The sequence below is a fragment of the Saccoglossus kowalevskii genome, unplaced genomic scaffold (assembly GCF_978046115.1).
Source record: "Saccoglossus kowalevskii unplaced genomic scaffold, keSacKowa6.1 SCAFFOLD_24, whole genome shotgun sequence".
Classification (NCBI taxonomy): domain Eukaryota; kingdom Metazoa; phylum Hemichordata; class Enteropneusta; family Harrimaniidae; genus Saccoglossus; species Saccoglossus kowalevskii.
Genome location: NW_028188618.1, coordinates 3,347,752 through 3,490,980, shown reverse-complemented (window position 1 = coordinate 3,490,980; position 143,229 = coordinate 3,347,752). Strand labels below are relative to the sequence as shown.

Genomic DNA, 143,229 nt, shown 5'->3' with positions numbered 1-143,229 from the left:
GTACTTTGCCACGCTTTTCTGTACTTTGCCACGACTTTGCCACAACTTGTCAGTACTTTGCCACACTTTTCAGCACTTTGCCACTACTTTTCAGTACTTTGCCACTACTTTTCAGCACTTTGTCACAACTTTTCTTTACTTTGCCACACTTTTCAGTACTTTGCCACAACTTTTCAGTACTTTGCCTCACTTTTCAGTAATTTGCCACTGCTTTTCAGTACTTTGCCAGTACTTTTCAGCACTTTGCCACGACTTTTCAGTACTTTGCCACACTTTTCAGCACTTTGCCAATACTTGTCAGTACTTTGCCACTACTTTTCAGCACTTAGCCACAACTTTTCAGTACTTTTCCACACTTTTCAGTACTTTGCCACTACTTTTCAGCACTTCGCCACTGCCTTTCAGTACTTTGCCACAACTTTTCAGTACTTTGCCACTACTTTTCAGCACTTTGCCACAATTTTTCAGTACTTTGCAACACTTTTCAGTACTTTGCCACTACTTTTCAGCACTTTGCCACAACTTTTCAGTACTTTGCCACTACTTGTCATCACTTTGCCACACTTTTCAACACTTTGTCACTGCTTTTCAGTACCTTGCCTCAACTTTTCAGCACTTTGCCAGAACTTTTCAGTACTTTGCCACACTTTTTCAGTACTTTGCCACTACTTTTCAGCACTTTGCCACAACTTTTCAGTACTTGGCCACACTTGTCAGGACGTTGCCACACTTTTTAGTACTTTGCCTCTACTTTTCAGCACTTTGCCACAACTTTTCAGTACTTTGCCACACTTTTCAGTACTTCGCCGCTACTTTTCAGCACTGTGCCACAACTTTTCAGTACTTTGCCATAACTGTTCAGTACTTTGCCACACTTTTCAGTACTTTGTCACTGCTTTTCAGTACCTTGCCTCAACTTTTCAGCACTTTGCCAGAACTTTTCAGTACTTTGCCACACTTTTTCAGTACTTTGCCACTACTTTTCTTCATTTCGCCACTGAATTGCAGTACTTTGCCACAATTTTTCAGTACTTTGCCACTATATTTCACCACTTTGCCACAACTTTTCAGTACTTTGCCACACTTTTCAGCACTTTGCCACTACTTTTCAGTACTTTGCCACTACTTTTCAGCACTTTGCCACAACTTTTCAGAACTTTGTCAAGGCTTTTCAGCACTTTGCCACAACTTTTCAGTACTTTGCCACTACTTTTCAGCAATTTGCCACAACTTTTCAGAACTTTGTCAAGGCTTTTCAGCACTTTGCCACAACTTTTCAGTACTTTGCCACTGCTTTTCAGTACTTTGCCACTATTTTTCAGCACATTGCTACAACTTTTCAGTACTTTGCCACACTTTTCATCACTTTGCCACTACTTTTCAGAACTTTGCCACAACTTTTCAGTACTTTGCCACACTTTTCAGCACTTTGCCACAACTTTTCAGTACTTTGCCACACTTTTCAGCACTTTGCCACAACTTTTCAGTACTTTGCCACACTTTTCAGTACTTTGCCACGACTTTGCCACAACTTTTCAGTACTTTTCCACCCTTTTCAGTACATTGCCACTGATTTTAAGTATTTTGCCACAACTTGTCAGTAGTTTGCCACAACTTTTCAGTACTTTGCCACACTTTTTCAGTACTTTGCCACTACTTTTCAGCACTTCGCCACTGCCTTTCAGTACTTTGCCACAACCTTTCAGTACTTTGCCACTACTTTTCAGCACTTTGCCACAACTTTTCAGTACTTTGCAACACTTTTCAGTACTTTGCCACTACTTTTCAGCACTTTGCCACAACTTTTCAGTACTTTGCAACACCTTTCAGTACTTTGCCACTACTTTTCAGCACTTTGCCACAACTTTTCAGTACTTTGCCACTACTTGTCATCACTTTGCCACACTTTTCAACACTTTGTCACTGCTTTTCAGTACTTTGCCACTACTTTTCAGCACTTTGCCACAACTTTTCAGTACTTGGCCACACTTGTCAGGACGTTGCCACACTTTTTAGTACTTTGCCTCTACTTTAAGGCACTTTGCCACAACTTTTCAGTACTTTGCCACACTTTTCAGTACTTTGCCGCTACTTTTCAGTACTTTGCCACACTTTTCAGTACTTTGCCACTGCTTTTCCGTACTTTGCCACTACTTTTCAGCACTTTGCCACAACTTTTCAGTACTTTGCCACACTTTTCAGCACTTTGCCACTACTTTTCAATACTTTGCCACTACTTTTCAGCACTTTGCCACAACTTTTCAGCACTTTGCCACTACTTTTCAGAACTTTGCCACAACTTTTCAGTACTTTGCCACACTTTTCAGTACTTTGCCACGACTTTGCCACAATTTTTCAGTACTTTGCCACACTTTTCAGTACTTTGCCACACTTTTCAGTACTTTTCCACGACTTTGCCACAACTTTTCAGTACTTTGCCACACTTTTCAGCACTTTTCCACACTTTTCAGTACATTGCCACTGATTTTAAGTATTTTGCCACAACTTGTCAGTACTTTGCCACAACTTTTCAGTACTTTGCCACACTTTTTCAGTACTTTGCCACTACTTTTCAGCACTTCGCCACTGCCTTTCAGTACTTTGCCACATCCTTTCAGTACTTTGCCACTACTTTTCAGCACTTTGCCACAACTTTTCAGTACTTTGCAACACTTTTCAGTACTTTGCCACTACTTTTCAGCACTTTGCCACAACTTTTCAGTACTTTGCCACTACTTTTCATCACTTTGCCACACTTTTCAACACTTTGTCACTGCTTTTCAGTACTTTGCCACTACTTTTCAGCACTTTGCCACAACTTTTCAGTACTTGGCCACACTTTTCAGGACGTTGCCACACTTTTTAGTACTTTGCCACTACTTTTCAGTACTTTGCCACACTTTTCAGCACTTTGCCACAACTTGTCAGTACTTTGCCACACTTTTCAGTACTTTGCCTCTACTTTTCAGCACTTTGCCACAACTTTTCAGTACTTTGCCACACTTTTCAGTACTTTGCCACTACTTTTCAGCACTTTGCCAAAACTTTTCAGTACTTTGCCACAACTTTTCAGTACTTTGCCACACTTTTTAGTACTTTGCCACTACTTTTCAGTACATTGCCACACTTTTCAGCACTTTGCCACAACTTGTCAGTACTTTGCCACACTTTTCAGTACTTTGTCACTGCTTTTCAGTACTTTGCCACAACTTTTCAGTACTTTGCCACGCTTTTTCAGTACTTTGCCACTACTTTTCATCACTTTGCCACACTTTTCAACACTTTGTCACTGCTTTTCAGTACTTTGCCACTACTTTTCAGTACATTGCCACAATTTTCAGTACTTTGCCACTACTTTTCAGCACTTTGCCACAACTTTTCTGTACTTTGCCACGCTTTTCTGTACTTTGCCACGACTTTGCCACAACTTGTCAGTACTTTGCCACACTTTTCAGCACTTTGCCACTACTTTTCAGTACTTTGCCACTACTTTTCAGCACTTTGTCACAACTTTTCTTTACTTTGCCACACTTTTCAGTACTTTGCCACAACTTTTCAGTACTTTGCCTCACTTTTCAGTAATTTGCCACTGCTTTTCAGTACTTTGCCAGTACTTTTCAGCACTTTGCCACGACTTTTCAGTACTTTGCCACACTTTTCAGCACTTTGCCAATACTTGTCAGTACTTTGCCACTACTTTTCAGCACTTAGCCACAACTTTTCAGTACTTTTCCACACTTTTCAGTACTTTGCCACTACTTTTCAGCACTTCGCCACTGCCTTTCAGTACTTTGCCACAACTTTTCAGTACTTTGCCACTACTTTTCAGCACTTTGCCACAATTTTTCAGTACTTTGCAACACTTTTCAGTACTTTGCCACTAATTTTCAGCACTTTGCCACAACTTTTCAGTACTTTGCCACTACTTGTCATCACTTTGCCACACTTTTCAACACTTTGTCACTGCTTTTCAGTACCTTGCCTCAACTTTTCAGCACTTTGCCAGAACTTTTCAGTACTTTGCCACACTTTTTCAGTACTTTGCCACTACTTTTCAGCACTTTGCCACAACTTTTCAGTACTTGGCCACACTTGTCAGGACGTTGCCACACTTTTTAGTACTTTGCCTCTACTTTTCAGCACTTTGCCACAACTTTTCAGTACTTTGCCACACTTTTCAGTACTTCGCCGCTACTTTTCAGCACTGTGCCACAACTTTTCAGTACTTTGCCATAACTGTTCAGTACTTTGCCACACTTTTCAGTACTTTGTCACTGCTTTTCAGTACCTTGCCTCAACTTTTCAGCACTTTGCCAGAACTTTTCAGTACTTTGCCACACTTTTTCAGTACTTTGCCACTACTTTTCTTCATTTCGCCACTGAATTGCAGTACTTTGCCACAATTTTTCAGTACTTTGCCACTATATTTCACCACTTTGCCACAACTTTTCAGTACTTTGCCACACTTTTCAGCACTTTGCCACTACTTTTCAGTACTTTGCCACTACTTTTCAGCACTTTGCCACAACTTTTCAGAACTTTGTCAAGGCTTTTCAGCACTTTGCCACAACTTTTCAGTACTTTGCCACTACTTTTCAGCAATTTGCCTCAACTTTTCAGAACTTTGTCAAGGCTTTTCAGCACTTTGCCACAACTTTTCAGTACTTTGCCACTGCTTTTCAGTACTTTGCCACTATTTTTCAGCACATTGCTACAACTTTTCAGTACTTTGCCACACTTTTCATCACTTTGCCACTACTTTTCAGAACTTTGCCACAACTTTTCAGTACTTTGCCACACTTTTCAGCACTTTGCCACAACTTTTCAGTACTTTGCCACACTTTTCAGCACTTTGCCACAACTTTTCAGTACTTTGCCACACTTTTCAGTACTTTGCCACGACTTTGCCACAACTTTTCAGTACTTTTCCACCCTTTTCAGTACATTGCCACTGATTTTAAGTATTTTGCCACAACTTGTCAGTAGTTTGCCACAACTTTTCAGTACTTTGCCACACTTTTTCAGTACTTTGCCACTACTTTTCAGCACTTCGCCACTGCCTTTCAGTACTTTGCCACAACCTTTCAGTACTTTGCCACTACTTTTCAGCACTTTGCCACAACTTTTCAGTACTTTGCAACACTTTTCAGTACTTTGCCACTACTTTTCAGCACTTTGCCACAACTTTTCAGTACTTTGCAACACCTTTCAGTACTTTGCCACTACTTTTCAGCACTTTGCCACAACTTTTCAGTACTTTGCCACTACTTGTCATCACTTTGCCACACTTTTCAACACTTTGTCACTGCTTTTCAGTACTTTGCCACTACTTTTCAGCACTTTGCCACAACTTTTCAGTACTTGGCCACACTTGTCAGGACGTTGCCACACTTTTTAGTACTTTGCCTCTACTTTAAGGCACTTTGCCACAACTTTTCAGTACTTTGCCTCACTTTTCAGTACTTTGCCGCTACTTTTCAGTACTTTGCCACACTTTTCAGTACTTTGCCACTGCTTTTCCGTACTTTGCCACTACTTTTCAGCACTTTGCCACAACTTTTCAGTACTTTGCCACACTTTTCAGCACTTTGCCACTACTTTTCAATACTTTGCCACTACTTTTCAGCACTTTGCCACAACTTTTCATCACTTTGCCACTACTTTTCAGAACTTTGCCACAACTTTTCAGTACTTTGCCACACTTTTCAGTACTTTGCCACGACTTTGCCACAATTTTTCAGTACTTTGCCACACTTTTCAGTACTTTGCCACACTTTTCAGTACTTTTCCACGACTTTGCCACAACTTTTCAGTACTTTGCCACACTTTTCAGCACTTTTCCACACTTTTCAGTACATTGCCACTGATTTTAAGTATTTTGCCACAACTTGTCAGTACTTTGCCACAACTTTTCAGTACTTTGCCACACTTTTTCAGTACTTTGCCACTACTTTTCAGCACTTCGCCACTGCCTTTCAGTACTTTGCCACATCCTTTCAGTACTTTGCCACTACTTTTCAGCACTTTGCCACAACTTTTCAGTACTTTGCAACACTTTTCAGTACTTTGCCACTACTTTTCAGCACTTTGCCACAACTTTTCAGTACTTTGCCACTACTTTTCATCACTTTGCCACACTTTTCAACACTTTGTCACTGCTTTTCAGTACTTTGCCACTACTTTTCAGCACTTTGCCACAACTTTTCAGTACTTGGCCACACTTTTCAGGACGTTGCCACACTTTTTAGTACTTTGCCACTACTTTTCAGTACTTTGCCACACTTTTCAGCACTTTGCCACAACTTGTCAGTACTTTGCCACACTTTTCAGTACTTTGCCTCTACTTTTCAGCACTTTGCCACAACTTTTCAGTACTTTGCCACACTTTTCAGTACTTTGCCACTACTTTTCAGCACTTTGCCAAAACTTTTCAGTACTTTGCCACAACTTTTCAGTACTTTGCCACACTTTTTAGTACTTTGCCACTACTTTTCAGTACATTGCCACACTTTTCAGCACTTTGCCACAACTTGTCAGTACTTTGCCACACTTTTCAGTACTTTGTCACTGCTTTTCAGTACTTTGCCACAACTTTTCAGTACTTTGCCACGCTTTTTCAGTACTTTGCCACTACTTTTCATCACTTTGCCACACTTTTCAACACTTTGTCACTGCTTTTCAGTACTTTGCCACTACTTTTCAGCACTTTGCCACAACTTTTCAGTATTTGGCCACACTTTTCAGGACGTTGCCACACTTTTTAGTACTTTGCCACTACTTTTCAGTACTTTGCCAAAACTTTTCAGTACTTTGCCACAACTTTTCAGTACTTTGCCACACTTTTCAGTACTTTGTCACTGCTTTTCAGTACTTTGCCACAACTTTTCAGTACTTTGCCACACTTTTTCAGTACTTTGCACTACTTTTCAGCAATTCGCCACTGAATTGCAGTACTTTGCCACAATTTTTCAGTACTTTGCCACTATATTTCACCACTTTGCCACAACTTTTCAGTACTTTGCCACACTTTTCAGCACTTTGCCACTACTTTCCAGTACTTTGCCACTACTTTTCAGCACTTTGCCACAACTATTCAGTACTTTGCCACACTTTTCAGCACTTTGCCTCTACTTTTCAGTATTTTGCCACTACTTTGCAGCACTTTTCCACAACTTTTCAGTACTTTGCCACACTTTTCAGTACATTGCCACAACTTTTCAGTACTTTGCCACACTTTTCAGTACTTTGCCACTGCTTTTCAGTACTTTGCCACTACTTTTCAGCACTTTGCCACAACTTTTCATTACTTTGCCACACTTTTCAGCACTTTGCCACTACTTTTCAATACTTTGCCACTACTTTTCAGCACTTTGCCACAACTTTTCAGTACTTTGCCAAACTTTTCAGTAATTTACCTCTACTTTTCAGCACTTTGCCACAACTTTTCAGTACTTTGCCACACTTTTCAGTTCTTTGCCATGACATTGCCACAACTTTTCAGTACTTTTCCACACTTTTTCAGTACTTTGCCACTACTTTTCCGCACTTTGCGACCGCCTCTCAGTACTTTGCCACAACTTTTCAGTACTTTGCCACTATATTTCACCACTTTGCCACAACTTTTCAGTACTTTGCCACACTTTTCAGCACTTTGCCACTACTTTTCAGTACTTTGCCACTACTTTTCAGCACTTTGCCACAGCTTTTCAGTACTTTGCCACACTTTTCAGTACTTTTCCACGACTTTGCCACAACTTTTCAGTACTTTGCCACACTTTTCAGCACATTGCCACAACATTTCAGTACTTTGCCATAACTTTGCCACAACTTTTCAGTACTTTGCCACAAATTTCAGTATTTTGCCACACTTTTCAGTACTTTGTCACTGCTTTTCAGTACTTTGCCTCAACTTTTCAACACTTTGCCAGAACTTTTCAGTACTTTGCCACACTTTTTCAGTACTTTGCCACTACTTTTCTTCACTTCGCCACTGAATTGCAGTACTTTGCCACAATTTTTCAGTACTTTGCCACTATATTTCACCACTTTGCCACAACTTTTCAGTACTTTGCCACACTTTTCAGCACTTTGCCACTACTTTTCAGTACTTTGCCACTACTTTTCAGCACTTTGCCACAACTTTTCTGAACTTTGTCAAGGCTTTTCAGCACTTTGCCACAACTTTTCAGTACTTTGCTACTACTTTTCAGCAATTTGCCACAACTTTTCAGAACTTTGTCAAGGCTTTTCAGCACTTTGCCACAACTTTTCAGTACTTTGCCACTGCTTTTCAGTACTTTGCCACTACTTTTCAGCACATTGCTACAACTTTTCAGTACTTTGCCACACTTTTCATCACTTTGCCACTACTTTTCAGAACTTTGCCACAACTTTTCAGTACTTTGCCACACTTTTCAGCACTTTGCCACAACTTTTCAGTACTTTGCCACACTTTTCAGCACTTTGCCACAACTTTTCAGTACTTTGCCACACTTTTCAGTACTTTGCCACGACTTTGCCACAACTTTTCAGTACTTTTCCACACTTTTCAGTACATTGCCACTGATTTTAAGTATTTTGCCACAACTTGTCAGTAGTTTGCCACAACTTTTCAGTACTTTGCCACACTTTTTCAGTACTTTGCCACTACTTTTCAGCACTTCGCCACTGCCTTTCAGTACTTTGCCACAACCTTTCAGTACTTTGCCACTACTTTTCAGCACTTTGCCACAACTTTTCAGTACTTTGCAACACTTTTCAGTACTTTGCCACTACTTTTCAGCACTTTGCCACAACTTTTCATTACTTTGCAACACCTTTCAGTACTTTGCCACTACTTTTCAGCACTTTGCCACAACTTTTCAGTACTTTGCCACTACTTGTCATCACTTTGCCACACTTTTCAACACTTTGTCACTGCTTTTCAGTACTTTGCCACTACTTTTCAGCACTTTGCCACAACTTTTCAGTACTTGGCCACACTTGTCAGGACGTTGCCACACTTTTTAGTACTTTGCCTCTACTTTAAGGCACTTTGCCACAACTTTTCAGTACTTTGCCACACTTTTCAGTACTTTGCCGCTACTTTTCAGTACTTTGCCACACTTTTCAGTACTTTGCCACTGCTTTTCCGTACTTTGCCACAACTTTTCAGCACTTTGCCACAACTTTTCAGTACTTTGCCACACTTTTCAGCACTTTGCCACTACTTTTCAATACTTTGCCACTACTTTTCAGCACTTTGCCACAACTTTTCATCACTTTGCCACTACTTCTCAGAACTTTGCCACAACTTTTCAGTACTTTGCCACACTTTTCAGTACTTTGCCACGACTTTGCCACAATTTTTCAGTACTTTGCCACACTTTTCAGTACTTTGCCACACTTTTCAGTACTTTTCCACGACTTTGCCACAACTTTTCAGTACTTTGCCACACTTTTCAGCACATTGCCACAACATTTCAGTACTTTGCCATGACTTTGCCACAACTTTTCAGTACTTTGCCACACATTTCAGTACTTTGCCACTACTTTTCAGCACTTTGCCACAACTTTTCTGTACTTTGCCAGACTTTTCAGTACTTTGCCACACCTTTTCAGTACTTTGCCTCACTTTTTAGTAATTTGCCACTGCTTTTCAGTACTTTGCCACTACTTTTCACACTTTGCCACAACTTTTCAGTACTTTGCCACACTTTTCAGCACTTTGCCACTACTTTTCAGTACTTTGCCACCACTTTTCAGCACTTTGAAACAACTTTTCAGTACTTTGCCACACTTTTCAATATTTTGCCTCTACTTTTCAGCACTTTGCCACAACTTTTCAGTACTTTGCCACACTTTTCAGTACTTTGCCACGACTTTGCCACAACTTTTCAGTACTTTTCCACACTTTTCAGTACATTGCCACTGATTTTAAGTATTTTGCCACAACTTGTCAGTACTTTGCCACAACTTTTCAGTACTTTGCCACACTTTTTCAGTACTTTGCCACTACTTTTTAGCACTTCGCCACTGCCTTTCAGTACTTTGCCACATCCTTTCAGTACTTTGCCACTACTTTTCAGCACTTTGCCACAACTTTTCAGTACTTTGCAACACTTTTCAGTACTTTGCCACTACTTTTCAGCACTTTGCCACAACTTTTCAGTACTTTGCCACTACTTTTCATCACTTTGCCACACTTTTCAACACTTTGTCACTGCTTTTCAGTACTTTGCCACTACTTTTCAGCACTTTGCCACAACTTTTCAGTACTTGGCCACACTTTTCAGGACGTTGCCACACTTTTTAGTACTTTGCCACTACTTTTCAGTACTTTGCCACACTTTTCAGCACTTTGCCACAACTTGTCAGTACTTTGCCACACTTTTCAGTACTTTGCCTCTTCTTTTCAGCACTTTGCCACAACTTTTCAGTACTTTGCCACACTTTTCAGTACTTTGCCACTACTTTTCAGCACTTTGCCAAAACTTTTCAGTACTTTGCCACAACTTTTCAGTACTTTGCCACGCTTTTTCAGTACTTTGCCACTGCTTTTCAGTACTTTGCCACAACTTTTCAGTACTTTGCCACACTTTTTAGTACTTTGCCACTACTTTTCAGTACATTGCCACACTTTTCAGCACTTTGCCACAACTTGTCAGTACTTTGCCACACTTTTCAGTACTTTGTCACTGCTTTTCAGTACTTTGCCACAACTTTTCAGTACTTTGCCACGCTTTTTCAGTACTTTGCCACTACTTTTCATCACTTTGCCACACTTTTCAACACTTTGTCACTGCTTTTCAGTACTTTGCCACTACTTTTCAGCACTTTGCCACAACTTTTCAGTATTTGGCCACACTTTTCAGGACGTTGCCACACTTTTTAGTACTTTGCCACTACTTTTCAGTACTTTGCCAAAACTTTTCAGTACTTTGCCACAACTTTTCAGTACTTTGCCACACTTTTCAGTACTTTGTCACTGCTTTTCAGTACTTTGCCACAACTTTTCAGTACTTTGCCACACTTTTTCAGTACTTTGCACTACTTTTCAGCAATTCGCCACTGAATTGCAGTACTTTGCCACAATTTTTCAGTACTTTGCCACTATATTTCACCACTTTGCCACAACTTTTCAGTACTTTGCCACACTTTTCAGCACTTTGCCACTACTTTCCAGTACTTTGCCACTACTTTTCAGCACTTTGCCACAACTATTCAGTACTTTGCCACACTTTTCAGCACTTTGCCTCTACTTTTCAGTATTTTGCCACTACTTTGCAGCACTTTTCCACAACTTTTCAGTACTTTGCCACACTTTTCAGTACATTGCCACAACTTTTCAGTACTTTGCCACACTTTTCAGTACTTTGCCACTGCTTTTCAGTACTTTGCCACTACTTTTCAGCACTTTGCCACAACTTTTCATTACTTTGCCACACTTTTCAGCACTTTGCCACTACTTTTCAATACTTTGCCACTACTTTTCAGCACTTTGCCACAACTTTTCAGTACTTTGCCAAACGTTTCAGTAATTTACCTCTACTTTTCAGCACTTTGCCACAACTTTTCAGTACTTTGCCACACTTTTCAGTACTTTGCCACTACTTTTCAGCACTTTGCCAAAACTTTTCAGTACTTTGCCACAACTTTTCAGTACTTTGCCACGCTTTTTCAGTACTTTGCCACTGCTTTTCAGTACTTTGCCACAACTTTTCAGTACTTTGCCACACTTTTTAGTACTTTGTCACTACTTTTCAGTACATTGCCACACTTTTCAGCACTTTGCCACAACTTGTCAGTACTTTGCCACACTTTTCAGTACTTTGTCACTGCTTTTCAGTACTTTGCCACAACTTTTCAGTACTTTGCCACGCTTTTTCAGTACTTTGCCACAACTTTTCATCACTTTGCCACACTTGTCAACACTTTGTCACTGCTTTTCAGTACTTTGCCACTACTTTTCAGCACTTTGCCACAACTTTTCAGTATTTGGCCACACTTTTCAGGACGTTGCCACACTTTTTAGTACTTTGCCACTACTTTTCAGTACTTTGCCAAAACTTTTCAGTACTTTGCCACAACTTTTCAGTACTTTGCCACACTTTTCAGTACTTTGTCACTGCTTTTCAGTACTTTGCCACAACTTTTCAGTACTTTGCCACACTTTTTCAGTACTTTGCACTACTTTTCAGCAATTCGCCACTGAATTGCAGTACTTTGCCACAATTTTTCAGTACTTTGCCACTATATTTCACCACTTTGCCACAACTTTTCAGTACTTTGCCACACTTTTCAGCACTTTGCCACTACTTTCCAGTACTTTGCCACTACTTTTCAGCACTTTGCCACAACTATTCAGTACTTTGCCACACTTTTCAGCACTTTGCCTCTACTTTTCAGTATTTTGCCACTACTTTGCAGCACTTTTCCACAACTTTTCAGTACTTTGCCACACTTTTCAGTACATTGCCACAACTTTTCAGTACTTTGCCACACTTTTCAGTACTTTACCACTGCTTTTCAGTACTTTGCCACTACTTTTCAGCACTTTGCCACAACTTTTCATTACTTTGCCACACTTTTCAGCACTTTGCCACTACTTTTCAATACTTTGCCACTACTTTTCAGCACTTTGCCACAACTTTTCAGTACTTTGTCAAACGTTTCAGTAATTTACCTCTACTTTTCAGCACTTTGCCACAACTTTTCAGTACTTTGCCACACTTTTCAGCTCTTTGCCACGACATTGCCACAACTTTTCAGTACTTTTCCACACTTTTTCAGTACTTTGCCACTACTTTTCCGCACTTTGCGACCGCCTCTCAGTACTTTGCCACAACTTTTCAGTACTTAGCCACTATATTTCACCACTTTGCCACAACTTTTCAGTACTTTGCCACACTTTTCAGCACTTTGCCACTACTTTTCAGTACTCTGCCACTACTTTTCAGCACTTTGCCACAGCTTTTCAGTACTTTGCCACACTTTTCAGTACTTTTCCACGACTTTGCCACAACTTTTCAGTACTTTGCCACACTTTTCAGCACATTGCCACAACATTTCAGTACTTTGCCATAACTTTGCCACAACTTTTCAGTACTTTGCCACACATTTCAGTATTTTGCCACCCTTTTCACTACTTTGCAACTGATTTTCAGTCTTTGCCACTAATTTTCAGCACTTTGGCACAACTTTTCAGTACTTTGCCACACTTTTCAGCACTTTGCCTCAACTTTTCTGTAATTTGCCACACTTTTCAGTACTTTGCCACGACTTTGCCACAACTTTGCAGTACTTTGCCACCCTTTTCAGTACTTTGCAACTGCTTTTCAGTACTTTGCAACTAATTTTCAGCACTTTGCCTCAACTTTTCATTACTTTGCCACACTTTTCAGCACTTTGACACTACTTTTCAGTACTTTGCCACTTCTTTTCAGCACTTTGCCACTACTTTTCAATACTTTGCCACTACTTTTCAGCACTTTGCCACAACTTTTCAGTAATTTGCCACACTTTTCAGTACTTTGCCACGACTTTGCCACAATTTTTCAGTACTTTGCCACACTTTTCAGTACTTTGCCACACTTTTCAGCACATTGCCACAACATTTCAGTACTTTGCCATGACTTTGCCACAACTTTTCAGTACTTTGCCACACATTTCAGTACTTTGCCACTACTTTTCAGCACTTTGCCACAACTTTTCGGTACTTTGCCAGACTTTTCAGTACTTTGCCACACCTTTTCAGTACTTTGCCTCACTTTTCAGTAATTTGCCACTGCTTTTCAGTACTTTGCCACTACTTTTCACACTTTGCCACAACTTTTCAGTACTTTGCCACACTTTTCAGCACTTTGCCACTACTTTTCAGTACTTTGCCACCACTTTTCAGCACTTTGAAACAACTTTTCAGTACTTTGCCACACTTTTCAGTATTTTGCCTCTACTTTTCAGCACTTTGTCACAACTTTTCAGTACTTTGCCACACTTTTCAGTACTTTGCCACGACTTTGCCACAACTTTTCAGTACTTTTCCACACTTTTCAGTACATTGCCACTGATTTTAAGTATTTTGCCACAACTTGTCAGTACTTTGCCACAACTTTTCAGTACTTTGCCACACTTTTTCAGTACTTTGCCACTACTTTTCAGCACTTCGCCACTGCCTTTCAGTACTTTGCCACAACCTTTCAGTACTTTGCCACTACTTTTCAGCACTTTGCCACAACTTTTCAGTACTTTGCAACACTTTTCAGTACTTTGCCACTACTTTTCAGCACTTTGCCACAACTTTTCAGTACTTTGCCACTACTTTTCATCACTTTGCCACACTTTTCAACACTTTGTCACTGCTTTTCAGTACTTTGCCACTACTTTTCAGCACTTTGCCACAACTTTTCAGTACTTGGCCACACTTTTCAGGACGTTGCCACACTTTTTAGTACTTTGCCACTGCTTTTCAGTACTTTGCCACACTTTTCAGCACTTTGCCACAACTTGTCAGTACTTTGCCACACTTTTCAGTACTTTGCCTCTACTTTTCAGCACTTTGCCACAACTTTTCAGTACTTTGCCACACTTTTCAGTACTTTGCCACTACTTTTCAGCACTTTGCCAAAACTTTTCAGTACTTTGCCACAACTTTTCAGTACTTTGCCACGCTTTTTCAGTACTTTGCCACTACTTTTCAGCACTTTGCCACAACTTTTCAGTACTTTGCCACACTTTTTAGTACTTTGCCACTACTTTTCAGTACATTGCCACACTTTTCAGCACTTTGCCACAACTTGTCAGTACTTTGCCACACTTTTCAGTACTTTGTCACTGCTTTTCAGTACTTTGCCACAACTTTTCAGTACTTTGCCACGCTTTTTCATTACTTTGCCACTACTTTTCAGTACTTTGCCACGACTTTGCCACAACTTTTCAGTACTTTGCCACACTTTTCATTACTTTGCCACACTTTTCAGTACTTTTCCACGACTTTGCCACAACTTTTCAGTACTTTGCCACACTTTTCAGCACATTGCCACAACATTTCAGTACTTTGCCATGACTTTGCCACAACTTTTCAGTACTTTGCCACACATTTCAGTACTTTGCCACTACTTTTCAGCACTTTGCCACAACTTTGCAGTACTTTGCCACCCTTTTCACTACTTTGCAACTGCTTTTCAGTACTTTGCCACAACTTTTCAGTACTTTGCCACACTTTTCAGCACTTTGCTACAACTGTTCTGTAATTTGCCACACTTTTCAGTACTTTGCCACAACTTTGCCACAACTTTGCAGTACTTTGCCACCTTTTTCAGTACTTTTCAACTGCTTTTCAGTACTTTGCCACTAATTTTCAGCACTTTGCCACACTTTTCAGTACTTTGCCACTACTTTTCAGCACTTTGCCACAACTTTTTCAGTACTTGGCCACACTTGTCAGGACGTTGCCACACTTTTTAGTACTTTGACGCTACTTTTCAGTACTTTGCCACACTTTTCAGTACTTTGCCACTGCTTTTCCGTACTTTGCCACTACTTTTCAGCACTTTGCCACAACTTTTCAGTACTTTGCCACACTTTTCAGCACTTTGCCACTACTTTTCAATACTTTGCCACTACTTTTCAGCACTTTGCCACAACTTTTCAGTACTTTGCCACACTTTTCAGTACTTTGCCACGACTTTGCCACAATTTTTCAGTACTTTGCCACACTTTTCAGTACTTTGCCACACTTTTCAGCACATTGCCACAACATTTCAGTACTTTGCCATGACTTTGCCACAACTTTTCAGTACTTTGCCACACATTTCAGTACTTTGCCACTACTTTTCAGCACTTTGCCACAACTTTTCTATACTTTGCCAGACTTTTCAGTACTTTGCCACACCTTTTCAGTACTTTGCCTCACTTTTCAGTAATTTGCCACTGCTTTTCAGTACTTTGCCACTACTTTTCACACTTTGCCACAACTTTTCAGTACTTTGCCACACTTTTCAGCACTTTGCCACTACTTTTCAGTACTTTGCCACCACTTTTCAGCACTTTGAAACAACTTTTCAGTACTTTGCCACACTTTTCAGTATTTTGCCTCTACTTTTCAGCACTTTGTCACAACTTTTCAGTACTTTGCCACACTTTTCAGTACTTTGCCACGACTTTGCCACAACTTTTCAGTACTTTTCCACACTTTTCAGTACATTGCCACTGATTTTAAGTATTTTGCCACAACTTGTCAGTACTTTGCCACAACTTTTCAGTACTTTGCCACACTTTTTCAGTACTTTGCCACTACTTTTCAGCACTTCGCCACTGCCTTTCAGTACTTTGCCACAACCTTTCAGTACTTTGCCACTACTTTTCAGCACTTTGCCACAACTTTTCAGTACTTTGCAACACTTTTCAGTACTTTGCCACTACTTTTCAGCACTTTGCCACAACTTTTCAGTACTTTGCCACTACTTTTCATCACTTTGCCACACTTTTCAACACTTTGTCACTGCTTTTCAGTACTTTGCCACTACTTTTCAGCACTTTGCCACAACTTTTCAGTACTTGGCCACACTTTTCAGGACGTTGCCACACTTTTTAGTACTTTGCCACTGCTTTTCAGTACTTTGCCACACTTTTCAGCACTTTGCCACAACTTGTCAGTACTTTGCCACACTTTTCAGTACTTTGCCTCTACTTTTCAGCACTTTGCCACAACTTTTCAGTACTTTGCCACACTTTTCAGTACTTTGCCACTACTTTTCAGCACTTTGCCAAAACTTTTCAGTACTTTGCCACAACTTTTCAGTACTTTGCCACGCTTTTTCAGTACTTTGCCACTACTTTTCAGCACTTTGCCACAACTTTTCAGTACTTTGCCACACTTTTTAGTACTTTGCCACTACTTTTCAGTACATTGCCACACTTTTCAGCACTTTGCCACAACTTGTCAGTACTTTGCCACACTTTTCAGTACTTTGTCACTGCTTTTCAGTACTTTGCCACAACTTTTCAGTACTTTGCCACGCTTTTTCAGTACTTTGCCACTACTTTTCAGTACTTTGCCACGACTTTGCCACAACTTTTCAGTACTTTGCCACACTTTTCATTACTTTGCCACACTTTTCAGTACTTTTCCACGACTTTGCCACAACTTTTCAGTACTTTGCCACACTTTTCAGCACATTGCCACAACATTTCAGTACTTTGCCATGACTTTGCCACAACTTTTCAGTACTTTGCCACACATTTCAGTACTTTGCCACTACTTTTCAGCACTTTGCCACAACTTTGCAGTACTTTGCCACCCTTTTCACTACTTTGCAACTGCTTTTCAGTACTTTGCCACAACTTTTCAGTACTTTGCCACACTTTTCAGCACTTTGCTACAACTGTTCTGTAATTTGCCACACTTTTCAGTACTTTGCCACAACTTTGCCACAACTTTGCAGTACTTTGCCACCTTTTTCAGTACTTTTCAACTGCTTTTCAGTACTTTGCCACTAATTTTCAGCACTTTGCCACACTTTTCAGTACTTTGCCACTACTTTTCAGCACTTTGCCACAACTTTTTTGTACTTTGCCACGCTTTTCAGTTCTTTGCCACGACTTTGCCACAACTTGTCATTACTTTGCCGCACTTTTCAGCACTTTGCCTCTACTTTTCAGTACTTTGCCACTACTTTTCAGCACATTGCCACAACATTTCAGTACTTTGCCAAGACTTTGCCACAACTTTTCAGTACTTTGCCACACATTTCAGTACTTTGCCACTACTTTTCAGCACTTTGCCACAACTTTTCAGTACTTTGCCCCACTTTTCGTCACTTGGCCACTACCTTTCAGTACTTTGCCACTACTTTTCAGAACGTTGCTACAACTTTTCAGTACTTTGCCACACTTTTCAGTACTTTGCCACGACTTTGCCACAACTTTTCAGTACTTTGCCACACTTTTTCAGTACTTTGCCACTACTTTTCCGCACTTCGCCACCGCCTCTCAGTTTTGCCACAACTTTTCAGTACTTTGCTACTACTTTTCAGCACTTTGCCACAACTTTTCAGTACTTTGCACACTTTTCAGCACTTTGCCACTACTTTTCAGTACTTTGCCACACTTTTCAGTACTTTTCCACGACTTTGCCACAAATTTTCAGTACTTTGCCACACTTTTCAGCACATTGCCACAACATTTCAGTACTTTGCCATGACTTTGCCACAACTTTTCAGTACTTTGCCACACATTTCAGTACTTTGCCACTACTTTTCAGCACTTTGCCACAACTTTTCAGTACTTTGCCACTAACTTTTCAGCACTTTGCCACAACTTTCTGTACTTTGCCACACTTTTCAGTGCTTTGCCACAACTTTTCAGTACTTTGCCACACTTTTCAGTACTTTGCCACTGCTTTTCCGTAATTTGCCACTACTTTTCAGCACTTTGCCACAACTTTTCAGTACTTTGCCACACTTTTCAGCACTTTGCCACTACTTTTCAATACTTTGCCACTACTTTTCAGCACTTTGCCACCACTTTTCAGTACTTTGCCACACTTTTCAGTAATTTGCCTCTACTTTTCAGCACTTTGCCACAACTTTTCAGTACTTTGCCACACTTTTCAGTACTTTGCCATGACTTTGCCACAACTTTTCAGTACTTTTCCACACTTTTCAGTACTTTGCCACTGATTTTCAGTACTTTGCCACAACTTGTCAGCACTTTGCCACAACTTTTCAGTACTTTGCCACACTTTTTCAATACTTTGCCACTACTTTTCCGCACTTCGCCACCGCCTCTCAGTACTTTGCCACAACTTTTCAGTACTATGCTACTACTTTTCAGCACTTTGCCACAACTTTTCAGTACTTTGCCACACTTTTCAGCACTTTGCCACTACTTTTCAGTACTTTGCCACACTTTTCAGTACTTTTCCACGACTTTGCCACAACTTTTCAGTACTTTGCCACACTTTTCAGCACATTGCCACAACATTTCAGTACTTTGCCACAACTTTTCAGTACTTTGCCACACATTTCATTACTTTGCCACTACTTTTCAGTACTTTGCCACAACTTTTCAGTACATTGCCACACTTTTCATCACTTGGCCACTACCTTTCATTACTTTGCCACTACTTTTCAGAACTTTGCCACAACTTTTCAGTACTTAGCCACACTTTTCAGTACTTTGCCACGACTTTGCCACAACTTTTCAGTACTTTGCCACACTTTTCAGTACTTTGCCACACTTTTCAGTACTTTTCCACGACTTTGCCACAACTTTTCTGTACTTTGCCACACTTTTCAGCACATTGCCACAATATTTCAGTACTTTGCCATGACTTTGCCACAACTTTTCAGTACTTTGCCACACATTTCAGTACTTTGCCACTAATTTTCAGCACTTTGCCACAACTTTTCAGTACTTTGCCACACTTTTCAGCACTTTGCCCCTACTTTTCAATATTTTGCCACTTCTTTTCAGCACTTTGCCACGACTTTGCCACAACTTTTCAGTACATTGCCACACTTTTCAGTACTTTGCCACTACTTTTCAGCATTTTGCCACAACTTTTCTGTACTTTGCCACGCTTTTCTGTACTTTGCCACGACTTTGTCACAACTTGTCAGTACTTTGCCACACTTTTCAGCACTTTGCCACTACTTTTCAGTACTTTGCCACTACTTTGCCACAACTTTTCAGTACTTTGCCATGACTTTGCCACAACTTTTCAGTACTTTGCCACACATTTCAGTACTTTGCCACTACTTTTCAGCACTTTGCCACAACTTTTCAGTACTTTGCCACTACTTTTCAGCACTTTGCCACAACTTTTCTGTACTTTGCCACACTTTTCAGTACTTTGCCACAACTTTTCAGTACTTTGCCACACTTTTCAGTACTTTGCCACTGCTTTTCCGTACTTTGCCACTACTTTTCAGCACTTTGCCACAACTTTTCAGTACTTTGCCACACTTTTCAGCACTTTGCCACTACTTTTCAATACTTTGCCACTACTTTTCAGCACTTTGCCACAACTTTTCAGTATTTTGCCACACTTTTCAGTAATTTGCCTCTACTTTTCAGCACTTTGCCACAACTTTTCAGTACTTTGCCACACTTTTCAGTACTTTGCCATGACTTTGCCACAACTTTTCAGTACTTTTCCACACTTTTCAGTACTTTGCCACTGATTTTCAGTACTTTGCCACAACTTGTCAGCACTTTGCCACAACTTTTCAGTACTTTGCCACACTTTTTCAGTACTTTGCCACTACTTTTCCGCACTTCGCCACCGCCTCTCAGTACTTTGCCACAACTTTTCAGTACTTTGCTACTACTTTTCAGCACTTTGCCACAACTTTTCAGTACTTTGCCACACTTTTCAGCACTTTGCCACTACTTTTCAGTACTTTGCCACACTTTTCAGTACTTTTCCACGACTTTGCCACAACTTTTCAGTACTTTGCCACACTTTTCAGTACTTTGCCACTGCTTTTCCGTAATTTGCCACTACTTTTCAGCACTTTGCCACAACTTTTCAGTACTTTGCCACACTTTTCAGCACTTTGCCACTACTTTTCAATACTTTGCCACTAATTTTCAGCACTTTGCCACCACTTTTCAGTACTTTGCCACACTTTTCAGTAATTTGCCTCTACTTTTCAGCACTTTGCCACAACTTTTCAGTACTTTGCCACACTTTTCAGTACTTTGCCATGACTTTGCCACAACTTTTCAGTACTTTTCCACACTTTTCAGTACTTTGCCACTGATTTTCAGTACTTTGCCACAACTTGTCAGCACTTTGCCACAACTTTTCAGTACTTTGCCACACTTTTTCAATACTTTGCCACTACTTTTCCGCACTTCGCCACCGCCTCTCAGTACTTTGCCACAACTTTTCAGTACTTTGCTACTACTTTTCAGCACTTTGCCACAACTTTTCAGTACTTTGCCACACTTTTCAGCACTTTGCCACTACTTTTCAGTACTTTGCCACACTTTTCAGTACTTTTCCACGACTTTGCCACAACTTTTCAGTACTTTGCCACACTTTTCAGCAAATTGCCACAACATTTCAGTACTTTGCCATGACTTTGCCACAACTTTTCAGTACTTTGCCACACATTTCAGTACTTTGCCACTACTTTTCAGCACTTTGCCACAACTTTTCAGTACTTTGCCACACTTTTCATCACTTGGCCACTACTTTTCAGTACTTTGCCACTTCTTTTCAGCACTTTGCCACGACTTTGCAGCAACTTTTCAGTACTTTGCCGCACTTTTCAGCACTTTGCCTCTACTTTTCAGTACTTTGCCACTACTTTTCAGCACTTTGCCACAACTTTTCTGTACTTTGCCACACTTTTCAGTACTTTGCCACACATTTCAGTACTTTGCCACTAATTTTCAGCACTTTGCCACAACTTTTCAGTACTTTGCCACACTTTTCAGCACTTTGCCCCTACTTTTCAATACTTTGCCACTTCTTTTCAGTACTTTGCCACGACTTTGCCACAACTTTTCAGTACATTGCCTCACTTTTCATTACTTTGCCACTGCTTTTCAGTACTTTGCCACTATTTTTCAACACTTTGCCACAACTTTTCAGTACTTTGCCACACTTTTCATCACTTTGCCACTACCTTTCAGTACTTTGCCACTACTTTTCAGAACTTTGCCACACTTTTCAGTACTTTGCCACGACTTTGCCACAACTTTTCAGTACTTTGCAACACTTTTCATTACTTTGCCACACTTTTCAGTACTTTTCCACGACTTTGCCACAACTTTTCAGTACTTTGCCACACTTTTCAGCACATTGCCACAACATTTCAGTACTTTGCCATGACTTTGCCACAACTTTTCAGTACTTTGCCACACATTTCAGTACTTTGCCACTACTTTTCAGCACTTTGCCACAACTTTGCAGTACTTTGCCACACTTTTCAGCACTTTGCCACTACTTTTCAGCACATTGCCACAACATTTCAGTACTTTGCCACAACTTTTCAGTACTTTGCCACACATTTCATTACTTTGCCACTACTTTTCAGCACTTTGCCACAACTTTTCAGTACATTGCCACACTTTTCATCACTTGGCCACTACCCTTCAGTACTTTGCCACTACTTTTCAGAACTTTGCCACAACTTTTCAGTACTTAGCCACACTTTTCAGTACTTTGCCACGACTTTGCCACAACTTTTCAGTACTTTGCCACACATTTCAGTACTTTGCCACTACTTTTCAGCACTTTGCCACAACTTTGCAGTACTTTGCCTCACTTTTCAGCACTTTGCCACTACTTTTCAGCACATTGCCACAACTTTTCAGTACTTTGCCACACTTTTCAGCACTTTGCCCCTACTTTTCAATACTTTGCCACTTCTTTTCAGCACTTTGCCACGACTTTGCCACAACTTTTCAGTACATTGCCACACTTTTCAGTACTTTGCCACTACTTTTCAGCACTTTGCCACAACTTTTCTGTACTTTGCCACGCTTTTCTGTACTTTGCCACGACTTTGCCACAACTTGTCAGTACTTTGCCACACTTTTCAGCACTTTGCCACTACTTTTCAGTACTTTGCCACTACTTTGCCACAACTTTTCAGTACTTTGCCATGACTTTGCCACAACTTTTCAGTACTTTGCCACACATTTCAGTACTTTGCCACTACTTTTCAGCACTTTGCCACAACTTTTCAGTACTTTGCCACTACTTTTCAGCACTTTGCCACAACTTTTCTGTACTTTGCCACACTTTTCAGTACTTTGCCACAACTTTTCAGTACTTTGCCACACTTTTCAGTACTTTGCCACTGCTTTTCCGTACTTTGTCACTACTTTTCAGCACTTTGCCACAACTTTTCAGTACTTTGCCACACTTTTCAGCACTTTGCCACTACTTTTCAATACTTTGCCACTACTTTTCAGCACTTTGCCACAACTTTTCAGTACTTTGCCACACTTTTCAGTAATTTGCCTCTACTTTTCAGCACTTTGCCACAACTTTTCAGTACTTTGCCACACTTTTCAGTACTTTGCCATGACTTTGCCACAACTTTTCAGTACTTTTCCACACTTTTCAGTAATTTGCCACTGATTTTCAGTACTTTGCCACAACTTGTCAGCACTTTGCCACAACTTTTAAGTACTTTGCCACACTTTTTCAGTACTTTGCCACTACTTTTCCGCACTTCGCCACCGCCTCTCAGTACTTTGCCACAACTTTTCAGTACTTTGCTACTACTTTTCAGCACTTTGCCACAACTTTTTAGTACTTTGCCACACTTTTCAGTACTTTTCCACGACTTTGCCACAACTTTTCAGTACTTTGCCACACTTTTCAGCACATTGCCACAACATTTCAGTACTTTGCCATGACTTTGCCACAACTTTTCAGTACTTTGCCACACATTTCAGTACTTTGCCACTACTTTTCAGCACTTTGCCACAACTTTTCAGTACTTTGCCACACTTTTCATCACTTGGCCACTACCTTTCAGTACTTTGCCACTACTTTTCAGAATTTTGCCACAACTTTTCAGTACTTAGCCACACTTTTCAGTACTTTGCCACGACTTTGCCACAACTTTTCAGTACTTTGCCACACTTTTCAGTACTTTGCCACACTTTTCAGTACTTTTCCACGACTTTGCCACAACTTTTCTGTACTTTGCCACACTTTTCATCACATTGCCACAATATTTCAGTACTTTGCCATGACTTTGCCACAACTTTTCAGTACTTTGCCACACATTTCAGTACTTTGCCTCTAATTTTCAGCACTTTGCCACAACTTTTCAGTACTTTGCCACACTTTTCAGCACTTTACCCCTACTTTTCAATACTTTGCCACTTCTTTTCAGCACTTTGCCACGACTTTGCCACAACTTTTCAGTACATTGCCACAATTTTCAGTACTTTGCCACTACTTTTCAGCACTTTGCCACAACTTTTCTGTACTTTGCCACGCTTTTCTGTACTTTGCCACGACTTTGCCACAACTTGTCAGTACTTTGCCACACTTTTCAGCACTTTGCCACTACTTTTCAGTACTTTGCCACTACTTTTCAGCACTTTGTCACAACTTTTCTTTACTTTGCCACACTTTTCAGTACTTTGCCACAACTTTTCAGTACTTTGCCTCACTTTTCAGTAATTTGCCACTGCTTTTCAGTACTTTGCCAGTACTTTTCAGCACTTTGCCACGACTTTTCAGTACTTTGCCACACTTTTCAGCACTTTGCCAATACTTGTCAGTACTTTGCCACTACTTTTCAGCACTTAGCCACAACTTTTCAGTACTTTTCCACACTTTTCAGTACTTTGCCACTACTTTTCAGCACTTCGCCACTGCCTTTCAGTACTTTGCCACAACTTTTCAGTACTTTGCCACTACTTTTCAGCACTTTGCCACAATTTTTCAGTACTTTGCAACACTTTTCAGTACTTTGCCACTACTTTTCAGCACTTTGCCACAACTTTTCAGTACTTTGCCACTACTTGTCATCACTTTGCCACACTTTTCAACACTTTGTCACTGCTTTTCAGTACCTTGCCTCAACTTTTCAGCACTTTGCCAGAACTTTTCAGTACTTTGCCACACTTTTTCAGTACTTTGCCACTACTTTTCAGCACTTTGCCACAACTTTTCAGTACTTGGCCACACTTGTCAGGACGTTGCCACACTTTTTAGTACTTTGCCTCTACTTTTCAGCACTTTGCCACAACTTTTCAGTACTTTGCCACACTTTTCAGTACTTCGCCGCTACTTTTCAGCACTGTGCCACAACTTTTCAGTACTTTGCCATAACTGTTCAGTACTTTGCCACACTTTTCAGTACTTTGTCACTGCTTTTCAGTACCTTGCCTCAACTTTTCAGCACTTTGCCAGAACTTTTCAGTACTTTGCCACACTTTTTCAGTACTTTGCCACTACTTTTCTTCATTTCGCCACTGAATTGCAGTACTTTGCCACAATTTTTCAGTACTTTGCCACTATATTTCACCACTTTGCCACAACTTTTCAGTACTTTGCCACACTTTTCAGCACTTTGCCACTACTTTTCAGTACTTTGCCACTACTTTTCAGCACTTTGCCACAACTTTTCAGAACTTTGTCAAGGCTTTTCAGCACTTTGCCACAACTTTTCAGTACTTTGCCACTACTTTTCAGCAATTTGCCACAACTTTTCAGAACTTTGTCAAGGCTTTTCAGCACTTTGCCACAACTTTTCAGTACTTTGCCACTGCTTTTCAGTACTTTGCCACTATTTTTCAGCACATTGCTACAACTTTTCAGTACTTTGCCACACTTTTCATCACTTTGCCACTACTTTTCAGAACTTTGCCACAACTTTTCAGTACTTTGCCACACTTTTCAGCACTTTGCCACAACTTTTCAGTACTTTGCCACACTTTTCAGCACTTTGCCACAACTTTTCAGTACTTTGCCACACTTTTCAGTACTTTGCCACGACTTTGCCACAACTTTTCAGTACTTTTCCACCCTTTTCAGTACATTGCCACTGATTTTAAGTATTTTGCCACAACTTGTCAGTAGTTTGCCACAACTTTTCAGTACTTTGCCACACTTTTTCAGTACTTTGCCACTACTTTTCAGCACTTCGCCACTGCCTTTCAGTAATTTGCCACAACCTTTCAGTACTTTGCCACTACTTTTCAGCACTTTGCCACAACTTTTCAGTACTTTGCAACACTTTTCAGTACTTTGCCACTACTTTTCAGCACTTTGCCACAACTTTTCAGTACTTTGCAACACCTTTCAGTACTTTGCCACTACTTTTCAGCACTTTGCCACAACTTTTCAGTACTTTGCCACTACTTGTCATCACTTTGCCACACTTTTCAACACTTTGTCACTGCTTTTCAGTACTTTGCCACTACTTTTCAGCACTTTGCCACAACTTTTCAGTACTTGGCCACACTTGTCAGGACGTTGCCACACTTTTTAGTACTTTGCCTCTACTTTAAGGCACTTTGCCACAACTTTTCAGTACTTTGCCACACTTTTCAGTACTTTGCCGCTACTTTTCAGTACTTTGCCACACTTTTCAGTACTTTGCCACTGCTTTTCCGTACTTTGCCACTACTTTTCAGCACTTTGCCACAACTTTTCAGTACTTTGCCACACTTTTCAGCACTTTGCCACTACTTTTCAATACTTTGCCACTACTTTTCAGCACTTTGCCACAACTTTTCATCACTTTGCCACTACTTTTCAGAACTTTGCCACAACTTTTCAGTACTTTGCCACACTTTTCAGTACTTTGCCACGACTTTGCCACAATTTTTCAGTACTTTGCCACACTTTTCAGTACTTTGCCACACTTTTCAGTACTTTTCCACGACTTTGCCACAACTTTTCAGTACTTTGCCACACTTTTCAGCACTTTTCCACACTTTTCAGTACATTGCCACTGATTTTAAGTATTTTGCCACAACTTGTCAGTACTTTGCCACAACTTTTCAGTACTTTGCCACACTTTTTCAGTACTTTGCCACTACTTTTCAGCACTTCGCCACTGCCTTTCAGTACTTTGCCACATCCTTTCAGTACTTTGCCACTACTTTTCAGCACTTTGCCACAACTTTTCAGTACTTTGCAACACTTTTCAGTACTTTGCCACTACTTTTCAGCACTTTGCCACAACTTTTCAGTACTTTGCCACTACTTTTCATCACTTTGCCACACTTTTCAACACTTTGTCACTGCTTTTCAGTACTTTGCCACTACTTTTCAGCACTTTGCCACAACTTTTCAGTACTTGGCCACACTTTTCAGGACGTTGCCACACTTTTTAGTACTTTGCCACTACTTTTCAGTACTTTGCCACACTTTTCAGCACTTTGCCACAACTTGTCAGTACTTTGCCACACTTTTCAGTACTTTGCCTCTACTTTTCAGCACTTTGCCACAACTTTTCAGTACTTTGCCACACTTTTCAGTACTTTGCCACTACTTTTCAGCACTTTGCCAAAACTTTTCAGTACTTTGCCACAACTTTTCAGTACTTTGCCACACTTTTTAGTACTTTGCCACTACTTTTCAGTACATTGCCACACTTTTCAGCACTTTGCCACAACTTGTCAGTACTTTGCCACACTTTTCAGTACTTTGTCACTGCTTTTCAGTACTTTGCCACAACTTTTCAGTACTTTGCCACGCTTTTTCAGTACTTTGCCACTACTTTTCATCACTTTGCCACACTTTTCAACACTTTGTCACTGCTTTTCAGTACTTTGCCACTACTTTTCAGCACTTTGCCACAACTTTTCAGTATTTGGCCACACTTTTCAGGACGTTGCCACACTTTTTAGTACTTTGCCACTACTTTTCAGTACTTTGCCAAAACTTTTCAGTACTTTGCCACAACTTTTCAGTACTTTGCCACACTTTTCAGTACTTTGTCACTGCTTTTCAGTACTTTGCCACAACTTTTCAGTACTTTGCCACACTTTTTCAGTACTTTGCACTACTTTTCAGCAATTCGCCACTGAATTGCAGTACTTTGCCACAATTTTTCAGTACTTTGCCACTATATTTCACCACTTTGCCACAACTTTTCAGTACTTTGCCACACTTTTCAGCACTTTGCCACTACTTTCCAGTACTTTGCCACTACTTTTCAGCACTTTGCCACAACTATTCAGTACTTTGCCACACTTTTCAGCACTTTGCCTCTACTTTTCAGTATTTTGCCACTACTTTGCAGCACTTTTCCACAACTTTTCAGTACTTTGCCACACTTTTCAGTACATTGCCACAACTTTTCAGTACTTTGCCACACTTTTCAGTACTTTGCCACTGCTTTTCAGTACTTTGCCACTACTTTTCAGCACTTTGCCACAACTTTTCATTACTTTGCCACACTTTTCAGCACTTTGCCACTACTTTTCAATACTTTGCCACTACTTTTCAGCACTTTGCCACAACTTTTCAGTACTTTGCCAAACTTTTCAGTAATTTACCTCTACTTTTCAGCACTTTGCCACAACTTTTCAGTACTTTGCCACACTTTTCAGTTCTTTGCCATGACATTGCCACAACTTTTCAGTACTTTTCCACACTTTTTCAGTACTTTGCCACTACTTTTCCGCACTTTGCGACCGCCTCTCAGTACTTTGCCACAACTTTTCAGTACTTTGCCACTATATTTCACCACTTTGCCACAACTTTTCAGTACTTTGCCACACTTTTCAGCACTTTGCCACTACTTTTCAGTACTTTGCCACTACTTTTCAGCACTTTGCCACAGCTTTTCAGTACTTTGCCACACTTTTCAGTACTTTTCCACGACTTTGCCACAACTTTTCAGTACTTTGCCACACTTTTCAGCACATTGCCACAACATTTCAGTACTTTGCCATAACTTTGCCACAACTTTTCAGTACTTTGCCACAAATTTCAGTATTTTGCCACACTTTTCAGTACTTTGTCACTGCTTTTCAGTACTTTGCCTCAACTTTTCAACACTTTGCCAGAACTTTTCAGTACTTTGCCACACTTTTTCAGTACTTTGCCACTACTTTTCTTCACTTCGCCACTGAATTGCAGTACTTTGCCACAATTTTTCAGTACTTTGCCACTATATTTCACCACTTTGCCACAACTTTTCAGTACTTTGCCACACTTTTCAGCACTTTGCCACTACTTTTCAGTACTTTGCCACTACTTTTCAGCACTTTGCCACAACTTTTCAGAACTTTGTCAAGGCTTTTCAGCACTTTGCCACAACTTTTCAGTACTTTGCCACTACTTTTCAGCAATTTGCCACAACTTTTCAGAACTTTGTCAAGGCTTTTCAGCACTTTGCCACAACTTTTCAGTACTTTGCCACTGCTTTTCAGTACTTTGCCACTACTTTTCAGCACATTGCTACAACTTTTCAGTACTTTGCCACACTTTTCATCACTTTGCCACTACTTTTCAGAACTTTGCCACAACTTTTCAGTACTTTGCCACACTTTTCAGCACTTTGCCACAACTTTTCAGTACTTTGCCACACTTTTCAGCACTTTGCCACAACTTTTCAGTACTTTGCCACACTTTTCAGTACTTTGCCACGACTTTGCCACAACTTTTCAGTACTTTTCCACACTTTTCAGTACATTGCCACTGATTTTAAGTATTTTGCCACAACTTGTCAGTAGTTTGCCACAACTTTTCAGTACTTTGCCACACTTTTTCAGTACTTTGCCACTACTTTTCAGCACTTCGCCACTGCCTTTCAGTACTTTGCCACAACCTTTCAGTACTTTGCCACTACTTTTCAGCACTTTGCCACAACTTTTCAGTACTTTGCAACACTTTTCAGTACTTTGCCACTACTTTTCAGCACTTTGCCACAACTTTTCATTACTTTGCAACACCTTTCAGTACTTTGCCACTACTTTTCAGCACTTTGCCACAACTTTTCAGTACTTTGCCACTACTTGTCATCACTTTGCCACACTTTTCAACACTTTGTCACTGCTTTTCAGTACTTTGCCACTACTTTTCAGCACTTTGCCACAACTTTTCAGTACTTGGCCACACTTGTCAGGACGTTGCCACACTTTTTAGTACTTTGCCTCTACTTTAAGGCACTTTGCCACAACTTTTCAGTACTTTGCCACACTTTTCAGTACTTTGCCGCTACTTTTCAGTACTTTGCCACACTTTTCAGTACTTTGCCACTGCTTTTCCGTACTTTGCCACAACTTTTCAGCACTTTGCCACAACTTTTCAGTACTTTGCCACACTTTTCAGCACTTTGCCACTACTTTTCAATACTTTGCCACTACTTTTCAGCACTTTGCCACAACTTTTCATCACTTTGCCACTACTTCTCAGAACTTTGCCACAACTTTTCAGTACTTTGCCACACTTTTCAGTACTTTGCCACGACTTTGCCACAATTTTTCAGTACTTTGCCACACTTTTCAGTACTTTGCCACACTTTTCAGTACTTTTCCACGACTTTGCCACAACTTTTCAGTACTTTGCCACACTTTTCAGCACATTGCCACAACATTTCAGTACTTTGCCATGACTTTGCCACAACTTTTCAGTACTTTGCCACACATTTCAGTACTTTGCCACTACTTTTCAGCACTTTGCCACAACTTTTCTGTACTTTGCCAGACTTTTCAGTACTTTGCCACACCTTTTCAGTACTTTGCCTCACTTTTTAGTAATTTGCCACTGCTTTTCAGTACTTTGCCACTACTTTTCACACTTTGCCACAACTTTTCAGTACTTTGCCACACTTTTCAGCACTTTGCCACTACTTTTCAGTACTTTGCCACCACTTTTCAGCACTTTGAAACAACTTTTCAGTACTTTGCCACACTTTTCAATATTTTGCCTCTACTTTTCAGCACTTTGCCACAACTTTTCAGTACTTTGCCACACTTTTCAGTACTTTGCCACGACTTTGCCACAACTTTTCAGTACTTTTCCACACTTTTCAGTACATTGCCACTGATTTTAAGTATTTTGCCACAACTTGTCAGTACTTTGCCACAACTTTTCAGTACTTTGCCACACTTTTTCAGTACTTTGCCACTACTTTTCAGCACTTCGCCACTGCCTTTCAGTACTTTGCCACATCCTTTCAGTACTTTGCCACTACTTTTCAGCACTTTGCCACAACTTTTCAGTACTTTGCAACACTTTTCAGTACTTTGCCACTACTTTTCAGCACTTTGCCACAACTTTTCAGTACTTTGCCACTACTTTTCATCACTTTGCCACACTTTTCAACACTTTGTCACTGCTTTTCAGTACTTTGCCACTACTTTTCAGCACTTTGCCACAACTTTTCAGTACTTGGCCACACTTTTCAGGACGTTGCCACACTTTTTAGTACTTTGCCACTACTTTTCAGTACTTTGCCACACTTTTCAGCACTTTGCCACAACTTGTCAGTACTTTGCCACACTTTTCAGTACTTTGCCTCTTCTTTTCAGCACTTTGCCACAACTTTTCAGTACTTTGCCACACTTTTCAGTACTTTGCCACTACTTTTCAGCACTTTGCCAAAACTTTTCAGTACTTTGCCACAACTTTTCAGTACTTTGCCACTGCTTTTCCGTACTTTGCCACAACTTTTCAGCACTTTGCCACAACTTTTCAGTACTTTGCCACACTTTTCAGCACTTTGCCACTACTTTTCAATACTTTGCCACTACTTTTCAGCACTTTGCCACAACTTTTCATCACTTTGCCACTACTTCTCAGAACTTTGCCACAACTTTTCAGTACTTTGCCACACTTTTCAGTACTTTGCCACGACTTTGCCACAATTTTTCAGTACTTTGCCACACTTTTCAGTACTTTGCCACACTTTTCAGTACTTTTCCACGACTTTGCCACAACTTTTCAGTACTTTGCCACACTTTTCAGCACATTGCCACAACATTTCAGTACTTTGCCATGACTTTGCCACAACTTTTCAGTACTTTGCCACACATTTCAGTACTTTGCCACTACTTTTCAGCACTTTGCCACAACTTTTCTGTACTTTGCCAGACTTTTCAGTACTTTGCCACACCTTTTCAGTACTTTGCCTCACTTTTTAGTAATTTGCCACTGCTTTTCAGTACTTTGCCACTACTTTTCACACTTTGCCACAACTTTTCAGTACTTTGCCACACTTTTCAGCACTTTGCCACTACTTTTCAGTACTTTGCCACCACTTTTCAGCACTTTGAAACAACTTTTCAGTACTTTGCCACACTTTTCAATATTTTGCCTCTACTTTTCAGCACTTTGCCACAACTTTTCAGTACTTTGCCACACTTTTCAGTACTTTGCCACGACTTTGCCACAACTTTTCAGTACTTTTCCACACTTTTCAGTACATTGCCACTGATTTTAAGTATTTTGCCACAACTTGTCAGTACTTTGCCACAACTTTTCAGTACTTTGCCACACTTTTTCAGTACTTTGCCACTACTTTTCAGCACTTCGCCACTGCCTTTCAGTACTTTGCCACATCCTTTCAGTACTTTGCCACTACTTTTCAGCACTTTGCCACAACTTTTCAGTACTTTGCAACACTTTTCAGTACTTTGCCACTACTTTTCAGCACTTTGCCACAACTTTTCAGTACTTTGCCACTACTTTTCATCACTTTGCCACACTTTTCAACACTTTGTCACTGCTTTTCAGTACTTTGCCACTACTTTTCAGCACTTTGCCACAACTTTTCAGTACTTGGCCACACTTTTCAGGACGTTGCCACACTTTTTAGTACTTTGCCACTACTTTTCAGTACTTTGCCACACTTTTCAGCACTTTGCCACAACTTGTCAGTACTTTGCCACACTTTTCAGTACTTTGCCTCTTCTTTTCAGCACTTTGCCACAACTTTTCAGTACTTTGCCACACTTTTCAGTACTTTGCCACTACTTTTCAGCACTTTGCCAAAACTTTTCAGTACTTTGCCACAACTTTTCAGTACTTTGCCACGCTTTTTCAGTACTTTGCCACTGCTTTTCAGTACTTTGCCACAACTTTTCAGTACTTTGCCACACTTTTTAGTACTTTGCCACTACTTTTCAGTACATTGCCACACTTTTCAGCACTTTGCCACAACTTGTCAGTACTTTGCCACACTTTTCAGTACTTTGTCACTGCTTTTCAGTACTTTGCCACAACTTTTCAGTACTTTGCCACGCTTTTTCAGTACTTTGCCACTACTTTTCATCACTTTGCCACACTTTTCAACACTTTGTCACTGCTTTTCAGTACTTTGCCACTACTTTTCAGCACTTTGCCACAACTTTTCAGTATTTGGCCACACTTTTCAGGACGTTGCCACACTTTTTAGTACTTTGCCACTACTTTTCAGTACTTTGCCAAAACTTTTCAGTACTTTGCCACAACTTTTCAGTACTTTGCCACACTTTTCAGTACTTTGTCACTGCTTTTCAGTACTTTGCCACAACTTTTCAGTACTTTGCCACACTTTTTCAGTACTTTGCACTACTTTTCAGCAATTCGCCACTGAATTGCAGTACTTTGCCACAATTTTTCAGTACTTTGCCACTATATTTCACCACTTTGCCACAACTTTTCAGTACTTTGCCACACTTTTCAGCACTTTGCCACTACTTTCCAGTACTTTGCCACTACTTTTCAGCACTTTGCCACAACTATTCAGTACTTTGCCACACTTTTCAGCACTTTGCCTCTACTTTTCAGTATTTTGCCACTACTTTGCAGCACTTTTCCACAACTTTTCAGTACTTTGCCACACTTTTCAGTACATTGCCACAACTTTTCAGTACTTTGCCACACTTTTCAGTACTTTGCCACTGCTTTTCAGTACTTTGCCACTACTTTTCAGCACTTTGCCACAACTTTTCATTACTTTGCCACACTTTTCAGCACTTTGCCACTACTTTTCAATACTTTGCCACTACTTTTCAGCACTTTGCCACAACTTTTCAGTACTTTGCCAAACGTTTCAGTAATTTACCTCTACTTTTCAGCACTTTGCCACAACTTTTCAGTACTTTGCCACACTTTTCAGTACTTTGCCACTACTTTTCAGCACTTTGCCAAAACTTTTCAGTACTTTGCCACTACTTTTCAGCACTTTGCCACAACTTTTCATTACTTTGCAACACCTTTCAGTACTTTGCCACTACTTTTCAGCACTTTGCCACAACTTTTCAGTACTTTGCCACTACTTGTCATCACTTTGCCACACTTTTCAACACTTTGTCACTGCTTTTCAGTACTTTGCCACTACTTTTCAGCACTTTGCCACAACTTTTCAGTACTTGGCCACACTTGTCAGGACGTTGCCACACTTTTTAGTACTTTGCCTCTACTTTAAGGCACTTTGCCACAACTTTTCAGTACTTTGCCACACTTTTCAGTACTTTGCCGCTACTTTTCAGTACTTTGCCACACTTTTCAGTACTTTGCCACTGCTTTTCCGTACTTTGCCACAACTTTTCAGCACTTTGCCACAACTTTTCAGTACTTTGCCACACTTTTCAGCACTTTGCCACTACTTTTCAATACTTTGCCACTACTTTTCAGCACTTTGCCACAACTTTTCATCACTTTGCCACTACTTCTCAGAACTTTGCCACAACTTTTCAGTACTTTGCCACACTTTTCAGTACTTTGCCACGACTTTGCCACAATTTTTCAGTACTTTGCCACACTTTTCAGTACTTTGCCACACTTTTCAGTACTTTTCCACGACTTTGCCACAACTTTTCAGTACTTTGCCACACTTTTCAGCACATTGCCACAACATTTCAGTACTTTGCCATGACTTTGCCACAACTTTTCAGTACTTTGCCACACATTTCAGTACTTTGCCACTACTTTTCAGCACTTTGCCACAACTTTTCTGTACTTTGCCAGACTTTTCAGTACTTTGCCACACCTTTTCAGTACTTTGCCTCACTTTTTAGTAATTTGCCACTGCTTTTCAGTACTTTGCCACTACTTTTCACACTTTGCCACAACTTTTCAGTACTTTGCCACACTTTTCAGCACTTTGCCACTACTTTTCAGTACTTTGCCACCACTTTTCAGCACTTTGAAACAACTTTTCAGTACTTTGCCACACTTTTCAATATTTTGCCTCTACTTTTCAGCACTTTGCCACAACTTTTCAGTACTTTGCCACACTTTTCAGTACTTTGCCACGACTTTGCCACAACTTTTCAGTACTTTTCCACACTTTTCAGTACATTGCCACTGATTTTAAGTATTTTGCCACAACTTGTCAGTACTTTGCCACAACTTTTCAGTACTTTGCCACACTTTTTCAGTACTTTGCCACTACTTTTCAGCACTTCGCCACTGCCTTTCAGTACTTTGCCACATCCTTTCAGTACTTTGCCACTACTTTTCAGCACTTTGCCACAACTTTTCAGTACTTTGCAACACTTTTCAGTACTTTGCCACTACTTTTCAGCACTTTGCCACAACTTTTCAGTACTTTGCCACTACTTTTCATCACTTTGCCACACTTTTCAACACTTTGTCACTGCTTTTCAGTACTTTGCCACTACTTTTCAGCACTTTGCCACAACTTTTCAGTACTTGGCCACACTTTTCAGGACGTTGCCACACTTTTTAGTACTTTGCCACTACTTTTCAGTACTTTGCCACACTTTTCAGCACTTTGCCACAACTTGTCAGTACTTTGCCACACTTTTCAGTACTTTGCCTCTTCTTTTCAGCACTTTGCCACAACTTTTCAGTACTTTGCCACACTTTTCAGTACTTTGCCACTACTTTTCAGCACTTTGCCAAAACTTTTCAGTACTTTGCCACAACTTTTCAGTACTTTGCCACGCTTTTTCAGTACTTTGCCACTGCTTTTCAGTACTTTGCCACAACTTTTCAGTACTTTGCCACACTTTTTAGTACTTTGCCACTACTTTTCAGTACATTGCCACACTTTTCAGCACTTTGCCACAACTTGTCAGTACTTTGCCACACTTTTCAGTACTTTGTCACTGCTTTTCAGTACTTTGCCACAACTTTTCAGTACTTTGCCACGCTTTTTCAGTACTTTGCCACTACTTTTCATCACTTTGCCACACTTTTCAACACTTTGTCACTGCTTTTCAGTACTTTGCCACTACTTTTCAGCACTTTGCCACAACTTTTCAGTATTTGGCCACACTTTTCAGGACGTTGCCACACTTTTTAGTACTTTGCCACTACTTTTCAGTACTTTGCCAAAACTTTTCAGTACTTTGCCACAACTTTTCAGTACTTTGCCACACTTTTCAGTACTTTGTCACTGCTTTTCAGTACTTTGCCACAACTTTTCAGTACTTTGCCACACTTTTTCAGTACTTTGCACTACTTTTCAGCAATTCGCCACTGAATTGCAGTACTTTGCCACAATTTTTCAGTACTTTGCCACTATATTTCACCACTTTGCCACAACTTTTCAGTACTTTGCCACACTTTTCAGCACTTTGCCACTACTTTCCAGTACTTTGCCACTACTTTTCAGCACTTTGCCACAACTATTCAGTACTTTGCCACACTTTTCAGCACTTTGCCTCTACTTTTCAGTATTTTGCCACTACTTTGCAGCACTTTTCCACAACTTTTCAGTACTTTGCCACACTTTTCAGTACATTGCCACAACTTTTCAGTACTTTGCCACACTTTTCAGTACTTTGCCACTGCTTTTCAGTACTTTGCCACTACTTTTCAGCACTTTGCCACAACTTTTCATTACTTTGCCACACTTTTCAGCACTTTGCCACTACTTTTCAATACTTTGCCACTACTTTTCAGCACTTTGCCACAACTTTTCAGTACTTTGCCAAACGTTTCAGTAATTTACCTCTACTTTTCAGCACTTTGCCACAACTTTTCAGTACTTTGCCACACTTTTCAGTACTTTGCCACTACTTTTCAGCACTTTGCCAAAACTTTTCAGTACTTTGCCACAACTTTTCAGTACTTTGCCACGCTTTTTCAGTACTTTGCCACTGCTTTTCAGTACTTTGCCACAACTTTTCAGTACTTTGCCACACTTTTTAGTACTTTGTCACTACTTTTCAGTACATTGCCACACTTTTCAGCACTTTGCCACAACTTGTCAGTACTTTGCCACACTTTTCAGTACTTTGTCACTGCTTTTCAGTACTTTGCCACAACTTTTCAGTACTTTGCCACGCTTTTTCAGTACTTTGCCACAACTTTTCATCACTTTGCCACACTTGTCAACACTTTGTCACTGCTTTTCAGTACTTTGCCACTACTTTTCAGCACTTTGCCACAACTTTTCAGTATTTGGCCACACTTTTCAGGACGTTGCCACACTTTTTAGTACTTTGCCACTACTTTTCAGTACTTTGCCAAAACTTTTCAGTACTTTGCCACAACTTTTCAGTACTTTGCCACACTTTTCAGTACTTTGTCACTGCTTTTCAGTACTTTGCCACAACTTTTCAGTACTTTGCCACACTTTTTCAGTACTTTGCACTACTTTTCAGCAATTCGCCACTGAATTGCAGTACTTTGCCACAATTTTTCAGTACTTTGCCACTATATTTCACCACTTTGCCACAACTTTTCAATACTTTGCCACACTTTTCAGCACTTTGCCACTACTTTCCAGTACTTTGCCACTACTTTTCAGCACTTTGCCACAACTATTCAGTACTTTGCCACACTTTTCAGCACTTTGCCTCTACTTTTCAGTATTTTGCCACTACTTTGCAGCACTTTTCCACAACTTTTCAGTACTTTGCCACACTTTTCAGTACATTGCCACAACTTTTCAGTACTTTGCCACACTTTTCAGTACTTTGCCACTGCTTTTCAGTACTTTGCCACTACTTTTCAGCACTTTGCCACAACTTTTCATTACTTTGCCACACTTTTCAGCACTTTGCCACTACTTTTCAATACTTTGCCACTACTTTTCAGCACTTTGCCACAACTTTTCAGTACTTTGCCAAACGTTTCAGTAATTTACCTCTACTTTTCAGCACTTTGCCACAACTTTTCAGTACTTTGCCACACTTTTCAGCTCTTTGCCACGACATTGCCACAACTTTTCAGTACTTTTCCACACTTTTTCAGTACTTTGCCACTACTTTTCCGCACTTTGCGACCGCCTCTCAGTACTTTGCCACAACTTTTCAGTACTTAGCCACTATATTTCACCACTTTGCCACAACTTTTCAGTACTTTGCCACACTTTTCAGCACTTTGCCACTACTTTTCAGTACTCTGCCACTACTTTTCAGCACTTTGCCACAGCTTTTCAGTACTTTGCCACACTTTTCAGTACTTTTCCACGACTTTGCCACAACTTTTCAGTACTTTGCCACACTTTTCAGCACATTGCCACAACATTTCAGTACTTTGCCATAACTTTGCCACAACTTTTTAGTACTTTGCCACACATTTCAGTATTTTGCCACCCTTTTCACTACTTTGCAACTGATTTTCAGTCTTTGCCACTAATTTTCAGCACTTTGGCACAACTTTTCAGTACTTTGCCACACTTTTCAGCACTTTGCCTCAACTTTTCTGTAATTTGCCACACTTTTCAGTACTTTGCCACGACTTTGCCACAACTTTGCTGTACTTTGCCACCCTTTTCAGTACTTTGCAACTGCTTTTCAGTACTTTGCAACTAATTTTCAGCACTTTGCCTCAACTTTTCATTACTTTGCCACACTTTTCAGCACTTTGACACTACTTTTCAGTACTTTGCCACTTCTTTTCAGCACTTTGCCACGACTTTGCCGCAACTTTTCAGTACTTTGCCACACTTTTCAGTACTTTGCCACTACTTTTCAGCACTTTGCCACAACTTTTCTCTACTTTGCCACGCTTTTCAGTACTTTGCCACGACTTTACCACAACTTGTCAGAACTTTGCCACACTTTTCAGCAATTTGCCTCTACTTTTCAGTATTTTGCCACTACTTTTCAGCACTTTGCCACAACTTTTCAGTACTTTGCCAAACTTTTCAGTAATTTACCTCTACTTTTCAGCACTTTGCCACAACTTTTCAGTACTTTGCCACACTTTTCAGTACTTTGCCACGACTTTGCCACAACCTTTCAGTACTTTGCCACTACTTTTCAGCACTTTGCCTCAACTTTTCAGTACTTTGCAACACTTTTCAGTACTTTGCCACTACTTTTCAGCACTTTGCCACAACTTTTCAGTACTTTGCAACACCTTTCAGTACTTTGCCACTACTTTTCAGCACTTTGCCACAACTTTTCAGTACTTTGCCACTACTTGTCATCACTTTGCCACACTTTTCAACACTTTGTCACTGCTTTTCAGTACTTTGCCACTACTTTTCAGCACTTTGCCACAACTTTTCAGTACTTGGCCACACTTGTCAGGACGTTGCCACACTTTTTAGTACTTTGCCTCTACTTTAAGGCACTTTGCCACAACTTTTCAGTACTTTGCCACACTTTTCAGTACTTTGCCGCTACTTTTCAGTACTTTGCCACACTTTTCAGTACTTTGCCACTGCTTTTCCGTACTTTGCCACTACTTTTCAGCTCTTTGCCACAACTTTTCAGTACTTTGCCACACTTTTCAGCACTTTGCCACTACTTTTCAATACTTTGCCACTACTTTTCAGCACTTTGCCACAACTTTTCATCACTTTGCCACTACTTTTCAGAACTTTGCCACAACTTTTCAGTACTTTGCCACACTTTTCAGTACTTTGCCACGACTTTACCACAATTTTTCAGTACTTTGCCACACTTTTCAGTACTTTGCCACACTTTTCAGTACTTTTCCACGACTTTGCCACAACTTTTCAGTACTTTGCCAAACTTTTCAGCACATTGCCACAACATTTCAGTACTTTGCCATGACTTTGCCACAACTTTTCAGTACTTTGCCACACATTTCAGTACTTTGCCACTACTTTTCAGCACTTTGCCACAACTTTTCTGTACTTTGCCAGACTTTTCAGTACTTTGCCACACCTTTTCAGTACTTTGCCTCACTTTTTAGTAATTTGCCACTGCTTTTCAGTACTTTGCCACTACTTTTCACACTTTGCCACAACTTTTCAGTACTTTGCCACACTTTTCAGCACTTTGCCACTACTTTTCAGTACTTTGCCACCACTTTTCAGCACTTTGAAACAACTTTTCAGTACTTTGCCACACTTTTCAGTATGTTGCCTCTACTTTTCAGCACTTTGCCACAACTTTTCAGTACTTTGCCACACTTTTCAGTACTTTGCCACGACTTTGCCACAACTTTTCAGTACTTTTCCACACTTTTCAGTACATTGCCACTGATTTTAAGTATTTTGCCACAACTTGTCAGTACTTTGCCACAACTTTTCAGTACTTTGCCACACTTTTTCAGTACTTTGCCACTACTTTTCAGCACTTCGCCACTGCCTTTCAGTACTTTGCCACATCCTTTCAGTACTTTGCCACTACTTTTCAGCACTTTGCCACAACTTTTCAGTACTTTGCAACACTTTTCAGTACTTTGCCACTACTTTTCAGCACTTTGCCACAACTTTTCAGTACTTTGCCACTACTTTTCATCACTTTGCCACACTTTTCAACACTTTGTCACTGCTTTTCAGTACTTTGCCACTACTTTTCAGCACTTTGCCACAACTTTTCAGTACTTGGCCACACTTTTCAGGACGTTGCCACACTTTTTAGTACTTTGCCACTACTTTTCAGTACTTTGCCACACTTTTCAGCACTTTGCCACAACTTGTCAGTACTTTGCCACACTTTTCAGTACTTTGCCTCTTCTTTTCAGCACTTTGCCACAACTTTTCAGTACTTTGCCACACTTCTCAGTACTTTGCCACTACTTTTCAGCACTTTGCCAAAACTTTTCAGTACTTTGCCACAACTTTTCAGTACTTTGCCACGCTTTTTCAGTACTTTGCCACTGCTTTTCAGTACTTTGCCACAACTTTTCAGTATTTGCCACACTTTTTAGTACTTTGCCACTACTTTTCAGTACATTGCCACACTTTTCAGCACTTTGCCACAACTTGTCAGTACTTTGCCACACTTTTCAGTACTTTGTCACTGCTTTTCAGTACTTTGCCACAACTTTTCAGTACTTTGCCACGCTTTTTCAGTACTTTGCCACTACTTTTCATCACTTTGCCACACTTTTCAACACTTTGTCACTGCTTTTCAGTACTTTGCCACTACTTTTCAGCACTTTGCCACAACTTTTCAGTATTTGGCCACACTTTTCAGGACGTTGCCACACTTTTTAGTACTTTGCCACTACTTTTCAGTACTTTGCCAAAACTTTTCAGTACTTTGCCACAACTTTTCAGTACTTTGCCACACTTTTCAGTACTTTGTCACTGCTTTTCAGTACTTTGCCACAACTTTTCAGTACTTTGCCACACTTGTTCAGTACTTTGCACTACTTTTCAGCAATTCGCCACTGAATTGCAGTACTTTGCCACAATTTTTCAGTACTTTGCCACTATATTTCACCACTTTGCCACAACTTTTCAGTACTTTGCCACACTTTTCAGCACTTTGCCACTACTTTCCAGTACTTTGCCACTACTTTTCAGCACTTTGCCACAACTATTCAGTACTTTGCCACACTTTTCAGCACTTTGCCTCTACTTTTCAGTATTTTGCCACTACTTTGCAGCACTTTTCCACAACTTTTCAGTACTTTGCCACACTTTTCAGTACATTGCCACAACTTTTCAGTACTTTGCCACACTTTTCAGTACTTTGCCACTGCTTTTCAGTACTTTGCCACTACTTTTCAGCACTTTGCCACAACTTTTCATTACTTTGCCACACTTTTCAGCACTTTGCCACTACTTTTCAATACTTTGCCACTACTTTTCAGCACTTTGCCACAACTTTTCAGTACTTTGCCAAGCGTTTCAGTAATTTACCTCTACTTTTCAGCACTTTGCCACAACTTTTCAGTACTTTGCCACACTTTTCAGTTCTTTGCCACGACATTGCCACAACTTTTCAGTACTTTTCCACACTTTTTCAGTACTTTGCCACTACTTTTCCGCACTTTGCGACCGCCTCTCAGTACTTTGCCACAACTTTTCAGTACTTTGCCACTATATTTCACCACTTTGCCACAACTTTTCAGTACTTTGCCACACTTTTCAGCACTTTGCCACTACTTTTCAGTACTTTGCCACTACTTTTCAGCACTTTGCCACAGCTTTTCAGTACTTTGCCACACTTTTCAGTACTTTTCCACGACTTTGCCACAACTTTTCAGTACTTTGCCACACTTTTCAGCACATTGCCACAACATTTCAGTACTTTGCCATAACTTTGCCACAACTTTTCAGTACTTTGCCACACATTTCAGTATTTTGCCACCCTTTTCACTACTTTGCAACTGATTTTCAGTCTTTGCCACTAATTTTCAGCACTTTGGCACAACTTTTCAGTACTTTGCCACACTTTTCAGCACTTTGCCTCAACTTGTCTGTAATTTGCCACACTTTTCAGTACTTTGCCACGACTTTGCCACAACTTTGCAGTACTTTGCCACCCTTTTCAGTACTTTGCAACTGCTTTTCAGTACTTTGCAACTAATTTTCAGCACTTTGCCTCAACTTTTCATTACTTTGCCACACTTTTCAGCACTTTGACACTACTTTTCAGTACTTTGCCACTTCTTTTCAGCACTTTGCCACGACTTTGCCGCAACTTTTCAGTACTTTGCCACACTTTTCAGTACTTTGCCACTACTTTTCAGCACTTTGCCACAACTTTTCTGTACTTTGCCACGCTTTTCAGTACTTTGCCACGACTTTACCACAACTTGTCAGAACTTTGCCACACTTTTCAGCAATTTGCCTCTACTTTTCAGTATTTTGCCACTACTTTTCAGCACTTTGCCACAACTTTTCAGTACTTTGCCAAACTTTTCAGTAATTTACCTCTACTTTTCAGCACTTTGCCACAACTTTTCAGTACTTTGCCACACTTTTCAGTACTTTGCCACGACATTGCCACAACTTTTCAGTACTTTTCCACACTTTTTCAGTACTTTGCCACTACTTTTCCGCACTTTGCGACCGCCTCTCAGTACTTTGCCACAACTTTTCAGTACTTTGCCACTATATTTCACCACTTTGCCACAACTTTTCAGTACTTTGCCACACTTTTCAGCACTTTGCCACTACTTTTCAGTACTTTGCCACTACTTTTCAGCACTTTGCCACAACTTTTCAGTACTTTGCCAGACTTTTCAGTACTTTTCCACGACTTTGCCACAACTTTTCAGTACTTTGCCACACTTTTCAGCACATTGCCACAACATTTCAGTACATTGCCATAACTTTGCCACAACTTTTCAGTACTTTGCCACACTTTTAAGTATTTTGCCACCCTTTTCACTACTTTGCAACTGCTTTTCAGTCTTTGCCACTAATTTTCAGCACTTTGCCACAACTTTTCAGTACTTTGCCACACTTTTCAGCACTTTGCCTCAACTTTTCTGTAATTTGCCACACTTTTCAGTACTTTGCCACGACTTTGCCACAACTTTGCAGTACTTTGCCACCCTTTTCATTACTTTGCAACTGCTTTTCAGTACTTTGCCACTAATTTTCAGCACTTTGCCTCAACTTTTCATTACTTTGCCACACTTTTCAGCACTTTGACACTACTTTTCAGTACTTTGCCACTTCTTTTCAGCACTTTGCCACGACTTTGCCGCAACTTTTCAGTACTTTGCCACACTTTTCAGTACTTTGCCACTACTTTTCAGCACTTTGCCACAACTTTTCTGTACTTTGCCACGCTTTTCAGTACTTTGCCACGACTTTACCACAACTTGTCAGAACTTTGCCACACTTTTCAGCAATTTGCCTCTACTTTTCAGTATTTTGCCACTACTTATCAGCACTTTGCCACAACTTTTCAGTACTTTGCCAAACTTTTCAGTAATTTACCTCTACTTTTCAGCACTTTGCCACAACTTTTCAGTACTTTGCCACACTTTTCAGTACTTTGCCACGACATTGCCACAACTTTTCAGTACTTTTCCACACTTTTTCAGTACTTTGCCACTACTTTTCCGCACTTTGCGACCGCCTCTCAGTACTTTGCCACAACTTTTCAGTACTTTGCCACTATATTTCACCACTTTGCCACAACTTTTCAGTACTTTGCCACACTTTTCAGCACTTTGCCACTACTTTTCAGTACTTTGCCACTACTTTTCAGCACTTTGCCACAACTTTTCAGTACTTTGCCAGACTTTTCAGTACTTTTCCACGACTTTGCCACAACTTTTCAGTACTTTGCCACACTTTTCAGCACATTGCCACAACATTTCAGTACATTGCCATAACTTTGCCACAACTTTTCAGTACTTTGCCACACTTTTCAGTATTTTGCCACCCTTTTCACTACTTTGCAACTGCTTTTCAGTCTTTGCCACTAATTTTCAGCACTTTGCCACAACTTTTCAGTACTTTGCCACACTTTTCAGCACTTTGCCTCAACTTTTCTGTAATTTGCCACACTTTTCAGTACTTTGCCACGACTTTGCCACAACTTTGCAGTACTTTGCCACCCTTTTCAGTACTTTGCAACTGCTTTTCAGTACTTTGCCACTTCTTTTCAGCACTTTGCCACGACTTTGCCGCAACTTTTCAGTACTTTGCCACACTTTACAGTACTTTGCCAGTACTTTTCAGCACTTTGCCACAACTTTTCTGTACTTTGCCACGCTTTTCAGTACTTTGCCACGACTTTGCCACAACTTGTCAGTACTTTGCCACACTTTTCAGCAATTTGCCTCTACTTTTCAGTATTTTGCCACTACTTTTCAGCACTTTTCCACAACTTTTCAGTACTTTGCCACACTTTTCAGTACATTGCCACAACTTTTCAGTACTTTGCCACTGCTTTTCAGTACTTTGACACTACTTTTCAGCACTTTGCCACAACTTTTCAGTACTTTGCCACACTTTTCAGCACTTTGCCACTACTTTTCAATACTTTGCCACTACTTTTCAGCACTTTGCCACAAATTTTCAGCACTTTGCCAAACTTTTCAGTAATTTGCCTCTACTTTTCAGCATTTTGCAACAAATTTTCAGTACTTTGCCACACTTTTCAGTACTTTGCCACGACATTGCCACAACTTTTCAGTACTTTTCCACACTTTTCAGTACTTTGCCACTGATTTTCAGTACTTTGCCACAACTTGTCAGCACTTTGCCACAACTTTTCATTACTTTGCCACACTTTTTCAGTACTTTGCCACTACTTTTCCGCACTTCGCCACCGCCTCTCAGTACTTTGCCACAACTTTTCAGTACTTTGCCACACTTTTCAGCACTTTGCCAATACTTTTTAGTACTTTGCCACACTTTTCAGTACTTTTCCACGACTTTGCCACAACTTTTCAGTACTTTGCCACTACTTTTCATCACTTTGCCACACTTTTCAACACTTTGTCACTGCTTTTCAGTACTTTGCCACTACTTTTCAGCACTTTGCCACAACTTTTCAGTACTTGGCCACACTTTTCAGGACGTTGCCACACTTTTTAGTACTTTGCCACTACTTTTCAGTACTTTGCCACACTTTTCAGCACTTTGCCACAACTTGTCAGTACTTTGCCACACTTTTCAGTACTTTGCCTCTACTTTTCAGCACTTTGCCACAACTTTTCAGTACTTTGCCACACTTTTCAGTACTTTGCCACTACTTTTCAGCACTTTGCCAAAACTTTTCAGTACTTTGCCACAACTTTTCAGTACTTTGCCACACTTTTTAGTACTTTGTCACTGCTTTTCAGTACTTTGCCACAACTTTTCAGTACTTTGCCACACTTTTTCAGTACTTTGCCACTACTTTTCAGCACTTCGCCACTGAATTGCAGTACTTTGCCACAATTTTTCAGTACTTTGCCACTATATTTCACCACTTTGCCACAACTTTTCAGTACTTTGCCACACTTTTCAGCACTTTGCCACTACTTGTCAGTACTTTGCCACTACTTTTCAGCACTTTGCCACAACTTTTCAGTAATTTGCCACACTTTTCAGCACATTGCCACAACATTTCAGTAATTTGCCATAACTTTGCCACAACTTTTCAGTACTTTGCCACACATTTCAGTATTTTGCCACCCTTTTCACTACTTTGCAACTGCTTTTCAGTCTTTGCCACTAATTTTCAGCACTTTGCCACAACTTTTCAGTACATTGCCACCCTTTTCAGCACTTTGCCTCAACTTTTCTGTAATTTGCCACACTTTTCAGTACTTTGCCACGACTTTGCCACAACTTTGCAGTACTTTGCCACCCTTTTCAGTACTTGCAACTGCTTTTCAGTACTTTGCCACTTCTTTTCAGCACTTTGCCACGACTTTGCCGCAACTTTTCAGTACTTTGCCACACTTTTCAGTACTTTGCCACTACTTTTCAGCACTTTGCCACACTTTTCAGTACTTTGCCACTGCTTTTCCGTACTTTGCCACTACTTTTCAGCACTTTGCCACAACTTTTCAGTAATTTGCCACACTTTTCAGCACTTTGCCACTACTTTTCATTACTTTGCCACTTCTTTTCAGCACTTTGCCATGACTTTGCCGCAACTTTTCAGTACTTTGCCACACTTTTCAGTACTTTGCCACTACTTTTCAGCACTTTGCCACAACTTTTCTGTACTTTGCCACGCTTTTCAGTACTTTGCCACGACTTTGCCACAACTTGTCAGTACTTTGCCACACTTTTCAGTACTTTGCCTCTACTTTTCAGCACTTTGCCACAACTTTTCAGTACTTTGCCACACTTTTCAGCACTTTGCCACTACTTGTCAGTACTTTGCCACTACTTTTCAGCACTTTGCCACAACTTTTCAGTACTTTGCCACACTTTTCAGCACATTGCCACAACATTTCAGTACTTTGCCATAACTTTGCCACAACTTTTCAGTACTTTGCCACACATTTCAGTATTTTGCCACCCTTTTCACTACTTTGCAACTGCTTTTCAGTCTTTGCCACTAATTTTCAGCACTTTGCCACAACTTTTCAGTACATTGCCACACTTTTCAGCACTTTGCCTCAACTTTTCTGTAATTTGCCACACTTTTCAGTACTTTGCCACGACTTTGCCACAACTTTGCAGTACTTTGCCACCCTTTTCAGTACTTGCAACTGCTTTTCAGTACTTTGCCACTTCTTTTCAGCACTTTGCCACGACTTTGCCGCAACTTTTCAGTACTTTGCCACACTTTTCAGTACTTTGCCACTACTTTTCAGCACTTTGCCACACTTTTCAGTACTTTGCCACTACTTTTCAGCACTTTGCCACACTTTTCAGTACTTTGCCACTGCTTTTCCGTACTTTGCCACTACTTTTCAGCACTTTGCCACAACTTTTCAGTAATTTGCCACACTTTTCAGCACTTTGCCACTACTTTTCATTACTTTGCCACTTCTTTTCAGCACTTTTCCATGACTTTGCCGCAACTTTTTCAGTACTTTGCCACACTTTTCAGTACCTTGCCACTACTTTTCAGCACTTTGCCACAACTTTTCTGTACTTTGCCACGCTTTTCAGTACTTTGCCACGACTTTGCCACAACTTGTCAGTACTTTGCCACACTTTTCAGTACTTTGCCTCTACTTTTCAGCACTTTGCCACAACTTTTCAGTACTTTGCCACACTTTTCAGTACTTTGCCATTACTTTTCAGCACTTTGCCAAAACTTTTCAGTACTTTGCCACAACTTTTCAGTACTTTGCCACACTTTTTAGTACTTTGTCACTTCTTTTCAGTACTTTGCCACAACTTTTCAGTACTTTGCCACACTTTTTCAGTACTTTGCCACAACTTTTCAGTACTTTGCCACACTTTTTAGTACTTTGTCACTGCTTTTCAGTACTTTGCCACAACTTTTCAGTACTTTGCCACAATTTTTCAGTACTTTGCCACTATATTTCACCACTTTGCCACAACTTTTCAGTATTTTGCCACACTTTTCAGCACTTTGCCACAACTTTTCAGTACTTTGCCACTACTTTTCAGCACTTTGCCACAATTTTTCAGTACTTTGCCACACTTTTCAGCACATTGCCACAACATTTCAGTACTTTGCCATAACTTTGCCACAACTTTTCAGTACTTTGCCACACATTTCAGTATGTTGCCACCCTTTTCACTACTTTGCAACTGCTTTTCAGTCTTTGCCACTAATTTTCAGCACTTTGCCACAACTTTTCAGTACTTTGCCACACTTTTCAGCACTTTGCTACAACTTTTCTGTAATTTGCCACGCTTTTCAGTACTTTGCCACGACTTTGCCACAACTTTGCAGTACTTTGCCACCCTTTTCAGTACTTTGCAACTGCTTTTCAGTACTTTGCCACTAATTTTCAGCACTTTGCCACAACTTTTCAGTACTTTGCCACACTTTTCAGCACTTTGACACTACTTTTCAGTACTTTGCCACTTCTTTTCAGCACTTTGCCACGACTTTGCCGCAACTTTTCAGTACTTTGCCACACTTTTCAGTACTTTGCCACTACTTTTCAGCACTTTGCCACAACTTTTCTGTTCTTTGCCACGCTTTTCAGTACTTTGCCACGACTTTGCCACAACTTGTCAGTACTTTGCCACACTTTTCAGCACTTTGCCTCTACTTTTCAGTATTTTGCCACTAATTTTCAGCACTTTGGCACAACTTTTCAGTACTTTGCCACACTTTTCAGCACTTTGCCTCAACTTTTCTGTAATTTGCCACACTTTTCAGTACTTTGCCACAACTTTTCAGTACTTTGCCACACATTTCAGTGTTTTGCCACTACTTTGCATCAACTTTTCTGTACTTTGCCACACTTTTCATTACTTTGCCACGACTTTGCCACAACTTTTCAGTACTTTGCCACACATTCCAGTGCTTTGCCACTAATTTGCCACAACTTTGCAGTACTTTGCCACCCTTTTCAGTACTTTGCAACTGCTTTTCAGTACTTTGCCACTAATTTTCAGCACTTTGCCTCAACTTTTCATTACTTTGCCACACTTTTCAGCACTTTGACACTACTTTTCAGTACTTTGCCACTTCTTTTCAGCACTTTGCCACGACTTTGCCGCAACTTTTCAGTACTTTGCCACACTTTTCAGTACTTTGCCACTACTTTTCAGCACTTTGCCACAACTTTTCTGTACTTTGCCACGCTTTTCAGTACTTTGCCACGACTTTGCCACAACTTGTCAGAACTTTGCCACACTTTTCAGCAATTTGCCTCTACTTTTCAGTATTTTGCCACTACTTTTCAGCACTTTGCCACAACTTTTCAGTACTTTGCCAAACTTTTCAGTAATTTACCTCTACTTTTCAGCACTTTGCCACAACTTTTCAGTACTTTGCCACACTTTTCAGTACTTTGCCACGACATTGCCACAACTTTTCAGTACTTTTCCACACTTTTTCAGTACTTTGCCACTACTTTTCCGCACTTTGCGACCGCCTCTCAGTACTTTGCTACAACTTTTCAGTACTTTGCCACTATATTTCACCACTTTGCCACAACTTTTCAGTACTTTGCCACACTTTTCAGCACTTTGCCACTACTTTTCAGTACTTTGCCACTACTTTTCAGCACTTTGCCACAACTTTTCAGTACTTTGCCAGACTTTTCAGTACTTTTCCACGACTTTGCCACAACTTTTCAGTACTTTGCCACACTTTTCAGCACATTGCCACAACATTTCAGTACATTGCCATAACTTTGCCACAACTTTTCAGTACTTTGCCACACTTTTCAGTATTTTGCCACCCTTTTCACTACTTTGCAACTGCTTTTCAGTCTTTGCCACTAATTTTCAGCACTTTGCCACAACTTTTCAGTACTTTGCCACACTTTTCAGCACTTTGCCTCAACTTTTCTGTAATTTGCCACACTTTTCAGTACTTTGCCACGACTTTGCCACAACTTTGCAGTACTTTGCCACCCTTTTCAGTACTTTGCAACTGCTTTTCAGTACTTTGCCACTAATTTTCAGCACTTTGCCACAACTTTTCATTACTTTGCCACACTTTTCAGCACTTTGACACTACTTTTCAGTACTTTGCCACTTCTTTTCAGCACTTTGCCACGACTTTGCCGCAACTTTTCAGTACTTTGCCACACTTTTCAGTACTTTGCCAGTACTTTTCAGCACTTTGCCACAACTTTTCTGTACTTTGCCACGCTTTTCAGTACTTTGCCACGACTTTGCCACAACTTGTCAGTACTTTGCCACACTTTTCAGCAATTTGCCTCTACTTTTCAGTATTTTGCCACTACTTTTCAGCACTTTTCCACAACTTTTCAGTACTTTGCCACACTTTTCAGTACATTGCCACAACTTTTCAGTACTTTGCCACTGCTTTTCAGTACTTTGACACTACTTTTCAGCACTTTGCCACAACTTTTCAGTACTTTGCCACACTTTTCAGCACTTTGCCACTACTTTTCAATACTTTGCCACTACTTTTCAGCACTTTGCCACAACTTTTCAGCACTTTGCCAAACTTTTCAGTAATTTGCCTCTACTTTTCAGCATTTTGCCACAACTTTTCAGTACTTTGCCACACTTTTCAGTACTTTGCCACGACATTGCCACAACTTTTCAGTACTTTTCCACACTTTTCAGTACTTTGCCACTGATTTTCAGTACTTTGCCACAACTTGTCAGCACTTTGCCACAACTTTTCATTACTTTGCCACACTTTTTCAGTACTTTGCCACTACTTTTCCGCACTTCGCCACCGCCTCTCAGTACTTTGCCACAACTTTTCAGTACTTTGCCACTCTTTTCAGCACTTTGCCAATACTTGTTAGTACTTTGCCACACTTTTCAGTACTTTTCCACGACTTTGCCACAACTTTTCAGTACTTTGCCACTACTTTTCATCACTTTGCCACACTTTTCAACACTTTGTCACTGCTTTTCAGTACTTTGCCACTACTTTTCAGCACTTTGCCACAACTTTTCAGTACTTGGCCACACTTTTCAGGACGTTGCCACACTTTTTAGTACTTTGCCACTACTTTTCAGTACTTTGCCACACTTTTCAGCACTTTGCCACAACTTGTCAGTACTTTGCCACACTTTTCAGTACTTTGCCTCTACTTTTCAGCACTTTGCCACAACTTTTCAGTACTTTGCCACACTTTTCAGTACTTTGCCACTACTTTTCAGCACTTTGCCAAAACTTTTCAGTACTTTGCCACAACTTTTCAGTACTTTGCCACACTTTTTAGTACTTTGTCACTGCTTTTCAGTACTTTGCCACAACTTTTCAGAACTTTGCCACACTTTTTCAGTACTTTGCCACTACTTTTCAGCACTTCGCCACTGAATTGCAGTACTTTGCCACAATTTATCAGTACTTTGCCACTATATTTCACCACTTTGCCACAACTTTTCAGTACTTTGCCACACTTTTCAGCACTTTGCCACTACTTGTCAGTACTTTGCCACTACTTTTCAGCACTTTGCCACAACTTTTCAGTACTTTGCCACACTTTTCAGCACATTGCCACAACATTTCAGTAATTTGCCATAACTTTGCCACAACTTTTCAGTACTTTGCCACACATTTCAGTATTTTGCCACCCTTTTCACTACTTTGCAACTGCTTTTCAGTCTTTGCCACTAATTTTCAGCACTTTGCCACAACTTTTCCGTACATTGCCACCCTTTTCAGCACTTTGCCTCAACTTTTCTGTAATTTGCCACACTTTTCAGTACTTTGCCACGACTTTGCCACAACTTTGCAGTACTTTGCCACCCTTTTCAGTACTTGCAACTGCTTTTCAGTACTTTGCCACTTCTTTTCAGCACTTTGCCACGACTTTGCCGCAACTTTTCAGTACTTTGCCACACTTTTCAGTACTTTGCCACTACTTTTCAGCACTTTGCCACACTTTTCAGTACTTTGCCACTGCTTTTCCGTACTTTGCCACTACTTTTCAGCACTTTGCCACAACTTTTCAGTAATTTGCCACACTTTTCAGCACTTTGCCACTACTTTTCATTACTTTGCCACTTCTTTTCAGCACTTTGCCATGACTTTGCCGCAACTTTTCAGTACTTTGCCACACTTTTCAGTACTTTGCCACTACTTTTCAACACTTTGCCACAACTTTTCTGTACGTTGCCACGCTTTTCAGTACTTTGCCACGACTTTGCCACAACTTGTCAGTACTTTGCCACACTTTTCAGTACTTTGCCTCTACTTTTCAGCAATTTGCCACAACTTTTCAGTACTTTGCCACACTTTTCAGCACTTTGCCACTACTTGTCAGTACTTTGCCACTACTTTTCAGCACTTTGCCACAACTTTTCAGTACTTTGCCACACTTTTCAGCACATTGCCACAACATTTCAGTACTTTGCCATAACTTTGCCACAACTTTTCAGTACTTTGCCACACATTTCAGTATTTTGCCACCCTTTTCACTACTTTGCAACTGCTTTTCAGTCTTTGCCACTAATTTTCAGCACTTTGCTACAACTTTTCAGTACATTGCCACACTTTTCAGCACTTTGCCTCAACTTTTCTGTAATTTGCCACACTTTTCAGTACTTTGCCACGACTTTGCCACAACTTTGCAGTACTTTGCCACCCTTTTCAGTACTTGCAACTGCTTTTCAGTACTTTGCCACTTCTTTTCAGCACTTTGCCACGACTTTGCCGCAACTTTTCAGTACTTTGCCACACTTTTCAGTACTTTGCCACTACTTTTCAGCACTTTGCCACACTTTTCAGTACTTTGCCACTGCTTTTCCGTACTTTGCCACTACTTTTCAGCACTTTGCCACAACTTTTCAGTAATTTGCCACACTTTTCAGCACTTTGCCACTACTTTTCATTACTTTGCCACTTCTTTTCAGCACTTTGCCATGACTTTGCCGCAACTTTTTCAGTACTTTGCCACACTTTTCAGTACTTTGCCACTACTTTTCAGCACTTTGCCACAACTTTTCTGTACTTTGCCACGCTTTTCAGTACTTTGCCACGACTTTGCCACAACTTGTCAGTACTTTGCCACACTTTTCAGTACTTTGCCTCTACTTTTCAGCACTTTGCCACAACTTTTCAGTACTTTGCCACACTTTTCAGTACTTTGCCATTACTTTTCAGCACTTTGCCAAAACTTTTCAGTACTTTGCCACAACTTTTCAGTACTTTGCCACACTTTTTAGTACTTTGTCACTGCTTTTCAGTACTTTGCCACAACTTTTCAGTACTTTGCCACACTTTTTCAGTACTTTGCCACAACTTTTCAGTACTTTGCCACACTTTTTACTACTTTGTCACTGCTTTTCAGTACTTTGCCACAACTTTTCAGTACTTTGCCACAATTTTTCAGTACTTTGCCACTATATTTCACCACTTTGCCACAACTTTTCAGTACTTTGGCACACTTTTCAGCACTTTGCCACTGCTTTTCAGTACTTTGCCACTACTTTTCAGCACTTTGCCACAATTTTTCAGTACTTTGCCACACTTTTCAGCACATTGCCACAACATTTCAGTACTTTGCCATAACTTTGCCACAACTTTGCAGTACTTTGCCACCCTTTTCAGTACTTTGCAACTGCTTTTCAGTACTTTGACACTAATTTTCAGCACTTTGCCACAACTTTTCAGTACTTTGCCACACTTTTCAGCACTTTGACACTACTTTTCAGTACTTTGCCACTTCTTTTCAGCACTTTGCCACGACTTTGCCGCAACTTTTCAGTACTTTGCCACACTTTTCAGTACTTTGCCACTACTTTTCAGCACTTTGCCACAACTTTTCTGTTCTTTGCCACGCTTTTCAGTACTTTGCCACGACTTTGCCACAACTTGTCAGTACTTTGCCACACTTTTCAGCACTTTGCCTCTACTTTTCAGTATTTTGCCACTACTTTTCAGCACTTTTCCACAACTTTTCAGTACTTTGCCACACTTTTCAGTACATTGCCACAACTTTTCAGTACTTTGCCACTGCTTTTCAGTACTTTGCCACTACTTTTCAGCACTTTGCCACAACTTTTCAGTACTTTGCCACACTTTTCAGCACTTTGCCACTACTTTTCAATACTTTGCCACTACTTTTCAGCACTTTGCCACAACTTTTCAGTACTTTGCCAAACTTTTCAGTAATTTGCCTCTACTTTTCAGCATTTTGCCACAACTTTTCAGTACTTTGCCACACTTTTCAGTACTTTGCCACGACATTGCCACAACTTTTCAGTACTTTTCCACTCTTTCAGTACTTTGCCACTGATTTTCAGTGCTTTGCCACAACTTGTCAGCACTTTGCCACAACTTTTCATTACTTTGCCACACTTTTTCAGTACTTTGCCACTACTTTTCCGCACTTCGCCACCGCCTCTCAGTACTTTGCCACAACTTTTCAGTACTTTGCCACACTTTTCAGCACTTTGCCTATACTTGTTAGTACTTTGCCACACTTTTCAGTACTTTTCCACGACTTTGCCACAACTTTTCAGTACTTTGCCACTACTTTTCATCACTTTGCCACACTTTTCAACACTTTGTCACTGCTTTTCAGCACTTTGCCACAACTTTTCAGTACTTTGCCACACTTTTTCAGTACTTTGCCACTACTTTTCCGCACTTCGCCACCGCCTCTCAGTACTTTGCCACAACTTTTCAGTACTTTGCTACTACTTTTCAGCACTTTGCCACACTTTTCAGTACTTTTCCACGACTTTGCCACACTTTTCAGTACTTTGCCACTGCTTTTCCGTACTTTGCCACTACTTTTCAGCACTTTGCCACAACTTTTCAGTAATTTGCCACACTTTTCAGCACTTTGCCACTACTTTTCATTACTTTGCCACTTCTTTTCAGCACTTTGCCATGACTTTGCCGCAACTTTTTCAGTACTTTGCCACACTTTTCAGTACTTTGCCACTACTTTTCAGCACTTTGCCACAACTTTTCTGTACTTTGCCACGCTTTTCAGTACTTTGCCACGACTTTGCCACAACTTGTCAGTACTTTGCCACACTTTTCAGTACTTTGCCTCTACTTTTCAGCACTTTGCCACAACTTTTCAGTACTTTGCCACACTTTTCAGTACTTTGCCATTACTTTTCAGCACTTTGCCAAAACTTTTCAGTACTTTGCCACAACTTTTCAGTACTTTGCCACACTTTTTAGTACTTTGTCACTGCTTTTCAGTACTTTGCCACAACTTTTCAGTACTTTGCCACACTTTTTCAGTACTTTGCCACAACTTTTCAGTACTTTGCCACACTTTTTAGTACTTTGTCACTGCTTTTCAGTACTTTGCCACAACTTTTCAGTACTTTGCCACAATTTTTCAGTACTTTGCCACTATATTTCACCACTTTGCCACAACTTTTCAGTACTTTGCCACACTTTTCAGCACTTTGCCACTGCTTTTCAGTACTTTGCCACTACTTTTCAGCACTTTGCCACAATTTTTCAGTACTTTGCCACACTTTTCAGCACATTGCCACAACATTTCAGTACTTTGCCATAACTTTGCCACAACTTTGCAGTACTTTGCCACCCTTTTCAGTACTTTGCAACTGCTTTTCAGTACTTTGACACTAATTTTCAACACTTTGCCACAACTTTTCAGTACTTTGCCACACTTTTCAGCACTTTGACACTACTTTTCAGTACTTTGCCACTTCTTTTCAGCACTTTGCCACGACTTTGCCGCAACTTTTCAGTACTTTGCCACACTTTTCAGTACTTTGCCACTACTTTTCAGCACTTTGCCACAACTTTTCTGTTCTTTGCCACGCTTTTCAGTACTTTGCCACGACTTTGCCACAACTTGTCAGTACTTTGCCACACTTTTCAGCACTTTGCCTCTACTTTTCAGTATTTTGCCACTACTTTTCAGCACTTTTCCACAACTTTTCAGTACTTTGCCACACTTTTCAGTACATTGCCACAACTTTTCAGTACTTTGCCACTGCTTTTCAGTACTTTGCCACTACTTTTCAGCACTTTGCCACAACTTTTCAGTACTTTGCCACACTTTTCAGCACTTTGCCACTACTTTTCAATACTTTGCCACTACTTTTCAGCACTTTGCCACAACTTTTCAGTACTTTGCCAAACTTTTCAGTAATTTGCCTCTACTTTTCAGCATTTTGCCACAACTTTTCAGTACTTTGCCACACTTTTCAGTACTTTGCCACGACATTGCCACAACTTTTCAGTACTTTTCCACTCTTTTCAGTACTTTGCCACTGATTTTCAGTGCTTTGCCACAACTTGTCAGCACTTTGCCACAACTTTTCATTACTTTGCCACACTTTTTCAGTACTTTGCCACTACTTTTCCGCACTTCGCCACCGCCTCTCAGTACTTTGCCACAACTTTTCAGTACTTTGCCACACTTTTCAGCACTTTGCCTATACTTGTTAGTACTTTGCCACACTTTTCAGTACTTTTCCACGACTTTGCCACAACTTTTCAGTACTTTGCCACTACTTTTCATCACTTTGCCACACTTTTCAACACTTTGTCACTGCTTTTCAGTACTTTGCCACTACTTTTCAGCACTTTGCCACAACTTTTCAGCACTTTGCCACTGAATTGCAGTACTTTGCCACAATTTTTCAGTACTTTGCCACTATATTTCACCACTTTGCCACAACTTTTCAGTACTTTGCCACACTTTTCAGCACTTTGCCACTACTTTTCAGTACTTTGCCACTACTTTTCAGCACTTTGCCACAACTTTTCAGTACTTTGCCACACTTTTCAGTACTTTGTCAAGGCTTTTCAGCATTTTGACAAAACTTTTCAGTACTTTGCCACACTTTTCAGTACTTTGCCACGACTTTGCCACAACTTTTCAATACATTGCCTCACTTTTCATTACTTTGCCACTGCTTTTCAGTACTTTGCCACTACTTTTCAGCACATTGCTACAACTTTTCAGTACTTTGCCACACTTTTCATCACTTTGCCACTACTTTTCAGAACTTTGCCACAACTTTTCAGTACTTTGCCACACTTTTCAGTACTTTGCCACGACTTTGCCACAATTTTTCAGTACTTTGCCACACTTTTCAGTACTTTGCCACACTTTTCAGTACTTTTCCACGACTTTGCCACAACTTTTCAGTACTTTGCCACACTTTTCAGCACATTGCCACAACATTTCAGTACTTTGCCACTACTTTCATTACTTTGCCACAACTTTGCAGTATTTTGCCACCCTTTTCAGAACTTTGCAACTGCTTTTCAGCCTTTGCCACTAATTTTCAGTACATTGCCACAACTTTTCAGTACTTTGCCACTGCTTTTCAGTACTTTGCCACTACTTTTCAGCACTTTGCCACAACTTTTCAGTACTTTGCCACACTTTTCAGTACTTTGCCACGACTTTGCCACAATTTTTCAGTACTTTGCCACACTTTTCAGCACTTTGCCACTACTTTTCAATACTTTGCCACTACTTTTCAGCACTTTGCCACAACTTTTCAGTACTTTGCCAAACTTTTCAGTAATTTGCCTCTACTTTTCAGCATTTTGCCACAACTTTTCAGTACTTTGCCACACTTTTCAGTACTTTGCCACGACATTGCCACAACTTTTCAGTACTTTTCCACTCTTTTCAGTACTTTGCCACTGATTTTCAGTGCTTTGCCACAACTTGTCAGCACTTTGCCACAACTTTTCATTACTTTGCCACACTTTTTCAGTACTTTGCCACTACTTTTCCGCACTTCGCCACCGCCTCTCAGTACTTTGCCACAACTTTTCAGTACTTTGCCACACTTTTCAGCACTTTGCCTATACTTGTTAGTACTTTGCCACACTTTTCAGTACTTTTCCACGACTTTGCCACAACTTTTCAGTACTTTGCCACTACTTTTCATCACTTTGCCACACTTTTCAACACTTTGTCACTGCTTTTCAGTACTTTGCCACTACTTTTCAGCACTTTGCCACAACTTTTCAGCACTTTGCCACTGAATTGCAGTACTTTGCCACAATTTTTCAGTACTTTGCCACTATATTTCACCACTTTGCCACAACTTTTCAGTACTTTGCCACACTTTTCAGCACTTTGCCACTACTTTTCAGTACTTTGCCACTACTTTTCAGCACTTTGCCACAACTTTTCAGTACTTTGCCACACTTTTCAGTACTTTGTCAAGGCTTTTCAGCATTTTGACAAAACTTTTCAGTACTTTGCCACACTTTTCAGTACTTTGCCACGACTTTGCCACAACTTTTCAATACATTGCCTCACTTTTCATTACTTTGCCACTGCTTTTCAGTACTTTGCCACTACTTTTCAGCACATTGCTACAACTTTTCAGTACTTTGCCACACTTTTCATCACTTTGCCACTACTTTTCAGAATTTTGCCACAACTTTTCAGTACTTTGCCACACTTTTCAGTACTTTGCCACGACTTTGCCACAATTTTTCAGTACTTTGCCACACTTTTCAGTACTTTGCCACACTTTTCAGTACTTTTCCACGACTTTGCCACAACTTTTCAGTACTTTGCCACACTTTTCAGCACATTGCCACAACATTTCAGTACTTTGCCACTACTTTCATTACTTTGCCACAACTTTGCAGTATTTTGCCACCCTTTTCAGAACTTTGCAACTGCTTTTCAGCCTTTGCCACTAATTTTCAGCACTTTGCCACAACTTTTCAGTACTTTGCCACACTTTTCAGCACTTTGCCACAACTTTTCTGTAATTTGCCACACTTTTCAGTACTTTGCCACGACTTTGCCACAACTTTGCAGTACTTTGCCACCCTTTTCAGTACTTTGCAACTGCTTTTCAGTACTTTGCCACTAATTTTCAGCACTTTGCCACAACTTTTCAGTACTTTGCCACACTTTTCAGCACTTTGACACTACTTTTCACTAATTTGCCACTTCTTTTCAGCACTTTGCCACGACTTTGCCGCAACTTTTCAGTACTTTGCCACACTTTTCAGTACTTTGCCACTACTTTTCAGCACTTTGCCACAACTTTTCTGTACTTTGCCACGCTTTTCAGTACTTTGCCACTAATTTTCAGCACTTTGCCACAACTTTTCAGTACTTTGCCACACTTTTCAGCACTTTGACACTACTTTTCAGTACTTTGCCACTTCTTTTCAGCACTTTGCCACGACTTTGCCGCAACTTGTCAGTACTTTGCTACACTTTTCAGCACTTTGCCTCTACTTTTCAGTATTTTGCCACTACTTTTCAGCAATTTTTCCACAACTTTTCAGTACTTTGCCACACTTTTCAGTACATTGCCACAACTTTTCAGTACTTTGCCACACTTTTCACTACTTTGCCACTGCTTTTCAGTACTTTGCCACTACTTTTCAGCACTTTGCCACAACTTTTCAGTACTTTGCCACACTTTTCAGCACTTTGCCACTACTTTTCAATACTTTGCCACTACTTTTCAGTACTTTGCCACAACTTTTCAGTACTTTGCCAAACTTTTCAGTAATTTACCTCTACTTTTCTGCACTTTGCCACAACTTTTCAGTACTTTGCCACACTTTTCAGTACTTTGCCACGACATTGCCACAACTTTTCAGTACTTTTCCACACTTTTCAGTACTTTGCCACTGATTTTCAGTACTTTGCCACAACTTGTCAGCACTTTGACACTACTTTTCAGTACTTTGCCACTTCTTTTCAGCACTTTGCCACGACTTTGCCGCAACTTGTCAGTACTTTGCCACACTTTTCAGCACTTTGCCTCTACTTTTCAGTATTTTGCCACTACTTTTCAGCACTTTTCCACAACTTTTCAGTACTTTGCCACACTTTTCAGTACATTGCCACAACTTTTCAGTACTTTGCCACACTTTTCAGTACTTTGCCACTGTTTTTCAGTACTTTGCCACTACTTTTCAGCACTTTGCCACAACTTTTCAGTACTTTGCCACACTTTTCAGCACTTTGCCACTACTTTTCAATACTTTGCCACTACTTTTCAGCACTTTGCCACAACTTTTCAGTACTTTGCCAAACTTTTCAGTAATTTACCTCTACTTTTCAGCACTTTGCCACAACTTTTCAGTACTTTGCCACACTTTTCAGTACTTTGCCACGACATTGCCACAACTTTTCAGTACTTTTCCACACTTTTCAGTACTTTGCCACTGATTTTCAGTACTTTGCCACAACTTGTCAGCACTTTGCCACAACTTTTCAGTACTTTGCCACACTTTTTCAGTACTTTGCCACTACTTTTCCGCACTTCGCCACCGCCTCTCAGTACTTTGCCACAACTTTTCAGTACTTTGCTACTACTTTTCAGCACTTTGCCACAACTTTTCGGTACTTTGCCACACTTTTCAGCACTTTGCCACTACTTGTTAGTACTTTGCCACACTTTTCAATACTTTTCCACGACTTTGCCACAACTTTTCAGTACTTTGCCACACTTTTCAGCACATTGCCACAACATTTCAGTACTTTGCCATGACTTTGCCACAACTTTTCAGTACTTTGCCACACATTTCAGTACTTTGCCACTACTTTTCAGCACTTTGCATCAACTTTGCAGTATTTTGCCACCCTTTTCACTACTTTGCAACTGCTTTTCAGTCTTTGCCACTAATTTTCAGCACTTTGCCACAACTTTTCAGTACTTTGCCACACTTTTCATCACTTTGCCACAACTTTTCTGCAATTTGCCACACTTTTCAGTACTTTGCCACGAATTTGCCACAACTTTGCAGTACTTTGCCACCCTTTTCAGTACTTTGCAACTGTTTTTCAGTACTTTGCCACTAATTTTCAGCACTTTGCCACAACTTTTCAGTACTTTGCCACACTTTTCAGCACTTTGACACTACTTTTCAGTGTTTTGCCACTTCTTTTCAGCACTTTGCCACGACTTTGCCGCAACTTTTCATTACTTTGCCACACTTTTCAGTACTTTGCCACTACTTTTCAGCACTTTGCCACAACTTTTCTGTACTTTGCCACGCTTTTCAGTACTTTGCCACGACTTTGCCACAACTTGTCACTACTTTGCCACACTTTTCAGCACTTTGCCTCTACTTTTCAGTATTTTGCCACTACTTTTCAGCACTTTTCCACTACTTTTCAGCACTTTGCCACAACTTTTCAGTACTTTGCCACACTTTTCAGCACTTTGCCACTACTTTTCAATACTTTGCCACTACTTTTCAGCACTTTGCCACAACTTTTCAGTACTTTGCCAAACTTTTCAGTAATTTACCTCTACTTTTCAGCACTTTGCCACAACATTTCAGTACTTTGCCACACTTTTCAGTACTTTGCCACGACATTGCCACAACTTTTCAGTACTTTTCCACAATTTTCAGTACTTTGCCACTGATTTTCAGTACTTTGCCACAACTTGTCAGCACTTTGCCACAACTTTTCAGTACTTTGCCACACTTTTTCAGTACTTTGCCACTACTTTTCCGCACTTCGCCACCGCCTCTCAGTACTTTGCCACAACTTTTCAGTACTTTGCTACTACTTGTTAGTACTTTGCCACACTTTTCAGTACTTTTCCACGACTTTGCCACAACTTTTCAGTACATTGCCGCAACATTTCAGTACTTTGCCATGACTTTGCCACAACTTTTCAGTACTTTGCCACACATTTCAGTACTTTGCCACTACTTTTCAGCACTTTGCCTCAACTTTGCAGTATTTTGCCACCCTTTTCACTACTTTGCAACTGCTTTTCAGTCTTTGCCACTAATTTTCAGCACTTTGCCACAACTTTTCAGTACTTTGCCACACTTTTCATCACTTTGCCACAACTTTTCTGTAATTTGCCACACTTTTCAGTACTTTGCCACGAATTTGCCACAACTTTGCAGTACTTTGCCACTCTTTTCAGTACTTTGCAACTGCTTTTCAGCACTTTGCCACTAATTTTCAGCACTTTGCCACAACTTTTCAGTACTTTGCCACACTTTTCAGCACTTTGACACTACTTTTCAGTACTTTGCCACTTCTTTTCAGCACTTAGCCACGACTTTGCCGCAACTTTTCAGTACTTTGCCACACTTTTCAGTACTTTGCCACTACTATTCAGCACTTTGCCACAACTTTTCTGTACTTTGCCACGCTTTTCAGTACTTTGCCACGACTTTGCCACAACTTGTCAGTACTTTGCCACACTTTTCAGCACTTTGCCTCTACTTTTCAGTACATTGCCACAACTTTTCAGTACTTTGCCGCTGCTTTTCAGTACTTTGCCACTACTTTTCAGCACTTTGCCACAACTTTTCAGTACTTTGCCACACTTTTCAGCACTTTGCCACTACTTTTCAATACTTTGCCACTACTTTTCAGCACTTTGCCACAACTTTTCAGTACTTTGCCAAACTTTTCAGTAATTTGCCTCTACTTTTCAGCACTTTGCCACAACTTTTCAGTACTTTGCCACACTTTTCAGTACTTTGCCACGACATTGCCACAACTTTTCAGTACTTTTCCACACTTTTCAGTACTTTGCCACTGATTTTCAGTACTTTGCCACAACTTGTCAGCACTTTGCCACAACTTTTCAGTACTTTGCCACAACTTTTCTGCAATTTGCCACACTTTTCAGTACTTTGCCACGAATTTGCCACAACTTTGCAGTACTTTGCCACCCTTTTCAGTACTTTGCAACTGCTTTTCAGTACTTTGCCACTAATTTTCAGCACTTTGCCACAACTTTTCAGTACTTTGCCACACTTTTCAGCACTTTGACACTACTTTTCAGTGCTTTGCCACTTCTTTTCAGCACTTTGCCACGACTTTGCCGCAACTTTTCATTACTTTGCCACACTTTTCAGTACTTTGCCACTACTTTTCAGCACTTTGCCACAACTTTTCTGTACTTTGCCACGCTTTTCAGTACTTTGCCACACTTTTCAGCACTTTGCCTCTTCTTTTCAGTATTTTGCCACTACTTTTCAGCACTTTTCCACTACTTTTCAGCACTTTGCCACAACTTTTCAGTACTTTGCCACACTTTTCAGCACTTTGCCACTACTTTTCAATACTTTGCCACAACTTGTCAGCACTTTGCCACAACTTTTCAGTACTTTGCCACACTTTTTCAGTACTTTGCCACTACTTTTCCGCACTTCGCCACCGCCTCTCAGTACTTTGCCACAACTTTTCAGTACTTTGCTACTACTTGTTAGTACTTTGCCACACTTTTCAGTACTTTTCCACGACTTTGCCACAACTTTTCAGTACATTGCCGCAACATTTCAGTACTTTGCCATGACTTTGCCACAACTTTTCAGTACTTTGCCACACATTTCAGTACTTTGCCACTACTTTTCAGCACTTTGCCTCAACTTTGCAGTATTTTGCCACCCTTTTCACTACTTTGCAACTGCTTTTCAGTCTTTGCCACTAATTTTCAGCACTTTGCCACAACTTTTCAGTACTTTGCCACACTTTTCATCACTTTGCCACAACTTTTCTGTAATTTGCCACACTTTTCAGTACTTTGCCACGAATTTGCCACAACTTTGCAGTACTTTGCCACTCTTTTCAGTACTTTGCAACTGCTTTTCAGCACTTTGCCACTAATTTTCAGCACTTTGCCACAACTTTTCAGTACTTTGCCACACTTTTCAGCACTTTGACACTACTTTTCAGTACTTTGCCACTTCTTTTCAGCACTTAGCCACGACTTTGCCGCAACTTTTCAGTACTTTGCCACACTTTTCAGTACTTTGCCACTACTTTTCAGCACTTTGCCACAACTTTTCTGTACTTTGCCACGCTTTTCAGTACTTTGCCACGACTTTGCCACAACTTGTCAGTACTTTGCCACACTTTTCAGCACTTTGCCTCTACTTTTCAGTATTTTGCCACTACTTTTCAGCACTTTTCCACAACTTTTCAGTACTTTGCCACACTTTTCAGTACATTGCCACAACTTTTCAGTACTTTGCCGCTGCTTTTCAGTACTTTGCCACTACTTTTCAGCACTTTGCCACAACTTTTCAGTACTTTGCCACACTTTTCAGCACTTTGCCACTACTTTTCAATACTTTGCCACTACTTTTCAGCACTTTGCCACAACTTTTCAGTACTTTGCCAAACTTTTCAGTAATTTGCCTCTACTTTTCAGCACTTTGCCACAACTTTTCAGTACTTTGCCACACTTTTCAGTACTTTGCCACGACATTGCCACAACTTTTCAGTACTTTTCCACACTTTTCAGTACTTTGCCACTGATTTTCAGTACTTTGCCACAACTTGTCAGCACTTTGCCACAACTTTTCAGTACTTTGCCACAACTTTTCTGCAATTTGCCACACTTTTCAGTACTTTGCCACGAATTTGCCACAACTTTGCAGTACTTTGCCACCCTTTTCAGTACTTTGCAACTGCTTTTCAGTACTTTGCCACTAATTTTCAGCACTTTGCCACAACTTTTCAGTACTTTGCCACACTTTTCAGCACTTTGACACTACTTTTCAGTGCTTTGCCACTTCTTTTCAGCACTTTGCCACGACTTTGCCGCAACTTTTCATTACTTTGCCACACTTTTCAGTACTTTGCCACTACTTTTCAGCACTTTGCCACAACTTTTCTGTACTTTGCCACGCTTTTCAGTACTTTGCCACGACTTTGCCACAACTTGTCAGTACTTTGCCACACTTTTCAGCACTTTGCCTCTACTTTTCAGTATTTTGCCACTACTTTTCAGCACTTTTCCACTACTTTTCAGCACTTTGCCACAACTTTTCAGTACTTTGCCACACTTTTCAGCACTTTGCCACTACTTTTCAATACTTTGCCACTACTTTTCAGCACTTTGCCACAACTTTTCAGTACTTTGCCAAACTTTTCAGTAATTTACCTCTACTTTTCAGCACTTTGCCACAACTTTTCAGTACTTTGCCACACTTTTCAGTACTTTGCCACGACATTGCCACAACTTTTCAGTACTTTTCCACAATTTTCAGTACTTTGCCACTGATTTTCAGTACTTTGCCACAACTTGTCAGCACTTTGCCACAACTTTTCAGTACTTTGCCACACTTTTTCAGTACTTTGCCACTACTTTTCCGCACTTCGCCACCGCCTCTCAGTACTTTGCCACAACTTTTCAGTACTTTGCTACTACTTTTCAGCACTTTGCCACACTTTTCAGTACTTTTCCACGACTTTGCCACAACTTTTCAGTACATTGCCGCAACATTTCAGTACTTTGCCATGACTTTGCCACAACTTTTCAGTACTTTGCCACACATTTCAGTACTTTGCCACTACTTTTCAGCACTTTGCCTCAACTTTGCAGTATTTTGCCACCCTTTTCACTACTTTGCAACTGCTTTTCAGTCTTTGCCACTAATTTTCAGCACTTTGCCACAACTTTTCAGTACTTTGCCACACTTTTCATAACTTTGCCACAACTTTTCTGTAATTTGCCACACTTTTCAGTACTTTGCCACGAATTTGCCACAACTTTGCAGTACTTTGCCACTCTTTTCAGTACTTTGCAACTGCTTTTCAGTACTTTGCCACTAATTTTCAGCACTTTGCCACAACTTTTCAGTACTTTGCCACACTTTTCTGCACTTTGACACTACTTTTCAGTACTTTGCCACTTCTTTTCAGCACTTAGCCACGACTTTGCCGCAACTTTTCAGTACTTTGCCACACTTTTCAGTACTTTGCCACTAATTTTCAGCACTTTGCCACAACTTTTCTGTACTTTGCCACGCTTTTCAGGACTTTGCCACGACTTTGCCACAACTTGTCAGTACTTTGCCACACTTTTCAGCACTTTGCCTCTACTTTTCAGTATTTTGCCACTACTTTTCAGCACTTTTGCACAACTTTTCAGTACTTTGCCACACTTTTCAGTACATTGCCACAACTTTTCAGTACTTTGCCGCTGCTTTTCAGTACTTTGCCTCTACTTTTCAGCACTTTGCCATAACTTTTCAGTACTTTGCCACACTTTTCAGCACTTTGCCACTACTTTTCAATACTTTGCCACTACTTTTCAGCACTTTGCCACAAGTTTTCAGTACTTTGCCAAACTTTTCAGTAATTTGCCTCTACTTTTCAGCACTTTGCCACAACTTTTCAGTACTTTTCCACACTTTTCAGTACTTTGCCACTGATTTTCAGTACTTTGCCACAACTTGTCAGCACTTTGCCACAACTTTTCAGTACTTTGCCACACTTTTTCAGTACTTTGCCACTACTTTTCCGCACTTCGCCACCGCCTCTCAGTACTTTGCCACAACTTTTCATTACTTTGCTACTACTTTTCAGCACTTTGCCACAACTTTTCAGTACTTTGCCATACTTTTCAGCACTTTGCCACAACTTTTCAGTACTTTGCCACACTTTTTCAGTACTTTGCCACTACTTTTCCGCACTTCGCCACCGCCTCTCAGTACTTTGCCACAACTTTTCAGTACTTTGCTACTACTTTTCAGCACTTTGCCACACTTTTCAGTACTTTTCCACGACTTTGCCACAACTTTTCAGTACTTTGCCACACTTTTCAGCACATTGCCACAACATTTCAGTACTTTGCCATGACTTTGCCACAACTTTTCAGTACTTTGCCACACATTTCAGTACTTTGCCACTACTTTTCAGCACTTTGCCACAACTTTGCAGTACTTTGCCACCCTTTTCAGTACTTTGCAACTGCTTTTCAGTACTTTGCCACTAATTTTCAGCACTTTGCCACAACTTTTCAGTACTTTGCCACACTTTTCAGCACTTTGCCACAACTTTTCTGTAATTTGCCACACTTTTCAGTACTTTGCCACGACTTTGCCACAATTTTGCAGTACTTTGCCACCCCTTTCAGTACTTTGCAACTGCTTTTCAGTACTTTGCCACTAATTTTCAGCACTTTGCCACAACTTTTCAGTACTTTGCCACGCTTTTCGGCACTTTGCCACTACTTTTCAGTACTTTGCCACTTCTTTTCAGCACTTTGCCACGACTTTGCCACAACTTTTCAGTACTTTGCCACACTTTTCAGTACTTTGCCACTACTTTTCAGCACTTTGCCACAATGTTTCTGTACTTTGCCACGCTTTTCAGTATTTTGCCACGACTTTGCCACAATTTGTCAGTACTTTGCCACACTTTTCAGCACTTTGCCACTACTTGTCAGTACTTTGCCACTACTTTTCAGCACTTTGCCACAACTTTTCTGTACTTTGCCACACGTTTCAGTACTTTGCCACAACTTTTCAGTACTTTGCACACTTTTCAGTACTTTGCCACTGCTTTTCAGTACTTTGCCACTACTGTTCAGCACTTTGCCACAACTTTTCAGTACTTTGCTACACTTTTCAGCACTTTGCCACTACTTTTCAGTACTTTGCCACTACTTTTCAGCACTTTGCCACAACTTTTCAGCACTTTGCCACACTTTTCAGTACTTTGCCTCTACTTTTCAGCACTTTGCCACAACTTTTCAGTACTTTGCCACACTTTTCAGTACTTTGCCACGACTTTGCCACAACTTTTCAGTACTTTTCCACACTTTTCAGTACTTTGCCACTGATTTTCAGTACTTTGCTACTACTTTTCAGCACTTTACCACAACTTTGCAGTACTTTGCCACCCTTTTCAGTACTTTGCAACTGCTTTTCAGTACTTTGCCACTAATTTTCAGCACTTTGCCACAACTTTTCAGTACTTTGCCACACTTTTCAGCACTTTGCCACAACTTGTCTGTAATTTGCCACACTTTTCAGTACTTTGCCACGACTTTGCCACAATTTTGCAGTACTTTGCCACCCTTTTCAGTACTTTGCAACTGCTTTTCAGTACTTTGCCACTAATTTTCAGCACTTTGCCTCAACTTTTCAGTACTTTGCCACGCTTTTCGGCACTTTGCCACTACTTTTCAGTACATTGCCACTTCTTTTCAGCACTTTGCCACGACTTTGCCACAACTTTTCAGTACTTTGCCACACTTTTCAGTACTTTGCCACTACTTTTCAGAACTTTGCCACAATGTATCTGTACTTTGCCACGCTTTTCAGTATTTTGCCACGACTTTGCCACAATTTGTCAGTACTTTGCCACACTTTTCAGCACTTTGCCACTACTTTTCAGTACTTTGCCACTACTTTTCAGCACTTTGCCACAACTTTTCTGTACTTTGCCACACTTTTCAGTACTTTGCCACAACTTTTCAGTACTTTGCACACTTTTCAGTACTTTGCCACTGCTTTTCAGTACTTTGCCACTACTGTTCAGCACTTTGCCACAACTTTTCAGTACTTTGCCACACTTTTCAGCACTTTGCCACTACTTTTCAATACTTTGCCACTACTTTTCAGCACTTTGCCACAACTTTTCAGTACTTTGCCAAACTTTTCAGTAATTTACCTCTACTTTTCAGCACTTTGCCACAACTTTTCAGTACTTTGCCACACTTTTCAGTACTTTGCCACGACATTGCCACAACTTTTCAGTACTTTTCCACACTTTTCAGTACTTTGCCACTGATTTTCAGTACTTTGCCACAACTTGTCAGCACTTTGCCACAACTTTTCAGTACTTTGCCACACTTTTTCAGTATTTGCCACTACTTTTCCGCACTTCGTCACCGCCTCTCAGTACTTTGCCACAACTTTTCAGTACTTTGCTACTACTTTTCAGCACTTTGCCACAACTTTTCGGTACTTTGCCACACTTTTCAGCACTTTGCCACTACTTGTTAGTACTTTGCCACACTTTTCAGTACTTTTCCACGACTTTGCCACAACTTTTCAGTACTTTGCCACACTTTTCAGCACATTGCCACAACATTTCAGTACTTTGCCATGACTTTGCCACAACTTTTCAATACTTTGCCACACATTTCAGTACTTTGCCACTACTTTTCAGCACTTTGCATCAACTTTGCAGTATTTTGCCACCCTTTTCACTACTTTGCAACTGCTTTTCAGTCTTTGCCACTAATTTTCAGCACTTTGCCACAACTTTTCAGTACTTTGCCACACTTTTCATCACTTTGCCACAACTTTTCTGCAATTTGCCACACTTTTCAGTACTTTGCCACGAATTTGCCACAACTTTGCAGTACTTTGCCACATTTTTTCAGTACTTTGCAACTGCTTTTCAGTACTTTGCCACTAATTTTCAGCACTTTGCCACAACTTTTCAGTACTTTGCCACACTTTTCAGCACTTTGACACTACTTTTCAGTGCTTTGCCACTTCTTTTCAGCACTTTGCCACGACTTTGCCGCAACTTTTCATTACTTTGCCACACTTTTCAGTACTTTGCCACTACTTTTCAGCACTTTGCCACAACTTTTCTGTACTTTGCCACGCTTTTCAGTACTTTGCCACGACTTTGCCACAACTTGTCAGTACTTTGCCACACTTTTCAGCACTTTGCCTCTACTTTTCAGTATTTTGCCACTACTTTTCAGCACTTTTCCACTACTTTTCAGCACTTTGCCACAACTTTTCAGTACTTTGCCACACTTTTCAGCACTTTGCCACTACTTTTCAATACTTTGCCACTACTTTTCAGCACTTTGCCACAACTTTTCAGTACTTTGCCAAACTTTTCAGTAATTTACCTCTACTTTTCAGCACTTTGCCACAATTTTTCAGTACTTTGCCACACTTTTCAGTACTTTGCCACGACCTTGCCACAACTTTTCAGTACTTTTCCACAATTGTCAGTACTTTGCCACTGATTTTCAGTACTTTGCCACAACTTGTCAGCACTTTGCCACAACTTTTCAGTACTTTGCCACACTTTTTCAGTACTTTGCCACTACTTTTCCGCACTTCGCCACCGCCTCTCAGTACTTTGCCACAACTTTTCAGTACTTTGCTACTACTTTTCAGCACTTTGCCACACTTTTCAGCACTTTGCCACTACTTGTTAGTACTTTGCCACACTTTTCAGTACTTTTCCACGACTTTGCCACAACTTTTCAGTACATTGCCGCAACATTTCAGTACTTTGCCATGACTTTGCCACAACTTTTCAGTACTTTGCCACACATTTCAGTACTTTGCCACTACTTTTCAGCACTTTGCCTCAACTTTGCAGTATTTTGCCACCCTTTTCACTACTTTGCAACTGCTTTTCAGTCTTTGCCACTAATTTCAGCACTTTGCCACAACTTTTCAGTACTTTGCCACACTTTTCATCACTTTGCCACAACTTTTCTGTAATTTGCCACACTTTTCAGTACTTTGCCACGAATTTGCCACAACTTTGCAGTACTTTGCCACTCTTTTCAGTACTTTGCAACTGCTTTTCAGTACTTTGCCACTAATTTTCAGCACTTTGCCACAACTTTTCAGTACTTTGCCACACTTTTCAGCACTTTGACACTACTTTTCAGTACTTTGCCACTTCTTTTCAGCACTTAGCCACGACTTTGCCGCAACTTTTCAGTACTTTGCCACACTTTTCAGTACTTTGCCACTACTTTTCAGCACTTTGCCACAACTTTTCTTTACTTTGCCACGCTTTTCAGTACTTTGCCACGACTTTGCCACAACTTTTCAGTACTTTGCCACACTTTTCAGCACATTGCCACAACATTTCAGTACTTTGCCATGACTTTGCCACAACTTTTCAATACTTTGCCACACATTTCAGTACTTTGCCACTACTTTTCAGCACTTTGCATCAACTTTGCACTATTTTGCCACCCTTTTCACTACTTTGCAACTGCTTTTCAGTCTTTGCCACTAATTTTCAGCACTTTGCCACAACTTTTCAGTACTTTGCCACACTTTTCATCACTTTGCCACAACTTTTCTGCAATTTGCCACATTTTTCAGTACTTTGCCACGAATTTGCCACAACTTTGCAGTACTTTGCCACCCTTTTCAGTACTTTGCAACTGCTTTTCAGTACTTTGCCACTAATTTTCAGCACTTTGCCACAACTTTTCAGTGCTTTGCCACACTTTTCAGCACTTTGACACTACTTTTCAGTGCTTTGCCACTTCTTTTCAGCACTTTGCCACGACTTTGCCGCAACTTTTCATTACTTTGCCACACTTTTCAGTACTTTGCCACTACTTTTCAGCACTTTGCCACAACTTTTCTGTACTTTGCCACGCTTTTCACTACTTTGCCACGACTTTGCCACAACTTGTCAGTACTTTGCCACACTTTTCAGCACTTTGCCTCTACTTTTCAGTATTTTGCCACTACTTTTCAGCACTTTTCCACTACTTTTCAGCACTTTGCCACAACTTTTCAGTACTTTGCCACACTTTTCAGCACTTTGCCACTACTTTTCAATACTTTGCCACTACTTTTCAGCACTTTGCCACAACTTTTCAGTACTTTGCCAAACTTTTCAGTAATTTACCTCTACTTTTCAGCACTTTGCCACAACTTTTCAGTACTTTGCCACACTTTTCAGTACTTTGCCACGACATTGCCACAACTTTTCAGTACTTTTCCACAATTTTCAGTACTTTGCCACTGATTTTCAGTACTTTGCCACAACTTGTCAGCACTTTGCCACAACTTTTCAGTACTTTGCCACACTTTTTCAGTACTTTGCCACTACTTTTCCGCACTTCGCCACCGCCTCTCAGTACTTTGCCACAACTTTTCAGTACTTTGCTACTACTTTTCAGCACTTTGCCACACTTTTCAGCACTTTGCCACTACTTGTTAGTACTTTGCCACACTTTTCAGTACTTTTCCACGACTTTGCCACAACTTTTCAGTACATTGCCGCAACATTTCAGTACTTTGCCATGACTTTGCCACAACTTTTCAGTACTTTGCCACACATTTCAGTACTTTGCCACTACTTTTCAGCACTTTGCCTCAACTTTGCAGTATTTTGCCACCCTTTTCACTACTTTGCAACTGCTTTTCAGTCTTTGCCACTAATTTTCAGCACTTTGCCACAACTTTTCAGTACTTTGCCACACTTTTCATCACTTTGCCACAACTTTTCTGTAATTTGCCACACTTTTCAGTACTTTGCCACGAATTTGCCACAACTTTGCAGTACTTTGCCACTCTTTTCAGTACTTTGCAACTGCTTTTCAGTACTTTGCCACTAATTTTCAGCACTTTGCCACAACTTTTCAGTACTTTGCCACACTTTTCAGCACTTTGACACTACTTTTCAGTACTTTGCCACTTCTTTTCAGCACTTAGCCACGACTTTGCCGCAACTTTTCAGTACTTTGCCACACTTTTCAGTACTTTGCCACTACTTTTCAGCACTTTGCCACAACTTTTCTGTACTTTGCCACGCTTTTCAGTACTTTGCCACGACTTTGCCACAACTTGTCAGTACTTTGCCACACTTTTCAGCACTTTGCCTCTACTTTTCAGTATTTTGCCACTACTTTTCAGCACTTTTCCACAACTTTTCAGTACTTTGCCACACTTTTCAGTACATTGCCACAACTTTTCAGTACTTTGCCGCTGCTTTTCAGTACTTTGCCACTACTTTTCAGCACTTTGCCACAACTTTTCAGTACTTTGCCACACTTTTCAGCACTTTGCCACTACTTTTCAATACTTTGCCACTACTTTTCAGCACTTTGCCACAACTTTTCAGTACTTTGCCAAACTTTTCAGTAATTTGCCTCTACTTTTCAGCACTTTGCCACAACTTTTCAGTACTTTGCCACACTTTTCAGTACTTTGCCACGACATTGCCACAACTTTTCACTACTTTTCCACACTTTTCAGTACTTTGCCACAACTTGTCAGCACTTTGCCACAACTTTTCAGTACTTTGCCACACTTTTTCAGTACTTTGCCACTACTTTTCCGCACTTCGCCACCGCCTCTCAGTACTTTGCCACAACTTTTCATTACTTTGCTACTACTTTTCAGCACTTTGCCACAACTTTTCAGTACTTTGCCATACTTTTCAGCACTTTGCCACAACTTTTCAGTACTTTGCCACACTATTTCAGTACTTTGCCACTACTTTTCCGCACTTCGCCACCGCCTCTCAGTACTTTGCCACAACTTTTCATTACTTTGCTACTACTTTTCAGCACTTTGCCACACTATTTCAGTACTTTGCCACTACTTTTCCGCACTTCGCCACCGCCTCTCAGTACTTTGCCACAACTTTTCAGCACTTTGCCACACTTTTCAGTACTTTTCCACGACTTTGCCACAACTTTTCAGTACTTTGCCACACTTTTCAGCACATTGCCACAACATTTCAGTACTTTGCCATGACTTTGCCACAACTTTTCAGTACTTTGCCACACATTTCAGTACTTTGCCACTACTTTTCAGCACTTTGCCACAACTTTGCAGTACTTTGACACCCTTTTCAGTACTTTGCAACTGCTTTTCAGTACTTTGCCACTAATTTTCAGCACTTTGCCACAACTTTTCAGTACTTTGCCACACTTTTCAGCACTTTGCCACAACTTTTCTGTAATTTGCCACACTTTTCAGTACTTTGCCACGACTTTGCCACAATTTTGCAGTACTTTGCCACCCTTTTCAGTACTTTGCAACTGCTTTTCAGTACTTTGCCACTAATTTTCAGCACTTTGCCACAACTTTTCAGTACTTTGCCACGCTTTTCGGCACTTTGCCACTACTTTTCAGTACTTTGCCACTTCTTTTCAGCACTTTGCCACGACTTTGCCACAACTTTTCAGTACTTTGCCACACTTTTCAGTACTTTGCCACTACTTTTCAGCACTTTGCCACAATGTTTCTGTACTTTGCCAGGCTTTTCAGTATTTTGCCACGACTTTGCCACAATTTGTCAGTACTTTGCCACACTTTTCAGCACTTTGCCACTACTTTTCAGTACTTTGCCACTACTTTTCAGCACTTTGCCACAACTTTTCTGTACTTTGCCACACTTTTCAGTACTTTGCCACAACTTTTCAGTACTTTGCACACTTTTCAGTACTTTGCCACTGCTTTTCAGTACTTTGCCACTACTGTTCAGCACTTTGCCACAACTTTTCAGTACTTTGCTACACTTTTCAGCACTTTGCCACTACTTTTCAGTACTTTGCCACTACTTTTCAGCACTTTGCCACAACTTTTCAGCACTTTGCCACACTTTTCAGTACTTTGCCTCTACTTTTCAGCACTTTGCCACAACTTTTCAGTACTTTGCCACACTTTTCAGTACTTTGCCACGACTTTGCCACAACTTTTCAGTACTTTTCCACACTTTTCAGTACTTTGCCACTGATTTTCATTACTTTGCCACTACTTTTCAGCACTTTGCCACTACTTTGCAGTACTTTGCCACCCTTTTCAGTACTTTGCAACTGCTTTTCAGTACTTTGCCACTAATTTTCAGCACTTTGCCACAACTTTTCAGTACTTTGCCACACTTTTCAGCACTTTGCCACAACTTTTCTGTAATTTGCCACACTTTTCATTACTTTGCCACGACTTTGCCACAATTTTGCAGTACTTTGCCATCCTTTTCAGTACTTTGCAACTGCTTTTCAGTACTTTGCCACTAATTTTCAGCACTTTGCCACAACTTTTCAGTACTTTGCCACGCTTTTCGGCACTTTGCCACTACTTTTCAGTACTTTGCCACTTCTTTTCAGCACTTTGCCACGACTTTGCCACAACTTTTCAGTACTTTGCCACACTTTCCAGTACTTTGCCACTACTTTTCAGCACTTTGCCACAATGTTTCTGTACTTTGCCAGGCTTTTCAGTATTTTGCCACGACTTTGCCACAATTTGTCAGTACTTTGCCACACTTTTCAGCACTTTGCCACTACTTTTCAGTACTTTGCCACTACTTTTCAGCACTTTGCCACAACTTTTCTGTACTTTGCCACACTTTTCAGTACTTTGCCACAACTTTTCAGTACTTTGCACACTTTTCAGTACTTTGCCACTGCTTTTCAGTACTTTGCCACTACTGTTCAGCACTTTGCCACAACTTTTCAGTACTTTGCTACACTTTTCAGCACTTTGCCACTACTTTTCAGTACTTTGCCACTACTTTTCAGCACTTTGCCACAACTTTTCAGCACTTTGCCACACTTTTCAGTACTTTGCCTCTACTTTTCAGCACTTTGCCACAACTTTTCAGTACTTTGCCACACTTTTCAGTACTTTGCCACGACATTGCCACAACTTTTGAGTACTTTTGCCACTTTTTTCAGTACTTTGCCACTAATTTTCAGCACTTTGCCACAACTTTTCAGTACTTTGCCACTACTTTTCATCACTTTGCCACACTTTTCAACACTTTGCCACTGCTTTTCAGTACTTTGCAACGAATTTTCAGCCCTTTGCAACAACTTTTCAGTACTTTGCCACACTTTTCAGTACTTTGCCACGACTTTGCCACAACTTTTCAGTACTTTTCCACACTTTTCAGTGCTTTGCCACTGATTTTCAGTACTTTGCCACAACTTGTCAGCACTTTGCCACCACTTTTCAGTACTTTGCCACACTTTTTCAGTACTTTGCCACTACTTTTCCGCACTTCGCCACCGCCTCTCAGTACTTTGCCACAACTTTTCAGTACTTTGCTACTACTTTTCAGCACTTTGCCACAACTTTCAGCACTTTGCCACTACTTTTCAGTACTTTGCCACACTTTTCAGCACATTGTCACAACATTTCAGTACTTTTCCACGACTTTGCCACAACATTTCAGTACTTTGCCGCACTTTTCAGCACATTGTCACAACATTTCAGTACTTTGCCATGACTTTGCCACAACGTTTCACTACTTTGCCACTCTTTTCAGTACTTTGCAACTGCTTTTCAGTACTTTGCCACTAATTTTCAGCACTTTGCCACAACTTTTCAGTACTTTGCCACACTTTTCAGCACTTTGCCACAACTTTTCTGTAATTTGCCACACTTTTCAGTACTTTGCCACGACTTTGCCACAATTTTCCAGTACTTTGCCACCCTTTTCAGTACTTTGCAAGTGCTTTTCAGTACTTTGCCACTAATTTTCAGCACTTGGCCACAACTTTTCAGTACTTTGCCACACTTTTCAGCACTTTGCCACTACTTTTCAGTACTTTGCCACTACTTTTCAGCACTTTGTCACAACTTTTCAGTACTTTGCCACTACTTGTCATCACTTTGCCACACTTTTCAACACTTTGTCGACCGATCACTGAAGTTAAGCAGCATCAGGCGTGGTTAGTACTTGCATGGGAGACCGGCTGGGAATACCACGTGCAGTAGGCTTATCAACATTTCATTCCACATTACATACCAACATTTTCCCGGGATTGTTTGCCTAGCCGAAGCATTAAACGACATCCAATTCTGACGAATATTCAGCTTACTGTCAAACCATTGCAGAATATACCAGTTATCGTCCGATCACTGAAGTTAAGGTGCATCGGGCGTGGTTAGTATTTGCATGGGAGACCGGATGGGAATATCACGTGCAGTAGGCTCATCAATATTTTTATTCCACATTACATACTAACTTTTTCCCATGATTTTTACCTAGCCGTAGCATTAAATGACATCCACTTCCGACGAGTATTCAGCCTACTGCCAAACCATTGCAGAATACACCAGTTCTCGTCCGATCACTGAAGTTAAGCTGCATCGGGCGTTTTTAGTACTGGGAGACCGGCTGGGAATACCACGTGCAGTAGGCTCATCAACATTTCTATTTCACTGTACATACTATCTTTTTTCCATGATTTTTTGCATAGCCGAAGCATTAAATGACATTCAATTGCGACGAATATTCAGCCTACTGCCAAACCAATGCAGAATACACCAGTTCTCGACCGATCACAGAAGTTAACCTGCATCGGGCATGGTTAGTACTTGCATGGGAGACCAGTTGGGAATACCACGTGTAGTAGGCTCATAAAAAAAATATTCCGTAGTTCATAATAACTTTTTCCCAATATTTTTTGCCTAGCTGAAGCATTAAATGTCATCCAATTCCGACGAATTTTCAGCCTATTGACAAACCATTGCAGAATACACCAGTTCTCCTCCTCTCACTGAAGTTAAGCCCACTGGACGTGGTTAGTACTTGCATGGGAGAATAACACATGCTGTAAGATCATCAACATTTTTATTCCACCGTACATACTAACTTTTTCCAGGGATTTTTTGCATAGCCAAAGCATAAACGACATCCAATTCCGACGAATATTCAGCCTACTGCCAAACCATTGCAGAATACACCAATTCTCGTCCGATCACTGAAGTTAAGCTCACCGGACGTGGTTAGTACTTGCATGGGAGACCGGCTGGGAATACCACATGCAGTAGGCTCATCAACATTTTTATTCCACATTACATACTAACTTTTTCCTATGATTTTTTGCCTAGCCGTAGCATTAAATGACATCCAATTCCGAAGAATATTCAGCCTACTGCCAAACCATTGCAGAATACACCTATTCTCGTCCGATCACTGAAGTTAAGCTGCATCGGGCGTGGTTAGTACTTGCATGGGAGACGAGCTGGGAATACCACGTGCAGTAGGCTGATGAACATTTTTATTGCAGAATACACCAGTTCTCGTCCGATCACTGAAGTTCAGCCGCATCGAGCGTGGTTAGTTCTTGCATGCGAGACCGGCTGGGAACACCACGTGCAGTAGGCTCATCAACATTTTTATTCCACATTACATACTAACGTTTACCCAATTTTTTTTTGCCAAGCCGTAGCATTAAATGACATCCAATTCCGACGAATATTCAGCCTACTGCCAAACCATTGCAGAATACACCAGTTCTCGTCGGATCACTGAAGTTAAGCTACATCGGGCGTGGTTACTACTTGTATGGGAGACCGGCTGGGAATACCACGTGCAGTAGGCTCATCAACATTTTTATTCCACATTACATACTAACTTTTTCCTATGATTTTTTGCCTAGCCGTAGCATTAAATGACATCCAATTCCGACGAATATTCAGCCTACTGACAAACAAATGCAGAATACACCAGTTCTCGTCCGATCACTGAAGTTAAGCTGCATTGGGCGTGAATACCACGTGCAGTAGGCTTATCAACATTGTTATTCCACCGTACATACCAACTTTTTCTCGGGATTTTTTGCCTTGCCGATGCGTTAAACGACATGCAATTCTGACGAATATTCAGCCTACTGTCAAACCATTGCAGAACACACCAGTTCTTGTCCGATCACTGAAGTTAAGCTGCATCGGGCGTGGTTAGTACTTGCATGGGAGACCGGCTGAGAATACCATGTGCAGTAGGCTCATCAACATTTTTATTCCACATTACATACTAACTTTTACCCAACATTTTTTTTTGCCTAGCCGTAGCATTAAATGACATCCAATTCCGACGAATATTCAGCCTACTGCTAAACCATTGTAGAATACACCAGTTCTCGTCGGATCACTGAAGTTAAGCTGCGCCGGGCGTGGTTATTACTTGCATGGGAGACCGGCTGGGAATACCACGTGCAGTAGGCTCATCAACAGTTTTATTCCACATTACATACTAACTTTTACCCAACATTTTTTTTTGCTAGCCGTAGCATTAAATGACATCCAATTCCGACGAATATTCAGCCTACTGCCAAACCATTGCAGAATACACCAGTTCTCGTCGGATCACTGAAGTTAAGCTGCATCGGGCGTGGTGAGTACTTGCGTGGGAGACCGGCTGGGAATACCACGTGCAGTAGGCTCATCAACATTTTTATTCCACATTACATACTAACTTTTACCCAATTTTTTTTTGCCAAGCCGTAGCATTAAATGACATCCAATTCCGACGAATATTCAGCCTACTGCCAAACCATTGCAGAATACACCAGTTCTCGTCGGATCACTGAAGTTAAGCTACATCGGGCGTGGTTACTACTTGCATGGCAGACCGGCTGGGAATACCACGTGCAGTAGGCTCATCAACATTTTTATCCCACATTACATACTAACTTTTTCCTATGATTTTTTGCCTAGCCGTAGCATTAAATGACATCCAATTCCGACGAATATTCAGCCTACTGACAAACCAATGCAGAATACACCAGTTCTTGTCCGATCACTGAAGTTAAGCTGCATTGGGCGTGAATACCACGTGCAGTAGGCTTATCAACATTGTTATTCCACCGTACATACCAACTTTTTCTCGGGATTTTTTGCCTTGCCGAAGCGTTAAACGACATGCAATTCTGACGATTATTCAGCCTACTGTCAAACCATTGCAGAACACACCAGTTCTTGTCCGATCACTGAAGTTAAGCTGCATCGGGCGTGGTTAGTACTTGCATGGGAGACCGGCTGGGAATACCAGGTGCAGTAGGCTCATCAACATTTTTATTCCACATTACATACTAACTTTTCCCCAAAATTTTTTGTTGCCTAGCCGTAGCATTAAATGACATCCAATTCCGACGAATATTCAGCCTACTGCCAAACCATTGCAGAATACACCAGTTCTCGTCGGATCACTGAAGTTAAGCTACATCGGGCGTGGTTACTACTTGCATGGGAGACCAGCTGGGAATACCACGTGCAGTAGGCTCATCAACATTTTTATCCCACATTACATACTAACTTTTTCCTATGATTTTTTGCCTAGCCGTAGCATTAAATGACATCCAATTCCGACGAATATTCAGCCTACTGACAAACCAATGCAGAATACACCAGTTCTTGTCCGATCACTGAAGTTAAGCTGCATTGGGCGTGAATACCACGTGCAGTAGGCTTATCAACATTGTTATTCCACCGTACATACCAACTTTTTCTCGGGATTTTTTGCCTTGCCGAAGCGTTAAACGACATGCAATTCTGACGATTATTCAGCCTACTGTCAAACCATTGCAGAACACACCAGTTCTTGTCCGATCACTGAAGTTAAGCTGCATCGGGCGTGGTTAGTACTTGCATGGGAGACCGGCTGGGAATACCAGGTGCAGTAGGCTCATCAACATTTTTATTCCACATTACATACTAACTTTTCCCCAAAATTTTTTGTTGCCTAGCCGTAGCATTAAATGACATCCAATTACGACGAATATTCAGCCTACTGCTAAACCATTGCAGAATACACCAGTTCTCGTCAAATCACTGAAGTTAAGCTGCATTGGGCGTGGTTAGTACTTGCATGGGAGATCGGCTGGGAATACCGCGTGCATTAGGCTCATCAACATTTTTATTCCACCGTACATACTAACTTTTTCCCGGGATTTTTTGCCTAGCCGAAGTATTAAATTACATCCAATTCCGACGAATATCCAGCCTACTGCCAAACTATTGCAGAATACACCAGTTCTCGTCCGACCACTGAAGTTAAGCTGCATCGGGCGTGTTTAGTACTTGCATGGGAGACCGGCTGGGAATACCATGTGCAGTTGGCTTATCAATATTTTTATTCCACCGTACATACCAACTTTTTCCCATGATTTTTTGCCTTGCTGAAGCGTTAAACGACATGCAATTCTGACGAATATACAGCCTCCTGTCAAACCATTGCAGAACACACCAGTTCTTGTCCGATCACTGAAGTTAAGCTGCATCGGACGTGGTAAGTACTTGAATGGGAGACCGGCTGGGAATGCCACGTGCAGTAGGCTCATCAACATTTTTATTCCACATTACATACTAACTTTTTCCTATGATTTTTTGCCTAGCCGTAGCATTAAATGACATCCAATTCCGAAGAATATTCAGCCTACTGCCAAACCATTGCAGAATACACCTATTCTCGTCCGATCACTGAAGTTAAGCTGCATCGGGCGTGGTTAGTACTTGCATGGGAGACGAGCTGGGAATACCACGTGCAGTAGGCTGATGAACATTTTTATTGCAGAATACACCAGTTCTTGTCCGATCACTGAAGTTCAGCCGCATCGAGCGTGGTTAGTTCTTGCATGCGAGACCGGCTGGGAATACCACGTGCAGTAGGCTCATCAACATTTTTATTCCACATTACATAGCAACTTTTTCCCATGATTTTTTGCCTAGACGAAGCATTAAATGACATACAATTCCGACGAATATTCAGCCTACTGCCAAACCATTGCAGAATACACCAGTTCTCGTCCGATCACTGAAGTTAAGCTGCATCGGGCGTGGTTAGTACTTGCATTGGAGACCGGCTGGGAATACCACTTGCAGTAGGCTCATCAACATTTTTATTCCACATTACATACTAACTTTTACCCATGATTTTTTGCCTAGTCTTAGCATTAAATGACATTCAATTCCGACGAATATTCAGCCTACTGCAAAACCATTGCAGAATACACCAGTTCTCGTCGGATCACTGAAGTTAAGCTGCATCGGGCGTGGTGAGTACTTGCGTGGGAGACCGGCTGGGAATACCACGTGCAGTAGGCTCATCAACATTTTTATTCCACATTACGTACTAACTTTTACCCAATTTTTTTTTGCCAAGCCGTAGCATTAAATGACATCCAATTCCGACGAATATTCAGCCTACTGCCAAACCATTGCAGAATACACCAGTTCTCGTCGGATCACTGAAGTTAAGCTACATCGGGCGTGGTTACTACTTGCATGGGAGACCGGCTGGGAATACCATGTGCAGTAGGCTCATCAACATTTTTATTCCACATTACATACTAACTTTTTCCTATGATTTTTTGCCTAGCCGTAGCATTAAATGACATCCAATTCCGACGAATATTCAGCCTACTGACAAACAAATGCAGAATACACCAGTTCTCGTCCGATCACTGAAGTTAAGCTGCATTGGGCGCGAATACCACGTGCAGTAGGCTTATCAACATTGTTATTCCACCGTACATACCAACTTTTTCTCGGGATTTTTTGCCTTGCCGAAGCGTTAAACGACATGCAATTCTGACGAATATTCAGGCTACTGTCAAACCATTGCAGAACACACCAGTTCTTGTCCGATCACTGAAGTTAAGCTGCATCGGGCGTGGTTAGTACTTGCATGGGAGACCGGCTGGGAATACCATGTGCAGTAGGCTCATCAACATTTTTATTCCACATTACATACTAACTTTTACCCAACATATTTTTTTTTGCCTAGCCGTAGCATTAAATGACATCCAATCCGACGAATATTCAGCCTACTGCTAAACCATTGTAGAATACACCAGTTCTCGTCGGATCACTGAAGTTAAGCTGCGTCGGGCGTGGTTATTACTTGGGAGACCGGCTGGGAATACCATGTGCAGTAGGCTCATCAACATTTTTATTCCACATTACATACTAACTTTTACCCAACATATTTTTTTTTGCCTAGCCGTAGCATTAAATGACATCCAATCCGACGAATATTCAGCCTACTGCTAAACCATTGTAGAATACACCAGTTCTCGTCGGATCACTGAAGTTAAGCTGCGTCGGGCGTGGTTATTACTTGCATGTGAGACCGGCTGGGAATACCACGTGCAGTAGGCTCATCAACAGTTTTATTCCACATTACATACTAACTTTTACCCAACATTTTTTTTGCTAGCCGTAGCATTAAATGACATCCAATTCCGACGAATATTCAGCCTACTGCCAAACCATTGCAGAATACACCAGTTCTCGTCGGATCACTGAAGTTAAGCTGCATCGGGCGTGGTGAGTACTTGCGTGGGAGACCGGCTTGGAATACCACGTGCAGTAGGCTCATCAACATTTTTATTCCACATTACATACTAACTTTTACCCAATTTTTTTTTGCCAAGCCGTAGCATTAAATGACATCCAATTCCGACGAATATTCAGCCTACTGCCAAACCATTGCAGAATACACCAGTTCTCGTCGGATCACTGAAGTTAAGCTACATCGGGAGTGGTTACTACTTGCATGGGAGTCCGGCTGGGAATACCACGTGCAGTAGGCTCATCAAAATTTTTATCCCACATTACATACTAACTTTTTCCTATGATTTTTTGCCTAGCCGTAGCATTAAATAACATCCAATTCCGACGAATATTCAGCCTACTGACAAACCAATGCAGAATACACCAGTTCTTGTCCGATCACTGAAGTTAAGCTGCATTGGGCGTGAATACCACGTGCAGTAGGCTTATCAACATTGTTATTCCACCGTACATACCAACTTTTTCTCGTGATTTTTTGCCTTGCCGAAGCGTTAAACGACATGCAATTCTGACGAATATTCAGCCTACTGTCAAACCATTGCAGAACACACCAGTTCTTGTCCGATCACTGAAGTTAAGCTGCATCGGGCGTGGTTAGTACTTGCACGGGAGAACGGCTGGGAATACCAGGTGCAGTAGGCTCATCAACATTTTTATTCCACCGTACATACTAACTTTTTCCCGGGATTTTTTGCCTAGCCGAAGTATTAAATTACATCCAATTCCGACGAATATCCAGCCTACTGCCAAACTATTGCAGAATACACCAGTTCTCGTCCGACCACTGAAGTTAAGCTGCATCGGGCGTGTTTAGTACTTGCATGGGAGACCGGCTGGGAATACCATGTGCAGTTGGCTTATCAACATTTTTATTCCACCGTACATACCAACTTTTTCCCGGGATTTTTTGCCTTGCTGAAGCGTTAAACGACATGCAATTCTGACGAATATGCAGCCTCCTGTCAAACCATTGCAGAACACACCAGTTCTTGTCCGATCACTGAAGTTAAGCTGCATCTGGTGTGGTTAGTACTTGCATGGGAGACCGGCTGGGAATACCACGTGCAGTAGGCTCATCAACATTTTTATTCCAAATTACATACTAATTTTTACCCATGATTTTTTGCCTAGCCGTAGCATAAAATGACATCCAATTCCGACGAATATTCAGCCTTCTGCCAAACCATTGCAGAATACACCAGTTCTCGTCCGATCAATGAAGTTAATCTGCATCTGGCATGTTAGTACTTGCATGGGAGACTGGCTGGGAATATCACCTGCAGTAGGTTTATCAACATTTTTATTCCACCGTACATACTAAATTTTTCCCGGGATTTGTTGTCTAGCCGAAGTTTTAAATTACATCCAATTCCGACGAATATTCAGCCTACTGCCAAACCAATGCAGAATACACCAGTTCTCGTCCGATCACTGAAGTTAATCTGCATCGGGCATGGTTAGTACTTACATGGGAGACCGGCTGGGAATACCACGAGCAGTAGGCTTATCAACATTTTTATTCCACCGTACATAAAAACTTTTTCCCGGGATTTGTTGACTAGCCGAAGTATTAAATTACATCCAATTCCGACGAATATTCAGCCTACTGCCAAACCATTGTAGAATACACCAGTTCTCGTCCGATCACAGAAGTTAAGCTGCATCGAGCGTGGTTAGTACTTGCATGGGAGACCTGCTGGGAATACCACATGCAGTAGGCTTATCAACATTTTTATTCCACCGTACAAACTACCTTTTTTCCCCGTGATTTTTTGCCTTGCCGAAGCATTAATTGAAATCCAATTCCGACAAATATTCAGCCTACTGCCAAACCATTGCAGAATACACCAGTTCTCGTCCGATCACTGAAGTTAAGGCGCATCGGGCGTGGTTAGTTCTTGCACGGGAGACCGGCTGGGAATACCACGTTCAGTCGGCTCATCAACATTTTTATTCCACATTACATACCAACGTTTTCCCGGGATTTTTTGCCTAGCTGAAGTATTAAATTACATCCAATTCCGAGGAATATTCAGCCTACTGCCAAACCATTGCAGAATACACCAGTTCTCATCCGATCTCTGAAGTTAAGCTGCGTCGGGCGTGGTTAATACTTACATGGGAGACCGGCTGGGAATATCACGTGTAGTAGGCTTATCAACATTTTTATTCCACCGTACATGCCAAAATTTTTCCCGGGATTTTTTGACTAGCGAAAGCGTTAAACGACATGCAATTCTGACGAATATTCAGCCTACAGTCAAACCATTACAGAACACACCAGATCTCGTTCGATCACTGAATTTAAGCTGCATTGGGCGTGGTTAGTACTTGCATGGGATACTGGCTGAGAATACCACGTGCAGTAGGCTCATCAACATTTTTATTCCACCGTACATTCTAACTTTTTCCCGGGATTTTTTGACTAGCCGAAGTATTAAATTACATCAAATTCCGACGAATATTCAGCCTACTCACAAACCATTGCAGAATACACCAGTTCTCCTCCGATCACTGAAGTTAAGCCCACTGGACGTGGTTAGTACTTGCATGGGAGACCGGCTGAGAATACCACATGCAGTAGGATCATCAACATTTTTATTCCACCGTACATACTAACATTATCGCGGGATTTTTTGCATAGCCGAAGCATAAACGACATCCAATTCCGACGAATATTCAGCCTACTGCCAACCCATTGCATAATGCACCAGTTCTCATCCGATCACTGAAGTTAAGCTGCATCGGGCGTGGTTAGTACTTGCATGGGAGACCGGCTGGGAATACCACGTGCAGTAGGCTCATCAACATTTTTATTCCACATTACATACTAACTTTTTCCTATGATTTTTTGCCTAGCCGTAGCATTAAATGACATCCAATTCCGACGAATATTCAGCCTACTGACAAACCAATGCAGAATACACCAGTTCTCGTCCGATCACTGAAGTTAAGCTGCATTGGGCGTGAATACCACGTGCAGTAGGCTTATCAACATTGTTATTCCACCGTACATACCAACTTTTTCTCGGGATTTTTTGCCTTGCCGAAGCGTTAAACGACATGCAATTCTGACGAATATTCAGCCTACTGTCAAACCATTGCAGAACACATCAGTTCTTGTCCGATCACTGAAGTTAAGCAACATCGGGCGTGGTTACTACTTGCATGGGAGACCGGCTGGGAATACCACGTTCAGTCGGCTCATCAACATTTTTATTCCACCGTACATCCTAACTTTTTCCCGGGATTTTTTGCCTAGCCGAAGTATTAAATTACATCCAATTCCGACGAATATCCAGTCTACTGCCAAACTATTGCAGAACACACCAGTTCTTGTCCGATCACTGAAGTTAAGCTGCATCTGGTGTGGTTAGTACTTGCATGGGAGACCGGCTGGGAATACCACGTGCAGTAGGCTCATCAACATTTTTATTCCACATTACATACCAACGTTTTCCCGGGATTTTTTGCCTAGCTGAAGTATTAAATGACATCCAATTCCGACGAATATTCAGCCTACTGCAAAACCAATGCAGAATACACCAGTTCTCGTCCGATCGCTGAAGTTAATCTGCATCGGGCATGTTAGTACTTGCATGGGAGACTGGCTGGGAATATCACCTGCAGTAGGCTTATCAACATTTTTATTCCACCGTACATACTAACTTTTTCCCGGGATTTGTTGCTTAGCCGAAGTTTTAAATTACATCCATTTCCGACGAATATTCAGCCTACTGCCAAACCAATGCAGAATACACCAGTTCTCGTCCGATCACTGAAGTTAATCTGCATCGGGCATGGTTAGTACTTACATGGGAGACCGGATGGGAATACCACGAGCAGTAGGCTTATCAACATTTTTATTCCACCGTACATACAAACTTTTTCCCGGGATTTGTTGACTAGCCGAAGTATTAAATTACATCCTATTCCGACGAATATTCAGCCTACTGCCAAACCATTGTAGAATACACCAGTTCTTGTCCGATCACGGAAGTTGAGCTGCATCGTGCGTGGTTAGTACTTGCATGGGATACCTGCTGGGAATACCACGAGCAGTAGGCTTATCAACATTTTTATTCCACCTTACATACAAACTTTTTCCCGGGATTTGTTGCCTAGCCGAAGTATTAAATTACATTCAATTCCGACGAATATTCAGCCTACTGCCAAACCATTGTAGAATACACCAGTTCTTGTCCGATCACGGAAGTTGAGCTGCATCGGGCGTGGTTAGTACTTGCATGGGAGACCTGCTGGGAATACCACATGCAGTAGGCTAATCAACATTTTTAATCCACCGTACATACTACCTTTTTTTCCCCCGTGATTTTTTGCCTTGCCGAAGCATTAATTGAAATTCAATTCCGACAAGTATTCAGCCTATTGCCAAACCATTGCAGAATACACCAGTTCTCATCCGATCACTGAAGTTAAGGCGCATCGGGCGTGGTTAGTTCTTGCACGGGAGACCGGCTCGGAATACCACGTTCAGTCGGCTCATCAACATTTTTATTCCACATTACATACCAACGTTTTATCGGGATTTGTTGCCTAGCTGAAGTATTAAATTACATCCAATTCAGACGAATATTCAGCCTACTGCCAAATCATTGCAGAATACACCAGTTCTCATCCGATATCTGAAGTTAAGCTGCATCGGGCGTGGTTAATACTTGCATGGGAGACCGGCTTGGAATACCACGTGTAGTAGGCTTATCAACATTTTTAATCCACCGTACATGCCAAATTTTTCCCGGGATTTTTTGCCTAGCGAAAGCGTTAAACGACATGCAATTCTGACGAATATTCAGCCTACAGTCAAACCATTGCAGAACACGCCAGTTCTCGTTCGACCACTGAATTTAAGCTGCATCGGGCGTGGTTAGTACTTGCATGGGATACTGGCTGAAAATACCACGTGCAGTAGGCTCATCAACATTTTTATTCCACCGTACATTCTAACTTTTTCCCGGGATTTTTTGACTAGCCGAAGTATTAAATTACATCAAATTCTGACGAATACTCAGCCTACTGCCAAACCATTGCAGAACACACCAGTTCTCGTCTGATCACTGAAGTTAAGCTGCATTGGGCGTGGTGAAGTACTTGCATGGGAGACCGGCTGGGAATACCACTTGCAGTAGGCTCATCAACATTTTTATTCCACATTACATACCAACATTTTATCGGGATTTGTTGCCTAGCTGAAGTATTAAATTACATCCAATTCCGACGAATATTCAGCCTACTGCCAAACCATTGCAGAATACACCAGTTCTCATCCGATATCTGAAGTTAAGCTGCATCGGGCGTGGTAAATACTTGCATGGGAGACCGGCTGGGAATACCACGTGTAGTAGGCTTATCAACATTTTTAATCCACCGTACATGCCAAATTTTCCCCGGGATTTTTTGCCTAGCGAAAGCGTTAAACGACATGCAATTCTGACGAATATTCAGCCTACTGTCAAACCATTGCAGAACACACCAGTTCTCGTTCAATCACTGAATTTAAGCTGCACCAGGCGTGGATAGTACTTGCATGGGAGACCGGCAGGGAATACCACGTGCAGTAGGCTCATCAACATTTTTATTCCACTGTACATACTAACTTTTTCCCGGGATTGTTTGCCTAGCCGAAATATTAAATTACATCCAATTCCGACGAATATTCAGCCTACAGTCAAACCATTGCAGAACACACCAGTTCTCGTTCGATCACTGAATTTAAGCTGCATCGGGCGTGGTTAGTACTTGCATGGGATACTGGCTGAGAATAGACCGTGCTGTAGGCTCATCAACATTTTTATTGCACCGTACATTCTAACTTTTTCCCGGGATTTTTTGACTAGCCGAAGTATTAAATTACATCAAATTCCGACGAATATTCAGCCTACTGACAAACCATTGCAGAATACACAAGTTCTCCTCCGATCACTGAAGTTAAGCCCACTGGACGTGGTTAGTACTTGCATGGGAGACCGGCTGAGAATACCACATGCAGTAGGATCATCAACATTTTTATTCCACCGTACATACTAACTTTTTCGCGGGATTTTTTGCATAGCCGAAGCATAAACGACATCCAATTCCGACGAATATTCAGCCTACTGCCAACCCATTGCATAATGCACCAGTTCTCATCCGATCACTGAAGTTAAGCTGCATCGGGCGTGGTTATTACTTGCATGGGAGACCGGCTGGGAATACCACGTGCAGTAGGCTCATCAACTTTTTTATTCCACATTACATACTAACTTTTTCCCATGATTTTTTGCCTAGACGAAGCATTAAATGACATACAATTCGGACGAAAATTCAGCCTACTGCCAAACCATTGCAGAATACACCAGTTCTCGTCCAATCACTGAAGTTAAGCTGCATCTGGCGTGGTTAGTACTTGCATGGGAGACCGGCTGGGAATACCACGTGCAGTAGGCTTATCAACATTTTTATTCCACTGTACATACCAACATTTTCCCTGAATTTTTTGCCTAGCCGAAGCGTTAAACGACATCCAATTCAGACGAATACACAGCCTACCAGCCAAACCATTGCAGAATACACCAGTTCCCGTCCGATCACTGAAGTTAAGCTGCATCGGACGTCGTAAGTACTTGAATGGGAGACCGGCTGGGAATGCCACGTACAGTAGGCTCATCAACATTTTTATTCCACCGTACATACTAACTTTTTCCTATGAGTTTTTGCCTAGCCGTAGCATTAAATGACATCCAATTCCGACGAATATTCAGCCTACTGCCAAACTATTGCAGAATACACCAGTTCCCGTCCGATCACTGAAGTTAAGCTGCATCGGGCGTGGTTATTACTTGCATGGGAGACCGGCTGAGAATACCACATGCAGTAGGATCATCAACATTTTTATTCCACCGTACATACTAACTTTTTCGCGGGATTTTTTGCATAGCCGAAGCATAAACGACATCCAATTCCGACGAATATTCAGCCTACTGCCAACCCATTGCATAATGCACCAGTTCTCATCCGATCACTGAAGTTAAGCTGCATCGGGCGTGGTTAGTACTTGCATGGGAGACCGACTGGGAATACCACGTGCAGTAGGCTGATGAACATTTTTATTGCAGAATACACCAGTTCTCGTCCGGTCACTGAAGTTAAGCCGCATCGGGCGTGGTTAGTTCTTGCACGCGAGACCGGCTGGGAATACCGCGTGCAGTAGGCTCATCAACATTTTTATTCCACATTACATACCAACATTTTCTCATGATTTTTTGCCTAGACGAAGCATTAAATGACATACAATTCGGACGAATATTCAGCCTACTGCCAAACCATTGCAGAATACACCAGTTCTAGCCCAATCACTGAAGTTAAGCTGCATCGGGCGTTGTTAGTACTTGCATGGGAGACCGGCTGAGAATACCACGTGCAGTAGGCTGATGAACATTTTTATTGCAGAATACACCAGTTGTCATCCGATCACTGAAGTTAAGCTGCATCGGGCGTGGTTAGTACTTGCATGGGAGACTGTCTGGGAATACCACGTGCATTAGGCTCATCAATATTTTTATTCCACCGTACATACTAACTTTTTCCCGGGATGTTTTGCCTTGCCGAAGCGTTAAACGACATGCAATTCTGACGAATATTCAGCCTACTGCCAAACCATTGCAGAATACACCAGTTCTCGTCGGATCACTGATGTTAAGCTGCATTGGGCGTGATTAGTACTTGCACGGGAGACCGGCTGGGAATACCACCTGCAGTAGGCTTATCAACATTTTTATTCCACCGTACATACTAACTTTTTCCCGGGATTTGTTTCCTAGCCGAAGTATTAAATTACATACAATTGCGACGAATATTCAGCCTACTGCCAAACCATTGCAGAGTACACCAGTTCTCGTCCGATCACTGAACTTAAGCCGCATCGGGCGTGGTTAGTTCTTGCACGGGTGACCGTCTGGGAATACCACGTGCAGTTTGCTCATCAACATTTTTATTCCACATTACATACTAACTTTTTCCCATGATTTTTTGCCTAGACGAAGCATTAAATGACATACAATTCGGACGAATATTCAGCCTACTGCCAAACCATTGCAGAATACACCAGTTCTCGTCCGATCACTGAAGTTAAGCTGCATTGGGCGTGGTTAGTACTTGCATGGGAGACCGGCTGGGAATACCACGTGCAGTAGCCTCATCAACATTTTTATTCCACATTACATAATAACTTTTTCCTATGATTTTTTGCCTTGCCGATGCGTTAAACGACATGTAATTTTGACGAATATTCAGCCTACTGTCAAACCATTGCAGAACACACCAGTTCGTGTCCGATCACTGAAGTTAAACTGCATCGGGCGTGGTTAGTACTTGCACGGGAGACTGGCTGGGAATACCACGTGCAGTAGGCTCATCAACATTTATATTCCACATTACATACTAACTTTTACCCAATTTTTTTTTTGCCTAGCCGTAGCATTAAATGAGATCCAATTCCGACGATTATTCAGCCTACTGCCAAACCATTGCAGAATACACCAGTTCTCGTCGGATCACTGAAGTTAAGCTGCATTGGGCGTGGTTAGTACTTGCGTGGGAGACCGGCTGGGAATACCACCTGCAGTAGGCTTATCAACATTTTTATTCCACTTTACATACTCACTTTTTCCCGGGATTTGTTGCCTAGCCGACGTATTAAATGAGATCCAATTCCGACGAATATTCAGCCTACTGCCAAACCATTGCAGAACACACCAGTTCTCGTCGGATCACTGAAGTTAAGCTGCATCGGGCGTGGTTAGTACTAGCATGGGAGACCGGCTGGGAATGCCACGTGCATTAGGCTCATCAACATTTTTATTCCACATTAAATACTAACTTTTTCCTATGATTTTTTGCCTAGCCGTAGCATTAAATGACATTCAATTCCGACGAATATTCAGCCTTATGCCAAACCAATGCAGAATACACCAGTTCTCGTCCGTTCACTGAAGTTAAGCTGCATCGGGTGTAGTTTGTACTTGCATGGGAGACCGGCTGGGAATACCACGTGCAGTAGGCTGATGAAGATTTTTATTGCAGAATACACCAGTTCTCATCCGATCACTGAAGTTAAGCTGCATCGGGCGTGGTTAGTACTTGCATGGGAGACTGTCTGGGAATACCACGTGCATTAGGCTCATCAACATTTTTATTCCACATTACATACTAACTTTTTCCCATGATTTTTTGCCTAGACGAAGCATTAAATGACATACAATTCGGACGAATATTCAGCCTACTGCCAAACCATTGCAGAATACACCAGTTCTCGTCCGATCACTGAAGTTAAGCTGCATTGGGCGTGGTTAGTACTTGCACGGAGACCGGCAGGGAATACCACGTCCAGTAGGCTGATGAACATTTTTATTGCAGAATACACCAGTTCTCGTCTGATCACTGAAGTTAAGCTGCATCGGGCGTGGTTAGTACTTGCATGGGTAACCGGCTGGGAATACCATGTGCAGTATGCTTATCAACATTTTTATTCCACCGTACATACCAAATTTTTCCCGGGATTTTTTGCCTTGCCGAAGCGTTAAACGACATGCAATTCTGACGAATATTCAGCCTACTGTCAAACCATTGCAGAACACACCAGTTCTTGTCCGATCACTGATGTTAAGCTGCATCGGGCGTGGTTAGTACTTGCATGGGAGACCGGCTGGGAATACCACGTGCAGTATGCTCATCAACATTTTTATTCCACATTACATACTAACTTTTTCCCATGATTTTTTGCCTAGCCGTAGCATTAAATGACATACAATTCAGACGAACATTCAGCCTACTGCCAAACCATTGCAGAATACACCAGTTCTTGACTGATCACTGAAGTTAATCTGCATCGGGCGTGGTTAGTACTTGCATGGGAGACAGGCTGGGAATACCACGTGCAGTAGGCTTAACAACATTTTTATTCCACCGTACATACCAAATTTATCCCGGGATTTTTTGCCTAGCCAAAGCGTTAAACCACAGGCAATGCTGACGAATATTCAGCCTACTGTCAAACCATTGCAGAACACACCAGTTCTCGTCCAATCACTGAATTTAAGCTGCACCAGGCGTGGATAGTACTTGCATGGGAGACCGGCTGGGAATACCACGTGCAGTAGGCTCATCAACATTTTTACTCCACTGTACATACTAACTTTTTCCCGGGATTGTTTGCCTAGCCGAAGTATTAAATTACATCCAATTCCGACGAATATTCAGCCTACTGCCAAACCATTGCAGAATACACCAGTTCTCGTCCGATCACTGAAGTTAAGACGCATCTGGCATGGTTAGGACTTGCACGGGAGACCGGCTGGGAATACAACGTGCAGTAGGCTTATCAACATTTTTATTCCACATTACATTCTAACTTTGTCCCATGATTTTTTGCACAGACGAAGCATTAAATGACATACAATTCGGACGAATATTCAGCCTACTGCCAAACCATTGCAGAATACTCCAGTTCTCGTCCGATTACTGAAATTAAGCTGCATCGGGCGTGGTTGCATGGGAGACCGGCCTGGAATACCATGTGCATTAGGCTCATCAACATTTTTATTCCACCATACATACTAACTTTTTCCCGGGATTTTTTGCCTAGCCGAATATTAAATTACATCCAATTCCGACGAATATTCAGCCTACTGCCAAACCATTGCAGAATACACCAGTTCTCGTCCGATCACTGAAGTTAAGCTGCATCGGGCGTGGTTAGTACTTGCATGGGAGACCTGCTGGGAATACCACGTGCAGTAGGCTTATCAACATTTTTATTCCACCATTCATACTATCTTTTTCCCGTGATTTTTTGTCTAGCCGTAGCATTAAATGACATAATATTCCGACGAGTATTCAGCCTACTGCCAAACCATTGCAGAATACACCAGTTCTCGTCCGATCACTAAAGTTAAGCTGCATCGGGCGTGGTTAGTACTTGCATGGGAGACCCGCTGGGAATACCTCGTGCAGTAGGCTGATGAACATTTTTATTCCACCGTACTTACTAACTTTTTCCCATGATTTTTTGCCCAGACGAAGCATTAAATGACATACAATTCGGACAAATAAACAGCCTACTGCCAAACCATTGCAAAATACAGCAGTTCTCGTCCGATCACTGAAGTTAAGCTGCATCGGGCGTGTTTAGTACTTGCATGGGAGACCTGCTGGGAATACCACGTGCAGTAGGCTTATCACCATTTTTATTCCACCATACATACTATCTTTTTCCCGTGATTTTTTGCCTACCCGAAGCATTAATTGAAATCCAATTCCGACAAATATTCAGCCTACTGCCAAACCATTGCAGAATACACCAGTGCTCGTCCGATCACTGAAGTTAAGCTGCATCGGGCGTTGTTAGTACTTACATGGGAGACCGGCTGGGAATACCACTTGCAATAGGCTCAACAACATTTTTATTCCACATTACATACTAACTTTTTCTCATGATTTTTTGCCTAGACGAAGCATTAAATTACATACAATTCGGACGAATATTCCGCCTACGGCCAAACCATTGTAGAATACACCAGTTCTCGTCCGACCACTGAAGTTAAGCTGCATCGGGCATGGTTAGGACTTGCACGGGAGACCGGCTGGGAATACCACGTGCAGTAGGCCCATCAACATTTTTATTCCACATTACATTCTAACTTTTTCCCATGATTTTTTGCCTAGACGAAGCATTAAATGACATACAATTCGGACGAATATTCAGCCTAATGTCAAACCATTGCAGAATACGCCAGTTCTCGTCCGATCACTGAAGTTAAGCTGCATCGGGCGTGGTTGCACGGGAGACTGGCCTGGAATACCATGTGCATTAGGCTCATCAACATTGTTATTCCACCATACATACTAACTTTTTCCCGGGATTTTTTGCCTAGACGAAGCATTAAATGACATACAATTCGGACGAATATTCAGCCTAATGCCAAACCATTGCAGAATACACCAGTTCTCGTCCGATCACTGAAGTTAAGCTGCATCGAGCGTGGTCAGTACTTGCATGAGATTCCGGCTGGGAATACCACGTGCAGTAGGCTCATCAACATTTTTATTCAACATTGCATACTAACTTTTTCCCATGATTATTTGTCTAGCCGTAGCATTAAATGACACCCGATTCCGACGAGTATTCAGCCTACTGCAAACCCATTGCAGAATACACCAGTTCTCTTCCAAGATGGACGCTCCGGACCGGTGCTCTTCAAATCCACTGTAATCAGTGTCTTTTGATAGTCATCCTGTGCTATATATTCGCTGCTTTTACAAGCAAACCATTGTGACTTTGTGTCATTTCTCTATTTTGATATATATCGTATGTGATCCGGACTTTCTAGCCTGTTCAAACAATTTGCTCAGGCTTGTGTGCAGGCCAATATGGCCGACACGCCGGCACAAAGACCCTCGCCACCAAAGCAAATACTGTTACTGTGATTGATGACCACTTCCGTGCTATTGATGTCATTGAATCCGTACATAATGCCACCTCCAGCAAGTCAGTGTTGGCTTGTATGAACATTAATGGTATATGGCAAATCTCGCTTTCTGAAAACTGTTATGCCGAGCTACTACTTCAACAGGGAGTCACCATCAATGGACAGGAAAGAGAAGTCTGAGGTATTTAAAGAAATTTTCTAACAGTGTCATTTTTCAATGTGCCTGCTTTCATTGATAACAACTCGATTAAGCTGAAAATGGAGAGCTTGGGCTGCAAACTACGGAGTCCTATAATAAGGAAATATGATAATGAAGCGCCCACTGTGGAAACTGGTACGCGATTTGTTCGCATGGAACTGGCTGTTGGAGTTCAGTCATTACCATATGCTGTCAAATTCGATGATAATTGCCCCTACATTAGACTCCTACATAACGACCAGAGAAAAGTTTGCAACAACTGCCTCCCTGATAGCCATATAATCCACCAGTGTCTAAAATACAAGTGTAAGATATGTTTGTGTGTTGGTCATACAGAGCAAAGATGTGCCAATAGGAAATGTTATGAATGTGGACTGGTCGGTCATCGCGCGAGAGACTGCCCTAAAACCACTACACCTAATAAATCACGTTATATATAGGACAATAACAAGGAAATCAACATTTCAAGTGTGGATTGTGAAATAAAAAATCAACCCGTGCAGACAAAAATTGAGAGGTGGCTGAGCGGCAGCATGACTAATAAATCGGACAATAATGTACCACTAAAGACAGGAAAAGACTCCGAGTCCATAGAAGAGGACAGTACAAACGTGGAAATTGAGAAATGTAACACCGATGACGACGATACAGAACAGGAGCAAATGGAAGATTATACGTCTCCACTGAAATTAAATAAACGGCAACGTGACACAGAGTCAACGGACACAGAAACAACAGCATCCTCATGTCGTAAAAAAATGGTAGCGACGCCTAATATCAAAGGCTCCCGTAGTGCGTTCACCCCGAAATCAGCACATAGCAACAGTGTAGTATGCAAAGAGGGTAAGGTTGACAATGAATAATGGACAGTTATGTAATACTACTTCTCTGCCTTAAAATGGCAGTGTTAGCTTCCATTAACGCAAATGGCTTATGTAATGCCGATAAAATTCAAAATAGTGTACATCTATTTAAGAAATGCCATTATGATATTGTCTGCATTCAAGAGATATTTTGGTCTTTGGAAAATATTAATTCATACACATCTATGTTCGTGAATGAATTTAATGTATTCACTAATAATTGTAGCAATCCTAAAGGGAGGCGTGGCGTGTGCTGCCTTGTGAGCAAAACTTCCGGAATAGAAATTAAAAACGTAACAAAGGATGACGAAGGCAGACTTTTACAACTCGTTTGCGACATTGACGACACAGTTGTGAATATTGTTAATATATATGCTCCTAATGGCGTCAGTGATCAGTCAAAATTTTTCAATGCTCTCGATCAATATATAATTTCGGACGCTATTAATGTTATTGTTGGTGATTTCAATTGTAAGCCAAATCCAGCGTTAGACAATTCTAACACTGTGTTTGCTAACATTGATCAGTCTCGCAAACGCCTCCACCAGTTTATGAATTATTATCAATTTGTTGATGTTTGGCGCAACCAACACCCTCATTCCAGGCAATTTACATGGCGTCGTTATGATAGTATTAACAACATCCTTTTCCAAAGTAGAATAGACTATGTTCTCGTGAACACATGTTTTCTACACCACTGTCTCTCTACAGAAATAATTCGTTTTCCTTTCAGTGACCATGATATCATCAAATGTCATTTCAATTTTGAAAGTGTTGTAATGGGTCCAGGAATATGGAAATTTAACAATAGTCTCCTAAATGATGAAGCATATGACTCCGAGACTCGGCAAATTATCACAACATCCAACAAGTCGCAGAGTTTTACCTCAAATAAATTTGATTGGTTGGACGAACTAAAAATAAAAGTACGCAACCACGCAATTAAATACTCTAAGAACAAAAATAAAACTACCCAAAAATTAAAAAAAAAACCTTCAAAAACAAATTGCTTTCGAATATAAAATAGCCGCGAAATATTTCGACTATGACCTAACACGAGCCGCCATGTTGGAGCAAGAGTTAGATGTCATAATTGATCTTGAACTTAAGGGCGCAATAATTCGAAGTAAAATACAACACTTTGAGGAAGGTGAAAAGAGTACGAAATTTTTTTATAATCTTGAAAAAACTCGCCAAAACACTAAAACAATAAAAACAATAATTACCGAACATTGCGATTTTATTGACGACAGTAAAGCTATCGTAAGTGAAACAGTCAAATTTTATTCTGAATTATACACTAAAAATTCATGCACAGAAACTGCCATAAATAATTTCACCAAATATCTCTCGTCAAAACTCGATACAGAAGACCAAGAGGCCTGCGATCAATCGATAACACTGGAAGAACTTGGTTACTCTGTTCAGAATATGGTTAATGATAAAAGCCCAGGTAGTGACGGTCTTAGTGCAGCATGGTTCAAACACTTTTGGGACATAATTGGCCAGGAGCTGCTTAGCATATGCGAATTAGCATTTGAAAAATGTACGCTCCCTAAAAACATGCAAAGAGCTATTATTACTGTGATCCCCAAACCCGGTCGTGATAAAAGAATGCTCAAAAACTGGCGCCCAATCAGTCTTCTCAACACTGACTACAAAATATTGTCCAAAACTCTTGCCAATAGACTTCGCAACGTGGTAGGAAAAATAATTTCCACGGATCAGACATGCTGTATCCCAGGACGTGATATTTCAGATAATGTGCTGTGCATGAACAACATCATTGATTATGTAAATGAAACTAATAAACACGGCATCATTCTAAAATTAGACCAGATGAAAGCATTCGATCGTGTTGAGCATAATTACGTTCTAAATACTTTGCGGGCATTCAATTTTGGAAATAATTTTCTCAACTGGATAGAAGTCTTATACAATAATGCCTTAAGTTCGATGAAATGCAACGGTTTTACATCTGAGCCATTCCCAGTAACGAGGGGAATTTTGCAAGGGTGCCCAATTTCGGCGATTCTGTATGTGATTTCAGCAGAACCGCTGAACGCAGCAATTAAATGTCATTCAGATATCCGGGGTATTTGTATGCCAGATTCAAAAGACATCTCGCTAATATACCAACACGCTGACGATACGACGCTCACTCTAAAAGACGAAAACTCTGTTCACAACACAATGCATATAATGAGCGCATATGAAGCAGCATCCGGGGCCTGCATAAATTATGATAAAAGTGAATATATGTTTATAGGTTCGTACAAGAGTCGTATTGATAACCCATTTTCATTCAACGCTGTCACGAAACAATTAGTATTCTTGGTATCGTGATGGGAAATGATCAGCATGCCGCCCCTGAAGAAAACTGGAAAAAACGGGTGGAAAAATGTATGAAAATACTTAAACAGTGGAGTCGCCGAAAACTAAGTTACCGCGGTAAAACCCATGTGGCGAATACACTTGTGTCATCTACGTTGTGGTACGCATTGTCAGTGACAACGCTACCTGAAAAATACGCCAATAAGGTTAAAAAAGCAATTACTGACATTTTTTGGAACAACAAAAAACACCTTGTCAAGCACACTATAATAACCAGCCATATATCAAAAGGTGGCTATAACCTCGTGGACATTAACACTAAGAAGCTAGCCTTTCGCTTGAAATGGATTAAAAAAATGATGGACCCAAATTTCTCGCACAAATTTAAATGCTTGATGCTATATTTTCTAAACAAATATAGGAGTATGAAGCTTGGAAAAAGTATTTTTAAAATTAATATTGATTTCTCCAAAATTACAGACCTGCCGCCATTCTATGCAGAAATGCTGAGAGCATGGGGTATTGTTGGCAATGGCAACCGCATTCCGCTCTTAGCACAAGAATCGATTATGTTTGAACCACTCTTTTGTAATCAGTTCATACAACATGATAATAAATCTTTATTTTTTCAAAATTTCATAAAGGCAAATATTGTGAAAGTAAAATATCTGACTTATGAAACTGTTCCAGGGCTATTACCCCTGGCAGCCATTTCAGAGCTTTTAAAAGGTTCGCCTGATTTTGGGCTCCGTGCACGAGATGCGGTTAGAAAAAAACGTCGTACCATATTAAGTTCGTTACCGCCGGACTGGTGCGAATTCTGTATAACGAATGTTTGCTCACCTCAGCACGACAATATGACAGTAAATATTAAATCTGAAAATGACACAGAAGAAATTCTCATACAAAAACAGACAACAAAACAACTATCAACACTTGTACACACACGTCTTAAAACACGATTCCCGGCCGATTATAAACCAGCATGTATTGCCTACTGGCTGGAAAAATATCCAAACATTGATTGTGAAAAACTGTGGGCAAATGTTTACGGTGGCATGAAAGAAAACAAAATTAGTGATATTGAATACTTAATAATACACAACGTTTTAACTACAAACAGAGTTATATACAAAGCAAAAGAAATTGATAGCCCTCTGTGCAGCTTTTGCAAAAACGAAAATGAAAGTATCCCCCACTTATTCAATGAATGTTCGACTATTCAAAATTTCTGGATCTATGTATTTAATATAATCTTTAAAATTTCTCCAGCACTGCGATTCAATAGCCTGCAGCAAACTATTATTTTTGGCTTCCATGACAAGACCGATAAGTACGATTGGGCAATAATAAACTATCTTATTGGTCTTGGCAAATACTGCTTAAATGTACGTCGAACTGTACAACTAAAAAAAGACAATACTTTAAGGCTAATTCCATACTTCAAACATAGATTAAAATTGAAAGTTGACTTTGTATATCAACGTCTCTCTCGAGAAGACAATATCATAGAATTTGAAAATCTGTTTACTACAAATCAGTCGATCGTTCAGATGGTGGAGGGATACAATTATTTACTCACATTAACTTAGATCAATCAACTGCTCTGCTAGTCTTATACAGGTTGGATCAGTATTATTACACCTTATTTATATTATGATAAGTGAAAAATCAATAAATTGAAAGCTGTCACACTGTTTGATTTCCATATTTCCACCGTCGGTTAGGTACTGTACCACAATCTTGGAATTGTGCACCTATGAACGTTTACATTAATGTAATCCTGGAATATTTACAACGGAAAAAGAACAGTGAGCCACGCACAACTAGTATTGTTAGTGCAGTTTATTTACTGAATGGTAAGCATGCAACGCAATGAGAGACACGCAATGAAAATATCCTTGTTATTTTTGAATTTTCTGTAATTACAATTGAATATAATGATGTAATTTTAACCTTTTAATAAGGCCAGCCAGTGGGCCTGTCTTTTTAATAAAAGAGAAAAAAAAACAGTTATCGTCCGATAACTGAAGTTACGCTGCATCGGGCGTGGTTAGTACTTGCATGGGAGACCGGCTGGGAATACCACGTGCAGTAGGCTGATGAACATTTTTATTCCACCGTACTTACTAACTTTTTTCCATGATTTTTTGCCTAACCGAAGCATTAAATGACATCCAATTGCGACGAAAATTCAGCCTACTGCCAAACCAATGCAGAATACACCAGTTCTTGTCCAATCACTGACGTTAATATGCATCGGGGATGGATTGTACTTGCATGGGAGACCGGCTAGGAAAACCACGTGCAGTAGGCTTATCAACATTTTTATTCCTCCGTACAGACCATCTTCTTCCCGGGATTTGTTGCCTAGCCGAAGTATTAAATTACATCCAATTCTGACGAATATTCAGCCTACTGCCAAACCAATGCAGAATACACAAGTTCTCGTCCGATCACTGAAGTCAAGCTGCATCGGGCGTGGTTATTACTTGCATGGGAGACCTGCTGGGAGTACCACGTGCAGTAGGCTTATCAACATTTTGATTCTACCGTATATACCAACTTTTTCCCGGGATTTTTTGCCTAGCCGAAGCGTTAAACGACATCCAATTCTGATGAATATTCAGCCTACTGCCAAACCATTGCAGAATACACCAGTTCTCGTCTGATCACTGAAGTTAAGCTAACCGATGTGGTTAGTACTTGCTTGGGAGACCGGCTGAGAATATCACGTGCAGTAGGCTCATCAACATTTTTATTCCACATTACATACTAACTTTTTCCCATGATTTTTTGTCTAGCCGTAGCATTAAATGACATCCAATTCCGACGAATATTCAGCCTACTGCCACTCCATTGCAGAAGACACCGGTTCTCGTCCGTTCACTGAAGTTAAGCTGCATCGGGCGTGGACAGTACTTGCATGAGAGACCGGCTGGGAATATCACATGCAGTAGCCACATTAACATTTTTATTCCACCATACATACTAACATTTTCCCGTAATGTTTTGCCTAGCCGAAGCATTAATTGTCAACTAATTCCGACGAATTTTCAGCCTACTGCCAGAGCATTGCAGAATACACCAGTTTTCGTCCGATCACTGAAGTTAAGCTCACCTGACGTGGTTAGTACTTGTATGGGTGACCGGCTGAGAATATTACGTGCAGTAGGCACATTATCATTTTTATTCCACCGAACATACTAACTTTTTACCGGGATATTTTGCCTAGCCGAAGCTTTAAATGCCATCGAATTCCGACGAATTTTCAGCCTACTGACAAACCATTGCAGAATACACCAGTTCTCGACCGATCACTGAAGTTAAGCTCACCGGACGTGGTTAGTACTTGCATGGGATACCGGCTGAGAATATCACGTGCAGTAGGATCATCAACATTTTTATTCCACAGTACATACTAACTTTTTCCCATGATTTTTTGCCTAGCCGTAGCATTAAATGACATCCAATTCCGACGAATATTCAGCCTACTGCCAAACCATTGCAGAATACACCAGTTCTCGTCCGATCACTGAAGTTAATCTGCATCGGACATGTTTAGTACTTTCATGGGAGACCGGCTGGTAATACCGCGTGCAGTAGGCTCATCAAAAATTTTATTCCGCAGTACATAGTAACATTTTTCCTGGATTCTTTGCCTAGCCGAAACAATTAATGACATCCAATTCCGACGAAAATTCAGCCTACTGCCAAACCATTGCAGAGTACACCAGTTCTCGTCCGATCACTGAAGTTAAGCTGCATCGAGCGTGGTTAGTACTGGCATGGGAGACCTGCTGTGAATACAACGTGCAGTGGGCTTATCAACATTTTTATTCCACCGTACATACCAACTTTTTTCCAGGGATTTTTTGCCTTGTCGAAGCATTAAACGACATCCAATTACGACAAATATTCAGCCTACTGCCAAACCATTGCAGAATACACCAGTTCTCGTCCGATCACTGAAGATAAGCTGCATCGGGCGTGGTTAGTACTTGCATAGGAGAACAGTTGGGAATACTACGTGCAGTAGGCTGATGATCATTTTTATTCCACCGTACTCACTAACTTTTTTCCATGATTTTTGGCCAAGCCGAAGCATTAAATGACATCCAATTGCGACGAATATTCAGCCTACTGCCAAACCAATGCAGAATACACCAGTTCTCGTCCGATCACTGAAGTTAATCTGCATCGGGCGTGGTTAGTACTTGCAAGGGAGACCGGCTGGGAATACCACGTGCAGTAGGCTCATCAGAAATTTTATTCCGCAGTACATAGTAACTTTTTTCCTGGATTCTTTGCCTAGCTGAAGCATTAAATGACATCCAATTCCGACGAAAATTCAGCCTACAGCCAATCCATTGCAGAATACACCAGTTCTCGTCCGATCACTGAAGTTAAGCTTACCGGACGTGGTTAGTACTTGCATGGGAGACCGGCTGAGAATATCACGTGCAGTAGGCACATTAACATTTTTATTCCACCGTACATACTAACTTTTTCCCATGATTTTTTGCCTAGCCGAAGCATTAAATGTCATCCAATTCCGACAAATGTTCAGCCTACTGACAAACCATTGCAGAATACGCAATGCAAGTACTAACCACGCCCGATGCAGCTTAACTTCCGTGATCGGACGAGCACTGGTGTATTCTGCAATGCATTGGCAGTAGGCTGAAAATTCGTCGGAATTGGTTAACATTTAATGATTCGGCTAGGCAAAAAATTCCGGGAAAAAGTTAGTATGTACCGTCACGGTGGAATAAAAATGTTAATGTGCCTACTGCAGGTGATATTCCCAGCCGGTCTCTCATGCAAGTACTATCCACGCCCGATGCAGCTTAACTTCAGTGATCGGACGAGAACTGTTGTATTCTGCAATGGAGTGGCAGTAGGCTGAATATTCGTAGGAATTGGATGTCATTTAACGCTACGGCTAGGCAAAAAAATCATGGGAAAAAGTTAGTATTTAATGTGGAATAAAAATGTTGATGAGCCTACTGCACGTGATATTCTCAGCCAGTCTCCCATGCAAGTACTAACCACGTCCGGTGAGCTTTACTTCAGTGATCGGATGAAACTGGTGTATTCTGCAATGGTTTGGCAGTAGGCTGAAAATTCGTCGGAATTGGATGACATTTAATGCTTCGGCTAGGCAAAAAATCATGGAAAAAAGATAGTATGTACGGTGAAATAAAAATGTTGATGAGCCTATTGCACGTGGTATTCTCAGCCGGTCTCCCATGCAAGTACTAACCACGTCCGGTGAGCTTTACTTTAGTGATCGGACTAGAACTGGTGCATTCTGCAATGGTTTGTCAGTAGGCTGAAAATTCGTCGGAATTGGATGCCATGTAATGCTTCGGCTAGGCTAAAAATCACGGGAAAGAGTTAGTATGTACAGTGGAATAAAAATGTTAATGTACCTACTGCACGTGATATTCTCAGCCGGTCTCCCATGCAAGTACTAACCACATCCGGTGAGCTTAACTTCAGTGATCGGACGAGAACTGGTGTATTCTGCAATGGTTTGTCAGTAGGCTGAAAATTCGTCGGAATTCGTTAACATTTAATGCTTCGGCTAGGCAAAAAATTCCGGAAAAAAGTTAGTATGTACGGTGGAATAAAAGTGATAATGTGCCTACTGCACTTGATATTCCCAGCCAGTCTCTAATGCAAGTACAAACCACGCCCAATGCAGCTTAACTTCAGTGATCGGACGAGAACTGGCGTATTCTGCAATGGATTGGCAGTAGGCTGAATTTTCGTCGGAATTGGATGTCATTAATTGTTTCGGCTAGGCAAAGAATCCAGGAAAAATGTTACTATGTACTGCGGAATAAAATTTTTGATGAGCCTACTGCACGCGGTATTACCAGCCGGTCTCCCATGAAAGTACTAACCATGTCCGATGCAGATTAACTTCAGTGATCAGACGAAAACTGGTGTATTCTGCAATGCTTTGACAGTAGGCTGAAAATTCGTCGGAATTGGATGACATTTAATGCTTCGGCTAGGCAAAAAATCATGGGAAAAAAGTTAGTATGTACGGTGAAATAAAAATGTTGTTGAGCCTATTGCACGTGGTATTCTCAGCCGGTCTCCCATGCAAGTAATAACCACGTCCGATGAGCTTAACTTCAGTGATCGGACTAGAACTGGTGTATTCTGCAATGGTTTGTCAGTAGGCTGAATATTCGTCGGAATTGGATGTCATTTAAAGCTACGGCTAGGCAAAAAATCATGGAAAAAAGTCAATATGTAATGTGGAATAAAAATGTTAATGAGCCTACTGCACGTGATATTCTCAGCCGGTCTCCCATGCAAGTACTAACCACGTCCGGTTAGCTTAACTTCAGTGATCAGACGAGAACTGGTGTATTATGCAATGGTTTGGCAGTAGGCTGAATATTCGTCAGAATTGGATGTCGTTTAACCCTCCGGCTAGGCAAAAAATCCCGGGAAAAAGTTGGTATATACGGTGGAATCAAAATGTTGATAAGCCTACGGCACGTGGTATTCCCAGCCGCTCCCCCATGCAAGTACTAACCACGCCCAATGCAGCTTAACTTCAGTTATCGGACGAGAACTGGTGTATTCTGCAATGGTTTGGCAGTAGGCTGAAGATTCCTCGCAATTGCATGTCATTTAATGCTTCGGTTAGGCAAAAAATCATGGAAAAAAGTTAGTAAGTACGGTGGAATAAAAATGTTGATGAGCCTACTGCACGTGGTATTCCCAGTAGGTCTCCCATGCAAGTACTAACCACGCCCGAAGCAGCTTAACTACAGTGATCGGACGAGAACTGGTGTGTTCTGCAATGGTTTGACAGTTGGCTGAATACTCCTCAGAATTGGATGTCGTTTAACGTTTCGGCTAAGCAAAAAATCCCGGGAAAAAGTTGTTATGTACGGTGGAATCAAAATGTTGACAAGCCTACTGCACGTGGTATTCTCAGCCGGTCTCCCATGCAAGTACTAACCACGCCCGATGCAGCTTAACTTCAGTAATCAGACGAGAACTAGTGTATTCTGCTATGGTTTGGCAGTAGCCTGAATATTCGTCGGAATTGGATGTAATTTAGTACTTCGGCTAGGCAAACAATCCCGGGAAAAAGTTAGTATTTACGGTGGAATAAAAATGTTGATGAGCCTACTGCACGTGGTATTCACAGCCGGTCTCCCATGCAAGTACTGACCACGCCCGATGCAGCTTAACTTCAGTGATCACACGTGAACTGGTGTATTCTGCAATGGTTTGGCAGTAGGCTGAATATTCGTCGGAATTGGATGTAATATAATACTTCGGCTAGGCAAAAAATCCCGAGAAAAAGTTAGTATGTATGGTGGAATAAAAATGTTGATAAGCACGTGGTATTCCCAGCCGGTCTCCCATGCAAGTACTAACCACGCCCGATGCAGCTTAAATTCAGTGATCGGACGAGAACTGGTGTGTTTTGCAATGGTTTGACAGTAGGCTGAATATACGTCAGAATTGGATGTCGTTTAACGCTCCGGCTAGGCAAAAAATCCCGGGAAAAAGTTGGTATATACAGTGGAATCAAAATGTTGATAAGCCTACGGCACGTGGTATTCCCAGCCGCTCCCCCATGCAAGTACTAACCACGCCCAATGCAGCTTAACTTCAGTTATCGGACGAGAACTGGTGTATTCTGCAATGGTTTGGCAGTAGGCTGAATATTCATCGGAATTGGATGTATTTTAATACTTCGGCTAGGAAACAAATCCCGGGAAAAGATGGTATGTACGGAGGAATAAAAATGGTGATAAGCCTACTGCACGTGGTATTCCTAGCCGGTCTCCCATGCAAGTACAATCCATGCCCGATGCAGATTAACTTCAGTGATCGGACAAGAACTGATGTATTCTGCATTGGTTTGGCAGTAGGCTGAAGATTCCTTGCAATTGCATGTCATTTAATGCTTCGGTTAGGCAAAAAATCATGGAAAAAAGTTAGTAAGTACGGTGGAATAAAAATGTTGATGAGCCTACTGCACGTGGTATTCCCAGTAGGTCTCCCATGCAAGTACTAACCACGCCCGATGCAGCTTAACTTCAGTAATCAGACGAGAACTAGTGTATTCTGCTATGGTTTGGCAGTAGCCTGAATATTCGTCGGAATTGGATGTAATTTAGTACTTCGGCTAGGCAAACAATCCCGGGAAAAAGTTAGTATTTACGGTGGAATAAAAATGTTGATGAGCCTACTGCACGTGGTATTCACAGCCGGTCTCCCATGCAAGTACTGACCACGCCCGATGCAGCTTAACTTCAGTGATCACACGTGAACTGGTGTATTCTGCAATGGTTTGGCAGTAGGCTGAATATTCGTCGGAATTGGATGTAAGTTAATACTTCGGCTAGGCAAAAAATCCCGAGAAAAAGTTAGTATGTATGGTGGAATAAAAATGTTGATAAGCACGTGGTATTCCCAGCAGGTCTCCCATGCAAGTACTGACCACGCCCGATGCAGCTTAACTTCAGTGATCGGACGAGAACTGCTGTATTCTGCAATGGTTTGCAGTAGGCTGAATATTCGTTGGAATTGGATGTAATTTAATACTTCGGTTAGGCAAAAAATCCCGGGAAAAAGTAAGTATGGATGGTGGAATAAAAATGTTGATGAGCCTAATGCACATGGTATTCCAGGCCGGTCTCCCATGCATCCACGCCCATGCAGTTTAACTTCAGTGATCAGACAAGAACTGGTGTATTCTGCAATGGTTTGTCAGTAGGCTGAAAATTCGTCGGAATTGGTTAACATTTACTGCTTCGGCTAGGCAAAAAATTCCGGAAAAAAAGTTAGTATGTATTGTGGAATAAAAATGTTGATAGGCACGTGGTATTCCCAGCAGGTCTCCCATGCAAGTACTAACCACGCCCGATGCAGCTTAACTTCAGTGATCGGACGAGAACTGCTATTCTGCAATGGTTTGGCAGTAGGCTGAATATTCGTTGGAATTGAATGTAATTTAATACTTCGGTTAGGCAAAAAATCCCGGGAAAAAGTAAGTATGGATGGTGGAATAAAAATGTTGATGAGCCTATTGCACATGGTATTCCAGGCCGGTCTCCCATGCATCCACGCCCGATGCAGTAAAACTTCAGTGATCAGATGAGAACTGGTGTATTCTGCAATGGTTTGTCAGTAGGCTGAAAATTCGTCGGAATTGGTTAACATTTACTGCTTCGGCTAGGCAAAAAATTCCGGAAAAAAGTTAGTATGTACGGTGGAATAAAAATTTCAATGTGCCTACTGCACTTGATATTCCCTGCAAGTCTCTAATGCAAGTACAAACCACGCCCGATGCAGCTTAATTTCAGTGATCGAACGAGAACTGGTGTATTCTGCAATGGATTGGCAGTAGGCTGAATTTTCGTCGGAATTGGATGTCATTAATTGTTTCGGCTAGGCAAAGAATCCAGGAAAAATTTTACTATGTACTGCAGAATAAAATTTGTGATGAGCCTACTGCACGCGGTATTACCAGCCGGTCTCCCATGAAAGTTCTAACCATGTCCGATGCAGATTAACTTCAGTGATCGGAAGAGAACTGGTGTATTCTGCAATTGTTTGGCAGTAGGCTGAATATTCGTCGGAATTGGATGTCATTTAATGCTACGGCTAGGCAAAAAATCATGGGAAAATGTTAGTATGAAAATGTTAGCACTTTGCCACAATTTTTCAGTACTTTGCCACACTTTTCAGTGCTTTGCCACTACTTTGCCACAACTTGTCAGTACTTTGCCACACTTTTCAGCATTTTTCCACTACTTTTCAGTACTTTGCCACTACTTTTCAGCACTTTGCCACAACTTTTCAGTACTTTGCCACTACTTTTCAGCACTTTGCCACAACTTTTCAGTACTTTGCCACATTTTTCAGTACACTACCACAACTTTTCAGTACTGTGCCACACTTTTTCTTCACTTTGCCACTACTTTTCAGTACTTTGCCACATTTTTCAGTACTTTGCCACTACTTTTCAGCACTTTGCCACAATTTTTCAGTACTTTGCCACACTGTTCAGTGCTTTGCCACTACTTTGCCACTACTTGTCAGTACTTTGCCACACTTTTCAGCACTTTGCCACTACTTTTCAGTACTTTGCCACTACTTTTCAGCACTTTGCCACAACTTTTCAGTACTTTGCCACTACTTTTCAGCACTTTGCCACAACTTTTCAGTACTTTGCCACATTTTTCAGTACACTGCCACAACTTTTCAGTACTGTGCCACACTTTTCTTCACTTTGTCACTACTTTTCAGTACTTTGCCACATTTTTCAGTACTTTGCCACTACTTTTCTGTACTTTGCCACAACTTTTCAGTACTTTGCCACATTTTTCAGTACTTTGCCACTACTTTTCAGCACTTTGCCACAACTTTTCAGTACTTTGCTATACTTTTCAGTACTTTGCCATACTTTTCAGTACTTTGCCACGCTTTTCAGCAATTTGCCACTACTTTGCCACAACTTTTCAGTACTTTGCCACACTTTTCAGCCCTTTACCACTCCTTTAAAATAGTTTGCCACTACTTTTCAGCACTTTGCCACAATTTTTCAGTACTTTGCCACACTTTTCAGTGCTTTGCCACTACTTTGCCACAACTTGTCAGTACTTTGCCACACTTTTCAGCACTTTGACACTACTTTTCAGTACTTTGCCACTACTTTTCAGCACTTTGCCACAACTTTCAGTACTTTGCCACTACTTTTCAGCACTTTGCCACAACTTTTCAGTACTTTGCCACATTTTTCAGTACACTGCCACAACTGTTCAGTACTGTGCCACACTTTTCTTCACTTTGCCACTACTTTTCAGTACTTTGCCACATTTTTCAGTACTTTGCCACTACTTTTCAGCACTTTGCCACAATTTTTCAGTACTTTGCCACACTTTTCAGTGCTTTGCCACTACTTTGCCACTACTTGTCAGTACTTTGCCACACTTTTCAGCACTTTGACACTACTTTTCAGTACTTTGCCACTACTTTTCAGCACTTTGCCACAACTTTTCAGTACTTTGCCACTACTTTTCAGCACTTTGCCACAACTTTTCAGTACTTTGCCACATTTTTCAGTACACTGCCACAACTGTTCAGTACTGTGCCACACTTTTCTTCACTTTGCCACTACTTTTCAGTACTTTGCCACATTTTTCAGTACTTTGCCACTACTTTTCAGCACTTTGCCACAATTTTTCAGTACTTTGCCACACTTTTCAGTGCTTTGCCACTACTTTGCCACTACTTGTCAGTACTTTGCCACACTTTTCAGCACTTTGCCACTACTTTTCAGTACTTTGCCACTACTTTTCAGCACTTTGCCACAACTTTTCAGTACTTTGCCACTACTTTTCAGCACTTTGCCACAACTTTTCAGTACTTTGCCACATTTTTCAGTACACTGCCACAACTTTTCAGTACTGTGCCACACTTTTCTTCACTTTGCCGCTACTTTTCAGTACTTTGCCACATTTTTCAGTACTTTACCACTCCTTTAAAATAGTTTGCCACTACTTTTCAGCACTTTGCCACTACTTTGCCACAACTTGTCAGTACTATGCCACACTTTTCAGTACTTTGCCACACTTTTCAGTGCTTTGCCACTACTTTGCCACAACTTGTCAATACTTTGCCACACTTTTCAGCACTTTGACACTACGTTTCAGTACTTTGCCACTACTTTTCAGCACTTTGCCACAACTTTTCTGTACTTTGCCACAACTTTTCAGTACTGTGCCACACTTTTCTTCACTTTGCCACTACTTTTCATTACTTTGCCACTACTTTTCAGCACTTTGCCACAATTTTCAGTACTTTGCCACGACTTTGCCACAACTTTTCAGTACTTTGCCACACTTTTCAGCAATTTGCCACTGCTTTTCAGTAGTTTGCCACCACTTTTCAGCACTTTGCCTCAACTTTTCTGTACTTTGCCACACTTCTCAGTACTTTGCCACTACTTTTCAGCACTTTGCCACAACTTTTCAGTACTTTGCCACACTTTTCAGTGCTTTGCCACCACTTTGCCACAACTTTTCAGTACTTTGCCACACTTTTGAGCACTTTGCCACTGCTTTTCAGTAGTTTACCACTACTTTTCAGCACTTTGCCACAATTTTTCAGTACTTTGCCACACTTTTCAGTGCTTTGCCTCTACTTTGCCACAACTTGTCAGTACTTTGCCACACTTTTCAGCACATTGCCACTATGTTTCAGTACTTTGCCACTACTTTTCAGCACTTTGCCACAACTTTTCTGTACTTTGCCACTACTTTTCAGCACTTTGCCACAACTTTTCAGTACTTTGCCATACTTTTCAGTACTTTGCCACGACTTTGCAACAACTTTTCAGTACTTTGCCACACTTTTCAGTACTTTGCCACACTTTTCAGCAATTTGCCACTACTTTGCCACAACTTTTCCGTACTTTGCCACACTTTTCAGCACTTTGCCACTACTTTTCAGTACTATGCCACAACATTTCAGTACTTTGCCACATTTTTCAGTACTTTGCCACTACTTTTCAGCACTTTGCCACAACTTTTCAGTTCTTTGCTATACTTTTCAGTACTTTGCCACACTTTTCAGTACTTTGCCACACTTTTCAGCAATTTGCCACTACTTTGCCACAACTTTTCAGTACTTTGCCACACTTTTCAGCACTTTACCACTCCTTTAAAATAGTTTGCCACTACTTTTCAGCACTTTGCCACAATTTTTCAGTACTTTGCCACACTTTTCAGTGCTTTGCCACTACTTTGCCACAACTTGTCAGTACTTTGCCTCACTTTTCAGCATTTTTCCACTACTTTTCAGTACTTTGCCACTACTTTTCAGCACTTTGCCACAACTTTTCAGTACTTTGCCACTACTTTTCAGCACTTTGCCACAACTTTTCAGTACTTTGCCACATTTTTCAGTACACTACCACAACTTTTCAGTACTGTGCCACACTTTTCTTCACTTTGCCACTACTTTTCAGTACTTTGCCACATTTTTCAGTACTTTGCCACTACTTTTCAGCACTTTGCCACAACTTTTCAGTACTTTGCCACATTTTTCAGTACACTGCCACAACTTTTCAGTACTGTGCCACACTTTTCTTCACTTTGTCACTACTTTTCAGTACTTTGCCACATTTTTCAGTACTTTGCCACTAATTTTCTGTACTTTGCCACAACTTTTCAGTACTTTGCCACATTTTTCAGTACTTTGCCACTACTTTTCAGCACTTTGCCACAACTTTTCAGTACTTTGCTATACTTTTCAGTACTTTGCCATACTTTTCAGTACTTTGCCACACTTTTCAGCAATTTGCCACTACTTTGCCACAACTTTTCAGTACTTTGCCACACTTTTCAGCCCTTTACCACTCCTTTAAAATAGTTTGCCACTACTTTTCAGCACTTTGCCACAATTTTTCAGTACTTTGCCACACTTTTCAGTGCTTTGCCACTACTTTGCCACAACTTGTCAGTACTTTGCCACACTTTTCAGCACTTTGCCACTACTTTTCAGTACTTTGCCACTACTTTTCAGCACTTTGCCACAACTTTTCAGTACTTTGCCACTACTTTTCAGCACTTTGCCACAACTTTTCAGTACTTTGCCACATTTTTCAGTACACTGCCACAACTGTTCAGTACTGTGCCACACTTTTCTTCACTTTGCCACTACTTTTCAGTACTTTGCCACATTTTTCAGTACTTTGCCACTACTTTTCAGCACTTTGCCACAATTTTTCAGTACTTTGCCACACTTTTCAGTGCTTTGCCACTACTTTGCCACTACTTGTCAGTACTTTGCCACACTTTTCAGCACTTTGCCACTACTTTTCAGTACTTTGCCACTACTTTTCAGCACTTTGCCACAACTTTTCAGTACTTTGCCACTACTTTTCAGCACTTTGCCACAACTTTTCAGTACTTTGCCACATTTTTCAGTACACTGCCACAACTTTTCAGTACTGTGCCACACTTTTCTTCACTTTGCCGCTACTTTTCAGTACTTTGCCACATTTTTCAGTACTTTGCCACTACTTTTCAGCACTTTGCCACAACTTTTCAGTACTTTGCCACACTTTTCTGTACTTTACCACTCCTTTAAAATAGTTTGCCACTACTTTTCAGCACTTTGCCACAATTTTTCAGTACTTTGCCACACTTTTCAGTGCTTTGCCACTACTTTGCCACAACTTGTCAATACTTTGCCACACTTTTCAGCACTTTGACACTACGTTTCAGTACTTTGCCACTACTTTTCAGCACTTTGCCACAACTTTTCTGTACTTTGCCACTACTTTTCAGCACTTTGCCATAACTTTTCAGTACATTGCCACATTTTTCAGTACTTTGCCACAACTTTTCAGTACTGTGCCACACTTTTCTTCACTTTGCCACTACTTTTCAGTACTTTGCCACTACTTTTCAGCACTTTGCCACAATTTTCAGTACTTTGCCACGACTTTGCAACAACTTTTCAGTACTTTGCCACACTTTTCAGCAATTTGCCGCTGCTTTTCAGTAGTTTGCCACCACTTTTCAGCACTTTGCCTCAACTTTTCAGTACTTTGCCACACTTTTCAGTGCTTTGCCACTACTTTGCCACAACTTGTCAGTACTTTGCCACACTTTTCAGCACTTTGCCACTGCTTTTCAGTACTTTGCCACTACTTTTCAGCAAATTGCCACAACTTTTCTGTACTTTGACACACTTCTCAGTACTTTGCCACTACTTTTCAGCACTTTGCCACAACTTTTCAGTACTTTGCCACACTTTTCAGTGCTTTGCCACCACTTTGCCACAACTTTTCAGTACTTTGCCACACTTTTGAGCACTTTGCCACTGCTTTTCAGTAGTTTACCACTACTTTTCAGCACTTTGCCACAATTTTTCAGTACTTTGCCACACTTTTCAGTGCTTTGCCTCTACTTTGCCACAACTTGTCAGTACTTTGCCACACTTTTCAGCACATTGCCACTATGTTTCAGTACTTTGCCACTACTTTTCAGCACTTTGCCACAACTTTTCTGTACTTTGCCACTACTTTTCAGCACTTTGCCACAACTTTTCAGTACTTTGCCATACTTTTCAGTACTTTGCCACGACTTTGCAACAACTTTTCAGTACTTTGCCACACTTTTCAGTACTTTGCCACACTTTTCAGCAATTTGCCACTACTTTGCCACAACTTTTCCGTACTTTGCCACACTTTTCAGCACTTTGCCACTACTTTTCAGTACTATGCCACAACTTTTCAGTACTTTGCCACATTTTTCAGTACTTTGCCACTACTTTTCAGCACTTTGCCACAACTTTTCAGTACTTTGCTATACTTTTCAGTACTTTGCCACACTTTTCAGTACTTTGCCACACTTTTCAGCAATTTGCCACTACTTTGCCACAACTTTTCAGTACTTTGCCACACTTTTCAGCACTTTACCACTCCTTTAAAATAGTTTGCCACTACTTTTCAGCACTTTGCCACATTTTTTCAGTACTTTGCCACACTTTTCAGTGCTTTGCCACTACTTTGCCACAAGTTGTCAGTACTTTGCCTCACTTTTCAGCATTTTTCCACTACTTTTCAGTACTTTGCCACTACTTTTCAGCACTTTGCCACAACTTTTCAGTACTTTGCCACTACTTTTCAGCACTTTGCCACAACTTTTCAGTACTTTGCCACATTTTTCAGTACACTACCACAACTTTTCAGTACTGTGCCACACTTTTCTTCACTTTGCCACTACTTTTCAGTACTTTGCCACATTTTTCAGTACTTTGCCACTACTTTTCAGCACTTTGCCACAATTTTTCAGTACTTTGCCACACTTTTCAGTGCTTTGCCACTACTTTGCCACTACTTGTCAGTACTTTGCCACACTTTTCAGCACTTTGCCACTACTTTTCAGTACTTTGCCACTACTTTTCAGCACTTTGCCACAACTTTTCAGTACTTTGCTATACTTTTCAGTACTTTGCCATACTTTTCAGTACTTTGCCACACTTTTCAGCAATTTGCCACTACTTTGCCACAACTTTTCAGTACTTTGCCACACTTTTCAGCCCTTTACCACTCCTTTAAAATAGTTTGCCACTACTTTTCAGCACTTTGCCACAATTTTTCAGTACTTTGCCACACTTTTCAGTGCTTTGCCACTACTTTGCCACAACTTGTCAGTACTTTGCCACACTTTTCAGCACTTTGCCACTACTTTTCAGTACTTTGCCACTACTTTTCAGCACTTTGCCACAACTTTTCAGTACTTTGCCACTACTTTTCAGCACTTTGCCACAACTTTTCAGTACTTTGCCACATTTTTCAGTACACTGCCACAACTGTTCAGTACTGTGCCACACTTTTCTTCACTTTGCCACTACTTTTCAGTACTTTGCCACATTTTTCAGTACTTTGCCACTACTTTTCAGCACTTTGCCACAATTTTTCAGTACTTTGCCACACTTTTCAGTGCTTTGCCACTACTTTGCCACTACTTGTCAGTACTTTGCCACACTTTTCAGCACTTTGCCACTACTTTTCAGTACTTTGCCACTACTTTTCAGCACTTTGCCACAACTTTTCAGTACTTTACCACTACTTTTCAGCACTTTGCCACAACTTTTCAGTACTTTGCCACATTTTTCAGTACACTGCCACAACTTTTCAGTACTGTGCCACACTTTTCTTCACTTTGCCACTACTTTTCAGCAATTTGCCACAACTTTTCAGTACTTTGCCACACTTTTCTGTACTTTACCACTCCTTTAAAATAGTTTGCCACTACTTTTCAGCACTTTGCCACAACTTGTCAGTAATTTGCCACACTTTTCAGTGCTTTGCCACTACTTTGCCACAACTTGTCAGTACTATGCCACACTTTTCAGTACTTTGCCACACTTTTCAGTGCTTTGCCACTACTTTGCCACAACTTGTCAATACTTTGCCACACTTTTCAGCACTTTGACACTACGTTTCAGTACTTTGCCACTACTTTTCAGCACTTTGCCACAACTTTTCTGTACTTTGCCACTACTTTTCAGCACTTTGCCATAACTTTTCAGTACATTGCCACATTTTTCAGTACTTTGCCACAACTTTTCAGTACTGTGCCACACTTTTCTTCACTTTGCCACTACTTTTCAGTACTTTGCCACAATTTTCAGTAATTTGCCACGACTTTGCCACAACTTTTCAGTACTTTGCCACACTTTTCAGCAATTTGCCACTGCTTTTCAGTAGTTTGCCACCACTTTTCAGCACTTTGCCTCAACTTTTCAGTACTTTGCCACACTTTTCAGTGCTTTGCCACTACTTTGCCACAACTTGTCAGTACTTTGCCACACTTTTCAGCACTTTGCCACTGCTTTTCAGTACTTTGCCACTACTTTTCAGCACATTGCCACAACTTTTCTGTACTTTGACACACTTCTCAGTACTTTGCCACTACTTTTCAGCACTTTGCCACAACTTTTCAGTACTTTGCCACACTTTTCAGTGCTTTGCCACCACTTTGCCACAACTTTTCAGTACTTTGCCACACTTTTGAGCACTTTGCCACTGCTTTTCAGTAGTTTACCACTACTTTTCAGCACTTTGCCACAACTTGTCAGTACTTTGCCACACTTTTCAGCACATTGCCACTATGTTTCAGTACTTTGCCACTACTTTTCAGCACTTTGCCACAACTTTTCTGTACTTTGCCACTACTTTTCAGCACTTTGCCACAACTTTTCAGTACTTTGCCATACTTTTCAGTACTTTGCCACGACTTTGCAACAACTTTTCAGTACTTTGCCACACTTTTCAGTACTTTGCCACACTTTTCAGCAATTTGCCACTACTTTGCCACAACTTTTCAGTACTTTGCCACACTTTTCAGCACTTTATCACTCCTTTAAAATAGTTTGCCACTACTTTTCAGCACTTTGCCACAACTTGTCAGTACTTTGCCACACTTTTCAGTGTTTTGTCACTACTTTGCCACAACTTGTCAGTACTATGCCACACTTTCCAGCACTTTGCCACTACTTTTCAGTACTTTGCCACTACTTTTCAATACTTTGCCACAACGTTTCAGTACTTTGCCACACTTTTCAGCACTTTGCCACTGCCTTTCAGTACTTTGCCACTACTTTTCAGCACATTGCCACAAATTTTCTGTACTTTGCCACACTTTTCAGTACTTTGCCACCACTTTGCCACAACTTTTCAGTTCTTTGCCACACTTTTGAGCACTTTGCCACTGCTTTTCAGCACTTTGCCACTACTTTTCTGTACTTTGCCACTACTTTTCAGCACTTTGCCACAACTTTACAGAACTTTGCCACACTTTTGAGCACTTGCCACTGCTTTTCAGTAGTTTGCCACTACTTTTCAGCACTTTGCCACTACTTTGCCACAACTTGTCAGTACTTTGCCACACTTGTCAGCACTTTGCCACTACGTTTCAGTACTTTGCCACTACTTTTCAGCTCTTTGCCACAACTTTTCAGTACTTTGCCACATTTTTCAGTACTTTGCCACAACTTTTCAGTACTGTGCCACACTTTTCTTCACTTTGCCACTACTTTTCAGTACTTTGCCACAACTTTTCAGTACTTTGCCACATTTTTCAGTACTTTGCCACTACTTTTCAGCACTTTGCCACAACTTTTCAGTACTTTGCTATACTTTTCAGTACTTTGCCACACTTTTCAGTACTTTGCCACACTTTTCAGCAATTTGCCACTACTTTGCCACAACTTTTCAGTACTTTGCCACACTTTTCAGCACTTTACCACTCCTTTAAAATAGTTTGCCACTACTTTTCAGCACTTTGCCACAATTTTTCAGTACTTTGCCACACTTTTCAGTGCTTTGCCACTACTTTGCCACAACTTGTCAGTACTTTGCCACACTTTTCAGCACTTTGCCACTACTTTTCAGTACTTTGCCACTACTTTTCAGCACTTTGCCACAACTTTTCAGTACTTTGCCACTACTTTTCAGCACTTTGCCACAACTTTTCAGTACTTTGCCACATTTTTCAGTACACTGCCACAACTTTTCAGTACTGTGCCACACTTTTCTTCACTTTGCCACTACTTTTCAGTACTTTGCCACATTTTTCAGTACTTTGCCACTACTTTTCAGCACTTTGCCACAATTTTTCAGTACTTTGCCACACTTTTCAGTGCTTTGCCACTACTTTGCCACTACTTGTCAGTACTTTGCCACACTTTTCAGCACTTTGCCACTACTTTTCAGTACTTTGCCACTACTTTTCAGCACTTTGCCACAACTTTTCAGTACTTTGCCACTACTTTTCAGCACTTTGCCACAACTTTTCAGTACTTTGCCACATTTTTCAGTACACTGCCACAACTTTTCAGTACTGTGCCACACTTTTCTTCACTTTGCCACTACTTTTCAGTACTTTGCCACATTTTTCAGTACTTTGCCACTACTTTTCAGCACTTTGCCACAACTTTTCAGTACTTTGCCACACTTTTCTGTACTTTACCACTCCTTTAAAATAGTTTGCCACTACTTTTCAGCACTTTGCCACAACTTGTCAGTAATTTGCCACACTTTTCAGTGCTTTGCCACTACTTTACCACAACTTGTCACTACTATGCCACACTTTTCAGCACTTTGCCACTACTTTTCAGTACTTTGCCATTACTTTTCAGCACTTTGCCACACTTTTCAGTGCTTTGCAACTACTTTGCCACAACTTTTCATTACTTTGCCACACTTTTCAGCACTTTACCACTGCTTTTCAGTAGTTTGCCACTACTTTTCAGCACTTTACCACAACTTTTCAGTACTTTGCCACACTTTTCAGTGCTTTGCCACTACTTTGCCACAACTTGTCAGTACTTGCTACACTTTTTAGCACTTTGCCACTACGTTTCAGTACTTTGCCTCTACTTTTCAGCACTTTGCCACAACTTTTCAGTACTTTGCCACACTTTTCAGTGCTTTGCCATTACTTTGCCACAACTTGTCAGTACTTTGCCACACTTTTCAGCACTTTGATACTACGTTTCAGTACTTTGCCACTACTTTTCAGCACTTTGCCACAACTTTTCTGTACTTTGCCACTACTTTTCAGCACTTTGCCACAACTTTTCAGTACATTGCCACATTTTTCAGTACTTTGCCACAACTTTTCATTACTGTGCCACACTTTTCTTCACTTTGCCACTACTTTTCAGTACTTTGCCACGACTTTGCCACAACTTTTCAGTACTTTGCCACACTTTTCAGCAATTTGCCACTGCTTTTCAGTACTTTGCCACACTTTTCAGTGCTTTGCCACTACTTTGCCACAACTTGTCAGTACTATGCCACACTTTTCAGCACTTTGCCACTACTTTTCAGTACTTTGCCACTACTTTTCAGCACTTTGCCACAACTTTTCATTACTTTGCCACTCTTTTCAGCACTTTACCACTGCTTTTCAGTAGTTTGCCACTACTTTTCAGCACTTTACCACAACTTTTCAGTACTTTGCAATACTTTTCAGTGCTTTGCCACTACTTTGCCACAACTTGTCAGTACTATGCCACACTTTCCAGCACTTTGCCACTACTTTTCAGTACTTTGCCACTACTTTTCAATACTTTGCCACAACTTTTCAGTACTTTGCCACACATTTCAGTGCTTTGCCACTACTTTGCCACAACGTTTCAGTACTTTGCCACACTTTTCAGCACTTTGCCACTGCCTTTCAGTACTTTGCCACTACTTTTCAGCACATTGCCACAAATTTTCTGTACTTTGCCACACTTTTCAGTACTTTGCCACCACTTTGCCACAACTTTTCAGTTCTTTGCCACACTTTTGAGCACTTTGCCACTGCTTTTCAGCACTTTGCCACTACTTTTCTGTACTTTGCCACTACTTTTCAGCACTTTGCCACAACTTTACAGAACTTTGCCACACTTTTGAGCACTTGCCACTGCTTTTCAGTAGTTTGCCACTACTTTTCAGCACTTTGCCACTACTTTGCCACAACTTGTCAGTACTTTGCCACACTTGTCAGCAATTTGCCACTACGTTTCAGTACTTTGCCACTACTTTGCAGCACTTTGCCACAACTTTTCAGTACTTTGCCACACTTTTCAGTGCTTTGCCATTACTTTGCCACAACTTGTCAGTACTTTGCCACACTTTTCAGCACTTTGATACTACGTTTCAGTACTTTGCCACTACTTTTCAGCACTTTGCCACAACTTTTCTGTACTTTGCCACTACTTTTCAGCACTTTGCCACAACTTTTCAGTACATTGCCACATTTTTCAGTACTTTGCCACAACTTTTCATTACTGTGCCACACTTTTCTTCACTTTGCCACTACTTTTCAGTACTTTGCCACGACTTTGCCACAACTTTTCAGTACTTTGCCACACTTTTCAGCAATTTGCCACTGCTTTTCAGTACTTTGCCACACTTTTCAGTGCTTTGCCACTACTTTGCCACAACTTGTCAGTACTATGCCACACTTTTCAGCACTTTGCCACTACTTTTCAGTACTTTGCCACTACTTTTCAGCACTTTGCCACAACTTTTCATTACTTTGCCACTCTTTTCAGCACTTTACCACTGCTTTTCAGTAGTTTGCCACTACTTTTCAGCACTTTACCACAACTTTTCAGTACTTTGCAATACTTTTCAGTGCTTTGCCACTACTTTGCCACAACTTGTCAGTACTATGCCACACTTTCCAGCACTTTGCCACTACTTTTCAGTACTTTGCCACTACTTTTCAATACTTTGCCACAACTTTTCAGTACTTTGCCACACATTTCAGTGCTTTGCCACTACTTTGCCACAACGTTTCAGTACTTTGCCACACTTTTCAGCACTTTGCCACTGCCTTTCAGTACTTTGCCACTACTTTTCAGCACATTGCCACAAATTTTCTGTACTTTGCCACACTTTTCAGTACTTTGCCACCACTTTGCCACAACTTTTCAGTTCTTTGCCACACTTTTGAGCACTTTGCCACTGCTTTTCAGCACTTTGCCACTACTTTTCTGTACTTTGCCACTACTTTTCAGCACTTTGCCACAACTTTACAGAACTTTGCCACACTTTTGAGCACTTGCCACTGCTTTTCAGTAGTTTGCCACTACTTTTCAGCACTTTGCCACTACTTTGCCACAACTTGTCAGTACTTTGCCACACTTGTCAGCAATTTGCCACTACGTTTCAGTACTTTGCCACTACTTTGCAGCTCTTTGCCACAACTTTTCAGTACTTTGCCACATTTTTCAGTACTTTGCCACAACTTTTCAGTACTGTGCCACACTTGTCTTCACTTTGCCACTACTTTTCAGTACTTTGCCACAACTTTTCAGTACTTTGCCACATTTTTCAGTACTTTGCCACTACTTTTCAGCACTTTGCCACAACTTTTCAGTACTTTGCTATACTTTTCAGTACTTTGCCACACTTTTCAGTACTTTGCCACACTTTTCAGCAATTTGCCACTACTTTGCCACAACTTTTCAGTACTTTGCCACACTTTTCAGCACTTTACCACTCCTTTAAAATAGTTTGCCACTACTTTTCAGCACTTTGCCACAATTTTTCAGTACTTTGCCACACTTTTCAGTGCTTTGCCACTACTTTGCCACAACTTGTCAGTACTTTGCCACACTTTTCAGCACTTTGCCACTACTTTTCAGTACTTTGCCACTACTTTTCAGCACTTTGCCACAACTTTTCAGTACTTTGCCACTACTTTTCAGCACTTTGCCACAACTTTTCAGTACTTTGCCACATTTTTCACTACACTGTCACAACTTTTCAGTACTGTGCCACACTTTTCTTCAATTTGCCACTACTTTTCAGTACTTTGCCACATTTTTCAGTACTTTGCCACTACTTTTCAGCACTTTGCCACAATTTTTCAGTACTTTGCCACACTTTTCAGTGCTTTGCCACTACTTTGCCACTACTTGTCAGTACTTTGCCACACTTTTCAGCACTTTGCCACTACTTTTCAGTACTTTGCCACTACTTTTCAGCACTTTGCCACAACTTTTCAGTACTTTGCCACTACTTTTCAGCACTTTGCCACAACTTTTCAGTACTTTGCCACATTTTTCAGTACACTGCCACAACTTTTCAGTACTGTGCCACACTTTTCTTCACTTTGCCACTACTTTTCAGTACTTTGCCACATTTTTCAGTACTTTGCCACTACTTTTCAGCACTTTGCCACAACTTTTCAGTACTTTGCCACACTTTTCTGTACTTTACCACTCCTTTAAAATAGTTTGCCACTACTTTTCAGCACTTTGCCACAACTTGTCAGTAATTTGCCACACTTTTCAGTGCTTTGCCACTACTTTACCACAACTTGTCAGTACTATGCCACACTTTTCAGCACTTTGCCACTACTTTTCAGTACTTTGCCATTACTTTTCAGCACTTTGCCACACTTTTCAGTGCTTTGCAACTACTTTGCCACAACTTTTCATTACTTTGCCACACTTTTCAGCACTTTACCACTGCTTTTCAGTAGTTTGCCACTACTTTTCAGCACTTTACCACAACTTTTCAGTACTTTGCCACACTTTTCAGTGCTTTGCCACTACTTTGCCACAACTTGTCAGTACTTGCTACACTTTTTAGCACTTTGCCACTACGTTTCAGTACTTTGCCTCTACTTTTCAGCACTTTGCCACAACTTTTCAGTACTTTGCCACACTTTTCAGTGCTTTGCCATTACTTTGCCACAACTTGTCAGTACTTTGCCACACTTTTCAGCACTTTGATACTACGTTTCAGTACTTTGCCACTACTTTTCAGCACTTTGCCACAACTTTTCTGTACTTTGCCACTACTTTTCAGCACTTTGCCACAACTTTTCAGTACATTGCCACATTTTTCAGTACTTTGCTACAACTTTTCATTACTGTGCCACACTTTTCTTCACTTTGCCACTACTTTTCAGTACTTTGCCACGACTTTGCCACAACTTTTCCGTACTTTGCCACACTTTTCAGCAATTTGCCACTGCTTTTCAGTACTTTGCCACACTTTTCAGTGCTTTGCCACTACTTTGCCACAACTTGTCAGTACTTTGCCACACTTTTCAGCACTTTGCCACTGCTTTTCAGTACTTTGCCACTACTTTTCAGCACTTTGCCACAACTTTTCAGTACTTTGCCACACTTTTCAGTGCTTTGCCACCACTTTGCCACAACTTTTCAGTACTTTGCCACACTTTTGAGCACTTTGCCACTGCTTTTCAGTAGTTTGCCACTACTTTTCAGCACTTTGCCACAATTTTTCAGTACTTTGCCACACTTTTCAGTGCTTTGCCACTACTTTGCCACAACTTGTCAGTACTTTGCCACACTTTTCAGCACTTTGCCACTACGTTTCAGTACTTTGCCACTACTTTTCAGCACTTTGCCACAACTTTTCTGTACTTTGCCACTACTTTTCAGCACTTTGCCACAACTTTTCAGTACTTTGCCATACTTTTCAGTACTTTGCCACGACTTTGCAACAACTTTTCAGTACTTTGCCACACTTTTCAGCACTTTGCCACTACTTTGCCACAACTTTTCAGTACTTTGCCACACTTTTCAGCACTTTACCACTCCTTTAAAATAGTTTGCCACTACTTTTCAGCACTTTGCCACAACTTGTCAGTACTTTGCCACACTTTTCAGTGCTTTGTCACTACTTTGCCACAACTTGTCAGTACTATGCCACACTTTTCAGCACTTTGCCACTACTTTTCAGTACTTTGCCACTACTTTTCAGCACTGTGCCACAACTTTTCAGCACTTTGCCACACTTTTCAGCACTTTACCACTGCTTTTCAGTAGTTTGCCACTACTTTTCATCACTTTACCACAACTTTTCAGTACTTTGCCATACTTTTCAGTGCTTTGCCACTACTTTGCCACAACTTGTCAGTACTATGCCACACTTTCCAGCACTTTGCCACTAATTTTCAGTACTTTGCCACTACTTTTCAATACTTTGCCACAACTTTTCAGTACTTTGCCACACATTTCAGTGCTTTGCCACTACTTTGCCACAACGTTTCAGTACTTTGCCACACTTTTCAGCACTTTGCCACAACTTTTCAGTACTTTGCCACATTTTTCAGTACTTTGCCACTACTTTTCAGCACTTTGCCACAACTTTTCAGTACTTTGCTATACTTTTCAGTACTTTGCCACACTTTTCAGTACTTTGCCACACTTTTCAGCAATTTGCCACTACTTTGCCACAACTTTTCAGTACTTTGCCACACTTTTCAGCACTTTACCACTCCTTTAAAATAGTTTGCCACTACTTTTCAGCACTTTGCCACAATTTTTCAGTACTTTGCCACACTTTTCAGTGCTTTGCCACTACTTTGCCACAACTTGTCAGTACTTTGCCACACTTTTCAGCACTTTGCCACTACTTTTCAGTACTTTGCCACTACTTTTCAGCACTTTGCCACAACTTTTCAGTACTTTGCCACTACTTTTCAGCACTTTGCCACAACTTTTCAGTACTTTGCCACATTTTTCACTACACTGTCACAACTTTTCAGTACTGTGCCACACTTTTCTTCAATTTGCCACTACTTTTCAGTACTTTGCCACATTTTTCAGTACTTTGCCACTACTTTTCAGCACTTTGCCACAATTTTTCAGTACTTTGCCACACTTTTCAGTGCTTTGCCACTACTTTGCCACTACTTGTCAGTACTTTGCCACACTTTTCAGCACTTTGCCACTACTTTTCAGTACTTTGCCACTACTTTTCAGCACTTTGCCACAACTTTTCAGTACTTTGCCACTACTTTTCAGCACTTTGCCACAACTTTTCAGTACTTTGCCACATTTTTCAGTACACTGCCACAACTTTTCAGTACTGTGCCACACTTTTCTTCACTTTGCCACTACTTTTCAGTACTTTGCCACATTTTTCAGTACTTTGCCACTACTTTTCAGCACTTTGCCACAACTTTTCAGTACTTTGCCACACTTTTCTGTACTTTACCACTCCTTTAAAATAGTTTGCCACTACTTTTCAGCACTTTGCCACAACTTGTCAGTAATTTGCCACACTTTTCAGTGCTTTGCCACTACTTTACCACAACTTGTCAGTACTATGCCACACTTTTCAGCACTTTGCCACTACTTTTCAGTACTTTGCCATTACTTTTCAGCACTTTGCCACACTTTTCAGTGCTTTGCAACTACTTTGCCACAACTTTTCATTACTTTGCCACACTTTTCAGCACTTTACCACTGCTTTTCAGTAGTTTGCCACTACTTTTCAGCACTTTACCACAACTTTTCAGTACTTTGCCACACTTTTCAGTGCTTTGCCACTACTTTGCCACAACTTGTCAGTACTTGCTACACTTTTTAGCACTTTGCCACTACGTTTCAGTACTTTGCCTCTACTTTTCAGCACTTTGCCACAACTTTTCAGTACTTTGCCACACTTTTCAGTGCTTTGCCATTACTTTGCCACAACTTGTCAGTACTTTGCCACACTTTTCAGCACTTTGATACTACGTTTCAGTACTTTGCCACTACTTTTCAGCACTTTGCCACAACTTTTCTGTACTTTGCCACTACTTTTCAGCACTTTGCCACAACTTTTCAGTACATTGCCACATTTTTCAGTACTTTGCTACAACTTTTCATTACTGTGCCACACTTTTCTTCACTTTGCCACTACTTTTCAGTACTTTGCCACGACTTTGCCACAACTTTTCCGTACTTTGCCACACTTTTCAGCAATTTGCCACTGCTTTTCAGTACTTTGCCACACTTTTCAGTGCTTTGCCACTACTTTGCCACAACTTGTCAGTACTTTGCCACACTTTTCAGCACTTTGCCACTGCTTTTCAGTACTTTGCCACTACTTTTCAGCACTTTGCCACAACTTTTCAGTACTTTGCCACACTTTTCAGTGCTTTGCCACCACTTTGCCACAACTTTTCAGTACTTTGCCACACTTTTGAGCACTTTGCCACTGCTTTTCAGTAGTTTGCCACTACTTTTCAGCACATTGCCACAATTTTTCAGTACTTTGCCACACTTTTCAGTGCTTTGCCACTACTTTGCCACAACTTGTCAGTACTTTGCCACACTTTTCAGCACTTTGCCACTACGTTTCAGTACTTTGCCACTACTTTTCAGCACTTTGCCACAACTTTTCTGTACTTTGCCACTACTTTTCAGCACTTTGCCACAACTTTTCAGTACTTTGCCATACTTTTCAGTACTTTGCCACGACTTTGCAACAACTTTTCAGTACTTTGCCACACTTTTCAGCACTTTGCCACTACTTTGCCACAACTTTTCAGTACTTTGCCACACTTTTCAGCACTTTACCACTCCTTTAAAATAGTTTGCCACTACTTTTCAGCACTTTGCCACAACTTGTCAGTACTTTGCCACACTTTTCAGTGCTTTGTCACTACTTTGCCACAACTTGTCAGTACTATGCCACACTTTTCAGCACTTTGCCACTACTTTTCAGTACTTTGCCACTACTTTTCAGCACTTTGCCACAACTTTTCAGCACTTTGCCACACTTTTCAGCACTTTACCACTGCTTTTCAGTAGTTTGCCACTACTTTTCATCACTTTACCACAACTTTTCAGTACTTTGCCATACTTTTCAGTGCTTTGCCACTACTTTGCCACAACTTGTCAGTACTATGCCACACTTTCCAGCACTTTGCCACTAATTTTCAGTACTTTGCCACTACTTTTCAATACTTTGCCACAACTTTTCAGTACTTTGCCACACATTTCAGTGCTTTGCCACTACTTTGCCACAACGTTTCAGTACTTTGCCACACTTTTCAGCACTTTGCCACTGCTTTTCAGTACTTTGCCACTACTTTTCAGCACATTGCCACAACTTTTCTGTACTTTGCCACACTTTTCAGTACTTTGCCACCACATTGCCACAACTTTTCAGTACTTTGCCACACTTTTGAGCACTTTGCCACAACTTTACAGAACTTTGCCACACTTTTGAGCACTTGCCACTGCTTTTCAGTAGTTTGCCACTACTTTTCAGCACTTTGCCACAATTTTTCAGTACTTTGCCACACTTTTCAGTGTTTTGCCACTACTTTGCCACAACTTGTCAGTACTTTGCCACACTTTTCAGCACTTTGCCACTACGTTTCAGTACTTTGCCACTACTTTTCAGCACTTTGCCACACTTTTCAGTACTTTGCCACACTTTTCAGCAATTTGCCACTACTTTGCCACAACTTTTCAGTACTTTGCCACACTTTTCAGCACTTTACCACTCCTTTAAAATAGTTTGCCACTACTTTTCAGCACTTTGCCACAATTTTTCAGTACTTTGCCACACTTCTTTTCAGTGCTTTGCCACTACTTTGCCACAACTTGTCAGTACTTTGCCACACTTTTCAGCAATTTGCCACTACTTTTCAGTACTTTGCCACTACTTTTCAGCACATTGCCACATCTTTTCTGTACTTTGACACACTTCTCAGTACTTTGCCACTACTTTTCAGCACTTTGCCACAACTTTTCTGTACTTTACCACTCCTTTAAAATAGTTTGCCACTACTTTTCAGCACTTTGCCACAACTTGTCAGTAATTTGCCACACTTTTCAGTGCTTTGCCACTACTTTGCCACAACTTTTTAGTACTATGCCACACTTTTCAGCACTTTGCCACTACTTTTCAGTACTTTGCCATTACTTTTCAGCACTTTGCCACACTTTTCAGTGCTTTGCAACTACTTTGCCACAACTTTTCATTACTTTGCCACACTTTTCAGCACTTTACCACTGCTTTTCAGTAGTTTGCCACTACTTTTCAGCACTTTACCACAACTTTTCAGTACTTTGCCACACTTTTCAGTGCTTTGCCACTACTTTGCCACAACTTGTCAGTACTTGCTACACTTTTTAGCACTTTGCCACTACGTTTCAGTACTTTGCCACTACTTTTCAGCACTTTGCCACAACTTTTCAGTACTTTGCCACACTTTTCAGTGCTTTGCCACTACTTTGCCACAACTTGTCAGTACTTTGCCACACTTTTCAGCACTTTGATACTACGTTTCAGTACTTTGCCACTACTTTTCAGCACTTTGCCACAACTTGTCAGTACTATGCCACACTTTTCAGCACTTTGCCACTACTTTTCAGTACTTTGCCACTACTTTTCAGCACTTTGCCACAACTTTTCAGCACTTTGCCACACTTTTCAGCACTTTACCACTGCTTTTCAGTAGTTTGCCACTACTTTTCATCACTTTACCACAACTTTTCAGTACTTTGCCATACTTTTCAGTGCTTTGCCACTACTTTGCCACAACTTGTCAGTACTATGCCACACTTTCCAGCACTTTGCCACTACTTTTCAGTACTTTGCCACTACATTTCAATACTTTGCCACAACTTTTCAGTACTTTGCCACACATTTCAGTGCTTTGCCACTACTTTGCCACAACGTTTCAGTACTTTGCCACACTTTTCAGCACTTTGCCACTACTTTTCAGTACTTTGCCACTACTTTTCAGCACATTGCCACAACTTTTCTGTACTTTGCCACACTTTTCAGTACTTTGCCACCACTTTGCCACAACTTTTCAGTACTTTGCCACACTTTTGAGCACTTTGCCACAACTTTACAGAACTTTGCCACACTTTTGAGCACTTGCCACTGCTTTTCAGTAGTTTGCCACTACTTTTCAGCACTTTGCCACAATTTTTCAGTACTTTGCCACACTTTTCAGTGTTTTGCCACTACTTTGCCACAACTTGTCAGTACTTTGCCACACTTTTCAGCACTTTGCCACTACGTTTCAGTACTTTGCCACTACTTTTCAGCACTTTGCCACACTTTTCAGTACTTTGCCACACTTTTCAGCAATTTGCCACTACTTTGCCACAACTTTTCAGTACTTTGCCACACTTTTCAGCACTTTACCACTCCTTTAAAATAGTTTGCCACTACTTTTCAGCACTTTGCCACAATTTTTCAGTACTTTGCCACACTTTTCAGTGCTTTGCCACTACTTTGCCACAACTTGTCAGTACTTTGCCACACTTTTCAGCACTTTGATACTACGTTTCAGTACTTTGCCACTACTTTTCAGCACTTTGCCACAACTTGTCAGTACTATGCCACACTTTTCAGCACTTTGCCACTACTTTTCAGTACTTTGCCACTACTTTTCAGCACTTTGCCACAACTTTTCAGCACTTTGCCACACTTTTCAGCACTTTACCACTGCTTTTCAGTAGTTTGCCACTACTTTTCAGCACTTTACCACAACTTTTCAGTACTTTGCCATACTTTTCAGTGCTTTGCCACTACTTTGCCACAACTTGTCAGTACTATGCCACACTTTCCAGCACTTTGCCACTACTTTTCAGTACTTTGCCACTACTTTTCAATATTTTGCCACAACTTTTCAGTACTTTGCCACACATTTCAGTGCTTTGCCACTACTTTGCCACAACGTTTCAGTACTTTGCCACACTTTTCAGCACTTTGCCACTGCTTTTCAGTACTTTGCCACTACTTTTCAGCACATTGCCACAACTTTTCTGTACTTTGCCACACTTTTCAGTACTTTGCCACCACTTTGCCACAACTTTTCAGTACTTTGCCACACTTTTGAGCACTTTGCCACAACTTTACAGAACTTTGCCACACTTTTGAGCACTTGCCACTGCTTTTCAGTAGTTTTCCACTATTTTTCAGCACTTTGCCACAATTTTTCAGTACTTTGCCACACTTTTCAGTACTTTGCCACACTTTTCAGCACTTTGCCACTACGTTTCAGTACTTTGCCACTACTTTTCAGCACTTTGCCACACTTTTCAGTACTTTGCCACTACTTTTCAGCACTTTGCCACACTTTTCAGTACTTTGCCACACTTTTCTGCAATTTGCCACTACTTTGCCACAACTTTTCAGTACTTTGCCACACTTTTCAGCACTTTACCACTCCTTTAAAATAGTTTGCCACTACTTTTCAGCACTTTGCCACAATTTTTCAGTACTTTGCCACACTTTTCAGTGCTTTGCCACTAGTTTGCCACAACTTGTCAGTACTTTGCCACACTTTTCAGCACTTTGCCACTACTTTTCAGTACTTTGCCACACTTCTCAGTACTTTGCCACTACTTTTCAGCACTTTGCCACACTTCTCAGTACTTTGCCACTACTTTTCAGCACATTGCCACAACTTTTCTGTACTTTGACACACTTCTCAGTACTTTGCCACTACTTTTCAGCACTTTGCCACAACTTTTCTGTACTTTACCACTCCTTTAAAATAGTTTGCCACTACTTTTCAGCACTTTGCCACAACTTGTCAGTAATTTGCCACACTTTTCAGTGCTTTGCCACTACTTTGCCACAACTTGTCAGTACTATGCCACACTTTTCAGCACTTTGCCACTACTTTTCAGTACTTTGCCATTACTTTTCAGCACTTTGCCACACTTTTCAGTGCTTTGCAACTACTTTGCCACAACTTTTCATTACTTTGCCACACTTTTCAGCACTTTACCACTGCTTTTCAGTAGTTTGCCACTACTTTTCAGCACTTTACCACAACTTTTCAGTACTTTGCCACACTTTTCAGTGCTTTGCCACTACTTTGCCACAACTTGTCAGTACTTGCTACACTTTTTAGCACTTTGCCTCTACGTTTCAGTACTTTGCCACTACTTTTCAGCACTTTGCCACAACTTTTCAGTACTTTGCCACACTTTTCAGTGCTTTGCCACTACTTTGCCACAACTTGTCAGTACTTTGCTACACTTTTCAGCACTTTGATACTACGTTTCAGTACTTTGCCACTACTTTTCAGCACTTTGCCACAACTTTTCTGTACTTTGCCACTACTTTTCAGCACTTTGCCACAACTTTTCAGTACATTGCCACATTTTTCAGTACTTTGCCACAACTTTTCATTACTGTGCCACACTTTTGAGCACTTTGCCACTGCTTTTCAGTAGTTTGCCACTACTTTTCAGCACTTTGCCACAACTTTTCAGTACTTTGCCACACTTTTCAGTGCTTTGCCACTACTTTGCCACAACTTGTCAGTACTTTGCCACACTTTTCAGCACTTTGCCACTACGTTTCAGTACTTTGCCACTACTTTTCAGCACTTTGCCACAACTTTTCTGTACTTTGCCACTACTTTTCAGCACTTTGCCACAACTTTTCAGTACTTTGCCATACTTTTCAGTACTTTGCCACGACTTTTCAGTAGTTTGCCACTACTTTTCATCACTTTACCACAACTTTTCAGTACTTTGCCATACTTTTCAGTGCTTTGCCACTACTTTGCCACAACTTGTCAGTACTATGCCACACTTTCCAGCACTTTGCCACTACTTTTCAGTACTTTGCCACTACTTTTCAATACTTTGCCACAACTTTTCAGTACTTTGCCACACATTTCAGTGCTTTGCCACTACTTTGCCACAACGTTTCAGTACTTTGCCACACTTTTCAGCACTTTGCCACTACTTTTCAGTACTTTGCCACTACTTTTCAGCACATTGCCACAACTTTTCTGTACTTTGCCACACTTTTCAGTACTTTGCCACCACTTTGCCACAACTTTTCAGTACTTTGCCACACTTTTGAGCACTTTGCCACAACTTTACAGAACTTTGCCACACTTTTGAGCACTTGCCACTGCTTTTCAGTAGTTTGCCACTACTTTTCAGCACTTTGCCACAATTTTTCAGTACTTTGCCACACTTTTCAGTGTTTTGCCACTACTTTGCCACAACTTGTCAGTACTTTGCCACACTTTTCAGCACTTTGCCACTACGTTTCAGTACTTTGCCACTACTTTTCAGCACTTTGCCACACTTTTCAGTACTTTGCCACACTTTTCAGCAATTTGCCACTACTTTGCCACAACTTTTCAGTACTTTGCCACACTTTTCAGCACTTTACCACTCCTTTAAAATAGTTTGCCACTACTTTTCAGCACTTTGCCACAATTTTTCAGTACTTTGCCACACTTTTCAGTGCTTTGCCACTACTTTGCCACAACTTGTCAGTACTTTGCCACACTTTTCAGCACTTTGATACTACGTTTCAGTACTTTGCCACTACTTTTCAGCACTTTGCCACAACTTGTCAGTACTATGCCACACTTTTCAGCACTTTGCCACTACTTTTCAGTACTTTGCCACTACTTTTCAGCACTTTGCCACAACTTTTCAGCACTTTGCCACACTTTTCAGCACTTTACCACTGCTTTTCAGTAGTTTGCCACTACTTTTCAGCACTTTACCACAACTTTTCAGTACTTTGCCATACTTTTCAGTGCTTTGCCACTACTTTGCCACAACTTGTCAGTACTATGCCACACTTTCCAGCACTTTGCCACTACTTTTCAGTACTTTGCCACTACTTTTCAATATTTTGCCACAACTTTTCAGTACTTTGCCACACATTTCAGTGCTTTGCCACTACTTTGCCACAACGTTTCAGTACTTTGCCACACTTTTCAGCACTTTGCCACTGCTTTTCAGTACTTTGCCACTACTTTTCAGCACATTGCCACAACTTTTCTGTACTTTGCCACACTTTTCAGTACTTTGCCACCACTTTGCCACAACTTTTCAGTACTTTGCCACACTTTTGAGCACTTTGCCACAACTTTACAGAACTTTGCCACACTTTTGAGCACTTGCCACTGCTTTTCAGTAGTTTTCCACTATTTTTCAGCACTTTGCCACAATTTTTCAGTACTTTGCCACACTTTTCAGTACTTTGCCACACTTTTCAGCACTTTGCCACTACGTTTCAGTACTTTGCCACTACTTTTCAGCACTTTGCCACACTTTTCAGTACTTTGCCACTACTTTTCAGCACTTTGCCACACTTTTCAGTACTTTGCCACACTTTTCTGCAATTTGCCACTACTTTGCCACAACTTTTCAGTACTTTGCCACACTTTTCAGCACTTTACCACTCCTTTAAAATAGTTTGCCACTACTTTTCAGCACTTTGCCACAATTTTTCAGTACTTTGCCACACTTTTCAGTGCTTTGCCACTAGTTTGCCACAACTTGTCAGTACTTTGCCACACTTTTCAGCACTTTGCCACTACTTTTCAGTACTTTGCCACACTTCTCAGTACTTTGCCACTACTTTTCAGCACTTTGCCACACTTCTCAGTACTTTGCCACTACTTTTCAGCACATTGCCACAACTTTTCTGTACTTTGACACACTTCTCAGTACTTTGCCACTACTTTTCAGCACTTTGCCACAACTTTTCTGTACTTTACCACTCCTTTAAAATAGTTTGCCACTACTTTTCAGCACTTTGCCACAACTTGTCAGTAATTTGCCACACTTTTCAGTGCTTTGCCACTACTTTGCCACAACTTGTCAGTACTATGCCACACTTTTCAGCACTTTGCCACTACTTTTCAGTACTTTGCCATTACTTTTCAGCACTTTGCCACACTTTTCAGTGCTTTGCAACTACTTTGCCACAACTTTTCATTACTTTGCCACACTTTTCAGCACTTTACCACTGCTTTTCAGTAGTTTGCCACTACTTTTCAGCACTTTACCACAACTTTTCAGTACTTTGCCACACTTTTCAGTGCTTTGCCACTACTTTGCCACAACTTGTCAGTACTTGCTACACTTTTTAGCACTTTGCCTCTACGTTTCAGTACTTTGCCACTACTTTTCAGCACTTTGCCACAACTTTTCAGTACTTTGCCACACTTTTCAGTGCTTTGCCACTACTTTGCCACAACTTGTCAGTACTTTGCTACACTTTTCAGCACTTTGATACTACGTTTCAGTACTTTGCCACTACTTTTCAGCACTTTGCCACAACTTTTCTGTACTTTGCCACTACTTTTCAGCACTTTGCCACAACTTTTCAGTACATTGCCACATTTTTCAGTACTTTGCCACAACTTTTCATTACTGTGCCACACTTTTGAGCACTTTGCCACTGCTTTTCAGTAGTTTGCCACTACTTTTCAGCACTTTGCCACAACTTTTCAGTACTTTGCCACACTTTTCAGTGCTTTGCCACTACTTTGCCACAACTTGTCAGTACTTTGCCACACTTTTCAGCACTTTGCCACTACGTTTCAGTACTTTGCCACTACTTTTCAGCACTTTGCCACAACTTTTCTGTACTTTGCCACTACTTTTCAGCACTTTGCCACAACTTTTCAGTACTTTGCCATACTTTTCAGTACTTTGCCACGACTTTGCAACAACTTTTCAGTACTTTGCCACACTTTTCAGCACTTTGCCACTACTTTGCCACAACTTTTCAGTACTTTGCCACACTTTTCAGCACTTTACCACTCCTTTAAAATAGTTTGCCACTACTTTTCAGCACTTTGCCACAACTTGTCAGTACTTTGCCACACTTTTCAGTGCTTTGTCACTACTTTTCAGTACTTTGCCACTACTTTTCAGCACTTTGCCACAACTTTTCAGCACTTTGCCACACTTTTCAGCACTTTACCACTACTTTGCAGCACTTTACCACAACTTTTCAGTACTTTGCCATACTTTTCAGTGCTTTGCCACTACTTTGCCACAACTTGTCAGTACTATGCCACACTTTCCAGCACTTTGCCACAACTTGTCAGTAATTTGCCACACTTTTCAGTGCTTTGCCACTACTTTGCCACAACTTGTCAGTACTATGCCACACTTTTCAGCACTTTGCCACTACTTTTCAGTACTTTGCCATTACTTTTCAGCACTTTGCCACACTTTTCAGTGCTTTGCAACTACTTTGCCACAACTTTTCATTACTTTGCCACACTTTTCAGCACTTTACCACTGCTTTTCAGTAGTTTGCCACTACTTTTCAGCACTTTACCACAACTTTTCAGTACTTTGCCACACTTTTCAGTGCTTTGCCACTACTTTGCCACAACTTGTCAGTACTTGCTACACTTTTTAGCACTTTGCCACTACGTTTCAGTACTTTGCCACTACTTTTCAGCACTTTGCCACAACTTTTCAGTACTTTGCCACACTTTTCAGTGCTTTGCCACTACTTTGCCACAACTTGTCAGTACTTTGCCACACTTTTCAGCACTTTGATACTACGTTTCAGTACTTTGCCACTACTTTTCAGCACTTTGCCACAACTTTTCTGTACTTTGCCACTACTTTTCAGCACTTTGCCACAACTTTTCAGTACATTGCCACATTTTTCAGTACTTTGCCACAACTTTTCATTACTGTGCCACACTTTTCTTCACTTTGCCACTACTTTTCAGTACTTTGCCACTACTTTTCAGCACTTTGCCGCACTTTTCAGTACTTTGCCATGACTTTGCCACAACTTTTCAGTACTTTGCAACACTTTTCAGCAATTTGCCACTGCTTTTCAGTACTTTGCCACACTTTTCAGTGCTTTGCCACTACTTTGCCACAACTTGTCAGTACTTTGCCACACTTTTCAGCACTTTGCCACTGCTTTTCAGTACTTTGCCACTACTTTTCAGCACATTGCCACAACTTTTGTGTACTTTGACACACTTCTCAGTACTTTGCCACTACTTTTCAGCACTTTGCCACAACTTTTCAGTACTTTGCCACACTTTTCAGAGCTTTGCCACCACTTTGCCACAACTTTTCAGTACTTTGCCACACTTTTGAGCACTTTGCCACTGCTTTTCAGTAGTTTGCCACTACTTTTCAGCACTTTGCCACAACTTTTCAGTACTTTGCCACACTTATCAGTGCTTTGCCACTACTTTGCCACAACTTGTCAGTACTTTGCCACACTTTTCAGCACTTTGCCACTACGTTTCAGTACTTTGCCACTACTTTTCAGCACTTTGCCACAACTTTTCTGTACTTTGCCACTACTTTTCAGCACTTTGCCACAACTTTTCAGTACTTTGCCATACATTTCAGTACTTTGCCACGACTTTGCAACAACTTTTCAGTACTTTGCCACACTTTTCAGCACTTTGCCACTACTTTGCCACAACTTTTCAGTACTTTGCCACACTTTTCAGCACTTTACCACTCCTTTAAAATAGTTTGCCACTACTTTTCAGCACTTTGCCACAACTTGTCAGTACTTTGCCACACTTTTCAGTGCTTTGTCACTACTTTTCAGTACTTTGCCACTACTTTTCAGCACTTTGCCACAACTTTTCAGCACTTTGCCACACTTTTCAGCACTTTACCACTACTTTGCAGCACTTTACCACAACTTTTCAGTACTTTGCCATACTTTTCAGTGCTTTGCCACTACTTTACCACAACTTGTCAGTACTATGCCACACTTTCCAGCACTTTGCCACTACTTTTCAGTAATGTGCCACTACTTTTCAATACTTTGCCACAACTTTTCAGTACTTTGCCACACATTTCAGTGCTTTGCCACTACTTTGCCACAACGTTTCAGTACTTTGCCACACTTTTCAGCACTTTGCCACTGCTTTTCAGTACTTTGCCACTACTTTTCAGCACATTGCCACAACTTTTCTGTACTTTGCCACACTTTTCAGTACTTTGCCACCACTTTGCCACAACTTTTCAGTACTTTGCCACACTTTTGAGCACTTTGCCACTGCTTTTCAGCACTTTGCCACGACTTTTCAGTACTTTGCCACTACTTTTCAGCACTTTGCCACAACTTTTCAGCACTTTGCCACACTTTTCAGCACTTTACCACTGCTTTTCAGTAGTTTGCCACTACTTTTCAGCATTTTACCACAACTTTTCAGTACTTTGCCATACTTTTCAGTGCTTTGCCACTACTTTGCCACAACTTGTCAGTACTATGCCACACTTTCCAGCACTTTGCCACAACTTGTCAGTACTTTGCCACACTTTTCAGTGCTTTGTCACTACTTTTCAGTACTTTGCCACTACTTTTCAGCACTTTGCCACAACTTTTCAGCACTTTGCCACACTTTTCAGCACTTTACCACTACTTTGCAGCACTTTACCACAACTTTTCAGTACTTTGCCATACTTTTCAGTGCTTTGCCACTACTTTGCCACAACTTGTCAGTACTATGCCACACTTTCCAGCACTTTGCCACAACTTGTCAGTAATTTGCCACACTTTTCAGTGCTTTGCCACTACTTTGCCACAACTTGTCAGTACTATGCCACACTTTTCAGCACTTTGCCACTACTTTTCAGTACTTTGCCATTACTTTTCAGCACTTTGCCACATTTTTCAGTGCTTTGCAACTACTTTGCCACAACTTTTCATTACTTTGCCACACTTTTCAGCACTTTACCACTGCTTTTCAGTAGTTTGCCACTACTTTTCAGCACTTTACCACAACTTTTCAGTACTTTGCCACACTTTTCAGTGCTTTGCCACTACTTTGCCACAACTTGTCAGTACTTGCTACACTTTTTAGCACTTTGCCACTACGTTTCAGTACTTTGTCACTACTTTTCAGCACTTTGCCACAACTTTTCAGTACTTTGCCACACTTTTCAGTGCTTTGCCACTACTTTGCCACAACTTGTCAGTACTTTGCCACACTTTTCAGCACTTTGATACTACGTTTCAGTACTTTGCCACTACTTTTCAGCACTTTGCCACAACTTTTCTGTACTTTGCCACTACTTTTCAGCACTTTGCCACAACTTTTCAGTACATTGCCACATTTTTCAGTACTTTGCCACAACTTTTCATTACTGTGCCACACTTTTCTTCACTTTGCCACTACTTTTCAGTACTTTGCCACTACTTTTCAGCACTTTGCCGCACTTTTCAGTACTTTGCCATGACTTTGCCACAACTTTTCAGTACTTTGCAACACTTTTCAGCAATTTGCCACTGCTTTTCAGTACTTTGCCACACTTTTCAGTGCTTTGCCACTACTTTGCCACAACTTGTCAGTACTTTGCCACACTTTTCAGCACTTTGCCACTGCTTTTCAGTACTTTGCCACTACTTTTCAGCACATTGCCACAACTTTTGTGTACTTTGACACACTTCTCAGTACTTTGCCACTACTTTTCAGCACTTTGCCACAACTTTTCAGTACTTTGCCACACTTTTCAGAGCTTTGCCACCACTTTGCCACAACTTTTCAGTACTTTGCCACACTTTTGAGCACTTTGCCACTGCTTTTCAGTAGTTTGCCACTACTTTTCAGCACTTTGCCACAACTTTTCAGTACTTTGCCACACTTTTCAGTGCTTTGCCACTACTTTGCCACAACTTGTCAGTACTTTGCCACACTTTTCAGCACTTTGCCACTACGTTTCAGTACTTTGCCACTACTTTTCAGCACTTTGCCACAACTTTTCTGTACTTTGCCACTACTTTTCAGCACTTTGCCACAACTTTTCAGTACTTTGCCATACATTTCAGTACTTTGCCACGACTTTGCAACAACTTTTCAGTACTTTGCCACACTTTTCAGCACTTTGCCACTACTTTGCCACAACTTTTCAGTACTTTGCCACACTTTTCAGCACTTTACCACTCCTTTAAAATAGTTTGCCACTACTTTTCAGCACTTTGCCACAACTTGTCAGTACTTTGCCACACTTTTCAGTGCTTTGTCACTACTTTTCAGTACTTTGCCACTACTTTTCAGCACTTTGCCACAACTTTTCAGCACTTTGCCACACTTTTCAGCACTTTACCACTACTTTGCAGCACTTTACCACAACTTTTCAGTACTTTGCCATACTTTTCAGTGCTTTGCCACTACTTTGCCACAACTTGTCAGTACTATGCCACACTTTCCAGCACTTTGCAACTACTTTTCAGTACTTTGCCACTACTTTTCAATACTTTGCCACACTTTTCAGCACTTTGCCACTGCTTTTCAGTACTTTGCCACTACTTTTCAGCACATTGCCACAACTTTTCTGTACTTTGCCACACTTTTCAGTACTTTGCCACCACTTTGCCACAACTTTTCAGTACTTTGCCACACTTTTGAGCACTTTGCCACTGCTTTTCAGCACTTTGCCACGACTTTTCAGTACTTTGCCACTACTTTTCAGCACTTTGCCACAACTTTACAGAACTTTGCCACACTTTTGAGCACTTGCCACTGCTTTTCAGTAGTTTGCCACTACTTTTCAGCACTTTGCCACAATTTTTCAGTACTTTGCCACACTTTTCAGTGTTTTGCCACTACTTTGCCACAACTTGTCAGTACTTTGCCACACTTTTCAGCACTTTGCCACTACGTTTCAGTACTTTGCCACTACTGTTCAGCACTTTGCCACACTTTTCAGTACTTTGCCACACTTTTCAGCAATTTGCCACTACTTTGCCACAACTTTTCAGTACTTTGCCACACTTTTCAGCACTTTACCACTCCTTTAAAATAGTTTGCCACTACTTTTCAGCACTTTGCCACAATTTTTCAGTACTTTGCCACACTTTTCAGTGCTTTGCCACTACTTTGCCACAACTTGTCAGTACTTTGCCACACTTTTCAGCACTTTGCCACTACTTTTCAGTACTTTGCCACTACTTTTCAGCATTTTGCCACAACTTTTCAGTACTTTGCCACTACTTTTCAGCACTTTGCCACAACTTTTCAGTACTTTGCCACATTTTTCAGTACACTGCCACAACTTTTCAGTACTGTGCCACACTTTTCTTCACTTTGCCACTACTTTTCAGCACTTTGCCACAATTTTTCAGTACTTTGCCACACTTTTCAGTGCTTTGCCACTACTTGTCAGTACTTTGCCACACTTTTCAGCACTTTGCCACTACTTTTCAGTACTTTGCCACTACTTTTCAACACTTTGCCACAACTTTTCAGTACTTTGCCACATTTTTCAGTACACTGCCACAACTTTTCAGTACTATGCCACACTTTTCTTCACTTTGCCACTACTTTTCAGTACTTTGCCACATTTTTCAGTACTTTTCCACTACTTTTCCGCACTTTGCCACAACTTTTCAGTACTTTGCCACACTTTTCTGTACTTTACCACTCCTTTAAAATAGTTTGCCACTACTTTTCAGCACTTTGCCACAACTTGTCAGTAATTTGCCACATTTTTCAGTGCTTTGCCACTACTTTGCCACAACTTGTCAGTACTATGCCACACTTTTCAGCACTTTGCCACTACTTTTCAGTCCTTTGCCACTACTTTTCAGCACTTTGCCACACTTTTCAGTGCTTTGCAACTACTTTGCCACAACTTTTCATTACTTTGCCACACTTTTCAGCACTTTACCACTGCTTTTCAGTAGTTTGCCACTACTTTTCAGCACTTTACCACAACTTTTCAGTACTTTGCCACACTTTTCAGTGCTTTGCCACTACTTTGCCACAACTTGTCAGTACTTGCTACACTTTTTAGCACTTTGCCACTACGTTTCAGTACATTGCCACTACTTTTCAGCACTTTGCCACAACTTTTCAGTACTTTGCCACATTTTTCAGTGCTTTGACACTACTTTGCCACAACTTGTACTTTGCCACTACTTTTCAGCACTTTGCCACAACGTTTCTGTACTTTGCCACTACTTTTCAGCACTTTGCCACAACTTTTCAGTACATTGCCACATTTTTCAGTACTTTGCCACAACTTTTCATTACTGTGCCACACTTTTCTTCACTTTGCCACTACTTTTCAGTACTTTGCCACTACTTTTCAGCACTTTGCCGCACTTTTCAGTACTTTGCCACGACTTTGCCACAACTTTTCAGTACTTTGCCACATTTTCAGCAATTTGCCACTGCTTTTCAGTACTTTGCCACACTTTTCAGTGCTTTGCCACTACTTTGTCACAACTTGTCAGTACTTTGCCACACTTTTCAGCACTTTGCCACTGCTTTTCAGTACTTTGCCACTACTTTTCAGCACATTGCCACAACTTTTCTGTACTTTGACACACTTCTCAGTACTTTGCCACTACTTTTCAGCACTTTGCCACAACTTTTCAGTACTTTGCCACACTTTTCAGTGCTTTGCCACCACTTTGCCACAACTTTTCAGTACTTTGCCACACTTTTGGGCACTTTGCCACTGCTTTTCAGTAGTTTGCCACTACTTTTCAGCACTTTGCCACAATTTTTCTGTACTTTGACACACTTCTCAGTACTTTGCCACTACTTTTCAGCACTTTGCCACAACTTTTCAGTACTTTGCCACACTTTTCAGTGCTTTGCCACCACTTTGCCACAACTTTTCAGTACTTTGCTACACTTTTGAGCACTTTGCCACTGCTTTTCAGTAGTTTGCCACTACTTTTCAGCACTTTGCCACAACTTTTCAGTACTTTGCCACACTTTTCAGTGCTTTGCCACTACTTTGCCACAACTTGTCAGTACTTTGCCACACTTTTCAGCACTTTGCCACTATGTTTCAGTACTTTGCCACTACTTTTCAGCACTTTGCCACAACTTTTCTGTACTTTGCCACAACTTTTTAGTACTTTGCCACACTTTTTAGTACTTTGCCACAACTTTTCAGTACTTTGCCACACATTTCAGTGCTTTGCCACTACTTTGCAACAACTTTTCTGTACTTTGACACACTTCTCAGTACTTTGCCACTACTTTTCAGCACTTTGCCACAACTTTTCAGTACTTTGCCATACTTTTCAGTACTTTGCCACGACTTTGCAACAACTTTTCAGTACTTTGCCACACTTTTCAGCACTTTGCCACTACTTTGCCACAACTTTTCAGTACTTTGCCACACTTTTCAGCACTTTACCACTCCTTTATAATAGTTTGCCACTACTTTTCAGCACTTTGCCACAACTTGTCAGTACTTTGCCACACTTTTCAGTGCTTTGTTACTACTTTTCAGTACTTTGCCACTACTTTTCAGCACTTTGCCACAACTTTTCAGCACTTTGCCACACTTTTCAGCACTTTACCACTATTTTGCAGCACTTTACCACAACTTTTCAGTACTTTGCCATACTTTTCAGTGCTTTGCCACTACTTTGCCACAACTTGTCAGTACTATGCCACACTTTCCAGCACTTTGCCACTACTTTTCAGTACTTTGCCACTACTTTTCAATACTTTGCCACAACTTTTCAGTACTTTGCCACACATTTCAGTGCTTTGCCACTACTTTGCCACAACGTTTCAGTACTTTGCCACACTTTTCAGCACTTTGCCACTGCTTTTCAGTACTTTGCCACTACTTTTCAGCACATTGCCACAACTTTTCTGTACTTTGCCACACTTTTCAGTACTTTGCCACCACTTTGCCACAACTTTTCAGTACTTTGCCACACTTTTGAGCACTTTGCCACTGCTTTTCAGCACTTTGCCACGACTTTTCAGTACTTTGCCACTACTTTTCAGCACTTTGCCACAACTTTTCAGCACTTTGCCACACTTTTCAGCACTTTGCCACTATGTTTCAGTACTTTGCCACTACTTTTCAGCACTTTGCCACAACTTTTCTGTACTTTGCCACAACTTTTTAGTACTTTGCCACACTTTTTAGTACTTTGCCACAACTTTTCAGTACTTTGCCACACATTTCAGTGCTTTGCCACTACTTTGCAACAACTTTTCTGTACTTTGACACACTTCTCAGTACTTTACCACTACTTTTCAGCACTTTGCCACAACTTTTCAGTACTTTGCCATACTTTTCAGTACTTTGCCACGACTTTGCAACAACTTTTCAGTACTTTGCCACACTTTTCAGCACTTTGCCACTACTTTGCCACAACTTTTCAGTACTTTGCCACACTTTTCAGCACTTTACCACTCCTTTATAATAGTTTGCTACTACTTTTCAGCACTTTGCCACAACTTGTCAGTACTTTGCCACACTTTTCAGTGCTTTGTTACTACTTTTCAGTACTTTGCCACTACTTTTCAGCACTTTGCCACAACTTTTCAGCACTTTGCCACACTTTTCAGCACTTTACCACTACTTTGCAGCACTTTACCTCAACTTTTCAGTACTTTGCCATACTTTTCAGTGCTTTGCCACTACTTTGCCACAACTTGTCAGTACTATGCCACACTTTCCAGCACTTTGCCACTACTTTTCAGTACTTTGCCACTACTTTTCAATACTTTGCCACAACTTTTCAGTACTTTGCCACACATTTCAGTGCTTTGCCACTACTTTGCCACAACGTTTCAGTACTTTGCCACACTTTTCAGCACTTTGCCACTGCTTTTCAGTACTTTGCCACTACTTTTCAGCACATTGCCACAACTTTTCTGTACTTTGCCACACTTTTCAGTACTTTGCCACCACTTTGCCACAACTTTTCAGTACTTTGCCACACTTTTGAGCACTTTGCCACTGCTTTTCAGCACTTTGCCACGACTTTTCAGTACTTTGCCACTACTTTTCAGCACTTTGCCACAACTTTTCAGCACTTTGCCACACTTTTCAGCACTTTACCACTGCTTTTCAGTAGTTTGCCACTACTTTTCAGCATTTTACCACAACTTTTCAGTACTTTGCCATAATTTTCAGTGCTTTGCCACTACTTTGCCACAACTTGTCAGTACTATGCCACACTTTCCAGCACTTTGCAACTACTTTTCAGTACTTTGCCACTACTTTTCAATACTTTGCCACAACTTTTCAGTACTTTGCCACACATTTCAGTGCTTTGCCACTACTTTGCCACAACGTTTCAGTACTTTGCCACACTTTTCAGCACTTTGCCACTGCTTTTCAGTACTTTGCCACTACTTTTCAGCACACTGCCACAACTTTTCTGTACTTTGCCACACTTTTCAGTACTTTGCCACCACTTTGCCACAACTTTTCAGTACTTTGCCACACTTTTGAGCACTTTGCCACTGCTTTTCAGCACTTTGCCACGACTTTTCAGTACTTTGCCACTACTTTTCAGCACTTTGCCACAACTTTACAGAACTTTGCCACACTTTTGAGCACTTGCCACTGCTTTTCAGTAGTTTGCCACTACTTTTCAGCACTTTGCCACAATTTTTCAGTACTTTGCCACACTTTTCAGTGTTTTGCCACTACTTTGCCACAACTTGTCAGTACTTTGCCACACTTTTCAGCACTTTGCCACTACGTTTCAGTACTTTGCCACTACTTTTCAGCACTTTGCCACACTTTTCAGTACTTTGCCACACTTTTCAGCAATTTGCCACTACTTTGCCACAACTTTTCAGTACTTTGCCACACTTTTCAGCACTTTACCACTCCTTTAAAATAGTTTGCCACTACTTTTCAGCACTTTGCCACAATTTTTCAGTACTTTGCCACACTTTTCAGTGCTTTGCCACTACTTTGCCACAACTTGTCAGTACTTTGCCACACTTTTCAGCACTTTGCCACTACT

At 41.0% G+C, this 143,229-nt stretch overlaps 1 non-coding gene and 85 pseudogenes across 1 annotated transcript; 74 read left to right on the top strand and 12 right to left on the bottom strand.

Annotated features, from left to right (window-relative positions):
- Nucleotides 1-75,761: 75,761 nt before the first annotated feature.
- On the top strand, nt 75,762-75,881 carry LOC146726403 (5S ribosomal RNA; annotated as a pseudogene).
- Nucleotides 75,882-75,976: 95 nt separating this feature from the next.
- On the top strand, nt 75,977-76,091 carry LOC146726402 (5S ribosomal RNA; annotated as a pseudogene).
- A 96-nt stretch (nt 76,092-76,187) lies between these two features.
- On the top strand, nt 76,188-76,307 carry LOC146726401 (5S ribosomal RNA; annotated as a pseudogene).
- Nucleotides 76,308-76,606: 299 nt separating this feature from the next.
- LOC146726400 (5S ribosomal RNA) lies at nt 76,607-76,725 on the top strand (annotated as a pseudogene).
- A 96-nt stretch (nt 76,726-76,821) lies between these two features.
- LOC146726399 (5S ribosomal RNA) lies at nt 76,822-76,941 on the top strand (annotated as a pseudogene).
- A 215-nt stretch (nt 76,942-77,156) lies between these two features.
- LOC146726398 (5S ribosomal RNA) lies at nt 77,157-77,276 on the top strand (annotated as a pseudogene).
- A 283-nt stretch (nt 77,277-77,559) lies between these two features.
- LOC146726397 (5S ribosomal RNA) lies at nt 77,560-77,679 on the top strand (annotated as a pseudogene).
- Nucleotides 77,680-77,778: 99 nt separating this feature from the next.
- LOC146726396 (5S ribosomal RNA) lies at nt 77,779-77,898 on the top strand (annotated as a pseudogene).
- A 98-nt stretch (nt 77,899-77,996) lies between these two features.
- Nucleotides 77,997-78,116, top strand: LOC146726395 (5S ribosomal RNA; annotated as a pseudogene).
- A 97-nt stretch (nt 78,117-78,213) lies between these two features.
- Nucleotides 78,214-78,333, top strand: LOC146726394 (5S ribosomal RNA; annotated as a pseudogene).
- Nucleotides 78,334-78,616: 283 nt separating this feature from the next.
- Nucleotides 78,617-78,736, top strand: LOC146726393 (5S ribosomal RNA; annotated as a pseudogene).
- A 99-nt stretch (nt 78,737-78,835) lies between these two features.
- On the top strand, nt 78,836-78,955 carry LOC146726392 (5S ribosomal RNA; annotated as a pseudogene).
- Nucleotides 78,956-79,238: 283 nt separating this feature from the next.
- LOC146726391 (5S ribosomal RNA) lies at nt 79,239-79,358 on the top strand (annotated as a pseudogene).
- A 99-nt stretch (nt 79,359-79,457) lies between these two features.
- Nucleotides 79,458-79,577, top strand: LOC146726390 (5S ribosomal RNA; annotated as a pseudogene).
- Nucleotides 79,578-79,673: 96 nt separating this feature from the next.
- LOC146726389 (5S ribosomal RNA) lies at nt 79,674-79,793 on the top strand (annotated as a pseudogene).
- Nucleotides 79,794-79,889: 96 nt separating this feature from the next.
- LOC146726388 (5S ribosomal RNA) lies at nt 79,890-80,009 on the top strand (annotated as a pseudogene).
- A 96-nt stretch (nt 80,010-80,105) lies between these two features.
- LOC146726387 (5S ribosomal RNA) lies at nt 80,106-80,225 on the top strand (annotated as a pseudogene).
- A 214-nt stretch (nt 80,226-80,439) lies between these two features.
- On the top strand, nt 80,440-80,559 carry LOC146726386 (5S ribosomal RNA; annotated as a pseudogene).
- Nucleotides 80,560-80,655: 96 nt separating this feature from the next.
- On the top strand, nt 80,656-80,775 carry LOC146726385 (5S ribosomal RNA; annotated as a pseudogene).
- Nucleotides 80,776-80,872: 97 nt separating this feature from the next.
- Nucleotides 80,873-80,992, top strand: LOC146726384 (5S ribosomal RNA; annotated as a pseudogene).
- Nucleotides 80,993-81,275: 283 nt separating this feature from the next.
- LOC146726383 (5S ribosomal RNA) lies at nt 81,276-81,395 on the top strand (annotated as a pseudogene).
- Nucleotides 81,396-81,495: 100 nt separating this feature from the next.
- LOC146726382 (5S ribosomal RNA) lies at nt 81,496-81,611 on the top strand (annotated as a pseudogene).
- A 100-nt stretch (nt 81,612-81,711) lies between these two features.
- LOC146726381 (5S ribosomal RNA) lies at nt 81,712-81,831 on the top strand (annotated as a pseudogene).
- A 97-nt stretch (nt 81,832-81,928) lies between these two features.
- LOC146726380 (5S ribosomal RNA) lies at nt 81,929-82,048 on the top strand (annotated as a pseudogene).
- A 97-nt stretch (nt 82,049-82,145) lies between these two features.
- On the top strand, nt 82,146-82,265 carry LOC146726379 (5S ribosomal RNA; annotated as a pseudogene).
- Nucleotides 82,266-82,548: 283 nt separating this feature from the next.
- Nucleotides 82,549-82,668, top strand: LOC146726378 (5S ribosomal RNA; annotated as a pseudogene).
- A 96-nt stretch (nt 82,669-82,764) lies between these two features.
- Nucleotides 82,765-82,884, top strand: LOC146726377 (5S ribosomal RNA; annotated as a pseudogene).
- Nucleotides 82,885-82,980: 96 nt separating this feature from the next.
- Nucleotides 82,981-83,100, top strand: LOC146726376 (5S ribosomal RNA; annotated as a pseudogene).
- Nucleotides 83,101-83,411: 311 nt separating this feature from the next.
- LOC146726375 (5S ribosomal RNA) lies at nt 83,412-83,531 on the top strand (annotated as a pseudogene).
- A 96-nt stretch (nt 83,532-83,627) lies between these two features.
- LOC146726374 (5S ribosomal RNA) lies at nt 83,628-83,747 on the top strand (annotated as a pseudogene).
- A 98-nt stretch (nt 83,748-83,845) lies between these two features.
- LOC146726373 (5S ribosomal RNA) lies at nt 83,846-83,965 on the top strand (annotated as a pseudogene).
- Nucleotides 83,966-84,061: 96 nt separating this feature from the next.
- LOC146726372 (5S ribosomal RNA) lies at nt 84,062-84,181 on the top strand (annotated as a pseudogene).
- A 97-nt stretch (nt 84,182-84,278) lies between these two features.
- Nucleotides 84,279-84,398, top strand: LOC146726371 (5S ribosomal RNA; annotated as a pseudogene).
- A 310-nt stretch (nt 84,399-84,708) lies between these two features.
- LOC146726370 (5S ribosomal RNA) lies at nt 84,709-84,828 on the top strand (annotated as a pseudogene).
- A 499-nt stretch (nt 84,829-85,327) lies between these two features.
- On the top strand, nt 85,328-85,447 carry LOC146726369 (5S ribosomal RNA; annotated as a pseudogene).
- A 311-nt stretch (nt 85,448-85,758) lies between these two features.
- Nucleotides 85,759-85,878, top strand: LOC146726368 (5S ribosomal RNA; annotated as a pseudogene).
- Nucleotides 85,879-85,974: 96 nt separating this feature from the next.
- Nucleotides 85,975-86,094, top strand: LOC146726367 (5S ribosomal RNA; annotated as a pseudogene).
- Nucleotides 86,095-86,190: 96 nt separating this feature from the next.
- Nucleotides 86,191-86,310, top strand: LOC146726366 (5S ribosomal RNA; annotated as a pseudogene).
- Nucleotides 86,311-86,626: 316 nt separating this feature from the next.
- Nucleotides 86,627-86,746, top strand: LOC146726365 (5S ribosomal RNA; annotated as a pseudogene).
- A 96-nt stretch (nt 86,747-86,842) lies between these two features.
- On the top strand, nt 86,843-86,962 carry LOC146726364 (5S ribosomal RNA; annotated as a pseudogene).
- A 96-nt stretch (nt 86,963-87,058) lies between these two features.
- Nucleotides 87,059-87,179, top strand: LOC146726363 (5S ribosomal RNA; annotated as a pseudogene).
- Nucleotides 87,180-87,275: 96 nt separating this feature from the next.
- Nucleotides 87,276-87,395, top strand: LOC146726362 (5S ribosomal RNA; annotated as a pseudogene).
- A 96-nt stretch (nt 87,396-87,491) lies between these two features.
- Nucleotides 87,492-87,611, top strand: LOC146726361 (5S ribosomal RNA; annotated as a pseudogene).
- A 96-nt stretch (nt 87,612-87,707) lies between these two features.
- On the top strand, nt 87,708-87,827 carry LOC146726360 (5S ribosomal RNA; annotated as a pseudogene).
- A 310-nt stretch (nt 87,828-88,137) lies between these two features.
- On the top strand, nt 88,138-88,257 carry LOC146726359 (5S ribosomal RNA; annotated as a pseudogene).
- Nucleotides 88,258-88,353: 96 nt separating this feature from the next.
- On the top strand, nt 88,354-88,473 carry LOC146726358 (5S ribosomal RNA; annotated as a pseudogene).
- Nucleotides 88,474-88,569: 96 nt separating this feature from the next.
- LOC146726357 (5S ribosomal RNA) lies at nt 88,570-88,690 on the top strand (annotated as a pseudogene).
- A 96-nt stretch (nt 88,691-88,786) lies between these two features.
- Nucleotides 88,787-88,906, top strand: LOC146726356 (5S ribosomal RNA; annotated as a pseudogene).
- Nucleotides 88,907-89,001: 95 nt separating this feature from the next.
- On the top strand, nt 89,002-89,121 carry LOC146726355 (5S ribosomal RNA; annotated as a pseudogene).
- Nucleotides 89,122-89,335: 214 nt separating this feature from the next.
- On the top strand, nt 89,336-89,455 carry LOC146726354 (5S ribosomal RNA; annotated as a pseudogene).
- A 214-nt stretch (nt 89,456-89,669) lies between these two features.
- Nucleotides 89,670-89,789, top strand: LOC146726353 (5S ribosomal RNA; annotated as a pseudogene).
- A 96-nt stretch (nt 89,790-89,885) lies between these two features.
- On the top strand, nt 89,886-90,005 carry LOC146726352 (5S ribosomal RNA; annotated as a pseudogene).
- Nucleotides 90,006-90,101: 96 nt separating this feature from the next.
- LOC146726351 (5S ribosomal RNA) lies at nt 90,102-90,221 on the top strand (annotated as a pseudogene).
- A 96-nt stretch (nt 90,222-90,317) lies between these two features.
- LOC146726350 (5S ribosomal RNA) lies at nt 90,318-90,437 on the top strand (annotated as a pseudogene).
- Nucleotides 90,438-90,535: 98 nt separating this feature from the next.
- Nucleotides 90,536-90,655, top strand: LOC146726349 (5S ribosomal RNA; annotated as a pseudogene).
- Nucleotides 90,656-90,751: 96 nt separating this feature from the next.
- Nucleotides 90,752-90,871, top strand: LOC146726348 (5S ribosomal RNA; annotated as a pseudogene).
- Nucleotides 90,872-90,967: 96 nt separating this feature from the next.
- On the top strand, nt 90,968-91,087 carry LOC146726347 (5S ribosomal RNA; annotated as a pseudogene).
- A 214-nt stretch (nt 91,088-91,301) lies between these two features.
- LOC146726346 (5S ribosomal RNA) lies at nt 91,302-91,420 on the top strand (annotated as a pseudogene).
- A 214-nt stretch (nt 91,421-91,634) lies between these two features.
- On the top strand, nt 91,635-91,754 carry LOC146726345 (5S ribosomal RNA; annotated as a pseudogene).
- A 96-nt stretch (nt 91,755-91,850) lies between these two features.
- LOC146726344 (5S ribosomal RNA) lies at nt 91,851-91,970 on the top strand (annotated as a pseudogene).
- Nucleotides 91,971-92,066: 96 nt separating this feature from the next.
- LOC146726343 (5S ribosomal RNA) lies at nt 92,067-92,186 on the top strand (annotated as a pseudogene).
- A 520-nt stretch (nt 92,187-92,706) lies between these two features.
- On the top strand, nt 92,707-92,826 carry LOC146726342 (5S ribosomal RNA). The gene has a single exon (XR_014928633.1). It is a non-coding gene; the product is annotated as a 5S ribosomal RNA (ribosomal RNA).
- Nucleotides 92,827-92,922: 96 nt separating this feature from the next.
- On the top strand, nt 92,923-93,042 carry LOC146726341 (5S ribosomal RNA; annotated as a pseudogene).
- A 96-nt stretch (nt 93,043-93,138) lies between these two features.
- Nucleotides 93,139-93,258, top strand: LOC146726340 (5S ribosomal RNA; annotated as a pseudogene).
- A 96-nt stretch (nt 93,259-93,354) lies between these two features.
- Nucleotides 93,355-93,474, top strand: LOC146726339 (5S ribosomal RNA; annotated as a pseudogene).
- Nucleotides 93,475-93,570: 96 nt separating this feature from the next.
- LOC144357056 (5S ribosomal RNA) lies at nt 93,571-93,690 on the top strand (annotated as a pseudogene).
- Nucleotides 93,691-93,995: 305 nt separating this feature from the next.
- On the top strand, nt 93,996-94,115 carry LOC144348658 (5S ribosomal RNA; annotated as a pseudogene).
- A 6,205-nt stretch (nt 94,116-100,320) lies between these two features.
- LOC146726338 (5S ribosomal RNA) lies at nt 100,321-100,440 on the top strand (annotated as a pseudogene).
- Nucleotides 100,441-100,966: 526 nt separating this feature from the next.
- Nucleotides 100,967-101,085, top strand: LOC146726337 (5S ribosomal RNA; annotated as a pseudogene).
- Nucleotides 101,086-101,396: 311 nt separating this feature from the next.
- On the top strand, nt 101,397-101,516 carry LOC146726336 (5S ribosomal RNA; annotated as a pseudogene).
- A 96-nt stretch (nt 101,517-101,612) lies between these two features.
- Nucleotides 101,613-101,732, top strand: LOC146726335 (5S ribosomal RNA; annotated as a pseudogene).
- A 97-nt stretch (nt 101,733-101,829) lies between these two features.
- Nucleotides 101,830-101,949, top strand: LOC146726334 (5S ribosomal RNA; annotated as a pseudogene).
- Nucleotides 101,950-102,045: 96 nt separating this feature from the next.
- LOC146726333 (5S ribosomal RNA) lies at nt 102,046-102,165 on the top strand (annotated as a pseudogene).
- Nucleotides 102,166-102,261: 96 nt separating this feature from the next.
- Nucleotides 102,262-102,380, top strand: LOC146726332 (5S ribosomal RNA; annotated as a pseudogene).
- Nucleotides 102,381-102,693: 313 nt separating this feature from the next.
- Nucleotides 102,694-102,813, bottom strand: LOC146726331 (5S ribosomal RNA; annotated as a pseudogene).
- Nucleotides 102,814-103,339: 526 nt separating this feature from the next.
- Nucleotides 103,340-103,458, bottom strand: LOC146726330 (5S ribosomal RNA; annotated as a pseudogene).
- A 96-nt stretch (nt 103,459-103,554) lies between these two features.
- LOC146726329 (5S ribosomal RNA) lies at nt 103,555-103,674 on the bottom strand (annotated as a pseudogene).
- Nucleotides 103,675-104,202: 528 nt separating this feature from the next.
- Nucleotides 104,203-104,321, bottom strand: LOC146726328 (5S ribosomal RNA; annotated as a pseudogene).
- A 96-nt stretch (nt 104,322-104,417) lies between these two features.
- LOC146726327 (5S ribosomal RNA) lies at nt 104,418-104,537 on the bottom strand (annotated as a pseudogene).
- A 96-nt stretch (nt 104,538-104,633) lies between these two features.
- LOC146726326 (5S ribosomal RNA) lies at nt 104,634-104,753 on the bottom strand (annotated as a pseudogene).
- A 96-nt stretch (nt 104,754-104,849) lies between these two features.
- LOC146726325 (5S ribosomal RNA) lies at nt 104,850-104,969 on the bottom strand (annotated as a pseudogene).
- Nucleotides 104,970-105,065: 96 nt separating this feature from the next.
- LOC146726324 (5S ribosomal RNA) lies at nt 105,066-105,185 on the bottom strand (annotated as a pseudogene).
- Nucleotides 105,186-105,490: 305 nt separating this feature from the next.
- Nucleotides 105,491-105,610, bottom strand: LOC146726323 (5S ribosomal RNA; annotated as a pseudogene).
- Nucleotides 105,611-105,705: 95 nt separating this feature from the next.
- Nucleotides 105,706-105,825, bottom strand: LOC146726322 (5S ribosomal RNA; annotated as a pseudogene).
- Nucleotides 105,826-105,921: 96 nt separating this feature from the next.
- On the bottom strand, nt 105,922-106,041 carry LOC146726321 (5S ribosomal RNA; annotated as a pseudogene).
- A 96-nt stretch (nt 106,042-106,137) lies between these two features.
- LOC146726320 (5S ribosomal RNA) lies at nt 106,138-106,257 on the bottom strand (annotated as a pseudogene).
- Nucleotides 106,258-143,229: the final 36,972 nt, after the last annotated feature.